General features: G+C 44.3%; 4 protein-coding genes across 12 annotated transcripts; 2 read left to right on the top strand and 2 right to left on the bottom strand.

Annotated features, from left to right (window-relative positions):
- Window positions 1–8,141: 8,141 nt before the first annotated feature.
- Window positions 8,142–11,094, bottom strand: ccnj (cyclin J). 2 transcript variants are annotated; one of them, XM_018738039.2, is made up of 6 exons: window positions 10,946–11,094; window positions 10,147–10,247; window positions 9,457–9,667; window positions 9,021–9,320; window positions 8,736–8,895; window positions 8,142–8,604 (listed from the first exon to the last, which is right to left on the bottom strand). In XM_018738039.2, the coding sequence occupies exons 2-6, from the start codon at window positions 10,213–10,215 to the stop codon at window positions 8,256–8,258; spliced, it is 1,089 nt and encodes a 362-aa protein (XP_018593555.1). In that variant the 5' UTR covers window positions 10,216–10,247; window positions 10,946–11,094; the 3' UTR covers window positions 8,142–8,255. The 2 variants fall into 2 exon arrangements, with proteins under 2 accessions (XP_018593555.1, XP_029110089.1); XM_029254256.1 differs by having other exon boundaries at window positions 9,590–9,667; window positions 11,016–11,066.
- A 2,916-nt stretch (window positions 11,095–14,010) lies between these two features.
- On the top strand, window positions 14,011–22,487 carry znf518a (zinc finger protein 518A). 3 transcript variants are annotated; one of them, XM_029253856.1, is made up of 2 exons: window positions 14,011–14,723; window positions 17,525–22,487. In XM_029253856.1, the coding sequence occupies exon 2, from the start codon at window positions 17,543–17,545 to the stop codon at window positions 21,737–21,739; it is 4,197 nt and encodes a 1,398-aa protein (XP_029109689.1). In that variant the 5' UTR covers window positions 14,011–14,723; window positions 17,525–17,542; the 3' UTR covers window positions 21,740–22,487. The 3 variants fall into 3 exon arrangements, with proteins under 3 accessions (XP_029109689.1, XP_029109688.1, XP_029109690.1); XM_029253855.1 differs by lacking the exon at window positions 14,011–14,723 and adding an exon at window positions 14,773–14,834; XM_029253857.1 differs by lacking the exon at window positions 14,011–14,723 and adding an exon at window positions 15,592–15,645.
- A 1,426-nt stretch (window positions 22,488–23,913) lies between these two features.
- On the bottom strand, window positions 23,914–55,073 carry blnk (B cell linker). 6 transcript variants are annotated; one of them, XM_018738160.2, is made up of 25 exons: window positions 54,852–55,073; window positions 54,479–54,541; window positions 46,543–46,589; window positions 40,531–40,596; window positions 39,109–39,165; window positions 37,255–37,304; window positions 36,545–36,585; window positions 35,820–35,946; window positions 35,275–35,432; window positions 34,656–34,722; window positions 32,038–32,115; window positions 31,818–31,843; window positions 31,642–31,664; window positions 30,797–30,853; window positions 30,067–30,097; window positions 29,036–29,081; window positions 27,824–27,893; window positions 27,680–27,707; window positions 27,571–27,598; window positions 27,203–27,278; window positions 27,061–27,092; window positions 26,875–26,930; window positions 26,031–26,114; window positions 25,440–25,595; window positions 23,914–25,027 (listed from the first exon to the last, which is right to left on the bottom strand). In XM_018738160.2, exons 1-25 carry the CDS (start codon window positions 55,011–55,013, stop codon window positions 24,911–24,913), a joined length of 1,746 nt encoding a protein of 581 aa, XP_018593676.2. In that variant the 5' UTR covers window positions 55,014–55,073; the 3' UTR covers window positions 23,914–24,910. The 6 variants fall into 6 exon arrangements, with proteins under 6 accessions (XP_018593676.2, XP_018593678.2, XP_018593677.2 ...); XM_018738162.2 differs by having other exon boundaries at window positions 54,847–54,892; XM_018738161.2 differs by lacking the exon at window positions 39,109–39,165.
- A 5,768-nt stretch (window positions 55,074–60,841) lies between these two features.
- On the top strand, window positions 60,842–126,323 carry dntt (deoxynucleotidyltransferase, terminal). Its single transcript, XM_018738056.2, has 11 exons — window positions 60,842–61,035; window positions 64,954–65,128; window positions 73,565–73,675; window positions 84,971–85,141; window positions 87,231–87,302; window positions 87,701–87,824; window positions 90,292–90,424; window positions 99,813–99,915; window positions 105,155–105,403; window positions 108,702–108,785; window positions 126,237–126,323. Exons 1-11 carry the CDS (start codon window positions 60,842–60,844, stop codon window positions 126,321–126,323), a joined length of 1,503 nt encoding a protein of 500 aa, XP_018593572.1.
- Window positions 126,324–129,243: the final 2,920 nt, after the last annotated feature.

Below are 129,243 nucleotides of genomic sequence, written 5' to 3'. Positions count from 1 at the left end.
ATCACTATGCTACCAGCCGTCCCTACTTTCTTCATAAAGACTCGGTGCCTGAAAAGGCTTCACTTGTCATCCCGCTTGTCACTTTCACTTGTCGCCGGTTTCCTCACACAATTTGCGGTGCTTCAGCATCCCATCCAGGGCATACCTTGCCTTACACCCCATGCTTCTGGGATGGACTCTGGACCACCATGGCCTGCGTTGGCCGAGCGGGTTTTGATTCCGAATGGATACACACACACACATTTTCAGAACTGCTTGTCCCATACGGGGTCACGGGGAACCGGAGCCTACCCGGTAGCACAGGGCATAAGGCCGGAGGGGGAGGGAACACACCCAGGGCAGGACGCCAGTCCGCCGCAAGGCACCCCAAGCAGGACTTGAACCCCAGACCCACCGGAGAGCAGGACCGTGGTCCAACCCACTGCGCCACCGCACCCCCTCTCTGAATGGATATTCAAGTGCTATTTAGTTTGAGTTTCTGTGCAAAAAGATTCTCATTTCAGCACCTTTCCTGTTGTGTTTGCGGTTCGGCGTTGCAGATGGTGTTGTACAACCCTATTACCAGTGCTATAATACACCATGCAAAAATTTCTTGAAAGCTCAGTTTAATAAAGTATTACAGAGGCTACAGCAATAATTTTAAAACCTTTAAGACCCTCTTTGAACCTTACATACTTGTATGAAAATATTTTTTCAACCAAAACAGCTGGTGTTTCCAAACGCAATATGCCGCTTTAAAAAGAAAAACGTGTGTTAAATCAATCATGACACATACAGTGCACATATTGACTTTTAAGTTTATATACAATTAATTTAAATGGCAAATGTAAAAACAATATTTATACTATTTTAGTTATTTTACAGTTCTCGTTGTAATAGAACAGAAGTAAAATGCTTAAACGTAAAGATTCCCCGAAAAAAATTGTATTTACAGCTCTGTGCACGGATTTAATGACATTTTCAGAGGCTACCGAGCAAATGGTCATGTTGGAGCTCACAGTACCCTGCGAAGAGTACCTGGAGGAAGCCAAGAGGTGCAGAGTACCAGAAGCTTGTGGAATAGTGTCGGGGGCAAGGCTGGCAAACACACTTCATGCCCATTGAGCTGGGCTGTCGGGGATTTGCAGGGCGCTCATTGTGCAAAGCCCTAACGCTGCTGGGCATCACAGGGGAGGCGAAGAGGAACGCCATCAGATCAGCTACTGAAGCCGCAGAGAGGGAGCCACTAGGTGGCTGTGGATTAAGAGGGCGGATCCGCGGTGAGTTGCTGCTGGGATGCAAGTCGGGGCTTGATCAGCTTCGGCTGGGTCACCTGGGCGAGGGTGTCTGATGTTGAAAGACCCAAAACACCTGATGACTCCAGGACACATGCGTCCCAGCACACCTGCAGTATCTCACAACAACAAAAAAGTAATTTAACTGGAAAAATTTTGTTTTTCTGAGTCACTTGAATGTACAGTACATTTTTGTGAGCTGAAGTCAAAGAATAATGACTCAAAATATAAAGCAAAATATAAAACACTGTCTCACAAGAAGGTGTGACAAGAGTACTGAACCTGTACATGGATGCAAAGATGTTATTCCAAAAACACAAAATACAAAATGTCTCTGACAGCCAAGTTCTTGCTTGAGCAAAATCTTAGTCAGCAAAAAAATTAACAATAATAATTTAGCTGTAACTGAGAAGCATCACTAGGATATTTTGTGGACAGCAACAAAAAATGTATCATTATGCTTCATATGGCTTTTTTCTTAATAAGCCAAAATTAACTTTAATGTTGACAACAGGTAATCACATTTCTTTACCCTGTCCTCTATGTGCTACTATATTTGCAAAGGAATGTGCAGAGCGAAAAAATATATAGTTTCTTCTGCCCTTAATTTAATGACTCAGAGCAGAATAAGCTCCGCACCATCCATTGGACAGGTTTTATCAAAAGTAATAGCTGAATTAAGAATAAAAGTGCTTTTTTGTAATCAAACAAAAGATTTCATACAATGTGTGAAGGTCTGCAAAACACAGCGGGACACGATTTTAATGTCTGTGTTATAATTGTAATTATTTTAATATTAATTTTTTTTTGTGGTTAGAGCTGTCGCATCAAAACAGATGTTGAATTCCCTCTACCTCTGTAATACAGATGAGCTCCTGTTAATATTACTCAGCTGTAGCTGTATAAACTGGTAAATCATTGTAAGTAGTTTGAATTCAAATCCAACATTCTAAGGAAATAAAAAAATGCTTTTCGGCTAAAGAAAGACTGCATGTTCAAAAGATGCCTCATGTCTCAAGAAAGATGAATGCAAAACAAGCTTGATTTATACGAAAAGGTCACTGAATTACGACAACAAAGGAATTCGTGTTTTAATAAACCAACAGTACTGTTTACTGAATAGATTTTTGCATTATACATAAATAATTCAAAATGTAAAACATTTTCAGTAGCAAGATGGAAACAGAACCACAAATATTCACGTTTATATGAATGTTACATAAAATATATTTGAATTTTATCCTAATTGCACAATGCTCTTCTAAGCTGTATTTAAAATGTTATGAAACAGCATTATGTAACAGTTGAAAAGAGGACTGCTGTGTACATCATACACTATAAATGAAAAATATGTAAGAATTGAGTTAATCCTATCTTTCTGCGCCTAACACCTGAATATGTGAAGCAGATACATGGAAAAACATGTCTGTTTGATACAGCATGACTTTGTGTTACTGGCTCCATATGACTGCAAGACAAACTTACATTTCCAGCAAGAGAAAGTATTTTATGTTAACATGGTCTTCCAGGGCACCTCTAGTATGGGGAGGATGGGACCACACTTCCTCATGCATTATGCATCTGTTATTAACAACATTAAAAGTAATGTTGGAAAGTTCACCTGCAGCTCCCGAGAACCCTTCCATGTTTGACTACTGTCTTTATTAAAGAAAGTGTCTTAGTGTGAGCTACACCAAAAATATGGAGCTATTTTGTCTTTATTGTGTAAGTAGACAGATGGCTTCTGTTCATTGTATATAAATATCCAGGCAGATCTTAAAGTGACATTTTGAGCTTCACATCCCCACTCTAAATGTTATTTAACCAATAAATCCTACATTACTCTAATAGTTACATAACTGGGTAGAGTCACTTGAAGAACCTCAGTTAAATCGTACGTAGGTCTTGAACTTAAATTGGTCTAGTGGTTAAACCTGCTGCCTTTGGGTCCAAAGATCATAGGTGTGAATCCTGCCTCCAGCAGCAGTGCTGTATGTACATTTATTCATTTAGCAGACAGGGCACAAGGAGGGAGCAGGGAGCATATTAAAGATCTGCCCCGCTGCAAGCTTTTTGTTTGCCTTTTATAACTTCTTCTCCAATTCAATCATCGGGAGCTGCACCGCATTCTGCCAGGTGATTTGGACCCAGATCTCTCGTGGTTATTTTCATTACTGCTCACGGCACGCATGACAAACAGTATTGATTTTGCTCTGTACCTGTTGACTGAGAGATAGAAAAAAACGTTTGAAAAATCAAATCGCAATCAAATAAAATAAAGTAGGCAAGGATAAAACTAAAGAAAATCAGAACAAAATCCAAATTCTCTGATATTGTCACGGAGCGCCAGGATACGCATATGTAGAGAACTCATATCGTAATTGTGTTTTATAAAGGTGATGTGCCCATACATGTTATTTCTTGCAGTTTTTTTTTTTAATCACCAAGGGTTTTCAACAAGGACATGTTGAGATTTTATTTCAAATCAAGTTTGATGCCATTCTATTCAAGCTAAAATTTTCTTGTATTTTTTGCACAGTGACCTGAATTTATTCAGCCTGCTGACAGATACCAGTGAAATCCACCTAAACACAACAGGAGTGTGAGACTGCCTGAATTTCATTCCACAATTCTCGATTCTTCCACAATTCTTTCAGTTCCACGGTGAGTGCAACTCGTGTGTGAGGTTCACGAGTGCTGGTGATCAAGAACAAGAGGACATGTGTTGCACCTTTATGGGATGAATCATCAGTCTGAAAATCTTTTGTAATTCTGTCCTCTTCACCGCTTCCAGGTTTTGATCATAGTTTGGCTTTTCTCTACTTCTAAGCCCTTGCAAACAGGCACACGGCTATGAAACAACTGAAATAGGCCGAAGAAACCGTACGGTGCATGGATGGGGGTGCTCACTTTGGGTAGCGCTCAGAGTTTTCGAGGCTTGTATTTTGCCCTGAAACTTCTCTTCGTTCAGAATGGAAGTAAACCTGCAGATCCACTGTTCTGATTCGGTCTTTGGAGTTACCGTTATGATGACTTGCGCATACTTGTTATGATTGGAGTGGATATTTCCTTTGCAGCACAAAGTGGAAATGTCTGAATTGCCCCTTTTTCTCTGATGTTGCTGCAAAATTGTTCACGCCTGTGAAATCTGGAACTCGTTCTGTGTTGTCTGTTACACTAGTTTACCGTCATCATCATCACATCTTTTAAACACATCTGCATGTGTGTCACATTGAGAAAAACCTACTGCAGACATCAAACAAAGAGGAACAGCTGCTCTCCAGCTGTTTCTAAGGGATCCTTTTGTTCAACACATTTCCAGGAGTGCACTAACCTGCTCACTGGAGACACAGTCTACTTATCTGTTTAAGGTCTTAAAGTGCGAGTATATTCTTGCACACATCAGACAGTTTGTGGAGTTATAATAGCCAGTTCTAATTTAAATAGATGGACTCTTCAAACTGTGGGTGATATTTATATTTATCATATTTACATAATTTCACATTTATTTCGAAAACTCCTTTTGTCTGTGCTTGTAGCGTGGACATCAAAATTCAACATACCTTTATTGAAATGTCAGCTTTTATTGTTATATTATTTAAGCTAAATAAACAGTACAGGAGAATACAACTGCTGTGAATGAAAGATTATATAGCAGGTTTAAATAAACACCTTTGACCACGATAGGGAACATGCAAATGTTGAATGATGCCAAAAACTTCGTTGAAAAGTCCTTCAGAAAGTTGAATACAAGTGATGGGGTGAAGTAGTACAGTTCCAGAATTTTCTTAAGCTCTTGTCACTTATTTAATATTAATAATTGTACAGTACTGCCATTCATTGGCCAGTATGAGAACTACAGGTACAGCAGAAAAACTGCAGCATTATTGCTGTGTTAATAGTATTTACATTTACATTGATTCATTTAGCAGATGCTTTTCTGGAAAGCGGCGTGCATCTCGCAGAAAAATACAATGAGTGCATTACACTGATTTATTTGCACATGTATAAATTAATACATCATACATGTACTTATACCAACATTCTGTTATGTCATTTTGAATATGGAATATTCAAAGCCAAGCAATAACATCTCTCACCAAAAACTCAGCTTTTCAATGGATTTTGTTTAAGAACTATGAAAAAGGTAATTTAGAGGACCAGCAGGTAGTGTAACAGTTAAGGCCGTCACATTACAATATGAAAGCTCCCTGTCGGCTATCCCATCCACTGCGTCACATCATGTGCTTCTGACCACTGCAACCCTGCACTGGACAATCGGTTACTGATAATGGATGGATGGATGGATGTTTGCTACCACACAGCAGTGATATACACAGCTACACACAACACTGTAGACTACGCTAGAACAGTGGGCTCTGAATGTAAAGATTCTGTGGTCAAGACACTGACTCTATCAATTATTTTTGGAATGTATAGTAGAAAAATGACCTTATGGATTACATTGGCTTTCACAAAAATCTTAGAAACAGGACAGTATTGTCACAATGAAAAGAAAGGAAATTGTCACATGCAGCATTTTTATACTTCAATATTCTGTTAAGTGAACCTGAAATCTCTGCTGATGATCTATTTTGTTTTGCATATATTGATATAAACTCTGTAATACAAAGTGTTTGAAGCACCAGAATTAATAGACTCACAGCTCTTATTATGTCTGTTTGACACATACCAATACAATACTTACATACTAATGCCGTGTTTTGTCCGTGCGGATGGTTCTGGTCTCAGCGTTCAGCTACTAACGGGGTCTGTTATTTACTCATTTATACAGCAGGGTATTTTTTAAGTGGGGCAATTTCATGGTAAGTACTTTGCACCTCCCGTTACCTTTAAAAGTCACAGCCACCCAGCAGCTCGTCATTCCTGTCACTGGACATTTACATCTAGCTGATGCTTTTCTTCAAAGCAACTTATACTGTCAAGCTACCTACAATTATTTACCCAATTATGCAGCTGGGTAGTCTTTGGTGGAGCAATTTAGGGTAAGTACCTTGCTTAAGATGAGATTCAAACCTGCAACCTTTGGGTTAAAAGGCAGCAGCAGCAGCTTCCATTACACTGCTACACAGCATCATTCCTCCAGCACCTCTGCACTTTCCTTAGTATTCAAGAGCAAAACTTTGTAAACGACTTACCTTACTTGAGTACATCGTCATAGCATATCCCAACGAACGTGTCTGCTGAGTTTTTCCATGTAAGGCTGTTCCAGGCACTTTGATACATTGATTGTGGGAACGTGATAAGGTACACACTTACCGGAATGGCGTTCATTCAGTTGTTCAAGAGATCTTTAACAAAAGGTTTGATTTGTCCCATTGTGCATTACAATTAAGGGAAGTGGTGGAACAGAGAGTAAAACTGATGCTTCACCATTCCTGAGCTACTTGGTGGGGTGTGGTCTGGAGTTTACACATTTCTTCCCATCAGCATCATAGCACTTGTGCTGATGCCTTGCCTTGGAAAGCACACAAGTTGGTGCTATGGGTTAGACCGGACTTGATGGCACCTCCATCCATCCATATTACTGTTCCCAACACAAACTGTTTTGGTGAAATTAAGCAACGGGAATGCAGGATGATCGCTCTTACACATTTGGCAAAAAAAAACAAAAAAAAAAAAAAAAAAAAAAAAAGTGTTTTATGACTAGGCTCTACACCAAAAGTTCCTTCTGCAAATATGTGCTTGATTCAACTGTCATCACCATAAAAAGTTAATACTGTATGTGACCTGTATAATTTCTCAGGTAAAATCTGGGAGATGTGGTCATCCTTTTGGAATTTACCGTGCGCTACATGATCATCTTTGCCAAGTATTGTAACCTTGCCCTAATGTTGTAGTTACTGTAATGGCACATTCACAGTATAGTCATTCTTTCTAATGCAGGAGCAACTTAGTTATTTCGCTGTATTCCTCCAGTCTGGAAAACTTTTTTCCGTCAGGTTTTGAATGCATTTTTATTAGTTTGATATTGCCAGATGTTTAGTACGTGTAATACTATTAGGAGTAATTAGCAATCTGTACAAGAACACAATACTTTGAACTTATTGTGGGTCACAATAGTCCTGTTCAACAGGAATTGCTCTTTGGTCATGTGATTGTCAGTTTTCCTGTAGGTGAACCACACAAAGTGCAATGTAATCTTTTAAGGGGAAAAAAGGCCCTAGTCCCACAGCACAGCAATCTCTCCAACTGTAGGTGAAACCATAAAGTTAAAGCAGAAGCTAAATGCAATAAAATCACAACTGAGAAGTTGCACTTTATTTAAAAAAGGCTGTTGGGAAGTGCACAGCACTCACTGTTGGGTCACAACCATGGGGAAAAAAAGTCTCACTCTTAGCGTACCACATGAAACACAGAAAATTATCAAAAGAAAAATAGGTTATTGTAACCAGACTTGCTGAGGTAGAAGATGCTGTTTGACACATTAATAAGTGACTACATCATTGAAAAAAAACAATTGTCAGGCTGAATACTGAAATGACTCCCATAAACATGTTTAAATAATTCCAAATGAAATATTAAATCTGTACTATCAGAAAAGTTAAATAAAAATAGTGACAGTTCACATTTAATGCCCATGAGGTAGGTTAGCTTCAATATACTCTCTGGTTTAGGCCCATTTATACTGTATTATTACACTTGCATGTAGATGTTTTGGTTAAAAAAAGCAAGCAAAATAATTGTACATCCAAATTCTTATATTGCACAAAATTTGATAATATACATAACAGTGCTGAAGTCTGGTCCTTTTTGCTCTTTAAATAGGAATTTGGTTCAATAGTACTTAGGCATAGTGGTTCTTTAGCAGTCCACCCATATGGGGGGAAGAGGGGAGGGAACAAACAAACAAACAAACAAACAAACAAACAAACAAACAAACAAACAAACAAACAAACCTTTACCCATTACATCTAGCTCCTCACCTTCCACTCAATTTTCTGCTCAAACAGGTCTGCATCACCTGTCAAAGCAAGGGGCTGCACTAGTATAGTGTCCATTAACCTGGTAGGCCCTGTTGAAGGCTATGTTGACTTTGGTATCCAGGGAGGCAGGCATAGGCTGCAGATGCCCGTGTGGCTGGGCGCCAGCATGGATGCTTGCGTGGGACATGTATGAGGTGGCCCCATGGGAGGAGGGCTGGAGGGACAGGCAGTTCTGCTGGGGGAATTGCAGCGCGGGCCGATGCAAGTACTGGGGCACAGTCGACACTGCGCCTGAGCCATGGAACACCGTGGGGGCAACTTGCTGTTTTTGCTGTTGCTGACACTTCTGCTTGTTGGCCTCCTTCACATCTTCATCATGAGCGCTAAATTGGGGTTGGGGGGGAATCAGAATCAATGGCTAGGTAAACAAACAGGTACAAAACTCTTAATTATTTTGGTTTCTCTGGTGCGTTACAGTGAAATGTCATTAAAAAACTAAAGGCGAGTGACGCACATAAGGAGCCGCTCCACACAGGCTGTCAAGTGCTCCCAGTGGTAGGCAGTAAGATGCTGCAGCCTGCAGGGCCAGGCTGGGGACAACCGCAGGACAACGCGCGAGGCGGCAACACACGCAGCGGCCACCAGGGATGGAGCAAAATTCAGAAACTCATGGTCTTGATGGATGACAGGTAAACAGCAGGACAACTGTGTTACAGCCAAATTCTGCAATTGAGCTTTCAAACTCTACTGAAACACTCCCGTAGGAGCGGAGCGTGAAGGCGGCAAGAAGTAGACATACCTTGGAGAGAAACCTCCAGGAAATAGTCGGCATACTTTGCCATGTACTGTCCAATCTTCTCCACGTTTGACACGGGCCAGCCGTCGTGCAGGTCCGTTTCGTGGACGGCGATGGACAAGTAATACTCGATGAAGTGGGCAGCTGTGGGGAGGTACAGGTTCCACTGGAAGGTCTCCAGCAGAAGGAGCTCCATGTGGAGAAGGCTCTGCTTGGTTAGAACCAAGTTCATGGAGGTCATGCAGCCTAGACAATTGAGAGTTTCCAACTTGGGCACACGGTCTTCCCGCTCCTCAAACTTGCCTGAAATTGAGATCAGAGTCGCCGTAGGAAATGAGAGCGCGGAACAAATTTTTAGCAAAGCAGCGTTTCACGATTCCATGGCATCAAGCGTACAGCACAGCAGAGGAGAACAGAAGCTGCCAGGCACTGTACATACTTGCTAAAAGCAAGCAGGAAAGCGCAACGACATGTAGCTGCTGCACAGAGACATCATAGCGGTCCATAAAGAGGTCCAGCAGGTAGACAGCGAGGTGCCTGGCAGTCGGGCAGAGCCTGAAGCGGTTGCTCACAATGGCTATGAGGTCTGCGAAGTAGCGCCTGAAGCTGAGCTGCGGGGACTGCCCTTTGTAGGCTGGCAGCTTCAGTTCCTGGGGGGGGGGGGACAGGACATAATTGGAAGGGGAGCACCGGTTAGTTCAGCTGCAAATGACAACGTCCACAGCCTCACAAGTACATTTCTAAATTCATCGCAGATATCCAGGTCATTTTATACACCTTCATCGGAGCCCGTAACAAAGCCCACGGGACCATGAGACACAGCCGAATCAGCTGGGTCCCATAGCCACAGGTCGAAGCGAAAAAAAAACAAAAACTTAACATTCATTCATGAATGAATTACATTCGTAACCTTAACAGAGCCTTTTTCTTATCCAAAGCACTGGGTACAAGAGAAGGACAACAAGATCATGATCAATAAGTCTTATCCCATCAGGGTGGCGGTGGAGCGGATCCTATGTGACGTCGCAAGCAGAATATTTCGTTCATAGACGGTGTGGGGGGGAAAAGAAAAGAAAAAAAGTTTAGAAGGGCTCCGTTATAAAAGGAGGTGAAGAAGGGAAGTCCATACTTTGTATCGAAGAGCGTGGTAAATGTCTCCGGCGAGCTGTCCTCTCCACCACTGGCTCTCCAGCTCCATTGGACACGCAGCGTGGGTACAGGAGGCCCTTCCTGCCGCGTCGCGCCGCGCCGCGCCACCCAACACCACCAGCAGCAGCAGCAGCAGGAACATGATTAAGTTACACAGACAGAGGACCGGCTCGGGGGCTTTTCCGCGCCGCTTTCCCCTTTAGACTGTTCCCACCCGGCCGCCAGGGGATCCCCGAACACGACACGCCGATGACGCCGCCGCCGCCGCCGGTCAGTCAGTGCGAATCGAATCGAATCGAAGCGGCGCTACGAATGAGGCGAAGCGCTGACGATGGGCGGCGGCCTCGCAGAGCGGCTCTAACTAAGTTCGGGGCCCCCGGCGGCGTCGTCGGCGCTTCACTCAGTCACACTGCAACCGAGACTGTGCGAGAGAAACTCTGCAAGCCCAGCGGCCGGCGCCCCAACTTCATTTTATCATCATGTCTTTATCTGTGACAACAAGCGCGTAAATAATAGGCAGGCAGCAGGAAAAGTTTTATTGCAGTTTTGTTGTCGCCAGAAACCGGCGGAATTCAATTAAATTAAATTATATATATATATATAGCGCTCCTCAAACTTCAATGATCTCCCAGGCTCACTCACTGACACTGACTGACAGGCTGAGGCACTGATGTCACATGATTATTTTACTAGCATAAAACTTACACCCACCCGGCCGGCCGGCCACAGACAGTTTGAAATCCAAGAAGAAAGATAACCAAAGTTTCTGTGAAACTTACCACTATTCTTTTGACATTCAAGCACAATAAATACAAATTACCCTCCAGCTTTAGGTAACTTTATGCCTACATGTGTCCTTTTAAAAGACAGCGCGTGAAGTTCCTGCCGTCCATTGTTAAATAGAGCCTTGCGTGTTGTACACAACGGGTCCCGCGGGACCCAAAAATGCTGGAGCGCTCCGGCCAATCAAAACGCACTTTAGACTAAGCCGTTTTGCGGAGCATCCAATCGTAGTTCGCGATTTCCTGACGTCAGCACAGGAACCACAAGTCAAGGGAGAGGAAACGTCCATGTGCCACATTTTTCGTCAGGATCATTAATATTTCATAAGGGAAAAACGGCATAGTTTGAGGAGGAATAACCGAAGAAACGCCGAATCAAAATATGCCCTGCTTGTATCTTTTCCCAACTCACAGAAATCTTAGATTATGACACAGACTAGAGTTGAAACAATATCCTCTGTCGGTTAAACATTACACAAGGTAGAGGAAAGAGAACATAACATGATTTTCTCTCTTTTACTTTTCTCCTTCTCTTTATCTTATGCACTCTGCTGCATTTTTCACTGAGATGTACGTCACTTTGGAGTAAAGCAGCTGCTAAATGAATGCATATAAATGTTCTATGATATAATCACTAATTACTATAACTGATATGACAATTCTGTTTAAAGGTAATCAGGTTACAGTGCATTTAACAGGATGCATAAATGGAGCGAATAAATTTTATCCAAATTTATTCATGGACACTTTTCTATGAACGGATCCTAAGCTATTATCAGATTCTTACAAGTGAAATGTGTGTAGCCTAGAAACAGGCTAGGAGTGTGTGTGTGTGTGTGTGTGTGTGTGTGTGTGTGTTTTCCAGTTTGTTTTAAAGATCACCACTGAAAGATAAGGCTTGATCTCTTCATTTAGGGAAATAATTAGTTCAGCAAAGTTAATTAATTTTCACGTGAGAAAAAGCCAATATCTACAGGTCTTCTAGCATTTCGGACCTCATCTCTGCTGGGGCCAAATATTGTACTAACTGGTCCTTAGATAAAAGGCTAAACCTACACCGTACAGTAGCCTGCTTTAGGAGGAGGATGTGGAAGACAAAAACTGGAACATAAAATGATAGCTCTAGACCAAATTACCCATAAGCACATAAGTATAGTGAGAGCATCTTTTTTGTAAGTCCTACATTTGTTTTCTAGATAGAAACACATAAAAACAAATATCCTGGATGTGCTTGTTGCTACTTCTGAAATTTCTTCTTCTTCTTCTCATTATTATTATTATTATTACAACAGATTCAGCTATAATTGTGAAAGAACTGTAACCTCACAGCTATAAGGTTGCATGTGTGGATTTAATTGTTGTTCTTGTCCTATATTGTGGACAAGTGAACTGATAACTTAAAACATTTTTAGTGTGTTGCTGCATAAGGGAAAGTCTGTACGGATGCATTTGCTGTCATTAGTACCATTCTAGGAATGTCCCATCTTGCACTTTGTCCCTCTCAAGATATGCTTGGAATGTTTACAGACCTACAATGGAATAAACTGATTGAAAGTTAAACACATCACTTATGAAATATGTGTCACTCTCATCATTTCTGACAGATAAGAACATAATACCTGCATATACAAGCAGACCACAGGTTTCAAAACTAAATGCACTGTGAACTACAAATACCTTTTTGTATATATGTTCAAATTCACATAAGATATCAACATCTGAGCTTTGTCTGTGTTTAGAGCTTCATTTTCTATAATTTTGTTTCTTTGTTTCATTTTCTATAATCTTTAAATCATTATTTCTTTAGATTATCAAGTTAGATTAACCTTTATTTATTTACCGGGTGCTTTTCCCCAAAGCAACACATAGCTTAGAGTATTAGGTATTTGTGTCTTTAAGTTAGCATATCGTTCATACGTTTTAATTTATCTTGTTACTTTCGAAATGGTAAGCATGTGGGATATACATATAAATTGTTTATTTAAAAGTGTATCATTTTTATATTATACATACCCTAGCTATAATATGCAGGAATACAACAGAAAACAACCTTTTAAAACAGCTTTTGCCTGCTTATATATCACAGTTACAATTTATAAAGAGCTATATACATGTTGACATAAAATGGAATTAAAATGACATCAATTCTAAGTCTGAGAATATCACTGAACAACTTTTGTGCATCAAACGTATTAGAACTTGATATTAAGGACATTTGACTTGATAGACTACATCTGCCAGCAGGACTTTGGAAAAATATTGCAGGAAGATTACAGGACACAAACCATGTAAGAAACCCACATAAAATCAACAAACTGTGTTTGTGTGTCATTTAGGAATATATTTACTCATTTATTTTGAGTCAGCAGCTCTGCTGCTTAATGAGGTTTGCTGGATTACAGCAGCATAAAGAGAGTATGATTCCACTGTGCATGACCAGGGTTTTTTAGAATAAGTGTGAGTATTTTTATGTACGGGTAGCGAATCGATAAGCATGTTCTAAACATCTTAAAGCCAGTTGTTTTTTTCTGTTTCTATTTGCAATGGCACTTGGTTGTGGTCAACCGATTATTCCAGGTAACCCAATTTTTTGCATTTATTAACGAAAGCAAGATTATTTAAATGGGATAGTACGGTGGTGCAGCCGCCTCGTAGCACCTGAGTGGTGTGAGAGAACGTGGGTTCGATACCCGTTCAGTCTGTGCGCAGTTTGCATGTTCTACCTATGTCTGTGTGGGTTTACTCTGGGTGCTCTGGTTTCCTCCCACAGTCCAAACACATGCAGTTCACTTGAATTGGTGAGTGTAAATTGGCCTTTCTGCCTGTGTGTGTGTGTGTGTGTGTGTGTGTGTGTGTGTGTGTGTGTGTGTGTGTGTGTGTGGGCGTGGGGGGGGGGTCTACCTTCCAGTTGACTGGGATCCTGTCCAAGATATTCCCTCAGCCTTGAGCCCGATGCTTCTGGTATAGGCTCCAGATCACTGGGACCCTGCTCTGGGACAAGTAGTTACTGAAACTGGATGCAGGACTGTTTTAATGTCAAAGATTTTATTTTTTTTCCCCGTCTTCCTGTTGCTCTGTTTCGGTGTTCACGTTTGTTACATTTTAAGTTTGAGAAAGAGCGGAGATGTCCTGCGGTGAGACAACGCCGGCGCAAAGGGCAGCCCAGTAAATGTTGTTTTGAGAGCTAATAGTACCGTTATGAACTGCATCTTATACTGTAGACCTCAGCTTTATTTTACTGTACATAGGCGAGTATTTTCTATTATAGGAATGTGAGACAAGTCAATTTGAGAGAGATCAGCGCTGTGGGGAGACAATAGTCTTTCAATAGTGCTCCTCGGCTCCCTTAGCAAAGGGCAGCTGAATGACGCTGTTCTGGGGGCTAACGCTACTCTTGTGAACTGTACGTCTTGCAGTGATTTATTTCTCTCTACGTGAGTGTGTTTTGTGCGTTACGAATGTAAATTTAGTGCATTTGGGAGGGAAGGCTGCAAGGCAGCGCGGTGTGGGGAAACAATGGCGCCGCTCAGCCCCGTCTCTGAAGGGCAGCTCAGTGACGTCGCTCTCTGCGCTAATACCACTGTTATAAACTGTGTTGATACACTAGTCTGCGAGGAAGGGGCACGCTGGAACAGCGGCAATGTCAAGCAAGTTGCCTCGGCATCGCTCAAACACTAGGCTCCTTCCTACAGCAAGAACAAATAAAGGAGGCACACACGAAAGCAATTTAAAAAGCCATAAAAACAGAGAAGGAGGTGAAGAGAAGAGTTTTCAGGTAATCCATATCCATCCGCGTCGGCTTCCCCGTACACAACTCAGCGCGCAGTGCCCGGATGAAGCTGTCATGGCCGCCGTCAGTGACCTGCTAGACTAAAGAGAAAGAAAGGTAAATTCATCTCAACTCTTTCCTTTCACAACGCTCCACCAAAAGTGTCGGAAAAGTATTTGATATATATTGCCTGGATAGCGTTGCGTTGCAACGGATGAACCATTTTGCCATTTAAAATATATAATTACTTACTTATTTTTAGCGTGGGTGGGGGCGTCTGGATATCTGAATTTTATCGTCAAATAGTGCCGGGCGCCCACTTCCACTTGAGCGTTTTCTCCGTAGTTCCCGCTCTTGCTGTTAATTCGCCGTGGACACATTTTCCACGATAGATGAAGTGGGAAATGCACGGCTTTGGGGCTGGAAGCGCGGCCGCGATCGGTCTCTTGAGGAGATGTATTCGTCCGCGCTGCTGCTTTGAAGTTGTTGAATTCAATAGGTTTTCATAGAAAAGTCAACTGGGAGTGTGAGCCTCAAATGTCAACCGCTTCCCCTTTCCTCCTGCCTTCAGCCACTTAAAGTACTTTAATTTTATTTGAGCTTTTCTTCTAACCTTCCCTCCCTTCCCCATATATACATGCAAGAAGTGTGAATAGTGTAATAAGGCACTTCCTTCAGCTGATGTTCTGATGGAGTGTGCAAAGGTTGACCTACTCATGGAGAGCATTATTTTTTTCTGCTTGAACGTATGATGTATGACACTTAACGTGCAGCTCGAATTTATTTCCGCAGAACTTGTCGCTGTCTTGCAACGTTTCGTCGCTGAGTACGGCGAACGTGTTGGTCAATGCGATGTTGAGTTACGCCCTCGAAAAGTGGTCCAGTTTCAGCGTTTTGCCAACATTTCCTCTTCTTTTTCTTTCTGAAGGTGAGAGGAGCTCAAGAAGAGAGGCTCTTCTGCAGTTAAAACTGAGACAACTAAAAGCAGATGCGCAGTAGGGTGTAACATTATATCCCTATGATTTTATTGCTCTTATCAGGCTACTATTAAAGTCACCCCCCGATGGAGAAGAATCATGACTTCTGAGTGACATCTGCACAAAAATAACAGGGCGAAGAGTGCAAAATTTCACCAGTTTTTGTAATGCAGAAAGTAACCAATTTAGACTTGCTCACTACACTAGCAAGACAAACAGGGATGTGCAACTTTTTTGTTTTTATCGAATAAACAAAACATACAAACACCTCGCAACTGGGCATTGGCCCGTTACCCTGTAATCAGAAGGTTAACCCTTTCGAATCCCACTTCTCTTGTAGAACCGTTGATAGAGGTACTTGCACTCTGTTGATACAGTAAAAATACCCAACAGTGTAAAGGGGCAAATCATTATAAAGTTGATCACCTAATATTTCAAGTGTCTTAGACAAAGGGCTCAGTAAAATAAAGGAAAATAACAGAATGCTTCTGAAGGATTGCCCTTTGAATCACCCCACGCAAGAGTCTTTCCACCGAGAGCTGTCTGCTGTGGACAGTTACAGCCATTGATAAAATTTGCCATTAACCCTCTCAACATCCGGTGTTCTCTAATTTTCTCCTAATGTAGTGAAAATAAAGATTTTCTTGGTAGAAGAGATCTACATTAGGCTCTGTATTGGCAGTGCCAGGGATCGCTAGGAAGAATTTGCCTTCTTCAAGAATTTGTATGCGTGTAAATTTTAGCAAACAAGATTTGGAAGTTATTGCTGTCTAAAGTGCTGGAAATATCACTTTCAGTAAAAATCTTTGTGTAAATTTAGTTGTTTTGATTAACCCATAGCTATATCTTTCAGTGCTAGGAAACACACATAAGAATTATACAATTTATTCCATGTTTTGAAATTGCAGGCAGATGATGCTTTAAAATATTTAAAAAGTTTAGGCTCTGAAACAGTTTCTTTTGACACTATTTTGTCTTCAGTGCGTAGATCTGAAAATGATGCCTTTAGTTAGACTTAGTATTGCTTTAAGAGCTCCTAATCAAAAGTGTCTGAATGCTGGTGCAGGAAAGCTGTCGTCTGTTTTTGTGGCGTGTTGTCTTTCGTGGCATGAAGACTTTTTTGGGATTATTGTTGCTATAGTCGTTATTGCCATGTGTTTCATGTTTTAAAGGGCTGGAGAGATATTTAGGTCACATAGAGAGCAGTGCTATGAGTCACAGACAAGTCCTGATTTAGATACCGCATGTTAAGTTTGATTTAATATTGATTTAATTTGCTGATAATATTGATGGAATTCTACCCCAAGCACTGTTATTGAATTTGGTGGCTTTTATATATTTATTCACTGTTATCCTAGAATTAAAATGCTTTTTCATATTTTTGAAATGTTTTCCAATTATCATTTATAGCACTTTTTCAGTTGGTTGCTCACATTAGTTCTAGAATAAAAACTTATTTGTGCAAAATTCGAAAGCCTGTTAAAGAATTCATGAAATTGTGTACTTGCATTTTTGAGATTTATGGTGTAATACCTTCTGTTTTAAATGTTTGCATTTCAAAAGTTCAGAAACTTTCCTTGGTTACTTCAAAAAAAAAACACTAATATATATATATATATATATATATATATATATAAAAATCTCTTCAGCTAAAAATAATACTTGCTGTTTCAAATAGGCTATATGGAATTAGTGGACATGGTTTATCAATTTCGTATTCCCTTACACATATACCTATTCTATGTTTTCCTATGTGTTTCTGTTATAATGTTGGTATTTTATGTTTAGTCATTCATTACAAATCAGCCATTTTTCTTTTCTTATTTATAGAAACCTGTGCATTAAAGCATGGAAGCAGACCACCCAACCCCTGATGACCCTCCCGAAGGCAATAAAAATGTAAAAAATGAGGGAAATTGGCATAAGCAGCAGCATTTGAGGGATGGTGCAGTTGAAGTTCCAGTGATGCAGAGTGAGGAAATGTGCGGTGGGAAAAAAATGGTGAAGAGCCATGAGAAGAACAAGGTGCAGACAGCCAGGAAATCTTTTAAGAAGCCTCCCCTTAAAGGACACCAGAGCCTACAGGGGGCAAGCATCCCTTGCAAAATACTCAGGTTTCGCTGTTCTGAATGCAAGGGAGATGCAACATTCAGCCCTAATGACCTGACCAAACATTTTCAGGGAGTTCACCAGGGAAGCCTACCTACTTTTCCATGCGACATGTGTGGTTTCATCACCCATGACTTCTCCAGCCTTCAGCGTCATCGGTTAGGCCACCGGGACACTTTCGTCAGGTGTGAGATCTGCAATGATGGTGTTCAGTACACTCTCCTGCAACTCACCAGACACTTCACCATGTACCACAGCCTGAATGGCCACTACCGCTGTGAAAGGTGCAAATTCTCCACAAAGGATGTGGGAACATTTGTGCAGCACATCCATCATCACAATGAGGTTCAGTATAAATGCTCTAAATGTAAGCATGTTAGTTACACAAAGGGTGAGTTCCAGAAACATCTTTTGGTTCACACTGGAACATATCCGTTCACTTGTCAATTCTGCGACTATGGGGCTACCAGAAAGGATTACATCATTAGGCATATGGCTTCTGTCCACAGTAAAGAGAAGAAGAACAAGTGGAGAGTAAAAGAGGAAAACCCTAAAACACTAGTGAAATCACCAGGATTGAAGCTTCTGCTGACAAAGAAGCCAACTAGGGAAACTTGGATGTCCAAAAGACTACATGCTCTCTCTGGAAGTAATCTGTTGGATGATTATGGAAGACTGCCGAATCCAGAAAAGACTTTGGAGGAGACTCAGCAGTTCCTGGAAAGAACTGTTGCAGCAGAGAAAGAGAGTAAGAACTGGATTAAGGGTCTTAACACCGAACAGCAATATGTTTCCCAAGCCATTCCCACTTTGTCGCAGCCTAAGACAGAGGGTGCTGTCCCTCCTAATGCTGGATTCCTGAACCCTGGCAGTAATGGGCTCACTGTGCTTATGGTCAAAAATAAAATTTCAATCCCTCCTAATTGCACTACAAAAGTCATGGGCTTTAAGATTGTGGATGGAAAGAAACACTTAGTTCTCAAAGTTATACCATCAGCAAAGCAAGAATCCTCTCCCAAAGTAGATGCATCACCAGCTGATGTAAAAGAAACAGAGAGGCGCACATCAGAAACTCGGATGGATGGAAACAGTTCAGACGTTGTTGTAGATGGTACTGTACATAACAGAAACCAGGCAAGTTCCTCCAACTATGATGACTCTACCAGGAGTGCATCATCTGCTTTTTCAGAATCTTTGACAGCAAGAAAAATGAGTGAAAACGGCAATGTTGCATTAACTTCACCGAAAGAGGTAGGGGATGAAGGTGTTGAGGGGCAGCCTTCCAACACCGTAGAGACTGAAAAATGTAGAGAGTTAAAAACATCAACGGGAGAAAATGAAAACGAGGAATCTCCTTTGCTGGGAACTTTTGCATCAGTACACAAAAGTGGCTCTGTCTGTGACAAGGCAGAGTGTGCGTCGCAGTCCTCCAGTGAAGAAGCCAGTCAAGTCAAAGGAGCTGCATTGCAGGATATAGTCAATAACCATGGAGACAGATATATAAATGTAGAAGATATGCAGCCATCTCATGATTCTCCACTGAATGACGCAAGTGTCAGTGAGAGCAATTCAGGGTCGACTTCGGTCAGCCAGGAAGTATTCAGCTTTCATAATTACTCAAAGGACACGTATAGTTGTTCCCCTGACATGTCCTCACCTGGTAAAGATCAGGGGTTCACAGAGCTCTTGATGAATGGACCTGAGCCAGATAGTGCTCACATGTTGTCTTTGGTTGACAGGAACCGGACACCAGAGGACTTGTCCGGGCTCAATTCAGAGGAATGTCATGAAGATGAAGGATCAGAACATCTTCCATTTAATTCTGGTCCTCTGATGGAAAAAGTACCAGATAGCGAAATTGAAGTAGATGAATGTATAGCCACCGTCGAAGAAGAGTGTAATGGAATTTCGCTATTCCCCGATTTGGTGCAAAGGCCACATAGCACACCCAAGTGTACGCCTCGAAATGAAGAGCAACAGCCTTTCGCTCTTGGTAAGGGGAAGGAGAAGGACACCAGTGTATCAGATTCTGCCTGTGAACATCAAAACTGTACCCCAGAAAAGAAACTGGATGTTTCCTTAATGCAGAAAGTAACAGGAAGTGCGTGTAGAGCTGCTGCCTTGGGGCGCATACTAGAAGAGCATTCTGATGCTATTATTAGTCAACAGCTTGAGAAGGAAAGGAATGGCGCCACAGTGGCTCATGATGCATTGAGATCGCCTTCAACCAGTTTGAGGATCCTCCAGTCTTTTAATGTAGCAGAGGGTAAGCAACAAGTTTTCCTACAGACTGCTGAGAATAAGTATGCAGTGCCTGTTGAGCAGCAAGGCACTCCAGGATTTAAGATGATTACTGGGTCTTCAGTTCCTCCGATAAATATTTCTTATCTGAAACCTGGAACTGAAAGACCAGGTAACAAACCAGCAGCACTGGCTTTTACACTGAAAAATGGCAGGATAGGGAAAGCTACACAGGTTGTGGGTGGCAAGGAAGCTGGTGGTGGTTTGGTCAAAGGTGGTAGGGAAGAAAGCAAAGCGCTAAGTTCTGTACATCAGGGCATGAGCTCCAGCAGCGGTTCCAGCCATGTACTGGTCAACAGCTCACCTTTGAAAGGACCTCTGCTCTTGTCTAGTCCAGCCCAGACTCTCTCCAGAGAAAGGACTGTGAATGCATCAGCATGTTTCTTGGTTCAGAGACCGCTACCTGTTGTGGCAACTGTTGCAAGGCCCGGCGGGGAGGCTATCAGCCACGGTCTCCAGAATGAAGGAGTGAGACCTGTGTTGGCAGTACCAATAAATTCGCAAGACCAAGCCACTATTTTACAAGCTGGCCGTCAAGCGTTTCTCCTTAGGTATGTGTCTCCACTTAAGTCGGGGATACCCCTGAACAGTCAAGAAGGAAATGTCACAAATCAAAGCTGCCTTCAGAATGAAAGCATTGGCAATAAGGTTGTTTTTAAGATTGTTAAAAGTCCGTCTGACAGTTGCCCTCCCTGTGGTAGCGGGGAGCCGAATAGCAATGTAGCAACACATGCTGCAGCTAACCAGCCAATCTATCTGGCCACTGGTGCTTTGCAGTCACCTTGTTTTCTGATGTCGTCAAACCAATCCATTATGACTGTCTCCACAGGAGTAAAAACCTCAGGATCGTCGCGAGTTCCCATGCATGTACCAGTTACTGTTCCCCAGCTCAAGAACCTCTCTTCTTCAGCCCCCTTGCAAGGTAAAACTGGAGAAAAGGAAGGGCTGAATAACAAACTTAAGAGAGTCCGCCTGCCTGCACCAAGGTCCAATCATCAGCCGGTCAAAAGAAAGAGGCAACGGAAGTCACAGACAGACGACTGCCTAGAGCCTGCATCTAAAGCCAAGAGACATTCAAGTAAAAAATGTAGAGAGAAAGAGTTTTCACCCGCTGCTGCTCCGTGGGAGCCAGTGCCCAGGGAGGCAGAGCGAATGCTGCGGCTTTCCCCCTTCTGTCCTGCTCAGCTAATTAAGTGTCCACGACGAAACCAGCCCGTCATAGTTCTCAATCACCCTGATGTGGACATCCCTGAGGTCAGCAACATCATGAGAATGGTCAACAAGTACAAAGGAGAGGTCCTGAAGGTGGCCTTGTCCCAAAGAACTGTAGATGCGCTCTCTGAATTGAACTGTGGCACCTTTAAAACAAGTCCTCCAGCACCTTGCCAGTCTACCCATGGTCAGCGGGTGCAGTCAGAGAGTACCGCAAGGGAGAGGTTTATTCTCAAACTGAAGTTGAAAAAGACCAGCAGGAATAAGTACAAGGTTGTGAACACTACCTCTGACAGTGCTGAGCAATCTTTGTCCTTCAGCTGCTGGTTTTGTGGTCGAATATTCGACAACCAAGAGGAGTGGATTGGCCATGGCCAGCGACATCTCATGGAAGCAACGAGAGACTGGAACAAGCTGTTTTAAAGCACCAAGGGCATTATGGGTAACGGAAAAGCATTACATGTTGATTACAGTGGATTCATTTAGTCTCCTAGTCACCTAGTCCTTTAATTTGTAACTCACCCGAGACTTAGAAAAGTAATAAATGTTCATGTCATTAAAAATAACACTCACAAAATCATCCCGTGTTTGTGACTATCAAAAAGGATAGGCTGCGATATTAACAGATATATTTTTATTCTGTCACTGAAGGGTAAAATGTTTTAAGTTGTCCCTTATTTGAGTTGGGGTCTTTTTGTGAGTCCATCTGGTACAACTTAAAACCAAATGTGTAAAGATTTTTTTTTAATGTGTATATTGAACTGAAATGTGAAGACGTTTGCATTGCGCACACTGTATTTGTATATAAAAGGCAGAAGAAGCAGAAAGCAGTCTGAGTGCATGGATGGTATTGTAAATGAACATTTCTGTACAGGTTTCGGATGAATGCCAATGCCCTGTTTTGATTGTAATCTAGTAATACTTAAACGAGAAAGAAGGTGATGGCTGTTGCTTAGATCAAAATTGCAGTCAGGGTGCTGTTGACGGTTGTTTTGATAAAGCAAATGCAAATAATTGAAAACAATATATTTGCCCTGAAGTACAGTAGCATTTTAGTGCTTTACTTTTGTGAGAACTACAATATACATACTGATCAACTCAGGTGATTTAATTTCTTTTTAATTTTCTTAGATGTTTATCCAACTTCAGCAGCTTTTAGTACCATTATGGGATCTCCAGTTACTTACCAATAATCATGAATGTTTTACGAGCTTCATTGAGTGAGTCCTGGGATTTTTCATGATTCATTGTTTTGAGTCTTTATTTTGCAAAGGGTTTTCATTTTACCCGTGTGAGGAAAAAATTAATCTTCTTTAATTATTCTTTGATCCTCTGTTCTATTTCTGGCATATTGTCAGGAGTTCTGAGCATAAAGAAGTTAACACAAATTTACGGGTATATGCATACTAGTTTTTCTCTGTTAGAATTGCAAATGTGTGTGTGTGAACAAAATTCCTGTGGAAAGCATTTTCAAAACCCGTCACATTTTACAGATGGTTTTGTGTAAGTTTATTGGGAGTGTTCCTTTTTCCTCCTGTAAGTCATTTTAGCTTTCGCTCTGCATTTCTCTCTAAACCTTGAACTGATGATTCCGAAAAGTATTTCCGTTTCATTTGTTTTGGAAATATTTATCAGACCTAAGCTTGAACTTAATTTTAAGAATTGTTCATTTTAAGTTGGCGTGCTTTTGAAGAGGAAATCCAAGACATGTCATTGCGGAAAATAACCCAGCACATGCAAGACAGATGTGCTATAGTTTTAATGTTCTTATTTATACTTGACTACCTTTTTTTTTTTTTTTTTTTCTCCTCTTTTCTTTCCTCTCTCTCAGAACAGCTACTCTGGTGTCATTTTCAACCTGTTTGTTTTCTTTAAAGAATTCAAGTACTTGGGTAAGTCAAAACGTTCCCATCATAATGTTAATAGAAAACATTATTATGGACACTTTTTGACTTACTCTTATATAAATGACTGTAATGCTGTTTTTTTTCCCATGCTTTTGTGAGTTTCGTGTACATACTTGGCATGTAATTAGATGTATTTTTGTTACTGTTGAATAATACATTTTCTAGAAAGCAGGTATGAGAGAAATCCCTCCAATATCAACTTGAAGTGGGTTATAAATGAAACAATGTTTTGCACTTGGACAGGATAACAGGATTTCCTGCCATCACACAACGATTAGGTTCTCAGCATCTTGGTATACGTCTGTAAATATATCCAGTGTCCCTGTTCGAGACATGTTCCGTACTCTCACAGTGTATTCACGAGGTCAAGTCCACAGATGATTCATGCAGGACATACGGCACCGGAAGTGACAGTGAAGTATTGAACAGCGATGAACGCAGATGCTGTAACAGGACACTTAGATTTAAAGTGTATTTTTCACGAGGGTGCTGCAGTGCCGCTCTAGAATGTTCATTTCACCTTTAATTCCCGACCTGGTCACACGACCCCATTCCCTTTACACAGCTCAGCACTGGACTACCAAATAACATTTGTTTTTTTTTTGTTTTTTTTTGTTTTTTTTATATATTATTTTTTTTAAGAAAACAAGAAACAAAAAAATCACTCTTTGTAACCTTCTTTATGCCAGGGTGATGGGTTCTCTTAAAAAATCTATTTTTTTACACAAAGTGCCTGAAAAGCTGTTACAGATTGACACTATATTGTACTGTATGTATAACTCCCTGGTGGTATTGTGTTAGAACAAAATTGTAATAAATGTAAATACTTTGAGAATGAGACATTCTGGATTGCTGTGCTTGTACTGTTTATTTTTTTCTGGACCATCTTTGTACAGTCAGTCTAAAAACAGAATAGGTCTAATGCTACATACAAAGTATATTTTGTAAGTTAAGTGGTATACTGTACCATAACATTTCGTTAACTTGCAATTACACTTTCACTGTCTTACCATGCAGCATTAAATAATTAGATCTCTTTTTACAGTATCAATTAAATCTTAAGATAAAATTCAAATGACCATTAGAAAAGTGAAACATCTGAACTGGAAATCATCTTTAACTGTTAAAAGAAATGACAAGGAACCTAATTAATAGTTGGTCGCGTTTTCCTTTTGCTAGTAGAGCTTGACTTCAATCTCTGTACAAAGTTAGAAATCCATCTTTTTAGCCAACTATTTTTACTGGGCCATATTTTAACCATAATGTAAGCATGTACTGTACATGTATTATGTCAATTTTAGCAACAACTCACTTTATATGTTCTTAATTTAAACCAAATAAGAACAAACATTCTGCATGATTTGTTCGTTCGTGCCTTGCGGTGGACTAGTAGCTCAGCTGGGGGAGGGTACCATAGCTGGGGGCCTGTGCCTCCAAAATAGGCTCCAGACCACTGCAACCCAGCATTAGGATAAGACATTGTCAGAAATGAAATGAACGAGTGAGCATTTGATTTTTCGTGAACTTATGAAAACATTTTTTGGTAACAAGCAGAGCAGCGATGATATCGCAATTCAGTTTTATGCCTACAACCAGGTGGTGTGTGGTCCGTCGGCACGTGGTCTCGTTCTGCTTGCCTGTGACAGGGAAGCCCTTGGTTGCCCCCTTCCTTGGTACGGCTGCCCTACTAGGGTTTCACAGCATGGCTAAGTTTGGTGGAGTCCTTGGTGTTATTCTGACTGTCGATGAGAACCAGGGCCTTCTTCTGGTGGTTCTCGATGATGCTGCAGACGCTGCTGAAGTGCTGAGGGCAGGAGGGGGACATGATCATGTTTGTGCAGTCAAAAGCTCTGTGCACCAGTAGAAACACCCAAGGGTATTATTCGTCATTCTGCTTTCCATCAGGGACAAAGCCAGTTGCCTCGCTGTGCTTCTGTTTACACAGGTGGATGCGAGTATTTTCACTGCGACCACTTTAGAAATTTTTTAAAAATGGAATTTCAAATGGAGTAATGGAGTATTGCTCCGTTGTTTAGAAAAGGCTTTTTTCCATTGTGCTCTTGGCGTCCTTTGAAGGGTCAAAGGAATCAAATGTCTAAAGAACTGTTATGGACATGTGGCCTTCGGCTCTGATGGATCTTTATTATGTGATGCTTTTGGGACAAGTGAACAAAAACGGTGAGGGGTGCTACTTGTTCTGTACGACTGTCTCCTACCTCTTCTCCCTTCTTCTCCCTGCCCAGAGCGTACTGATGTAAAGACTGAATGTACCGCACTGGGATGTTGTACACTCTGTTCTTGTAAAACACCACCAGCGTGTACGGCTGCTGGACGTCCTGGCCAGAGCTCTTTCTCACCATGAATGACCCGTCCTTCCGCAGGAAAAAAAATGACACAATCAGTGCTGAAGCACAACGAATACTGTACATACAGGCCATTAGTCCAAATGCATTTGAAGATGTGCAGTAAAGTCCGTAATGGAAAATCAACACAGATGGTGTCTCTTTGGACATGCACGCTCAAAATGTGTGTTCTTTACATTAAGTCTAATGAATGCTATAATAAATGTATTCCACTTTGAAATGGACGGATCATGACACATTTTTGAACAAAAAGACAGGGTACAGTATAAAACTCTTCATTTGACGTTAATGGAAAGCGGTACTTATCGGCTGGGTCTTACAAACGAGAATATCTGAATATTTCAGCAAGTATGTCAAACGTCTGCAATTTCTTGAAACACTGCTGAACTACTTTAACGGTAGAAAATAAGAAAATATTTCAGCTCTCTGTGAGAAGTGCCTAACCTTATTTGAGCGGGTCAAAGCATCTTCTGCCGTCTTGCGATCGCAGGATCCTGCATACCATGGTTTCTGATAGACACCTGCATCCTGACCAAAAACATCATGATATTCTTAGCATGTAAGACTATTTTCCTGTTTTACTTTTTTCATGCTAGTACGTATTTATGTGCGGTTGTGTATTTTTCAGAGTGGAAACACTACATTTATTTCACAGTTTAATGTATCAATTTATTAGTCGCTTAAACAGTTATTTAAGGCGTGCATTACTAGACAGTTTGGATATTTTTCCATAACTGACACTGTTTTACATCCAGGTCAATCGTTTCAGTGGGAATCACACAGTGCAAAATTCATGCACTCATCCTCATCTTACAGATGTAGGGCGTTGGACCCAAATATTTCAAATGGTGATGCATCGGTCCAAAAGTGCGACTTCCTCCCCTCCGCAGTCCAGTATCTGTGGGTTTTTTTTCAGCCCATGCGAGTCTAGTTTCAAGCAGCTGTACTCAAACTTTTGACTTGTAGTGTATGGCTTGAAGACAATGCATGAATGTCATATTCAGATATTAATGCTGAATTCTGGCAGTTTGCTGAACCTGTACGGTGTGAAATTGTGGAAACTGGGGAGCTTCGAGGGTTACAAGCAGACACAGCTTCTTTGTTGCTCGAGGTCTAACTAAGGTGAAGCAGTGGAGTGGAAAAGGCTCAACGATGATGCATTACGAGCAACAGTGACGAAACGCTCGTGATGCTGATGCGCCATCCTGGAGGAGGCGGTGGGGACGGCGCGCAGGATCGTCCTAACGTCACCGGCGGGAGCTGAGAGTCCCGGAAAGGTCTGCCTCACCTTCTCGTCGGCGCTCGGCTTGTTCGCGCTTTGGCTCCTTTGTTCCACGGGGGGTTCTGAAGGAAGCAACAAGACACGTCTCTCAGCGATGCAAGGCGGCCTCGGCGACGAGGGAAATGTTACGGCAGCGACACGTTTCGCGGCACGAGTTCGGCCAAGTCCAGGAAGCGCAGTCGGTGAACTTACTAGGAGAGGAGGCCTCCCGCAGGCACGGGGACCTGTAAAGGAAGGGCATCGGCGTTTCAGTGGCTCACCCAGAATTGGTTTCAGTCCTTGGGTGCAGAACTGAGCGAAGCAGAGACGAGTAAGAGGAAAAAGTTATCTGTACCGTGTTTTTGCCAGACTACTGCAGGAGGATGAAGGCGTTGCATTTGGGATGTCGCGCTTCAAGGGCACTGGTTTGGCTGTGAAGAGACAGCACGTATGGGATTTATACGAGATACAGGTTACATCATCTTGACCACAACCGCCACTTTAATTCATACTGTATTCAGTGAACATTTTTGACAACAAAAGCTATTGTCCTGGTTGGGAATATAAGGTCGAAACACGAGACTTGACATACAGTATAAAACAAAACAAATGATAAATATAAACCAAATAATACATAAATAATTACATTTAATCAATTTAATATTTTTTAATTATTAAATATTATATTTAGTAATTTACATATAAATGATATTTTGCCTTCACCTTCACTCTCTGTGTTTATGACAGGTTTCTGCCAAAAGATAGAAGCATCATTATTACATTAGTGTTGCAGCACAGTCCACTTTTAATGTCAATGTTATGTGAATGTTACCGGCTTCAGGGGCGGATTTGGGCTCTTTCTGTTAAAAACAAAACAAAACAAAAAGTTTAACTGAAAAACATCTGCTGACTGACATCTCAGGTACGTGACAGGTTTAAAGCCCACAAAAAAAGGAAGGTGGAGATGGTCACTCACAGGTCCCTGGGCCGAGGTGCCGGGGCTTTCAGTGGGAGGACCGGGACGTCTTCCTGGTCAACGCTGTCACCTTGGGACATGAATATTGTGTCTCTCAGGACAAGGGTGAGCATTCTACATTTATTTATTTAGCAGACACTTTTCTCCAAAACGACTTCCACTGAACTCTATGTAGTGTAACTATCAGCCCACACACCTTATTCACCGCGGTGACTTACACCGCTAGATACGCTACTTGCATTGGGTCACTCATCCATACATCAGTGGAACACTCACTCACTCACTCACTCACTCACTCACTCACTCACTCACTCACTCACTCACTCACTCTGGGCGAACCTGAACAGCATGTCTTTGGATTGGTACCGCTAGACATTATGTTCGTCCCAAATGAAAGGGATAAGGAGCAGCAACACAACATAACTATCTACTAGAGGACAGGAATGAATAAAATAAGAATTAATCGTTGTATCTTGAGTCCTGTGTTCATCTCAGTCAGGGTTAGGGTGGTCTGGAGCCTATCCCAAAAGCACAGGGTACACATTGTGAAAACATCCTTCAAGCTATAGTTGTTTTGTGTTACAAATCCATCACAGTTCTGACAGCCCATCCATCCATTACTGATGACCGCTTGTTCAGTGCGTGATCGCGGTGGTCCAGAGCCTATCCTGGACACACAGGAAGTGATCCAGGATACACTGCAAATGGGACATCAATGCATTGCAGAGCAGCCACTCACAGGCACTCATTCACTCACATATACACATACTAGGGGTGATTTAGAATCATCAGTCCGCCACAAATGTCTTCCAACTGTGCGAGGAAACCAGAGCGATTGGAGAAAACCCACAGAGACACATTTTACATTTTGGCTCTCCAAAAAAGCCTGACAAATCTTCTCATAAAATGTTTCATCGACTAATGAATATGAAGAACGTTCAGTTTCAGTTTTTGCGCCAAAAACTGTGCCGAAGTATGACAATAATGTCATAGCCTGCAGGACTGCAAGAAAAGAGGCTGAAACGGAATCGCTTGTGTTGTGCAGTTTAGAAAGTAAATCTTGGTAAAATGGTTAACATCTGATGTTCCTTAGTGTGCTTCTCCATATGCTTTCGCCAGTGCTACTGCATGTACCTGACTCCAGCAACAAACACAAACTCATAAATACATTAAAACATGCAAATGACGTTATTTATATTGAAGTCAACGTACTTTCATCTGCATCGCACACTTCATACTCGTCTTCATCCTGTGGTTTCTGAAAAAAGGATACGATTACATGATTTACGGTCATGTTCCATGCATTCAGTGTACCAGTTCTGTATATGTATATCATATGTGCAGCAGGGGTGATGAGTCCATAAAGCCATGTGCATTTAAAAAAAAGTGAGGGGTTTCACTGTAAAATGAGACAAATCTATTTTGATTCTTTTGAGAAGAACCCAGTTTTGTAATCCTTATATGCTACTTTGACCTGTTATGAAGCAATAACTATGCATAATAAACAGCTGATCCTGTTTAGTCACCACATACTGAAAAAATATTGTTGGAGTAGAAATTTAGAAATCTCCGCCTTTACGTTACCAAGGTAGATCAATTGAAAGTGAAAGATAAATTGAAAAGTGATAAAATAAAATACTACAGAGAAAATAAGCAGTTGGGATTGTATTCATTATTAGGACATGGATTAGGATAAAATAATACAACAGACAAAATAAGCAGGACTGGGAATTACGGATATATATTGCAGATTGATACAGTAAATAAACAGTAATTTCACAGACTTTTTCTTTGACCCCCCTTTTTTTTCCCAACACTCCCACACACAAGTATGTGATTATCAAAGCTATAACACAGCGAAAGAGCTCCTAAATCTATTCTTCTTTGCTGGTATTTCAAATTCTAATTAGTAGAAGGTAATATTTTAAGAAAATAAACCTACAGCTGATCGAGAGTTTTAATTACTAAGGCTGGATCAATTAGCAAAGTCATCCCGAAGCGTGTTGGCGATTGGCTAAAAACGTGATGACATCATCAGCCGGGATTTCTCGTGGTTCGCGGAAACGGATGGGTGGGGTTTATCGCGGCTTGTAAAAATCTCACTTTATAGGGATCGTTCGCTGTTGGTAATATCGCGATTCGTGAAATATTTTTATAGTTGAGGGAAAAAAGGAAACTTGATCCATATAACTAAAAAATAAACTGAAACTGAATAATGTTTTTCGAATCTTTATCAAACTTACTGGACTGGGAAGAGGTTTCTTGGAGAGGATTCTGGAAAACACGGGAAAAAGCGACAATTTAGTCTTCAGAAGCCCAAGATCGTTCTAGTTTTTACTTCATCTGGTCACCTTGCTTGCTTAAAATCTTGTCTAATCCATAGCAAAACTTTTGCTTGGTGATCAAAACTAACAGATTAATGTGAATATTAAAAAAAAATACAACTGTTAATTTACGCCTCTAAAAACCAGACACACAGGTTCACAAGCAGTGGAGTGGAAATTCAAGCAAAAATAAAACTGCAGGTAATTCTTTACTCAAAGAATAAACAGCTGTCCTAAATAAATATACTTCATTTTATTTAGAGGTTTAAAATTGAGTAAAATAAAAGCATTTACACAGCTACTCCTGTAATGTAATGTAAGTGTTTATATATGTGTATCTAAAAATAAAAAAATAAAAAAAAAAAAAAAAAAACTTAGGAAGGTGATAAGGAATTGTCAAAATTTGGATAAAGATTCATAAAGTTAGTCGTGTGACGAACATTGGATCGGTTCATATGGTGGAAGGAAACTAACTGCGCTTAAGAATCACACATCTGTATCTAAGTGTCTCTTTCTCCTAATGCAATGAACACATTGTATTTTCTATGAGATGTACGTCGCTTTGGAGAAAAGTATCTGCTAAACAAATACATGTACGTGTAAAAATGTAAAAGCTGCTGTAGGCGAGTAAGGTGATGTGATGTCATACCTGGGACTGGCTACAGGGGGCAGGCTTTGAGCAGAAATTCTTAGATGGACACTTGGTCTTTAAAAACAAGGAAGAAAACTTAACATCTCTCTGCTAATACCAGACTGCTTTTGTCGCCTGGAAGAAATAAGTGGAAGTCTTATGTCTGACAAAAAATGCAGGAGTTCATAGGTGGCATCAGCTCTGCGTTTGTCCATGGTCACTTTGCAGTCAATAGTCATGTTCTCAGAACATGAGAAGGGTACAGATGGGTAAGCCTCTGTTTGGCACACAAGTTAGACTACAATAATGCAGAGAACTTTAATCCGAGCCAAGAGGGAAATCCGTTTCGGGTCAACGCTGCGCGTGTACAGTACATTGTTGGATCTTCCCTCCAAAGCAAATTTCAGGCTACAGTTACATGCTGCGATTTACCAAGGGTAAAAAGGAGGAGGTTGGATATGAATCCAGGTCCTTCAAGATGCAGGCCGCAGCTCAAATTACTACACAATGTGGTAGCACTACCGAACTCTCTCTGGCTCTTGCGCTCCATGTGTTTCTTCTTACTTGTTTATTGGGACAGTAAATCACCCGATTGTGCTTCCGATGTGAATCAGACACCAGATTAAATGTACTGTTAGACCTGTTGGACTCTGAAAAGTCTGTTCCCATTGTTGCTGAATATGTCTACAGGTAAGTCACATACTGGCCTGTGTTAGAATCCTGTCCATTTGTCATTTATAGCATTTATCCTTGAACAAGGACTGACCTCTTTCTCACAAGCATGAAAAATACACACATTTCTGACCTTTCTTGCTTTTAAAACATTACTGACATTTCATTAAAGTATTAGAGGGTTTACTGACCTGTTGTTTGGTGGGCAGTTTTCCTTTCCATACAAAAAAAAAGACGTAATTAGAAAAAGCACCCAGTATTAATCATTTAATTCTAGCACGCCATCGTTATGTGATCATTTCAGTGTATCAATGTATATTTGTTCTCTCAGTAAAGTCAAAAGGAAATGTTTTTTGCAAGAGCTCACCTCTGGGTCCGGTACCTCATACACATCTGTGGGATGGATCAATAAAATACAATGTGAAGCAATGAACATTTGTGTAATATCTAATTTGAGGAGCATTTACTGATTTCTCCTTCATTTCCTCCTTTTCCAGCCCTATTTGCACTGCACATCAGGGCCGATCAGTTCCGATGCACCTGTCTACCTGAAGAAGCTTAATACAATGCAGTTTAGATACACGCACCTGGGCTGTGTGTCCGAACCGCTGCTCCTCTTCTGTTGGACGGGCTCCCCTCCTTTCGTTTTGCTCCCTGTTTCGCATCTGGGGGGATGAGGAGACGGTATAGGTTCTTCGAACAGGGAGTGCGACCGCAGAGTCATTAGTACAGTTTGAACCTGCAACCATATACTGTCCGTCTGCATCTTTAACCATAGTACATTCTGTCCACGCGTAATCCATTCTGACGCTGGCTGAATGGCCTTGCAGACTATGCCCCGACCTTCTGGTATTTGGATGTCCGCCCCCAGCTTTGACTCGGGGTCACGTACTGCACCCCTTGCACCCGACTGTGTTTATGAGAAAGGTCATTGCAGCCGGAAGGTCAACGGAATCAAAACAGAGCATTTCCTAACGTGCAAACAGTGTCTTTTCTTGATTTACCTACTGTACAGCTACGATATAATTTCACATCCATAATATCATATAGTATGTATGATATTTACAGTATCAAGGTTCATGGTTGTTTCCTGGGTCTTTAAAGCTGTAACTTTTTTTAACGTTGCTTTACAATTAACTGTTCTCAACACAAACACTTTTCTTTAACTCAAGAAAATTGAAAAAAGTAAAAAAAAAAATTTTAAGTGCACAATTTTAAAATGCTTCAGCGCAATAACCCCACCCCACCCCACCCCACCCCCAAGGGACATTCAATTAAAGTCATGTGAACGTTCGTGGAAATGAAAATAGCGGCGATGAAGATTTAGTGTCTTTTGAGAAATTGAGGGACTCCTACGAACGCACCGTGCGACGACGGCTGTCGCCAGAGTCTGAGCGCTTGTGACACGTGACTCTGTGGAAAATCCATGTGTTTTACTGAGCTGCACTGAGCCACATGCTTTTGCTCTGCTCGACTGAACATTTTCTTTCGCTTAGTGCACCCAGTGTGTGTAGGGCACGCGTTCCCTGCAGTTCTTCCTCGTGTACCTTGCAAATAAAGTAAGGTACATATTAACGTTGTAAATAATTGTGTTTTTTTTCTTTCTCAAAATGTGACTGGGGAATGGGCTTGTAAATGCTGTAGCAACCATTAACAGTCCTGCAGTGTAAAATCAGAGTAAAAAGTGGCTGTTGCACTATTGCTATGCGTGGGGCATCTCCTTTTTTAAAGCAACTTGCTCGCTGACTTCTGAATCACCACTAAATTGTTTGGCATATTGCTTGTGTTTTAGTGCTCACGAGGTCACGGTGACACTCAGTGAAGCGTGACTTTGTTCATTGCCACACTTCATTCCTTTCACACAGTGAGTGACTTGATAGTATTAGTTATTGGTAAAGTCATGTTAGCTGAGAAATGACATGGGGGGGGGGGGGGAGTGAGACCTGGGTAATGAGTTTCCAGCATCAACTAAAGTTAATTTACATTTATTTATTTATCAGACACTTTTCTCCAAAGCCACTTCCAATGAACTCTGTGTAGCATTATCAGCCCGTGCAGCTTATTCACCGCGGTGACTTACACTGCTAGATACACTACTTACACTGGGTCACTCATCCATACATCAGTGGAACACACACACACACACTCTCTCTCTGTCACTCACTCACACACTATGGGTGAACCCACACAGCATGTCTTCGGAGGAAACTCCACACAGAGGACCCACGACCTCTTGCACCACAGCAGCGCTACTCGCTGTGCCACCGTACCATAATTTTACGTTTTGTTCATGTAACAGATGCTATAAAGTGACTCCTCCCATCTCAGAGAACAATACAATGAGCACTTTATATGAGCAAAACGAGAGATTTGGATGCAGACGTGACTCTTGAGTACAGTTAGTTTGTCACATTCCTCCATATGAACTAGAATACATCACATGCTGCATAAAGGCCTTATAATCATCTAACAAATTAAAAAAAAAAAAAAAAGTTTAAACGTAACACGTGCACGTTTGTCGAGCGCTTACGAGATCAGAGGAGATGTGAGTTTGAAAGAAGTGAGTCCAGGGGAATCAGGGGGGTAACTGGTGTCACCAGACTCTCGGTGTAGTATAGCAGCACTTGGCCGTTATTTCTGTAGCTCCACAGAGGTTTCCGTGGGCTGGTCAAGGGTCTCCCAGTCAGTAAATTCTAAGAGTGTCTGCCGTGTGGCACTGTGCTGATTATGACAGAGCTGCGTTACATGCGTGTGCAGGTAACCACAGCGATCAGTGGCAACCAGTCTTAGAACTTATTGACGGTCCCATACATAATCTTGCCTTTCTATGACTAATGATTCCAGTTCTGAGCCATACCGCAGTAATTTCAGCTTGGTAGATTGAGGTGTGACACTCTGAAATTTTCAGAATAATATCTGCATTTTTTCCGAGAAGAACATCAATAAAGAGCGTTTGACTACCTGTCTAGTGCTGCTGCTCGGGAAACAAGGGACTTCGGCTGCTGTGGTGACATTCAGATGGAATTGTGTTCATCATAATTCATAATAATCTTTTTTCCATAATCGAAAAAAGCACAAATATTACCAACCCCTGGGGTACATGTAGGTCTTGCCATTTAGTCTACAGTCAGCTGACACGATTTCTCGCAGGCATTAATGACCCTCCCAGCACTTTTATCCTTCCTCGACGCTCCCTGCTCTTTACCTGAAGCAGGCTTCTCTGAAGGATCAATGTAGTTATCATCTTCATCTTCGGGGTTAATGTAGTCCTCCTGGAAAGGGATGAGCGCAGAGGATGTAAAAAAAAAAAAAAAAATCAGAAATCATGTTTTTCAAAACAGTGCCACTTCATGCAAAAGGGATTTCTAAAAGACAAAGATAAAAAGCACAGAATTATTTCTTTGGATGTGAGCAGTATGTCCGTGGAAAGGTAACGTGCGTAGTTTACTACCATACGTACGGTACAATGTCAGTGAAATTGTACGTCAGGCTTTAAACGGTTAAAGAACAGGAGTTATGATGAAACCGCTGCAGGATCAACGTATGTGGGGCTCGGAATATATATGTAACTTGAACAGAATAAATGTAAATCGAAATGCAAAAAAAAAAACATATTGGTGTGTCCTAGCTGGTGGAAAGTGTATATTAATATGATAAGGATAATTTAACGTTGCAGAGCTTATCTTCCACGAAAAGCGTTTACGCAAACTGCTTTCCTATTCCCACCAGCATGTTTCCAAAACGTAAATATTGGTGTATGGCGATAAGGAGAGCGTAATGAACGCATCGCTTTCCCGGAGTCCGGAGAGAGCAGGTGAAGTTACATCATCGTTGTCGGGCCGGACAGCAGCGGGCCTCTCCGGGGGGAGGATTGGTTTCCGGGGGGGCTGGACCGGCCTGTCTCCCGGCCTGTCGCCCGGCCTGTCGCCACGCCTGTCGCCACGCCTGTCGCCGCTGCTCTCACCAGGCCTGTCTCGGCTGTCTGGGGTGGAAAGAGTGAAGAGCGGCGAAAAGGAAGGATTTGCATAACTCGCAGAGCGAAAACGACAGTTTCCACCGAGAGCTCGAAGCAGGAAAGTTTGAAGCAGCGCAAATCGCTCCATCTTCATGTTAACATTTTTTTGCTTTACGTTGCTCAGACCGATTCGTGCCTTTCAACGTGCCTCTCATAGCTGTGACTGAAACGTCTGAACATCCCATCAATATTGCCTTGACTTGTTGTCACAGCAAACAGGGACGTGGGCGGTACTGCTGTGTTAGCAAAAAGTAGCGGTCTGCCCAGGAGTGGAATTATGGGTAATTTGGGGTGTGTGTCTCTAAGTGGAAGCTGCTAGTTAAAAGTGTGTGGGAGGGAGAGAGGAGCGCTTACCTATGTATTCACCTTTGGAAAAGGGTGCGGATGAGGCGGGAGGGAATATCCTCTTGTTCCTCTCGCAGGGGGGCGGCTCGTAGCTGTCATCGTTGTTCTCCTGCGGATCCTCGTACGTGTCGCTGTCCTGCAACGAGCGCCGGCGTGCAGAGTCACAGGAAACAGAGCTCGCCGCCTACGCTTGAATTCCCCAACGTGGTCCCCGGGGGGCGGCTCGCGGTTCGGCGAGCCGCGCCAGTTCCCCTATCGCTCATCACGGCAGCGCTCTTCTCTAATTCGCTCGTGCCGTTAACATGCTCGTGGAGCTCAAGACGGAGAAGAAACCGGGACTTGACTTTCGCGAGTTCGAAAGGGCAGCGGCGGGCAGCGGCGGGCAGCACGAAGTGGCCCGGTAAGAACACGTCCGAAGGGCAACGTGTTCGATCGCGGCGAGCGCGCACGTGGAAGTGACACACGCGTAGCCCGACCGTTCCGCTCCGAGCGAGAGGAACAGCCAAGTTCCCGTTCCGAAAAGGAGTTCTCATAAAAAGAGAGCGATAAAATCATAAAAAGGCGACAACCATTTAGACGGCGAACACAATTTTGGCTCCTCTGTTTTTCGCCTGCTTCTTTCCTGCTTCGTTGACTCGTCAGCAGCAGGTTGTACAGACACACTCTGCTCTTCCACGTCTAACCGGGGAATTATTATGAAAGTGTCACTATTACAATCATACTTTGATACTTACAAACTCAGAGCCCGACCACTGGTCACCCTCCTGGTCATCATCTACACACAAGAGAAAACAGTTTTTTCCAACCAGACACCTTAAAAATGACTTTTTCTTCATTAGTAGAGCAGCAGCGCGTGAGTGCAAATATGAAGTACAGCCGACATCATGGAACACACTGCAATTACTCTTGTATTTTCATTTTCAGGTAACTTTCATTCAGCATCAAACTGCGTTATTAGCTCGACTCTGGATTGTTTTGAGGTCGACGGTTTCTTATCGAGTCCGGTGGTAGGTGAATCCAGGCTACCTTGTCTCACCTCGTAACACATCTGACAACACGCGGGCTGCTTTCTCAACCTGAACACCTGTGTTATTTCTCTATTGTAATGAACCCGGGGCAGCTGCTAGTGCAGCGGTGGGAGCTACTACCTCCCAATCCAAAGGTTGTAGGTTTAATCCCCACCTCTGGCTGTAGTACCGCTGAGCAAGGTACTTACCCTGGAATTGCTCCAGTAACGTTACCCAGCTGTGTAAACAATTGTAACCTTAACATTGTAAGCTGCTTTGGAGAAAAGTGTCAGCTAAATGAATAAATATAAACGAAGTGGTCGTTTCCCTTCGTGGCCTCAAGGGTATCAAGTCTCAAGCTTGCGCGGTCTATACTGGCTGAGCAGAACAGCTAAAGGACACACTTTTCCGTTAGCGAATGTCGACATTTTTCTTACCGGGACTGTAGTCCCTGACAGGCACCTTTGGTGGAGGTTTGCTTTTAAATCTGCAATTAAATGATAAAAGTCAGAAGAAATGAATAATTTCATGACGTTCATGGACATTGAGTGTGGCAATGAACTACTGATAACTCAAGCCAGACATGATCTGTTTCCAGCTACATGTATTGAGCAGCATAACAATTTAATGTAAAAAGAAGGTTATAAACTAATAAGAAAAAACATGATACCGCTGATTTATAATGATTAGGGAGAACTTGGGAGTGGAAGCCTGCAGGTGTAAATACCTATTGGCCACCTGCTGTAGCTTTAAGAAAGGAAATTCATCTCAATTCCTTTTGCAAATATTAAACTCTACGTGTGTGTGTGTGTGTGTGTGTGTGTGTGTGTGTGCGTGCATGTATATAGTATATATATGCATGTATGTATGTGTGTGTGTATGCTGGTAAACAGTATGTTGCAGTGATAATGATTCCGCATAAGGATACGGGCAAATTCATTGTGTCTGGTTATAAATCTAAAAACAGGGCATGGAAACATTAGTGCCGAAGACACAAATTTAGCTAAAGCATGCTTTATTAGACCGTTAGAGAGAGCCTTTCATATTGCTTTTCAAACCAAAAGTCTATGCTTTTAATGGCAAGCTGAATGAAAACACGGGTTAGTTTCCGGAAGAGCTAGTTTCTCTCCAATGTTAGTGCACGTGTCGGGCAGAAAGGAATCAAAATGACGTTATATACTTGCTATATGATAGTGATGATAACAAGTGAGGTTATTCACATTCAGCTGGAAGAAGTGAAGACAGTTGCGTTAACAATTTAGTTCACATTCAAGTTGTGCTCCTTGACGGAAAACGTTCGATGACGTCTCCAAACCGAATTTTTTTTTTTAAACTGAATTTCAAACGGCCCTTTTCTTTTTCGTTCACAAGGAGCTGAACTTAAAAATCCATTAGCTGTCAGATGTTGGAAGCTGCAAGAGGTCTTGGGCAGAAGGTGACAATGGCACAGCCCAGAAAAACCCCAAGACCAATGTCAAAGTGTCCATCTACAAGAAAGATGCACAGCCACTGCTCTTAGGACATAAAGTGACCATTGTGGTCTCCCTCTCCCACAAGCAGCCACATCACTGCACTGGAGCCCTACAACTACACTTGCCCTTCTTCTGAGATGTAAATCGCCAAACCGCTCGAAATAGCAGCAGCGGCGGCGGCGGCAGCAACGTCGTTTCCTTATCTACTCTGGAAAGCAATGCTGCCCACCTCGATGTCTTCATTCGCCTAAAGACGCCCCATACTTCCATCTCATGAGTGTTTGGCAACACGTCTCTCTTGTCTCAGGTCTTCGGGCCACTTATAGCCATCTGCTCTGTATTATTATGTGCATGCATCATATTTCATTTTACTTCTATATGCAGTCACATACTGTTGCTGTTAAACAGTAACCAAGTCCCTCTTTGTCATCTTTCAGTAATTTCCACCCTGCCTTTTCATAGCTTCTTAAGTTTATTTTATCTACAATACAGCTTTTCTGCATAAGAAGTCTTTCATCATTAGTTTGCTTGTTGGTCTAAGTATACATTGGGCTCTGACGCCGCACTTTGTGCAGTATGATGTAACCTAGTACGGTACTACATGAATGGGGCTGAACCTGGAACTTGACACCGCGGTGTGAATGTGGCGTTAATGGATGGACAGGCTGGCAGTTAGAGAGCAGACTGATTTGAGAGCATGCGAAGTTGAGTTGTGTCAGAGCTGAGGAAGCCAAGACCAAATCGATGCCATGGCGACACTTGCGGGTTTGTCGCTAGGCAACTTGACAGCCCATGTGATAATGACAAGTCTTTTCATACCGGTCCCATGTATTTCTCCCAGTTTTGCGTATAAAAGCTGCTTGTTCATTCTGAAACCTGCATGTTAAAAAGAAGGAAGGGTGAATTTCTTTTTTTGCTGTTGTTTTAAAATTAATGAACATGTTTGCAATGAAGGATTATTTAAAAGGTGCAGATCTGTGACATGCAGTATATGACAACATGTACATCATCGCTTAAATCCACCACAGACATAGATCGTAAAACATGTAATTTTAGAAAAACACTGTAAAAATGACTGCTTAAATGTAACTTAAATAAATAAATATAATACTGTGTGTTCTCTTCATTAAAACGAACCCATACGAATCGTGAAGACTAGAAGATGAGGATATATACTGTTAGTTTCACAACCAGTTATCGTGAAATCCCACCTTTTCCTAGATTATGTCTGGTAGCGTAGTGGTTAGTGCTACTGCCTTTGGACCCAAAGGTTGCATGTTGGCACCTCACCTGTGGCTATAGTACCCTTGAGCAAGGTACTTACCCTAAATTGTTCCAGTAAAATTACCCAGCTGTGTAAATGGGTAAATAATTGTAACCTCAACACTGTATGTTGCTTTGGAGAAAAGTGTCAGCTAAATGTCCAAATATGATCAATGGAGTGTGTTGAGCACATTTAAATTTAGTCATTCCTAACTTGTGAAACTTGAACTCAGAACCATTTCCATTTATGTAAACATCATTTGACACAGTTTACATGTGTATCAGTTCACTTGTCTTTGTCTCCTAATCCCATGCGTCTCAGACGTACTGACAGACACCGGGGGGTCGTAGGCTCCTGATCACCATTGACACAAGAGGAAGTGAGAGATAAGAGCATTCACACCGCCAGTTTTTCTTAGGTCTATTTTGAGCTGCTGTCCTTTAAAAGGCACCTCGACCCATAAATGTGAATTGAAAGAAAAGAGGAATTATAACCCCCGCACGTCTCATCTCTTCTTTTTAGTTTCCTTTCTCTAAAAAAAAGAAACACTACATAATTCTGTAAATCAGAATGCAGCTGCATCTGGCATCCACCCATATATTTTCCATTTGACTGTCTTTCTCAGTTTCAGTATTATTTCTCTGCCTCTGTCCAGACTTGTTCTGAACAAAATTAATAGTGAAGTGATGAGGATGTTCATACTCCAGAAAAATTCATATTCATCAAATCGTAAACACAGACAGCAAGTTTAAATGGACTGCGGTCTGACTTGAATATGATAGCACTTCCCTTTATGCCCCAAGTAAATGAAGCTCAATTTAATGAAGAAAAATCTTCCTCTTCAAGACAAGATGAGCAGCGCACTTTTCAGTGGTGTCTGGAAACACGAGGTCAGAAGGGAACCCTTTGGCAGTGTCCTTCAGTGTGTGCTTCAGAAATGCAACAAATGTTTCCTCCAAGGACTGAACAAAGCTCACCTCTTCAGTCTGTTCATGATGCTTCCATCATTCTTCTTGATATCCTGGACCATCTTCTGGAGCTGCCTGGAAGACCATTTGTACAAGGGGTTATATAAGGTAATCACCTCCAGGATCTCTGCTCCTGGGAAGAGCTGAGAAATGAAGCCAGCGATGAGCGTTTGGCTCAGCATAAACACTCCATGACAGGTCACGTAAACACAGTCCGTCCGAGTACGTAGTTTCTATCAAAAGTTGTGTTTTAGGAAAACACGCAATGTGAAGATCTGCTTCCAAAATTCTGAACTCACTGCCTTCCAAGAGTCTTAGAGAACTTTTAAGTGGCGAAAGAAAGACATCCTCACGCTACGGGGTGGCAGGTCGTAGTGGTTCAGGCTTCAGCCTGGCAGTGGAAGGACCCAAGTTGGAAACTCACCTCCCGCCCTCTAAAATGGTACCGTACCCCAACTGTACTGGGGTAAATAATCGGACGTAGCTGTTAGAGAGCGCCTGTTATATTGCTTTTCAAACCAAAACTGGTTGGTCGACAGGTTAGCTCATTTCTCCAGCATGGGCTCACATTCAAACTGTGGTCCTCGACACAAAACATTGCATGGTGTCTCCAGACCCTTCACCTTCTCGGAGACAAGGACAAAACTCATCCTGTCCCTACTGCACTGTGTTCTGACGCAGATGTGCGGCCTCTCCCGAATCCTAAACACGCGAGAGCAACGCTGTGGTTAAGGTCACCGTGATGTGTTTTCTCGAACTCAGTATGTTCATGTTTGGACCTGGATAATGGGTCTGTTGCTGCGATTTGATTACAGACAGAGGAAGATATATATTTATGATGCTTTATTACAACACCTCAGTCGGCCTGAGTCACTCCCCAGCCGTGGCCCGTCTGACCCCTCTCTGCGCCTCACATGACTGCTTGTTTGAAGCCATAAACAACAGATTACGTCACAGCACGTACCATATTATTTACACAGGGCACACTAACAGGTTTAACCTCTTCAGCATTTTAATGTAGACAACCACACACACACACACACATTTTCAGAACCGCTTGGTCCATATGGGGTTGCGGAGAACCGGAGCCTACCCGGTAACACAGGGCGTAAGGCCGGAGGGGGAGGGGACACACCCAGGACGGGACGCCAGTCAGAGAAATAATTGAATGCACTTCTCACAATTTGAAATGTCTGAAGCTTTTAAATGTGTGAAAATTCAAGCTTGTAATAACAGTTTCTTAAAGGACTGTATACATAATAGAAAAACACAACAAATACTTCCTTGGTTTAAAGACTTTGTGGTGCCTGTTATAAATTGGAGGGTGGTGCGGTGGGTTGGACCGGGTCCTGCTCTCTGGTGGGTCTGGGGTTCAAGTCCCGCTTGGGGTGCCTTGTGAGGGACTGGCATCCCATCCTGGGTGTGTCTCCTCCCCTTCTAGCCTTATGCCCTGTGTTGCCGGGTTAGGCTCCGGGTCCCCGCGACCCCGTAGGGGACAAGCGGTTCAGATGGTGGGTGGGTGTGTGTGTGTTACAAATTGCATAGCTTCTATGTAATTTAGTTTCAAAGTGACACGGCAATGAAGTAATTCACAGCAGTTCTGCTACAGTTACTAGAGTTTTCACTCAGTACACTGGCAGACGGTTTTGCAGTGTCGTGTTGGAGTCTTGCGCTCGAAGGATATAGGTGTGAATCCTGCTCCTGCTGTTAGACCCTTGATAAAAGTGAAATTACCATCTATTTACTAATGATAAAGAACAGACTTTATATTAAGTAATCAATTTTATAATTAACCCACTAGTAAGGAACACCATATACTGCATGAATTACGTCCTACGAATCCGTGAAACTTACATAAATTAATTGCTTTAGAGAAACAAGAGTCTACTCGCAACATGACTAGACGATCAATAAATTTGTGATTTTAAAAGTCTGGTGTACCATGAAAGCCCTGTTCTTTTCAGGAATACTACAGTACACCTTCTGTAACTTTTATATAAAAACGAGAATTTCGGTGCAGTGAGTAGTCATGAAAGAGCTATCAACTTAAAAAGTAAGATGAGAGACCCCCCCTAAGAGCCCCTCTAAGGTCCAATATACCATACCTGATCTTCTCAGTTGCAGGAGCAGTGAATTTATTTAGTTTGTCCATTCTTCACGAGACGAGAAGCCGGCTGCCCTTTCTGTTCCAGTTCTCCTCAAGGATGGAGTTCGCCTTCGAGCTGCACGCCGACGGTGTACGTACCCTACGCTGCGCCACGAGGGAGCTGCAAAGTGCCCACAGCCCTCCACAGCTGCCTCTCATGAGACAGCACACTTCCTGAGTTGCAGAGCACGGCCCACAAGGCGTAACTTTTAGTGAGACATGACTTTTCGTGTAGGGCAGAGAACACGCACATGGGTGTGAGCTGAACTGTGATGTCTTTACACACTGCAAGCATGTGCCGTTACCGTCTGTGCTCCTTGCCCACTTTACGGTCATATACGGTCACCATGTCAGCAGGCAAAACTGTCCCAGCGAAGACCCGTTTAGACAGAGTTGCCCACGTGGCACCTGTCGTCTGTCTTAGTTCGTGAGTCCATGAATGTTCGTGCCTCCGGGAACCCGCTCATTTTTTGCCCTCCTGCATTCTGTACAGTTTCGGTGCGAAACCAAAGCTTTTTAAATTGTTTTCCATCTGCAGGATGAAGCACTTCTGCTTTTTAGCTTTCTATTTCACAACACATAAGTAATGCAAATGTTCAAGTCTGTCTCATTGCTGAACTGGAAAGTAACATGATCAACTAGTGAACGCAAACATGCAATCTTAACGTAACTCTTCTAGTGACGCGTTCTCTGTGAGACATAAGGACTGAGCCCTTAATGTGGCCTCGGTTACTGACCACGTGAAAGTAACCTCATCTGAGATTCACATTAAACAGTATATAAACAGTTAAAAAAAACTGAATATAGAATCATAAAAAGGATTAGCAAAACAGGCTTAATTATTTTAATGTATAAAATGTATGCTTTTTCAATATTTGCTGTTTTAAAGTATTCTGTATTTTCTCTGATCTCGCTGCTGTTTAGTTAGTTTTTGCTTAGTTAATTTTCTGAAGTCAGGTTATATGCAGGGTAAATAAATTAAGCTCATTTTATGAACATGATTACTGACTATCCTAATAGTTTTGTCTACAATTTTATTTGTAAGCATGTGTTCGTAAGGCTTCCTTCCCTTCAGGTGCTGTGCTTTCCTCCCAAAGTCAAAAGGCATGTGTTTCAGGTTCAACGGGGACCCTATACAGCACGTGGGGTGAGCCAGCGTCTGTGTGTTTGTTTGTGGTCACCTTGTGATGGACTGGTGTTCCACCCAGGGTGTACCCTACCTCGCCTACTGTGCTGCGATTCCCGCACTGCCTCTGGGCTACTGCATCCCTCACACACAAGCGGGTTACGAAAGTGAGCGTGATGGGTGATGAACTTGACAATAATAATCCTTTCAAAATTGCTGATTTCAGTGAAAGCAGTCCAGGCGAGTGAAGCTTATTTGCTAACAAAAGAGTAACATTGAATCCGTACTCAGAACTACAGGACCGTAGATGAAAACGGCGTTGAAAACGTGGCTCCGAAGGCGCTACGAGCAGTGCTCACACACACACGCTGCTAGTCATTGTGTCCCCGCTGTCATGTTTTACACAAGCATATAATGTACAAATACGACCTGCAGGAGGCGCCGTGAATCCTACTCGGCCCGCTGTACAGTGCGAGTTTCACACCCTGCCGTTGTTTGTGGTTTCTCTCTTTTCTTTCTTTCTACAAGATGAACAGCGGAGGCCTGATCGCTTCATTGTCGTGCCGCTGAATGGGCAAAGTGATTGGAAGGACGACGACTCGCAGGTTGTTCGCTCATATTGTGCAATTGCGCTCCTGCTAACGAAAAAGAAAAGCTCTTTTTAGGCAGAGGAAAGGATGTAAGAAGAGAAAAAGGTATTTCCTATTTTACATTAGAGGCAGACAGACAGACATAGATAGATAGATAGATAGATAGATAGATAGATAGATAGATAGATAGATAGAACATGAAAAGATGAATTCCACTGATCTTCACCCTAAACGCAGTGGGAAATGATTGCAGGTGGATTATAATTATATTCTGCAGCCCTCTTTTTGAGGATGTGTCTGGTTGCCCAAGTGCATCATGGGACTATTTTGTTCTGAACACAAACAGGTGCGGAGAAATGCTGAAAAGAAAGGGAGCGACGGCGGGAGGGGCCGTTTTGAAGCCGAACCATGTGTAGAAGGAAGTACTTTCACGGCATTTGCCAGAAAAACAAGGAACTTTGGCAAAAGCAGGCTGGAGGCCAATACTGACTGTGGATGTTTCTCTCTCCAGTCTCATCAGAGGCTCTTCGCAGAAATCCCAGCAACGACTTACATGGACAACGGCGCTGATTCTAGTTGCAGCAAAGTCACTGCCGATGTATATGAGGATGAGTTACAGTAGCAGGGAAAACTCTGAGTCCACTTGTGGCAAAGTTCTTCTTTGTACGCAAGGAATTTAATTAACGTGCTTAATTAGCGGGTAAAAAATACAATAAAAACGCATGTGGCTCTGCGAAAAAGCTAGAGTGTCGTGGCCTTAAGCTGTTACTTTGAGACAAAGTGCGCGTTTCATGGCACACTGACAACTTATTTACCCCTGTAAGTTACCTTGAACAAAGGCACTAACTACTTTATAGTTATTAGTATTACTGTTATTATTATAATATTCAAGGCAAGTGAGGTTATAATAATAACAATTTGCTTCAACTATGAGTGCGGCGAGTCCGATTCACACATACGACTTCAAAACAGACCTTTCGACACAATGCAGTGATTTTTTTTTCTATTCCTTTAATTCCACGTTTGAAACCACAACACCCTGTAAGCTCTGCGTCCAGCTGCTTGTTTGTTCCGCTTGTTTCTGGTTATTTTAAGGGACAGAACACGAGGCACCGGGGCGAAGTGGGTGAACCGGGCCGAACGAGTCGCCGAAAGAGGCGCCGCCGCGACAACGAGAGCTCTTGCGAAAAAGGAGCGCATTACAACAATCAACCGACAGTTGTTTGGTCAGTGCCGCGCTCTAGACTAAAGTGCTTAGTTTGGAGAAGCCAAGAGTCCCTTTTGGAGAGCCGGTGTAAAACATCGCACTGACCCGTTTCCCGAACCTCGCACGAGCATTTCGAACAATGCCTCGGCTGGCATTTCGTACCTCGAAAGGTGACTCATCTCTGCGGCGAGCCGCTCGGTCCGCGTTTCCCGCCGACGTCAGTTTCCCAGAGGAGGCCAGAGGCCCGGGCGTCGGTTTCCCCGAGCTTTTCCCAGGTCTCAGCAGCGAGCGGGAGCTGTGCCTGCAGGGCGAAGGGAGCTGCCACTCGGGCCCTTTATGTGCCACATAATCATTAACTGAGCGGAAGGGGAACTTGTGCACGAGTGGACGCTCGGACCGCACGGCTCACGTGAACTCTCCACGCCACTTATCGTCCCCGCTAAAGACATGGCAGGAACACAGCCGAACGCAACAGGAGAATGAAACGCGTCCCGGGTGTGTGCCAAGAGTGTATTTTCGGCTCCCCAGAACCTCTCGGCTTCAGCCACGTCTGCAGAAGTAGATTTTTTTTTTTTTGCCAACCTGTATATCTGGGCTTCAAAGTTCACATTATAAGGAAATGTGGTATAAAATGCCCCAGATGGCCAACACCACACACACACACACACACACACACACACACACACACACACACACACACACACACACTTTGTTCACGTCTATCTTCAAAGGCCTGCGTCAGCGCTCACACAATCTCACACATTGCACAGCGGTCCTTTAAAGAGAAAGAAACTTCTTCTTCGCCCCCCGCAGTGAAACGGGGGCTTCCAGCTCAAGGGTGTTTTTAGGACTCCGACTTAAATGAGAAGGAACGTGCCGTGTGCGTGACGTGAGCTTTATGCTTCGAGATGCTGGGCGGGGCAGACGGGCAGAAGGTGTGTGTGATACTTACGGCTGGTGTATGACGCTGAATCTGCTGAGGTCTCTGCCGGACAGGTTCTGCGGAAGGAGAAACGGAGCAACCGTCAGATGGCCCCGTCAGAATAAGCGTACCCACATACACGCACCAGCTGGCGGATGGTGCGGCGAGTCAGCCCTCTCTTCTTACACCACGGTAAACTTTCTGGAAAACATCCGCGATAAAGACGGTGGTTTTTTTTTTTTTTAATTTTTAATGAACCGGTTGGGCTTTGACGAGAGAAGCAAATGAACAAAACGTGTAGGTGTAATTATCATAAGCTCTATGGATCATTACTCCGGTGTTATTCAGGGATCTGGAAAACCCCGCACCTCTCAAGTATTTCTTGCTGTGACACGGTGACCCTCGAAGAGACGTGACGCAGACACGCTGTATTTCTGCAGTGCCACTTGTACCGCTTTGACCACACAGAGTTCCTCTTTTTCTTTGGGGACCTCAGTGCTACAGGTGTCATTAAATGCCTACATTCCTCATGCGCACTGGTGTGCAGGTTGATATTTGCAGTTTGACATCACAGTTGCTGAATTGTGCATCCTGTGTACAGCACTGGTCTTATGATGGTATTCGTAAAATAATTTTAATACTTTATCGAGGCCGCGAATCATTATCATGGGAGTTTTTGGAGAATCGAATAATCTCATACTTTATCAGTCACTTTGTTCTAATGGGACAGGTGGCACTGCGGTAGTCAGTGTTGCTGCCTTTGTACCCAAAGGTTACAGGTTCGAATCCCCCTCCAGCTGCAGTACGCTAATCCCAAAAGACTCCAGTAAAGTTACCCCGCTGTGTAAGTGGGCACAGAACTGTGCTCAGGTTAGTGCTGCAAGTCGCTTTGGGGAAAGCTGTGGGCCGAAAGAGCGACCGGCTGTTCGGAGTCCTCAGGAATAAGAGAACCGGGGACGAGGAAAGAGGTTCCTCTTCTGCACCAGTAGGTGGTGCTCTTTAGTCATGAGCCAGAGGACAGGTCCTCACTTGACTCAGGACAGTCACTCTGAATTGAGCCATTTGGGCATTTCCCTCAAATTCTCGGAGGAAAACGCAGGATGACCGTGCGACCGTGGCTGGACGTTCCGGTCCCACCCGCTTACTGATGAGCAGCAGAGGTTTTAACCCTTTGTGAGGCCGCTCAGCGCACGAGAGTCGCCGTTCGTTGCCCGTGTCCACGCAAAGCGTCCAACGCAAGTCTGAAAACCTACATATTCGCTTTTCCGTCAGAAGATCCCCAGTAACATTTTAGTAGAAAATTCCCTCCTCTCATTGGTCGTGTATAATTTATTGCCATACGTAGTTTTTTACTTCCTGTGCTCTTGCTGTAATGAAGGGAGTGATAAATATATTGAGTGTTTTTCAAAGGCTGTGTTGTGCACATGTTCTCTTTAGTGATATTTTTTGGGAAAATATTAAGTGCCCTGTTTCCCCTATTAATCTTCCCCAAAAATCTGCGGTGAATAAAAACACGAATCCCCGGCTCCGTATCGGACACGGCGCAGCAGAGTCCTGCGGCAAACTTTGCTTTTTACGCAGGTGGGATACGAACCAAAGTCGCCATCTTTTATTTTCTGCCTGGTTCAGCGCTTTTAGTCGTGCGATCCATTAAGTGCTTCTGCTTTGGTTAGGAACACCAGATAAACTGAATTTTTTTTTTTTTGCCTATTCATAAGTGTATGAAAAAATCCTTCAAACATTTTTTTCGGTGCCACAAACTCTTCTCATTTATTGGACACATTTAGGTGCTTTTTACAATTATTCACCCACTGATACAACGGGGTCACTTTTCTAGAGCAATTTAGGGTAAGTACCTTACTCAGGAGAACTACCACTGGAGGTGGGATTTGAACCTATGACCTTTGCCACCACAGGCAGCAGCTCCAACCACTACACTACCAGCTGTCCCTTTTGGGACCTCTTTCCTTACTGCATCACCCAGCCAAGGGGCTGTGTGGCACCAGCGCTACCTGCTGTGCCACTGCGCCACACACTGAATCTGCTCAAATGTTTCATTCAGGCATTTGGAATGAACTCGCTATCAGTCCTTCTGTATCTTAAGAGCAGCTGTTGTGGAAGGTTATGGTGCAGTATGTTTTTACCACGGTTCACACACCCAACATTTGCCAGGAAACAGCAACGAACAATCTCGCCACATACAACGTTTTGTTTTGACATACATATTTCCTTCTGAATAAAGAGCACGTTAAAGTGAACCGAGCCTTTATTCGCTGCGAAAATGTTAATTTACCTCCTCATACCAGACGAAAGCGATTTGCCCTTTTTATCTGTTCACAAGCGCAGCAGGAGGAAACTGTTCTAAATCAAACTTTGCCTTTTGACACTGAATAAAATCTTAAATATCACGTTTACTCGACGCGGACAGCAAAGCGTGTCCCTGCGCCCCGACTCCGAGGACCCTCTCCGCCCAAGGCCGCCCTGCCGCTCGTTTGGACGGGGCGCTACGAAGCTGAACCCGGAGCTGAAACCGGAACCTCGAGCGATTCTCGGGGAAAAAACCGAATCCTGCACATGTGGCCCCAAACAGCAGTGCAGCGCAACAGTATGACCTTTTGTTACAGCGGTAAAGGCAGCAGGTGGAGTAGGCAGAGGTGTGAAAAGACCTGAGTTCAAATCCCTGTTCCTCATCAAGGCGCGCGCACACACACACACTTTCAGAACCGCTTGTCCCATACAGGGTCGCAGGGAACCAGAGCCTAACCCGGCAACACAGGGCGTAAGGCCGGAGGGGAAACACCCAGGACGGGACACCAGTCCGTCGCAAGGCACCCCAAGCGGGACTGGAACCCCAGACCCACCGGAGAGCAGGACTGTGGTCCGACCCACTGCACCACCGCACCCCCTCCACATCAAGGTGTACACACACACACACACACACACACACACACACACACACACACACACACTTTCAGAACCGCTTGTCCCATACAGGGTCGCAGGGAACCAGAGCCTAACCCGGAAACACAGGGCGTAAGGCCGGAGGGGACACACCCAGGACGGGACACCAGTCCGTCGCAAGGCACCCCAAGCGGGACTCGAACCCCAGACCCACCGGAGAGCAGGACTGTGGTCCGACCCACTGCACCACCGCACCCCCTCCTCATCAAGGTACTTATCCTGAATTGCTCCAGTGCAAACTGCCCGGTCGTGTCAGTGCGAAACACAGGTGTGACGGGAGACGTCACTTTGGAGGAAAACATCGGTGACATGAATAAAGTATAAAATGTGTTTCTGCACGTCGCTGCAAAAGTTTTTCATAATTTTTCACCGCTGCGAAAACCAAGGAAACGGCGAATGAGCACAGAAGCCGCGACGCTTATCGAAACCTCGTTTACCCAGGTGAGGAGACACCTCTTTGGAACGAGGTGCCAAATGTGACAAGTGCAGAACCTCGCAGCGAAACTGTCTCTTCATCCAGCGACCTACGCAGGAAAAGGTCTTTCAGCCCAGTGAGGGCGTGCGGCGCCGTCTTCTCAAAGTACATATTCGCGTGATTCTTCGTTCATAGATGCATGTGTCAGATTTGCACACGTGATGACGACCGAGCAGATGAGCGACTCCTGGAAGAGGACGCATGGAGTTACCTTTGCTGTTTGAATCGCTGGCGCAACACAGTAAAGCAGGTAGGATTGCCAACCTCTGCAGGAGAAAATAAAGGACACTTTCGGGTTCTTTTATAGGTAAATATAAGGGGCACTCGTAATTTCTTTGTAGCTAATGTAATATATGTGTAAAAAAAGCAGCCTCTGCTCGACTGAATTAAATGCTAAATGAATCTGATACCACTTAACTCATGACATGCAGTTTTATTATACTGGAAATGTATTTAATCATGGATATACATACACATCATCTGAACCGCTTGTTGCGGGGAGCCGGAGCCCGACCCGGCAACACAGGGCGTAGGGCCGGGGGACGCACCCAGGACGGGACGCCAGTCCATCGCAAGGCACCCTAAGGGGGACTCGAACCCCAGACCCACCGGAGAGCAGGACCGCGGTTCAACCCACTCACTGTGCCCCACTCTATGGATATACATTTGTAAAGTAAAAGTATAAAGAAAACGTGTCTGTGTAATAGAATATAGGAAAAAATAGCTACCGTAATCGTCGGCTGAGGCGGTACACAAAAAAACTGCAAAATTGCTCCAGAGGGTCGTTCCGTCCGTGATTTTCCGTGGACGCGACGGTCTTGTAACTTGTTTTCCGTCGCATACAACTCAACTCCACCGTGAGAGAAAATCCCTCCCGAACAAAGTTTAAATTACAGTTTGCCATCATCATAAACTCGTTCTCCCTCAGTCACTTTGCTAAGTAAGCCCTTCTCTCTCCCATTCTTTCTTATACTTCTCTATTCGTTTTCGTGGTGGACTAGTAGCCATCTCGTACGTAGCTACCTGTCTTGTCCGTCTCCAGGTGGGTCCTTTGACCTTTGACCCTTGACCCTCCCCGACAGTCGGATTCAGACACGCGGCACAGCTCTGTTTTCCTAATCTTCTTTTAACACTTTTTTATTCATACAATAAATCCTTTTAAAAGTCCCTGGGTGTGAAAGTTTAAAAAACGAGACGAACAATCGATTCCGTATGGTTTTAATACAGAACGCAACTCTTATAAATTTTATCCCTTAATTTAATACGGAACGGCTGGCAACCCTGAAAGCATTTTAAAACAGTCACGCAGTAACTGAGCAAAGCAGTAGCACAGTAACTCAGTGACGAAGAAACACGGTAATGCAGTAACTCAGGAACACAGTTTGTAAAAGTGCAGTAAAGCGGTAACACGGTGCTCGGCGAGAAGCAAAAGTGACAAATTGGAGGAGCACCTGCTTCTTCACGATGTCGTGACGTAAGAAAGAACGTACCGCACGCGAAAAGCACAGCGCGACGCGTTCTGGGATTTTCCTTTCCTCGCCTTGTCATTGGAGCGGAGAAATTGTATGGCGTCGAAAAGCACCGGGCCGCAAGCGTTTCTAGGAGTCACGTGACTCCCAGCGCGTTAGCGGTGCGTCCCGCTGCCCGGAGGGACTTTGAGTCGTGAGAATTTTGACACGTGTCGCTACCTTTGGATTGTTCAATCCAGAAGCCTACGCTGCCTTTCCCTGCTGTTGAACTTATTCTCGTACCCACGTGGAGATCGTTGCCCCGCGAAGAAGAGGTGCGAAAGCTACATACGGAGAAGCACGTGACGCCAGCTGGGTCTTATTAGACATTATTCGGGCGACACCTTCGTTCAGAGAGATTTGCAGCGGTGGGTTTGTACTCAGGGGTCGCTCGTTGTTAACGAAGCTCTTTAGGAGAAACACTTCGCTCAAGGGTGCCGCAGCAGGGATGGGATTCGAACAAGGGCTCAGTGGTTGCGAGGTGGCAGCACTAACTACTGTGCCACCTGCTGGTGGTGGTGGCAAGTGCTTTGGAGTTGAGCACATACAGTATCCTTTCCAATACATCTGCATACATTTATTTATTTAGCAGACACGTTTGTCCAAAGCAACTTCCACTGAACTCTATGTAGTGTAACTATCAGCCCACACCTTATTTACCGAGGTGACTTACACTGCTAGATACACTACTTACAATGGGTCACTCATCCATACATCAGTGGAACACACACACTCTCTCTCTCTCTCTCTCTCTCTCTGTCATTCACACACTGTGGGTGAGCCTGAACAGCATGTCTTTGGAGTGTGGGAGGAAACCAGAGCACCCAGAGGAAACCCAGGCAGACACAGCAAGAACATACAAACTCCACACACGCTGAGCAGGGATCGAACCCATGTCTTCTCACACCACCCAGGCACTGCGAGACAGCAGTGTTACTCCCTGTGCCATCATGCCACCTGCTAGAAACATGGTATAAATGTGCTGTATAAATGCACAAATCATTCTAAGTTGTTTTGGTGGAAATAAATCCATAAATGCATGCAGCTCCCATTGTGCTCCACGAGTGTCTGTAGCTGAGACTCTGCTCTGCCCTACAAAGCAGTGGTCTTTTCATAGTCGTACAAGTAGTTTTCATAGGAACCAAGTTGTCTGGGAAACAATTTATTTTTTTTTTTAAAAAAAAAAAAGAAAAATAAAATCCTGTTCAGACACGATCTGATGAACCTGCGAGTTGCTGTCAGGAAAGTGGCAGATGGTTGATGAACAAACAGGTCTTGAATATGCAAGAGCAGCAGATTCCACCTCACACAGACACACACACAGGGCATCGGCTTCAGGAGCGCGAGGGGTCACGGCTGAGAGCCGCCCCACTCTTATGACCCCTCCGAGACCGTGGCAGGCTACGTGTTCAGGAAATTTCTCCCGCTGCACTTCCACATGGTTTTTGCACACGTGAATGCACACACACACACACACACACACACACACACACAAACTTGATATCTCCCAAGACAAGATGATTGATTCACTCCTTTGTTGCAGGACCTCAGGCACAAGGGCCAGCGTTTCCCTAACGGTGTCCCTCCACAGAGACGTCCATCCAGGAGCCCCAAGTTCCCCTAGCAGATGTCCTAGATGTCCACCACAATTAAGAGTGTTAGAACCACTGAATCCCTTCCCACATTGAAGAAGGGTCTCAAAATCCACCTCTTTTTGGCCCCCTTCTCTCGTGATGCTCCATAAATTTGCATTAAATCTGTCTGATCATCTTCATCTCAGTTTTGCTGGCAACTACGTGTGGAAAGGGCGCCGGCAAAAACTGTGCTATCAGCCAAAGAACCGCTCCGGCAGTCGCACGTCTGTACCTTCAGCTCTTTGTCTGCTACAGCTGAGAGTTGCTTTGGAGAAAAGCAAAGCAATAAATGTACAGTACGTGTAAAATCTGCCGCAAAAGTGCCAAATTAAAGCTACTTGGGCTGTTAAATCAAAAATCATTTTTTGTAAGAAAGGGCGCAGTAAACGGAAGGTGTTCAATGAGGTGTTACGGGACGTGTTCGAGTATCTACTGCACCGAGGGGCTGTTTCAAATGGCATCGCAGGTGGTCTCTAGTGGAACTAAAGACTTTCGCGAGCCTCGCTCCGTGTTTGCCCGTCCGCTCTAAGTGAGCCGAAAGTCCTGCTTTTCCAGCGTTTCACGCCGGAGGAGAACTCGTACACATGTAGCCTTGCTGTATCAGGGCTTTTTTCAATGTAAAAAAGGCAGCTGGTCTTTGAAGGGAGCCATATGGTAACACTGCGTGAAAATAAGTTCCAGTGTGGCTTGTTTAAAGGCAATTAGTGGGGCAAAAATCCATATTAAATGACTGTTATGCAAGACATTTCCTGTTGACATGGTGGAATGTGATCCTGGATCTATTTTTAATGCGCTCCTGTTTTTTCTCACGGCAGTCTGACTGCGCTCTTAGTCCCGCTGGTGCACCGGGCACTGGGCACCGGGCGCCGGCAGCAAGCATCCTGGGAGGGGAGGGGCAGCTGCTACTGAGCAGATCTGCGAGGTCCCGGCCCCTTTTTGGGGTTCGCGCCGCGCTGCTCTGCTGCATCCAGTGTCGCACGAGTTGTGCAATTAGAAACTCTTTGGTTCACGCGGCACGTGCCAAGGCTGTTGTAAAACGGAAGTTGAGAAATTTTATTTCTTGCTCAGACAGATCCAATAAGAATTCACCAGTAATTCACACACCGCGTGTCAACGTTCCAAAATTAAGTACGGTTAATAAGCTTATTTACAATAATTGGATTAACAGTTGGACACGTTGTTTTTTTAATTTAACACTTCTCATTTTTCTTACTGTACTCTTATTTATTATTTTTTAAACTATTTTACTGTGGCTCATCCTTTGAGATTTCAAGTGGCTCTTTAGCTCAGCAGCGTCATCGCTACGTCTCGGCTCAATAAGCTTCAATAAGCGCAATTATCTGGAAAAGGCCATTCAAACAGCTGGGTATGGAGGAGACAAGTCTTACCAGCAGCCAGCGTCCATCTATTTTCGTGCTTCTCACGGTTTCGGAACATTCAGCCATTCCATTCTACGAAGGTGTAAAGGAAGACACAAAAAGTCACTTCGTTGACACGTCCGAGTTCCGCAAGGCTCCGCTGTCGTCCGGACGCGACCTTCGTCGGGGCTCCGTATCGGGAAGAAACCCAAGAAGAATGCACTGAAAAGGAGTACTTCGCGGTGACCCCCCCCTTGTCTTGGAGAAACACCACCAGGTACCAGCCAGAGGACTCAGTGCGGGATTGTGAGCTGAATCGCAAACGCTAGTGGACGACGGGTACGATCTAACGTAAATCTCCATCTCGGACCGATGATCGCGAACGCATCCTCGCGCACCTCACCTGGCTCAGGAAGTCGGCCACTTGCTTGGGGGTCCAGGTTTCGCACTGCTCCTTGGTGGGAAGGTTCACCGCTGCCATTCCCGGGCTCTCGGAGTCGCCGCGTGAACCCGGCGCTGGCGAGAAGCCCTTCTTCTCGATGCTGCTCTGCGTTGAGGCCCTCATGAGGTATTTAAGGTGGATGTGGCAAGCGACGGTCAACTTCTGTTCTGCGTCAGACCTGTACTTGCAATGGGAACTGGCCTCCTGTCGTCATCTTGGAGGAAGAAGCCACGGTCAGCTTTCATGAAGGTTCCCGTAAAGGCCGGTCCTTCTTCCCAAATGCACATCCCCCTCCTGCGTCCTTGTTATTTGTAGAGTTTTGCTGTCTAGACTGAGCAGTCGTCCAAAAATAGATGTAAAAATGATTTTTTCAATGCCAGCAATAATTAGAAAACCTGAAGTTAATGACCTTAACCCTTCTATAATGACTAACCCTTCATTTTTATTTACTTTATTTATGTATATTTACCTCATTCGTTTTTATATTTACATCATTACACTTCATTATAAGCGTCCATAACCATCGGGAGAAATTCCTGTTTCATAGTAGCGCAGCTTTATGATGCGACGTGTGTGTGGAAGGGCACAGAGACGGAGTTGCCGCTAGAATGGTAACAGCGAAGGCAGCGTCTCTTAGGGATTTCCAAATACTTTGTACGTGAACCATACGTGCAGTTTTCTTCCCGAATTTCAATAAATCTTGTCGAAGTATCGTCATCGTGACCAAACTCTAGTACTCTCTGGAAACGCAGCTTGGCTCTCGAGTCTCCGTGAAGGATTGTGCGGAAGGAGGAAAACTGCACCATGAACACACAGAAATACCGCATATCCAGCACTTTATGCTTTAACTGTAAGTGTAGCACGAAACTACAGGGAATGTTGGTTACACTCGGTGGGCACATGCAGGGTGTTCTCTTTCACTTCAGCACAAACTCGTTGCGGCAATAAGTGACGAAAAGTGACGATAAGTGACGAAAAGCGCTCGTGTGACACCGACACCGTGTGCTCATTTGGCACAGTTCGGCAACACTCTCCTCTCCAAGTCACTGTGTAGCTGTTTAAACTTTAGTGACACACACACACACACACACACACAAAATGAGGCGCTAAGTGCAATGATTTATGTTTATTCATTCTTTGACATTTCTTATCCAAAGCTCCTTACAATGCCCCCCCCCCCCCCCATTTATTCATTCTGGTCATTTTTACCACATCAATTCACGGTAAATGCCTTTCTAAGGGGTACTATGGCAGGAGAAGGTGACTCTATCCACTGCACACTTCAACAGCGGGTTTTAATACACAGTTCCTTGAAAACGCAGAGTGAATATGGAAACACGGAGGCCTGGAGCCAAGTTTTAAGCAGCACTGCTTATTAATAACTTATTAAAGGAAACCAAAAGACATGTGATCCTGGTGAAGAGGAGGGTCACCTTGATCAGAGGTCATATGCTAGTTGCCGGTAAACCGCTGGAGCAAAAACATAACGCGGGCTTTCGGAAAGTGCCACCGCAGCATTTGGCTAAAACAAAGTACGCAGCATAAAAAAACTGCAGCAGCACTTGGGGTTCCCTGCGCTGGCTTTGCGTAATCTATTTTTATGTTGGTTAGACTGGTGCAACACGATGAACCAGAACTGTGTCAGTTTTCTGAAGGCATTACGTAAAGTGCAAATTCAATTGGCCATTTTGACAAATACGAGAGCGTCTTAAAATATTAAAATAAATAAGAATGCAACAAATCTAATTCAATTTTATGTCCTAAACTTTTCTTTCTGATTCCATTAAATGCTTTGGGAGTTCTCCTTTTTAAAGCACACAAAAAACTTTCAGTGTACCACTTCTCAGTTCTATATATACATATACATATATATATATATACACAGTATGTATACATATACATATATATATATATATATATATCACATTGACAGAAAGAATAGCAATGGCAATATCTTAAAAACACAACTACAAGAACACTGACACTGAGAATCAATAATATGGATCACTGTAAAATATTAATAATGCATATGTTATGAAAAAATCTGAAATTCATAATGCTCACATAATGTTCTCTTTCTGACAGCAGCAATGTGAGTTTGCAAGCGTGGAGAAGGAAGTTTCCATCTCTGCAATTATGTTTGGGTCTATTTGGGTCTATTTGCCACACTGATTTAAAGGAAGTGGGTAAACAGTCAGACAAACCCAGGCGTCTTCTGTCGAAACCAAATATTATCTGTCATCTACTTTTACCTGAAGTGGCACAAAAAAATTACCTTTCGCTCTACAATACATCATAATATTCTAGAGCGCTCTCAACGAAAACGTGTTATTGCGGTTTTTTGCCTTTCGGTAAATCCTCAGACCGAATGATCAGCTATAAATTTGCAATAGTTTATTATGCACAATATAAAAACAAAGCCTATCCATCCATGAATTATTAATAAGCGCTTTTCCAGCTCAGGGTGACGGCGGTCTGGAGCCTATTCCAGAAACAGGCTGTGAGGGAGGGTGCGGGCGGATGGGACAACACTCCATCACAGCGATAGCGTGTAGAACGTGTACAATGACCTCTGCTGAACGCGAATGGTGCAGAAAGATGGACGGCAGAGTATGACTTGGCGATGAAATGATTCTTGGGGGTGTCGTGACCCCAGGGACGCCGTAAAAGAGCTCGAACCCTCTTACGGCAGCTGGCCGTGGCGGTTCCGGCCCGGAGGGTTGGCACCGAGTCGAACCCGAGGACAGATGTGCTGGAGAGGCAAAGTGAGCCGAAGCAGGTTAGGTCAAGGCCCGCAGGTACAGGGGTTTCGTTCCTCTGATGAATCGTCACAGTTGGGACCTCTCCTCTCACCCATAAGGCGTTTGCCACCGAAGGAATGGTGACGTGTGGAGTTTTTCCCTAAACGCGACTATATTTCTGTACGTAATTATGCGTTTTTTCTTCTGTGCTAAAATTAGGTTGCTTTATTCAAGGGATAAAAACAACGTCGAGCTCATCGGAAATGGCCAACCGCAGTGCTGTTTGCGCTCATCGAAATCAGAAAGCCTTGTCTGAGGAACGCGTCACACAAAAGCTGGCAGTTATGCCGAGAGCTCCTCTTTTTCTCCCGTCTTCTTCTCACGACACCGACCGCTTCAAGCCGTCACTTTATAATGAGATATTTTATGAATAGCTGCAAAGTGCGCCGGCAGCGGCCCGGAGCATAACGCTCGACTCCCGCTTCAGCCGAAGTCGTCCCGTGCGCTTAGCTCCTATGGGAAGAAGCTCCTCGACGTCCCAGCCGGTTTGGCGACGGCGAACGAATGAAAGAAAAGACACGAATGTGCTTCTGCACAGAACGCGTGACTTAATAAATTGCTCTCTTTCTGCCGCTTTTATCCTTAAATTATTTGCGTAACGTCAGTCCGGCGTGAACTCGCAGTAAACTTGTTCTGCCGCTGCTTCTCATTTTCTTGCCTCGCAAAGACCGTCTTTGATTCGGTCCCTCTGGAGAGGAACCAGCGACCGGCTCGTCTAGGGAACTTGGCGAGCAGTTAGCGTAACCGCTGTCGCTCGCCGAAACCAGGTAACCTGCAGGCTGCGCGCGCACGCACGCGCGCACGGAGTCGGTCGGTCCACAGAGGTCAAGGAAAGAGGACGATGTTCAAATGCACTTTGTTTCGATGTTTCCGACGCAGCCCTTTGAGGGAAATGTGTTTTCGACTTTTTGTTTCCATTTCATTCCGCCTTGTTTTTCATTTAACTGCAAAGGGGGATTGGAGCTTGAAAGCCACACCTTTTCAAATCCTGTTACTCGCTGTGAGTGAGACTGACACAAAGCACAAAATTAATTTTGGATCGAGCGGAACAGCTCAGAGTGTCTCGGTACTTCACGCCGACCACTTAATGATCTTATTATTACTCGTCCTCATATGGCTCATTAGAGAGAGAAAGCAGATGGCGGAACCGGATCTCCAGGTTGCGTTAGAAACAGAAGAGCAAAATGTGCGCCGCTGCTAGGATGGACAGCCGTGGAGGGTCTGCAAGGTGACTCGTTTCCCAGTTTACCCCTGCAGCAGAGTCACGAACCCAGCAACGGTGAAGAGATGCGTTTGGGCCACACGGCTTTTTTATGCACACCGAACGGTAGAACCCCGTCCAGGACAGACCTTTTCCGCATTATCTGAGCTCTCCTTCCTTCATAAGTCCTTCTTAAGTTATGGGGCAGCGGGTGGCTCGGTGGTTAGTGCCTCTGCCTTGAACGCAAAGGACCGAGGTTTGGATCCCACCTCCTGCTGCACGACCCTTGAGTTGTTCTCCCGTGCGAACGGACAGCTTGTCGTATGCGCCTTCGTGTTTTCCGCGGCTTTGAAGAAAACCTCTGCTAAATGGATCGATGTAACGTCAATAGCTACGTATCACCTGTTTGTTGGTGGAAAGCCTAATGGCATCGCTTCCTATAACCTTGAAACAGATGCTATTTTACGACTGTGGCAAACACCTGCCAGGCCACGTCCCTCCTATACCCTAGTCAGCCACCCACCGCCAGACAGGTGGTCTTTGGTACAAAAGAATCCACATGTAGCTTCTTCGCTTGCATTGTGTTCTTTAGGGACTGTCTTCTCTTTTTTATATATAGAAAAACTCTGCAGAGTGAGTGAGGACTGTGATACCTGGGCAGTCGGGTCAATTTTTTGGTTTGACTTGAACTTGGCGACGCTTGTTCTCTCTCGCGATCTGTTCCCCCGGCCCCGCCCACGGGCGCTGGGGTTAGTAGGGGCGGTAGAATACGAAGCAGAGCGCACGCTGTTTCCTCAGGGTTCTCCGAACGATGCGTTGGCTTCATGTCACACGTGTGTATCTCTGTGTGTATCAAAGCTGTCACCTTCACCTGTGCCGTCATCAGTCCAGCCTCCAGCACAGATCGCGTAGCCAGAAAATCACATCGCCGTTCTCATTGTATCACATGGCCGGAACCCGGTGCGTGAGTCCGCACGAAGGAGATGAGAAAGTCGTGTTCAACAGGGCGGCTTGTTAAGCCACACGCTACTTTCGCTGAAGTTCAGTGTTGATTTTGAGAGAATCGTTTTACACCACAATTATTGAAGAAAGCCACATTCCTGCAGTTCACTGCGTGATGCACTGTAGGTGCTGGTGATTCCTGTAGCTCCTATTGCTCGTGGGCACAGACGACAATCGATGACATCGCGTCGGCACGGCCGTGTCCCGGAAGAAAACTCACGTCCTTTCCCAGCAGTCTCTGCCGGTATCACGGGGTGCATTTCAGAGGCACACGTACCTGCTGGACCTGGAGTCACACCAGGAGGAGCAGAGTGCACCTGGAGTGTCTTGTCCTTAATGACACGATTATGATGTCCGGTACCTACGTCGATATTAGGTAGAGATGCCATAAAGACCCCCTTCGGCAATTCAGTTTTTTTTTATTGGTGGTGATCATGATGTGGTGTCCCAGTTATTTTCTTAGCTTAATATAGAAACTGACTGATTTACTGTGAAATCTTCTCGAGTCCTTATTGACTGAGAGATTAGAATGAGGGCAGATGGGATATAGGCCCCACCAGGAAGTCTTTATTTGCGTTAGAAATATTTCATAACCGCTTTCATAATGATTTTCAGAACGGCAGTGTGAAGAAAAAGGATAAAGTAAGGAAAAATGACCGGGGCAGAAAATTTTAAGAGGTTTCAGAATCGAAGAGAACCAAATGAATAAGTCCGAAAGACGTTCAACGGCAGACGCAGCCAAAACACCTGTCGTATCTGAAACTGCCATCCAGTGCTGTCGGTGTGTCTGTCTGCACACAGCTGTCACTTTGCGCTTGTGAGGAAAAATAAGAGAAGGAAAAAAAAAAAAAAAGCAGTGACATCTTCATGGGTGTTTCCCTGCCTGAAAACAGAAAACAAAAAACTAGAAGCCAGAGCCAGTCAATTTCTCACGTCGCCTTGGAACAATGCTCCGCTCTCCCGTCCTGCCGCTGCTGAAAAAGAGGCGAAGGCCGCAAGAGCCGAACCTCCACGTTCAACATGAGGTCAAGTTCAGGGAGGTGACCGTATACCTGGTGGAGAGGAAAATGGGATCCAGCCGGAGAGCATTCCTCACCAACCTGGCCAGAGCCAAGGGCTTCCGAGTACAGCAGGACCTCAGGTATACTGTAGCTCCGAGCGCCGGCTCGGTCAACGTCCGCGAAGCTCCTTGTCCTTTAGCTTCTTCCGCACACATCTACAGCAGGAGCTCTGCGAGTAGCGTAACTGTGATGTACGATTCCTTTCACTTCATCAGAAAAGGTTATCGGACAGACGTCCGCGGCATGAACTGCAGCATGTCCCGATGAACACCATAACTGTGATGCACAGCTTTTTTCTTTCTATGATCATTGTGTGCAAACGCAAAAGCTAAAGCAAATGATCGTTCCTTCGCGTCATGGTGCATGACAGAAATTCAGAAGTCCCTCTTTTCTGTCCTCCCATGGACTTGGTGCCCCACTTGTCCAGGCAGGGAAAAGAAGCTGTGTGCATCAGTGACATCTTACGGTTCCTTCGGCAGTTCGGATCTTCTCGGTACCTGGTGCCGCGTTTCTCTTTGGGGCCTTTTGTGTCTTTCTTGGGCTGGAGGCTGTGTGCCGCGGCACCATCGTGCCAAATCAACAAGCGCAGCTGTAAGCGGGGCGCTGCTGGGGGGCGGGGGGGCAGGAGAGGCTGGCGCTGTGTAACTGCTCCCAGGACGCGGGCTGCTGATGGCAGCATTCCCAGAAATGCAGCTTGAATGCTTCAGCAGTTACAGTTTCTCAATGCATTGTTTGAAATCAACCACAGGAAATAGGCCGTATGCACCTCAAACTGACATTTCAAAGGGCCAAATTTGATATCAGTTGCCATCTGATATACTGTACGCCTCCTACACCCCTTTGAGAAGTTATTCCTTCACTTGTTTGTCTTGAATGTGAACGACAATAACAATCTTAACCCTAACCTTGAATTTGTCTAGAACCTTTGTTGATTGTACTTTCTTCAATGTGTCTATGTGAAGTCTCATATTCCTCATAACTGTGCCTTGTACAATTAACCATTTTAGTACCATTTCAGAAAATCTTTGTAAAAAAAGTGTCTAAAAAGTTATCAGCCACAGCAACACTCATTGTTATTTTCAAAATCATCACAAGGGTATACTGTACATACCTATTTTTGTCATTTTTGCCAGACAGCAGAAGCTGAAATAACTGTTTGTGGCGCAAACCCATTTTTTTGCGTGGAACTCCAACATATCACCTGCTAGAATCCCCAGAGAGGCTCTTCCATTGTGTTGTTTAATCTAGATGTAGATACGCTTCAGAGGTTGTTGTTTTTGTTTATCACACACTCAAGCCAGTGCCCTCATCACGAAGGCTATTAAAACATGGATGAATCTCTTGGTCATGTTAGTTGCATCTGGGAAAGGAGTCAAGAGAGGAGGGAAACAATGAGCCGTTAAGCTCAGATACAAAATGTTTGATGGAGCTTCTCTTGCTCCTGCACCTCTTCACTTTACCGTGGAGATGGTGGGAAGGGTGCAATTTGATGAACTACATCAGTTGGTTTTGTGGACTGCTTAAATGTTTTGAATTTAGCGTTGCTGTTTTTGTGCCTCTGCTATCCCTGTTGGATGGCAATCTGCATTTCAAGGACTGTTGTGATTCTACCAGAGTGCTATCATTGACTATTGCAAGGTTGAGTTTCAAGTGCTTCTTCTCACCCCTTGTAACTGCAGCCTGCAAATATATTTAAATGTAGCATGCTGTCCAATAATTTGAAAAAAAAAAAAAAAAAAAAACTGGTTGAACAAACTTGGGCTCTGTGTATCCACATCTAAACTTGGATCGAAACTCTGTGTTGCGTGACACTATTGATATGTCATCAGACAGATGGAGGAAAAAAAGGAATGTATTATCAGGTAGAAAGCAAATCACAACCATTTACATTTACACTTTCCTCGAAGTGCCATACATCTCTGAGAACAATGCAAAAAGTGCAATACACCAAGAGACCAGAGCTACATGCCACGTTATTGACATTGGCTTGGTCCTTCTCACATCTTCTCAGACTTTCTGAGTTCAGTGCAGGTGCGCAAACACCATGACATGACCGCCAGACATGAACGAGTACTGTGCTCCGTTAGGGTGGTACACCCTACATCCTTCATGGGAGGATGACTCCTTCATTGAGTTGCTGTGGATCTCCACTCTTTCATGACCTCTCATCCTGCTCATCCTCATTTGGTTCAATTTATGCTCCAACATTGGTGGGTTTGGAGCTGCTAGATGCAAATGCCTCCTAATGCACATCTGGCACATCTTTTGGCACATTTGTTGACACCATTGCTACACTCTCAACTCCCACATTTCATGTGAATTCTCCTTCAGTGCAGCTGCAGACCAGCTTTGCTGAAGAGGGAGTGCCGTGTGTGAAACTACCGAATTCGTACTTGAGTAGTAGTAACCACTTCACGTCCAGGGAGTGTGTCTTGATAGATGACTGCACTTCATCACAGATACTGCAGATTTCCATCGCTCAACGAGGTACAAGAAGCTGGTTGAGTGGCCAATGTATCACGAATGGCTTGAGGATGGTACTCCAGTCTTTGCCTCCTTTTGGATTTCTTGGCCAAGTTTTTAATGAATATCTAGTATCATTGCAGCACCTCACTTTGGTTGGTCACTTAGATAAGAAAGTTTCACTGAGCATCAGAATCGCACTCAAATCTCTACGTGGGATCCTGACGGCAAACGAAGAGTGGATCTCCATCTTTACTAACTCTTTACTCATAGACTAATGTCCTACTTTCGCATTAAGCTTGTGTAACCAACGTTAAACTCATTTGCTGCAGGATTTTAAGATGTAGTTAAACTTTCTATCCATACAGGGAGGGTTATGTGAGCTTCAAACTGCTTTCCATCACACTCTCCAAAAATTTTGGCATAAAATTTGTCACATATAAAATCTATTACATCGATTTAATAAGACTTTGGCGATGAGAACTATCAGGTCCACATTACTGCCATAGCAATGTTTCGTGATACAGTCTTTGAGCTTTAATTTCTGCACAACTTTCCTGTCTAAAGTGAGAGAAGAGAGAACAGTGTCACCAGTCGTCGCTGCGTAACAACTCCTATATTTAGACGCCGAAGTGCTTGCATAAGAGAATGAGATGCTGTGCACGGTCTGCGTTGCTCTCTGTAAATAACAGTCATTGTACTGGTCGTGTCCCGTGTCTTTTGTCTGCCTGCGTCGCTGGATGCCACGTTGTTACACATGTTTGGAGTGACAAGCGGACCCATGCGTGTTTTGATCTTGCGTCGGCGCTGGCTGTCGGTACAGGGAGATATCTCAGCATCCTGTGCATTTGGGGGCCCTTTCATTCCGCCAATTATTTGTGCATTCCGGGGCATCACCCCGAGCTGTGGGGTCTTTTTTAATTATTTCTTTGTTCTGCGTGAACGGGGGGTGACGCTGGGTAGAGAGCAGGTCGCGCAGACACACTTATGCCCGCTCTGCTCTATTTTACTGGCAGAGCAATCTGGCACAGAGGTGCAACCGCACGACTCGCGCTATGAGACCGAGATGGTGCGGGTCCTCGGTGCTTTTTTGGCAAGTGCCGGTGTGGCATAGAAAGCGACACCTGTGCATCTGCACACCTGCGGATCAGAGACATGTTGGAGATGGAGCTTTTCTTGTTCGCTGCTGTGTGTTCCGTTACTTCACTGCTTCCAAGACATTACCGCCCAAAGTGATCTAAATAACCCATTTCTGCAGCAATATCTTTTTCTGAACTTGCGCCTCCATAAATCAGACCTACATGCCTGCCTTGCTCCACAGTACAGTAGCTGTGCAGTGTTCCTGCAATTTGATAGCTTTGTCTTCCTTTTTCCTAATTCTTCGCATATGATGTCAAAGTAGCTTGTGAAGGTTATAATCGATTCTAGTTCGGATCTTGCAGATTCTTGCACGGCATTATCTAACGGAGGCCGTGACGCTTGATGGACTTCGAACGGTCTTTCAGGTTCTTCTTCTTCTTCTTCTTTCTTTCCAGCAATGAAATCACCCATGTTGTGGCAGAGCACAACCCTGCCCAAGAGCTGTGGGCGTGGCTCCGGGGGTGTGGCCTGCGGGATCTGCACACGAAACAAATCCTTAACATCACCTGGTTCACCGAGAGCATGGGGGCAGGAAGGCCCGTCGCCGTGGAAACCAGACATCGCATCCAGGTGAGCTGAGAATTGAGTGGAAAACCGAGTTGAGGATAAAGAATTGCTGTCAAGGCTTGCGAAAATATATATCTCCTTGCACCACACTATGATTGTGCAAAATCAGTACAATGGCTTTTTTGCACATTTCAAGATCATTTTACTTTCAGAAAAATACTTTGCACCACCCTGACAAAGACACTACAGACAGCACCACCGCACCAATTTATGTTCAGCTCCTGTCTTTGACAACCGAAGAGCCGTCATTCAACACACCGGCAAAACAGACATTGAATAAACACTCATGGAAACACTTAAGAAAACTATAAAGTACAATAAATTCATTTAACTATGCCGAAGAAACTTAATTATGCTTAATGTAAAGCTACATGGGGGGCGAGGTGGTGCAGTGGGTTGGACCGGGTCCTGCTGTCCGGTGGGTCTGGGGTTTGAGTCCCGCTTGGGGTGCCTTGTGACGGACTGGCGTCCCGTCCTGGGTGTGTCCCCTCCCCCTTCAGCCTTACGTCCTGAGTTGCCGGGTAGGCTCCGGTTCCCCGTGACCCCGTATGGGACAAGCGTTTCAGGAAATGTGTGTGTGTGTAAAGCTACATGGGAGAACAGTGTCCTGTTTCACTAATAATAATCATCATCTATTGATACTCTTGGGGAATTTTTTAATGTATTAATTTAATGGAGGGGCGCGGTGGCGCAGTGGGTTGGACCTGGTCCTGCTCTCCGGTGGGTCTGGGGTTCGAGTCCCGCTTGAGGTGCCTTGCGGCGGACTGGCGTCCCGTCCTGGGTGCGTCCCCTCCCCCTCCGGCCTTACGCCTTGTGTTACCGGGTAGGCTCCGGTTCCCCGCGACCCCGTATGGGACAAGCGGTTCCGAAAGTGTGTGTGTTAATTTAACGTAAATACCTTGGTCAGGAGTACTACAGCAGGAGGGGGGGTTTCAACCTGGGTCTGTGGAGTCCTTATAGAAATGCACTATGAACATCTTACTATTAAATTACAATTACTTAAATTATTGACGCCGCGTTCTTCAGATACTCAGCCGACAAGTGCAACTGCTCCATCAAGTGGTGTAGCGCACAGCGCTCCCAGAACTGGTGCAGGGATGTGTGGGTCTGGACTCCTGTAGCAACGGACAACGGAACACTTCAGTTTCTCTGCCTTTGCGTTTTGAGGGCACTTTGGTAAAAGCGAAGACCACAAACACACACGGTGCCTATGAAGATGTGTCATGGATTGTCGGTGTGGGAAAAGAATGACATTTTCTTCTTGGACGGTAACACTTGCTGCTGCTGCAAAGTTCACTTGTAACAGTGAGTCTTTGGGCCTGTTTTTGCACGTGTAGCTACAATTCTGAGACTCTTGTCATTATTTCAGATATTATAGGGCCTTACAGAATTTCATTATGTAAAGTATTAATTTGATTTCAGCATTTAAAAGAGTTATTGATGCTTTATGTGTTTTTCACTTATTTACCTGCTTTGTGAAGTCATGCGTGCAAATTTTAATAGTTAATGTGAATGATGAGCAGATATACCTTCTATAAGAAAGATGAGATTACGCTCTACAGTTTTTATGAGCATTTTATCTTCAACGGACTGAGTGAAGTTCAAATCCCGATTAATAGCGCGATACATCTCACGTTGCTGTTATTTTGCCCTGCTGTTCGATGTCCACAATATGGGAGGAATCCATAAGGGGAAAACTTTGAAAACCTTACAGTTGTAATATATCAGCAAGGGAACGGTTGTCTCGCCGAGAAGCCTCGTCAATGCGGAAGGGGGCCTGAGCGGGGGGCGCTGCGGACGTTTCCAGTCGGGATCCGCGTCAGCCCTCGAACGCGTGGTGTCGGCACGGCCGCCGTCATTAATCATCCGCCGAAGGTGGCTCAAGGAGCGGGCCCCTCATCATGAAAGAGGATGGCCCCTGACACACCTCAGCACCTCGGGAAAGTGCCATTAATCTGTGTGGACAGACCTCGAAGCCCCTGAGACTGTCATTAACCAGGGAGCAGAGACGCACCCTGGCAGCAGTCACCTTCCTTGTACGGTACCACTTTCCTGCCCTCGCTGGAGGAAACGCTGTTTTAAGTGCTGAATAACGGAATGCAGCTCAGCGGAGGAAATACGGGACATAGCAGAGAACGGCACAAGCGTATTCCTCATGCGGTGTTACTTTAACGTGCGTTTCAAGCGCTGGTCCGGAGCGGCACGGTGGGGTGGCGGGGGGGGCGCCGCTTCCTCCGGTCCAGCTCAGCCCGTGCACTTTGCACGTTCTCCCCGTCTCTCCGTCAGTTGCCTCCCCAAGTCTAAAGATGGGTTTCGGCTTCGCCGGCGTCCCTATTGCGTGACAACGCGCGTGCGAACCTGTGATGGACCGGTGCCCCGTCCGGGGTAACTCCCCCAAGCCCGGCACCCCGTACATCTGGGATAGGCTCTTGAGTGCCGTGACTTAGGCAAGGATAAGATGTTAACACAAGTCACTCCGTGGGGGCTGGCTTAGTTAACAATTCTCCGCAAAGCAACTACGTCGGCTCTGCACACTAAGCTACTTACAAGTATTTGCCTGTTTGTAGAGCTGGAGACTCTTTTAGTGGAGCAATTCGGCTTAAACGGCTGCCTCAGCGTTTTTACACGGGGGGCAGGGATCCGAACCCAGCTCTTTTGATTTCGAAGTAATGGCTCCAAATGCTTCGCCGGCTGCCACTGCCACTTGTGAAAGGTGCCGACAGAAATGCATACGCAAGCGTGCACGCGCAGTGTTTGCGTGCACTACAAATAACATCGCTTTCGCCATCAATGCCGGTGTTACCTTGGGGGGGTGCGGTGGGGCAGCGGGTTTGACGGACACCTCGCCGTTCGGCGGGTATGGGGTTCGAGCCCTGCTCGGGGAGTGTGGTGGCTTCGTGCCTCTCCCTGCCAACATACGGAAGGTGGCGCTTTCACCCCCCCCATTCCTCCCGCGCGCCGAAAACCACACGGGTTGTCACTATGGGTCAGGTTTGACTCGATGGCATCAACAACAACAGATACCACTTTGTCACTGACGAATATGAGAATTAGTAGTCATCGTCATCCAAGTATTCTGAATAAACGCAGGGCACACTGTAAATGTGTCTCGCGGATACTTTTAAGATGCTGAGGAATGCCCGTCAGCCGAAACGAGCGCGTGACTGGCGTCCGCTACACATTTCACAGCAAAATTGCAGAGAGCGCAGATGCGTATAAATTCAGCATGTGTCCTCCACCCGAGTACCATGAGGACGCGCTATCTGCCCGCACCACGTAAACCGAATCGCTGCATCGGCTGGACGGAGGAGCGAAAATGAGCATCCCGCCTTCAGAGGAAAGTACCGCTGCAGCACTTTGCTCCGGACTTAAGAGCGCAATTCAATTTGCTGCAGAGTCTCCTGGTCAGTTCGGACCGGTGACGTGATCTCTTGGTCTTTCTTATGATCCAAGAAGGATCCGTGAGCTCGTCCCGCTGTCCATTCGGGCATCTCGGTCACGTGCGTAGGACAGGAGACTCAGATTTGTCTCAGGCCTCAGAAGTGGACGTTCAGATCAAACTCTTCATTAAGTGTGTGAAAAAACTCTTACGGTCTCTCTCTCTGGTTACTTTGGGACTTTACGTCTCCTACGGTGGATAAACCACGTGAAGAAGCCTTTTCCTTTACTTTCAGTATTGTCGCACGCCGTGGCGTTCGATTTGAATAACTTTAGCTGTGGGCAATAATTTGGGCATTATTATGACTGTTGCTTATGGCAGGAATATAACTCTCTCTCTCTCTATATATATATATAAAGATGCTGTCTGTGCAGTAGCTTGAATCCAGCAGGTCCACGCTGACATTTTTAAAATTCTATCTCGGTGTCACAGTAAACAGAAATGTTACATGGCCGCTCCGCTGCTCTTACATATAATTGTTTTCCAGAACATTAATATTCAATCTGTAATCCTCCTGATACATTTCAAATGAAGAGCAATTTTCTCTTGGAATGAAAAGCCATTTAGAAGAGGAAGATTAGATTATGGCTTGTTGAATTCTTTATGCTACAGGTTAGCTACTATAATTTATAATGCTCCTAGTGTGTGAGTGTTGCTATTGTTAATCATTCATTGTGCTGATAATTTGATCCACAGTGTCTGCTGCGTTCTGGAGCCTATTTAAACTGCTTACTTTTTACCGTGGAAACTTTTTTTTACGAGCGCTTCGGTATTTTTCAAATCTCATTTCACAGTAGATTTCATGATGTAATCTTGATCTCCCACTAATGTATGCAAATACGTTATAAACATGTTTTCGGTAAAATAATGCATACTGATAAATTAAGCTTGGATTGATTTGTCTGCTTTTCTTAGTGGCAAGTTAGGAGGTGATGGGATGGGAACGGAATGAGTGAATGAGTCAAACGGTGGCATTTTCGTCTTTTCAAGAGTGGCTTTAACTACACTGCTGCCTGACAGTATGTGAACCCTATAGGAATGCTCATTATTTTGTATAAAATATTAATGATAAAATTAATGATTAAATTAATGATTAAAATTAAATTAATGATTAATGATTTACACACCTGATTCTACTTACCTACTTGGTTTAACCAATATAACTTAGGGTTCTCTTACTTTTGCACCTGCACTACTTGTGTGTTTCTACTACACACACGATTTCCTCTAAACCAACATATGGGCTCAGTAATTACACACCTATTATGTCAGATGAAAAAGTCTGCTTCTCATTAAACATCAATTTTGTGGCAAAACTAAGGGACACAAGGGGTTCGCATGTTTTCAAGAAGCACTGTACATGTCAATCAAAGAATAAATGAAAGATTCAACAGACTTTCGTGATGCCAGATCGTCATTATTATTTCTTACAGTTGGGAAAGTCTGCAGACTGAAATTAAGCAAGTAAATTAGGCAATGAAATTAAACTTTGAAATTCCTTAAGTATGACATGTTTGGGAACGTAAACAGGAGAAAGCTGCGTCTCTGGTAAAATGCAAATAAAATGCAAATTTAAACTGATTTTAAAAGGTGTGAATTAGTACATTAAATGTAATGTACACTGGGGAAGATACATATGCATAAGTTTTTTTAACTGTTTTGCATGTTTGTTATTATTCACTGAGCTGACACCATTGTTCAAGGCAACTTACAACATTAGATAATCAACTTCACAATTAATTCAGCTGGGTACTTTTACACAATAAGCGCCTCTGTCAAGGGTACTACAGCAGAGACTCGTTGGAACCCGGGGCCTTCAGATAGCAGGGCAACACATATAATCTGCATAAAACATACTTCTGCTTATATCCTCACGCTTCCTCAGTTACGCTTTGCTTCCTTTTCACTCTGTCTGGAAGGCCACCTCTGTTATTTGTTAAAAGTGCTGCCATAAAAGCATATGCATGTAATATGATGCACAGCATATTAGGAGAATGTCCTGAAGGGAACAGCACGGGGGCACTTCATGAATGCATGTCTTGTCACGGCCCCGCTGCTCTGTTTTATGGAAGAATGCGCTGTTCAGATTTTTTCATAAATATTACTTATGCAATAAGGGGGGAGTGATGGCGCAGCGGGTTTGGCCGGGTCCCGGGCTTCCTGCTTGGGGTGCCTTGTGATGGACTGGCATCCCGTCCGGGGTGTGCCCCTTCCCCCTCGCACCCTGTGCTGCCAGGTTCGACTCCGGCTCACCGCAACCCCATTTGGGATAAGCGGTTTCAGACTCTGTGTGTGTGTGTGTGTGTGTGTGTGTGTGTGTGTGTGTGTGTGTGTGTCTGTACGTACTTACGTACTTATGCAATGCTTTTTCTATATCTTACGTAACAAGAACATTTCAGTACAAGTTACAATTTACATTATGTAAATGTGGAGGAGATTGTTTTGTTTTGTTTTGCTGCAGCGCATGAAATTTGCTTGTTGTTGCAATAATAATAATAATAATACACATAAATCCAATAAGGAAGAACAGATACATCATTTGCTGCTACTATATTTTTAAACAAAGCCTTAGTATTTGGCCACCCCTGCTATTCTCTTTTATATATTGCAGAAGTATCAGATCAGTCTTGAAACATTCTAAGGTCATATTTGCCTTTTATCGATACGCTGAAACCTGAGCTTATCTCAGTTATGGTCTCTTTCAAGTATGTGAATAAATATGCAAACAGAAGCGGAACAAAGACAGAATGGGAATAATGTGGGAAAGAGTTTATTTGCTTATCCATCCACTCCATACAGTAACTGCTTGTCAGGTGCAGGGTTACAGAGGTTTGGAAGCCCATCCCAGAAGCTCCCCTCCTGGTTCACTCACACGCACGCGGACGGAGGGCAATTCGGAGCGACCGGTTCGGACTGCGTGAGAAAAGCCACGTGAGCACGGCGAGCGCACGCTAACTCTGCAGAGACCGACTCCTCTCTTTCTGCAGAAAAGTGCAACGATTTTCCTACAGGGAATCCTTCCAGCAACTCCATGCATGCCCATTGAGACAAATGCTTCCTATGACTGAACGCTGCTGATTTGGAGGTCCACTGGAGATGATTAACTGCATCTCCATGCTCTTCGGACGCCCAAGCCAGCAGGGTGGTGGTGCTTCATCACAGCGTTCAAACGATTGCTTATCAAATGAGTGCATACAGGCAACGCACCCCACACCTTTATGAAACTGCCAGAGGCTTTTAGTGTTGGAACCAGGCGTGGGACCACTGTGGATGTGCTGCTCCTTGGGCTGTCAGCATGAGTGACAATGTCCATTAGTCGGGAACATGGCAATAGATGACTTGTCACATTACATCTGTGCCTATATTCCTTGTACTACTGGACCTGCAAATTTCCATTTCGAGTCAGCGAGGACTCTTATTACTGCTGTAACGGCTTGTAATGTTGGACAATTTTCTAGAACGAGTCCTGGGAAGGGATTTTATTTGCTCCACATGTCAGCTGTGTGTACGCTGTGAAAAGAACGTGTCTCGAAACCCTGACCCTAGTGGCGACTGGGCTGCCATAGCACCAGCTGGTGTTTGGAACAACCAACAAAAGTGCGTAATGTATTTTGGAAGTACTTCCACTGTAATCCGTGGCCTTGTGAAATAAACAGGGATCTCTAAAAACAACTGTGCTGAATCGTCCATATTTTTCTTTCGTTTAAAATCGTAATAACGTGGTTTTTCCAGGCATGGCTTGCTACTGAGTTGCGACTCTTGCTGCTTTCATTTCCTTTCGTTCGAGCCACAGACTTTCACTTTCACTTGTGGATTTGTGGAATGTGCTCGACGACTTCGTGGTTCTATAATTCCCATGTGGACGAGCACGGGTTTCTCAGACAATTTAAACGTCCCTTGTACAATTCTTATAATTACAACTGGTTGGGCCTTGCAAGCATTGCGCAATTGTTTAAGTTTTCGGAAGAAATTTGGGTTACCTGAAACACCAGTGGATAAACACAAGAAATGGGACACAGTTATAACACAATATAAATTACAAATACAACTCATACAAAGACAGATTTCTCTAAATTTCTCAACTTGTAAGGGCTCTTTCTTTAACTTTCGTAGCTATCACCGGTGAAATATCGCGTCTAATGGGAAGATCGATGTTAAAATGCGTTGTGTCCTTGCAAAGGTGGCAGCCCCTTCACTAACAGACTGAAACATTTAATTTACCCAACATACAGTGCTGCTTGAAAGTATGTGAACCCCTGCGTCCCTTAGTTTTACCACAAAATCGTTATTTAATGACCTACGGTGTTTCTCATGTGACACAATGTGTGTGTAATGATTATTTCTATATGTTGCTTTAGAGGAAATCATGTGTGTAGTAGAAACACACGAGTAGAGCTGGTGCAAAAATAATTGAACCTCAAGTTATATAGGTCAAACCAAGTCAGCCCGTAGAATCAGGCGTGTAAATCATACTCATTTATTCATTTTAAGATTTAGATTGTACAAATGTAATATTTTACACAAGAATAATAACCATCCGGGGGTGCAGTGGCGCAGTGGGTTGGACCGCAGTCCTGCTCTCCGGTGGGTCTGGGGTTCAAGTCCCGCTTGGGGTGCCTTGCGGCGGACTGGCGTCCCGTCCTGGGTGTGTCCCCTTCCCCCTCCGGCCTTACGCCCTGTGTTGCCGGGTAGGCTCCGGTTCCCCGTGACCCTGTAAGGGACAAGCGGTTCTGAAAATGTGTGTGTGTGTGTGTAATAACCATCCCTGTAGGGTTCACATATGTTCAAGCAACACCGTATGAATCATCATTAGCAGTCATTAGTAGTAATGATAGCGCAGAACAGGTCATTATATGCATTGCAGAACAACTGGACTTTTCATGCTCTATAGTTAATTTGCCCACTACTGCTTCCAAGAAAAGTTCAAACACTTAAATTATAATGTTTTTCTGAAATGTATTTACAGAAACAAGGCTGAAGTTTTTTCTTCTTCTGCACAGGAGTGTAGCCAGGAGAAGGAAGAGCGTCCGGAACCAAGCTCACCGCGGAGAGTGTCCCAGTACGCCTGCCAACGAAGAACGACAATCACGAACCACAACAAGATCTTCACGGTAAGACCCGTGTCGCTGGAACGCGGACGACCTTGGAGCGTTTCCCCGGCGCCCTCTTCTCCTTCGCGGAGCCTGCCTCTCCTCCGCAATTTGGGCCGGCTAACGCGAAAGTGACTAATTTTGCCTCGCTAAGTCTGACGGTGTGCCTCACGCTCCAGAGCGCCGACAGGATGTTGGCCTGATCGAAAACATTAACCTACAAATTGGTGGCATCTGGGAGGGTGCCACGCTGAAGGGACGGCGGCCGAGTGGCCAACGGATGCTGGCACAGGCCGGCCTCAGACGCAATTAGACAGCGCTCTCGCTGAAGTTCCTCACAGACAGGGGCGGATCTCGATCGGCGCCATCTGGGCCCCGGGACGTCCATGGGAAACGTTTCCAAATGTGCACGCCGAAGGGGCTCAGTGGCTGATTTTTATCAAGAACGTTGAAATGCGAGAGAAATGAAAGTGAAAACAACAAACAACGGCAAATCTGAAACCTGCATGCACATGGTTTATTAAAAATGTAAAAACAGAGTTTAATTACAGTTGTGCTGAGAAAAGTTGTTAAGATTTTTTATCAGGGAGTGTTAATTTCCTGAGCTTCTCTGAGTGCGACTCAGAGGTTTTCAACAAAGATCGCGCTGAATAAACATGGTGCGAGAGCAAACAAATAAAAGGCAAAAGCCAGAGGAAAAGTATAGCCCATTTGTAGTGCCATGGTGCTCTGATTTACTAAGTAACACTATGCACAATAATACAGATTTGCTGCTTTTATACCATTACAATATCTAGTGATCAGTAATGGTATGAATCAGTAATAATCAGCTGAATTCATGAGCTCCCTTTTTAACCAAGTAAACAATTTGTGCAATACAACGGTAGCTCGTTTTCCTGTTTTTTTTTTCAGACTAATGGGCGCAATTGGCACAATTGTATCTCTCTGAATGAGATTTTGCAGCAGGGTTGCCATGTGGTTTTCTTCACACTAGAATTTTTTGATTTTCGATCGAGGGTGGACTCTCCACTATTCTGGCGTTGCCCAAGGTGAGAGGCGGCGGGCTGGTGTGGGCTTATTAATAGCCCCCCAGTTCAGCCGCCATGTGTTGGAGTCTACCCCGGTGAATGAGAGGGTCATCTCCCTACGCCTTCGGGTCAGGGAACGGTCTCTCACTGTCGTTTGTGCTTATGCGCCTAGCGGCAGTGTAGAGTACCCGGCCTTTTTAGAGTCCTTGGGGGGCGTGCTGGAAAGCGCTCCCACTGGGGACTCTGTCGTTCTACTGGGGGACTTTAACGCCCACGTGGGCAGCGACAGTGATACCTGGAGGGGCGTGATTGGGAGGAACGGCCTCCCTGATCTGAACCCGAGTGGTGAGTTGTTATTGGATTTCTGTGCTAGTCGCGGTTTATCCATAACGAACACCATGTTCATGCATAAGGGTGTCCACCAGTGCACTTGGCACCAGGACACCCTAGGTCGGAGGTCGATGATCGACTTTGTAGTCGTTTCTTCTGACCTTCGGCCATATGTTTTGGACACTCGGGTGAAGAGAGGGGCTGAGCTGTCAACTGATCACCACCTGGTGGTGAGTTGGATTCGATGGCGGGGGAAAAAGCTGGATAGACCTGGCAGGCCCAAACGCATAGTGAGGGTCTGTTGGGAACGTTTGGCGGAGGCCCCTGTCAGAGAGGTCTTCAACTCCCACCTCCGACAGAGCTTCAACCAGGTCCCGAGGGAGGTGGGGGACATTGAGTCCGAATGGACTATGTTCCGCTCCTCCATTGTCGGTGCGGCGGTTCGGAGCTGCGGCCATAAGGTCTCCGGTGCCTGTCGCGGCGGCAATCCCCGAACACGGTGGTGGACACCGGAAGTAAGGGATGCTGTCAAGCTGAAGAAGGAGTTCTGTCGGGCCTGGCTGGCTCATGGGACTCCTGAAGCAGCTGACGGGTACCGACGGGCCAAACGGAGCGCGGCTCTGGCAGTCGCCGCGGCAAAAACTCGGGCTTGGGAGGAGTTCGGTGAGGCCATGGAGGAAGACTTTCGGTCGGCCTCAAAGAGATTCTGGCAAACCGTCCGGCGACTCAGAGGGGGGAAGCGGTGTTCCACGAACACTGTTTACAGTGGAAGTGGTGCGCTGCTGACCTCAGCTGAGGATGTTCTCGGGCGGTGGAAGGAGTACTTTGAGGATCTCCTCAATCCCTCCGACACGCCTTCCGTAGAGGAAGCTGAGGCTGGGGACTCGGAGGGGGACTCGTCCATTACCCTGGCTGAAGTTGCTGAGGTAGTCAAAAAACTCCTCGGTGGCAAGGCTCCGGGGGTGGATGAGATCCGCCCCGAGTTTCTCAAGTCTCTGGATGTTGTGGGGCTGTCTTGGCTGACACGCCTCTGCAGCATCGCGTGGAGTTCGGGAACGGTGCCTCTGGACTGGCAGACCGGGGTGGTGGTCCCTCTTTTTAAGAAGGGGGACCGGAGATTGTGTTCCAACTACAGGGGGATCACACTCCTTAGCCTCCCTGGGAAAGTCTATGCCAGGGTACTGGAAAGGAGAATCCGACCGATAGTCGAACCTCGGATTCAGGAGGAGCAATGCGGTTTTCGCCCTGGCCGTGGAACACTGGACCAGCTCTATACCCTCACTAGGGTGCTGGAGGGTTCGTGGGAGTTTGCCCAACCAGTCCATATGTGTTTTGTGGACCTGGAGAAGGCATTCGACCGTGTCCCTCGTGGCATCCTGTGGGGGGTACTTCGGGATTATGGGGTTCGGGGCTCGTTGCTACGGGCTGTTCGTTCCCTGTATGACCGGAGCAGGAGCTTGGTTCGCATTGCCGGCAGTAAGTCAGACCTTTTCCCGGTGCATGTTGGACTCCGCCAGGGCTGCCCTTTGTCACCGATTCTGTTCATTATCTTTATGGACAGAATTTCTAGGCGCAGTCAGGGAACGGAGGGTGTCTGCTTTGGTGGCCGCGAGATCTCGTCTCTGCTTTTTGCGGACGATGTGGTCCTGTTGGCTTCATCAAGTCAAGACTTGCAGCGTGCACTGGGGAGGTTTGCAGCCGAGTGCGAAGCGGCGGGGATGAGAATCAGCACCTCCAAATCCGAGGCCATGGTTCTCAGTCGGAAAAAGGTGGATTGCCCCCTCCGGGTTAGGGGGGAGTTGCTCCCTCAAGTGGAGGAGTTTAAGTATCTCGGGGTCTTGTTCACGAGTGAGGGAAAAATGGAGCGGCAGGTTGACAGGCGGATCGGTGCGGCGTCCGCAGTAATGCGGTCATTGTACCGGTCTGTTGTGGTGAAGAGGGAGCTGAGTCGTAAGGCGAAGCTCTCAATTTACCGGTCGATCTACGTTCCTACCCTCACCTATGGTCATGAACTCTGGATCATGACCGAAAGAATGAGATCGCGGATACAAGCGGCAGAAATGAGTTTCCTCCGCAGAGTGGCTGGGCGCACCCTTAGGGATAGGGTGAGGAGCTCAGTCACCCGGGAGGAGCTCGGAGTAGAGCCGCTGCTCCTCCGCATCGAGAGGAGCCAGTTGAGGTGGCTCGGGCATCTGTTCCGGATGCCTCCTGGACGCCTCCCTGGAGAGGTGTTCCGGGCTTGTCCCACTGGGAGGAGGCCTCGGGGCAGACCCAGGACACGTTGGAGAGACTATGTCTCCCGGCTGGCCTGGGAACGCCTTGGGGTTCCCCCAGAGGAACTGGAGGAGGTGTGCGGGGAGAGGGAAGTCTGGAGTACTCTGCTCGGACTGCTGCCCCCGCGACCCGGCCCCGGATAAGCGGAGGAAGATGGATGGATGGATGCATCTCTGCTGTGCTCAGAGCTCTCCTTGACCGTTCCTGCAGCGAGTGACACACACATCTTTACACTACATGATGCTACAACCAATTTCCCTCCACCTCCATCTGCTTCAAATGTTCATAAGCACATTGGTAGGTATATTTTATATATGTATGTACGTACAGTTTAATAATAATTTCAATCTGTTATTAATTAGTGTCAACAAATTAAAATTAAATAACATACAGCGCTATTAGTTTTAAAAAAGTGTAAATCTGGTGTTTTTCTCTGAAACATCAAAAAATTTTAAATAATAATGACGGCTGACGCTACTCTGAAGAAGGTTTATGTAGACAGTCATGAAACGTAGATTGAAAGTGACTTCCTCAGTGTTTCTTGCAGTTTCTGATCTGGTCAAGAAGGAGCAAGGAGTGAGTAACACTGCTGTGAAAGATTTTTCTACATAGGTATTTTGCGAACCTTCAGTTTTTTAAAAAAAGTAGTAGTGCAAAACTGCTTTATTTCAAATCATGGGGTTTGTGTGTCTTTGGATTTTATTTTGCAGACAGCTCACTTTATTTACGCAAATATAATGTTTACCATACATATAAATGGCACATGTCTACAATTCCTGAGTTGTTCCTACGAACGTGAAACAGTAGTAATGAAAGAGCCAACAAAACCGTAAAAATGATTTTTCACAATACCTGCAATGATAAAATAATTGGCAAAATTGCACGGTGTAACGGTATGCACATTATTTCAATTTTTGTTGCGTTTTTGGTGAGAACTGGGAGAAAAGATGTATTAAGGAAACTTCCGTCTTGGTTTCTTGGATGATATCGGAGAACAGACAGCTATGAGTGAAGGAGAGATGTCAGCAACATGACAGACAGAAATGGAAATTTTCTGTGCCAACAGACCAACTAACTGCCACTTACCCAGTCTCTTTGCTCTTCCAAGGACTAAGCTATTGATTTATTTATCTGTGTACATGGCTTGTTTGCCTTGTCTGTTTTTAAGGTGTTCAGAGACTTTTCGCGTGGCTTACAGTCTGGTTTCATCATAAATCCATGTTTAAATGTCAAACTTTGAATCGAAACACCAGCACATATCCGTCCTTTGATTAATGGTGTGCTGTAACACTGCCAAACTGCACCGAAACAATGGAAAACATGGATCTGACACATAATGGCCTTTGCAATCTGCGAGCCTCCCGTACAGCGAGCGATGCTTTTAATGAGCGCAGACACGTGCAGCGAGGTGGATTGTGCTCCCGTCCTTCCGCCCTGTCGTCCGCTCAATCGATAGAGCTCACAGCACGGCGCACTTTCACATGCCATGCAGACCAATGATCTTTGCAGTCTTTGAGAGTCACTTCCAAGCCTTCGGGCTCGTTTTGAAAAGAGCAAGAAGAGGGCCTGCAGGGCCATCTACCCGTTCACTTGTCATTCTTCTCAGCTCTGGAGTGCATCCGAAGTGCTCCAATGTGTAAATGAGAGAACCAACGGCCTACCACTCCTTGCTGCTCTCCTCTCTGACTTCCTGCTATGACTGGCACATAGATGCGGCTAGACCTATCTGCAGATGTCTCCTAGGGTTTCCATGGCAGCCATTCGTCATCGCGGTATGCTGCGTCCTTTTGTGCTGCTGCAATCAATGACGAGTATCAATCAAATTTCATCAGTTGCTGCCAAACGGTCACCATCGAAATGTGTAACAATTACCTGTAATGGACCAAATGGCGGACTGGTGTCTTGCCCAGGATGTGCCCTTGACCAACCTTTCACCCTCTGTGTCCAGGATAGACTGGTGAGATCGTGTTAATGCCGAAGTGGACCAGCAGTTTCTGATCACGAGTGAGTGAGGGATTTTTTTAAGAAACAGGTCCGACGGGGAATGTTATACAGTAGCCCCATCATTGTAGGAGACCAACTGATATGGTAAGGGCAGGGTAACAAAACACAAATATTACGGACCTGTCAACTGCGGGAATAAAGAAGGGGGAGGTATATTGATGTGAGGTAGTAAAGAAGGAATAACAATGTTTTCAGCCATAATATCTGACTTTTGGTGAGCTTAGCTTTCTCTCTCCTTGCTGTCTCTCCGGGGAACTGAAATGCTGTTTAAAAACTGGTGTGCTCTTAAATGGGCCATTCGGATCATTGTTAGCCAGTGCACTTGGGACCGTTTTCTCCCTGCCCTCTGTTACGACGAGCAGTGCGTGACACAACAAGTCATACTGAATTCAAAAGGTCTGTTTCCTCTGTATAATGACAATATAATGACAATATAATTCTCTAGTGGAAAACTCACCAAACAGAGGGTCCCTTCAACGGGTTGTACAGGTCTGCAAGAGATGCTGGATTGACTCCGCTCTCCACTCCACTGTTACTCTGGGTGCATCGTGCACCTGCAGACCGAACGAAGCTACTGGGTTTCATGTGTCATTGAAATCTGCTCTTCATGAAGCCCCATTTTTACCTGGCAGCAAAGCCAGCGGAGGAAGGCTCTTCCGAGCCGTAGCTGATGAGCTTTTTAATTAGACGGTGTGCTAAATGATCACGCTGCACTTGCAAGCACTGTAATGGAACTAAACACTTTAGGAGGAGAGGTGATGTCATGGTGGAGCAGACAAGACGTGTTGTCTCTGAGAGCACGATGTGTGAAGATCAGCCGAATACATCATGGCACTGTGTCTGTGTCCGAGCCTTTGAACAGGTCACAGTGGTCGGGGGCCTCGGTAAATGGAAAGTGTGTTTACCTCCCAGAGCCCAGCCCTGTGTTCACAACGCTTTATTAGAAAGCGCCGTTTTTTCCGATGACTCTGGGAAAGCTGCTCTGGTGATGCCATTTGCTCTCGTGACGAACGCCCGCGACACAGTCTTGGCCAAAGGAAGCACTGCGTCTCTTAGAAGGGTCAGCGGGAGAAAAGAAAATGTTTAAGGTATGCACTCCATTAAAGAAAAAGAAGGTTTATAGGCTCTGTGCCAGGAGATGGGTCTTTAGAGAATTCTGTGACGAAATAAGGCCTTGGAGCTGCGATTTCCGTACACGAAGAGTGCATTTTCCTCTCCTTTCTTCATGGCTGCACAGCTGTTTGAATGATCCCAACGATTGCATCAGCCACAGAATCATAGAGTGCTAGAACTTTCTATCAAATTTAGCTGGCCCAAGCACTCTCCATATGAGCCTAGACATGATCCTCAGCTGACATTCACTCCCCCGAAACCTTGCCCTCGACTCTGCGCTTTCGTTTTCATGGTTAGAGGAGCACCGCATCCTTCACCGCTGCCAAACAACAGCCTATGGAAGCCTCACTTCCCAGAGAAATTAAATGCCCTCTTCCCTGTGAAGTAGTTGTGTGGGAACTGACATTCTGTAATGCTTTAACGCCGTTTCGTGAATTTAATCTAGGATCTATAGTGTGATGAAGGGAGAGTCGAAAAGAGGCGAGTCGGGAGCAGGACTTCTGAAGAGGCTGACGAACTAATGATCTTGCTGGCAAATGAGCCAATGAAGAATCCGAGGAGCAAATGTCTTTCTTATCGGATCATAGGTAAAGACCAAATGACTGCAAAGGGCAAATTGACTTTGCTCAATCAAATTCCAATTGACAATCGTGTCTTTAGTTCGGCTGGAAGCTTCCCCTTCAGCTCTATCAACATTTCGCTGTCATGTGAATTGCTGTTTTCTTGTGGTAATGAAGTTAATGCTTTTACAACTTCCTGTTTCACAGACAGGCTGTGTTTTTCACTCACCAAGCCGCCATACGCCAACCTTTTTTAAAAGGTCAAGAATAGCGACAAGATGCAAGAATAATGACAACTGGGGCAACGATATGAGCAACTGGAGCAGGAGACACAATGTGCCATAGTAACAATGGGCTGCAGGTGGTGGGGACAACAGGAACAGCTGGTGGTGTGGGTGGGAAACTCACTTGTCCTTAGCTGACGGTTTCATCCGAAACAACTAAAAATTGCACCTGTAAATACGGCTGAAGAGTAAAAGTAAGACTAGCGACGTAACAGCAAAGGATTTTACTGATACCCGAAAGAGCGACTACCACAGTACAAGACCTGTCCCCGTCCACTTTTGGGAGTTACTTTGCTCTCCGTGCCCCTTTTGTTTGGCCTGAACTCTGAGACGACCGTCGGTGAGTGGAGTGTCGGAAGGCGAGGACCAGTCGTACCACCTGCCCCATTCTGGGAGAGATTTTCACTGCTGTTTCTTTGGCGCTTTACTGCGGTAGTATCAGCCCAGATCCTATCCAGCATGAAAGAGCACTCATAATCACTGATCCTTGCTGAGCATTCTTCCCAAGACAAATCTTTCCTTTCAGTCATCCGGAAAACTCGGAACTCATTATCATTTGGGTTTACGTCCCCATAATTTTATATGAGAGTCACTCAGTCATTTCCTTCGCGCAGGCTGAGACGCACAGCTCCGCTCGTGATTTCAATCCGAGCCGTGTCATTCACTGATTGTGACCCGAAGTCCTCGCGGTGAAACAAATTGGCTTTATTCCAGTGAGGAAGACTGAGAAAATTGGCAGGGACCCACCCCACGACTGCGCATAGCAGGCAGCCTCCGTACGTTTGACAGCTGCTCACAGGTTATTGGCTTAGAGTGGTGAGGGACTCCTCACTCTTCCAGTTAGCTCTTTGCTCTTCTGTGAGGAGCAGCCGAATCTCAGAGCGAAAAGAAGAGCGGCGGGCGGCGGGGGGGCCGGGCTGCCGAGTGAGCTGATGCCATACGGGTGGAGACCTACCAAAGCCAACCAATTAAAAGCAGCTAATCGCAGCAAAGAACAAAGCTGAGTGACTTGGAACGAGAGTCACGTTTTGCGGGTGACATTTCAGACTGATACAGCGCCGAAATCATTGGCCCGCTGACGTGACAACTTTCTCCTCATGCAACGTAATGTCATTTCTGTTCTTACAAAATAATGGAAGTAACACGTGTTCCAGGATGAGATGCTGGATTACAAACAACAAATCAAATTACTTCGAACGGAATCATTTTAACGCTTTCACAATATTCTTCAAGGGATGATTAGATTAGAGCGAGGGTTCATTTTTTTCTCTAAGTGTTACATCACCATGCTGAGCCAGATATACCATATATGACCAGGCACTGGTTAACATCTCATCCAGCAAAGTCATACTAACTGACGGAAGGGCAGGGAGGGTGTGGGCTGGTACAGCTGCTCTTTTGGTAAAATTAATCTGACAGTGGCTCATCGAGAAGCAAACCTTCACCATAAATGTAGGACATATAATCTGCCAGACATTAGCTTTTACACAGTGGGAAAATACAGTTACAGCTTTACTTAGGAAATTCAAAGGATTCAACATAAAGATCCGTTCTATCAGATTGTCACAAAATACCTTTTTGCTACTCAAACTCACATTAGCTGCCTACTCAGTTTTGAAATCAAAGACACCCACTTGTCCAGGGTCAATTTATTCACATGCACATTACTTTTTATTCACACATATAAAATTGGACATCTTTTTAAAACGCAAATGCTCAGGGATGGTTGTTTTTACTTTACTTTCTGTAAGAAACTTCAGTCAGATACCAATAATCCATAAATTAAATATGACTCCAAGTAGAGCGTGCATCATTTATTACCAAGTAAGGAAAGCCCGGGTTATAATGTTAAAACGTTTCTAATGTACACATTGCGCTATGAATGTTTGTCCATCGCTGCAGCGAGGTGCTCTGTGCTCCATGGGAAATTATTACACCAGCAGTAAAATGATTTTTCTCATGTTTACTTTCATAGTTTGTACCAAAGCACAGCGTACTGCCCCCTGCAACACATCTTTTAAATGAAAAGGCTCGGTATTTATTACAGCCAGTCCGCGTATGAATCACCCCGTGATCGGTTCTGTTTACCCTTGCAGTTCTGTTCGCTGACTGGAAATGGGCCCATAGGAGACTGTCAATCACAGCAAAACAATGAAGGTTTTACAGGCAGTTTGTGGCAGAACCGAAGCAGTAACATAATTAAAGAAAAAAACTTTTCACTGTGCAAAGGTTTTACTGCACATGATACGTGCAGCAACGTAACCTATCATACTGTTTATTGTTCCTTTAACAGATTGCGCTTACAGATCAAACTGATTTGTGCTTTTGCTCATTATTTGTATGTCAGACTGGGGTTATGTAATGTACAGTGATTCATGTACAGTATGTCCCACCTGCATCCTCTGGGTGTATGTAATATAACTGCCTATGTTAATCGCAATTTTGCTACATTAGTCAGAGGACAGAGGGATGGGGAACGTTTCACGAGAACCATTTGCTGTTTGTAGTTGTGATTATATGGTAGACGTTTGGCACGATAATACCGTACTTCTTGGCTGAAAACGCGCAGCAAGGAGAGAAATGCAGCTCGGCTGAGACTGGAAGAGGTGCCTTCCGCTTGTTACGGTGCGCAATTCCAGATAGCACCTTTGTTAGGATAAATTTGTGTTTGTCTAAATCAGAAGCCACAGTCGGTGGTTAATTGTTTTGTGATTTATTCGAAGGGATGGCAACCGGTTCCTCCGAGCCCCTGCAATCCAGGATAACAGCTGGAGTTTTATGCGATATATGAGACGCGACATTCGCTACGTATTGACTCCACCGAGGGGAACGTTTCAGCGGGCTGCAAAATGCCTCTTAGTGCCTCGGCCGCTTGAAACGGGGGTGTTTAGCGTCTCCGTGCCATCTCCTTTCTACGGAAGGAGCCCCCCAGCAGCACCTGCAGTTCCCTTCCTGGCCACAGGGGGCGCCCCCAGGGTGCGCGCGCACGCACACACGCTTTGATCCCAGCTGCGACGGCAATCACGGTCGGGGCCTGAAGGGTAAACAGTGTAAGCTACGACTCTTCGCCGTGCATGAAAATGAATCAGCCATGTGTCTCAAGCTGTCAAAGAGCGTATTACAAATGAGAGGTGCCCGTTCATCCATCTTGCATCGTTTCGGAACTTTTTTTTTTTTTTTTTTGCTTTTGCCGTTTCAGCGTTTAAAATTATTAAAATTCAATTACAATACGGTATGACAAGTTGTCTGTGTAAAATCCTGTGCTTCACATCAAGGTACTTTAATGGAAAACTCTGAATTATTGAAACCCCTGATGGCTTTGTGAAACGCGTATGTGCCGAGCAAAAAGGAAGCCCGAATGTGCAGCTACATTCTCAGTGAACACGTTCGCTTTCATTTAGCACACGTCATCTCATAAACAGTGTGTCGACAACAGGTGATGTATGTAGCTTTACCTCGTTTCCCAGGCTGAATGTTACAGTGCTGAGTGCTAAGGGAAGGACAGGAGGAACATGTGCATAACAGCTGTTATTGGGTTTCACAGCCATGTTTCTTCACCCATCATCTTCCACAGGTCTCTCCAGCAACAGGGGTCCAGCAGCGGAAAACAAAAAGTGTCTCCGCCAGCATCTAGGCTCCGAATCTTATCGCTCGGTCTAGCTCCGCCGAGCCTGGTTCGCGTGAGCTCTCGACTCACGGCCGTGTCTCTCTGCTCGCTTGCAGGACGCCTTTGAGGTTCTGGTCGAACAAGCCGAGTTCAACGAGAACGAGGGCCGGTGCCTGGCCTTCATGCGGGCCACGTCGGTGCTGAAAAGCCTGTCAGGTGCCGTGCGCTGCCTCGGGGACCTGGAGGGCCTCCCGTGCCTCGGAGACCAAACCAAAGCTGTCATGGAGGTAGCGTGTGTCCCGGCAAAGCGACGCTTTAACTACTATCTCCCCTGACAAGCTGTCTGGGCCTCTTCGCATCGAGATTCCTCAGACTCAAGCATCTGTCATGGAGATTTATGCACAGGTCACTCAGTGACCTCCTCCCCGTGCGTTGAGGGGCGAGGACACAAATGAGTACGCTGTCAAAAAGTGCCTCGGACTTTTGCAAAGTGAATTCGTGGGCTGCAGATCAAGGTGCCATCCTTGGCACAAACCTACAAAGAGTCCGCATTCAGGACCGAGGAGGTAAAAGTCGAAGAATTATGAAAACCTGCGGTGGCAGTAGCCATTTTTTCAGGATACATTTAGTTAAACGGGTTTGACTTAACTCTGCCCTTTTGGGGAGACATGAAAGCTTGAGGGAAACGTGTAAGAAATGTTGAGCGGCTCTGCTTTGGGAACTTTCTAAGGTTTATTCCGACTACATCTGTTTTCGAACTGTCCATCAGCTGTGCCGGAGAAGCCAACTGAAAATTGTGAAATGACATTAAAACAGGACTATGTAAGGTATACCGGCCTCGGGACGATACGGGCTGCACGAGTGCATGGAAACAGACGGGTCTGTTGAAAGAATCTATTCAGTTTAGGTGAGCACTGAAAGACAAATGCATTATTTATGACCGAACCCTTCGATATACTGTAGATGCATGCAAACACTAAAGAGGTCGCGTGGTCATAACCTGGCCGGCTGAGAGCCTCGGAAGCACTGAGCAAGGAGCGAGGCAATAACTCCACCAACTGTTGTACATACAAGGATGTAGTAGTGAGTTGGGAGGGATCTCAGCTGCAGGGCATGAAAGGCTTGTTCAGAGAGAGCGGTACTAATGTAACAAATTATTGAGCCGGGACTGAGGGAAGAATCCGCGTGCTTAAAGCACAGGGATACTTGAAGAAGAGGAGCTGTGAAAGCTCTCTACGGTAGGAGACATCAAGGCGAGAGAGAGACACTCTGAAGCACCGAGTTTAACGCTGATCTGACAGCGGATTCCTTGCCGCGCTGAAGATTTTGTCCCACTGCTCCGACACCTGCGACCCATCGCACAATACTTGATGGCACCGGATCCTGCTGGTAAAACCCTCCGGATGCACACCTCTACCTGGCCCCATAGCACCTCCAGACGTCCTTCCGTGACAGGCGCTCTGAGAAAAAAACGACGACACGCGCAGACAGTCTCAAAGTCACAACAACACAAAAACAGAAGCGCCAAGATAAGGAAGAGGGGGAAATGCAGGAAAAAAAAATGGGTTGTGAGAGTTTTAAAAGGAATTTATCTACTTTTTCCTTGTTTAGCCCAATTCCAGCATGCAGCTGTTAAAGAATTAAAGAGTTGTGAATTCTTAAAGAATTGCAGAATTAATTTCACTCTCTTCATTAGATGCCGTCATCTTGCATTTACGTCTTTGCTATCTTACATTATGCTGGAAGGCCTACGATGTGACCATTTCCTTTGGCCTCCAGTCAGACTGTTCACTTCTTGTTGATAACGGCACAGTCTGGGACGCCACGGTGAAATAAATAACCTTTTTCATTTCTAATTCGTGGCAGGCAGTTTCAGGTGGTATAATGATTATTTCATTATCGTTATGAATAACATTCAATCCATTTTCAAAAAAAAAGAAAAAGAAAACAAATGGAATTAAAGAACGGCCGAAACGTACAATAATTTTCCCATGGATGTAACTAAATTGAGGACTACAGGACTTTTTTTGGTTCTGTTATTCACTCCATAGAGAAGTTACCACCATGGTGCGCTAAAATCAACCTTTAAATAGGATGAAAAAGGACCCCAGTAATATAAAAAAAATTAACCCTGACTACTGCCTTGAAAGTAGCCAGTCTTTGACTGGCATCAATAAAGAACCACAATTCTTCTGATTTTTGTAGGAACTTTGTTTGTAGTTATTGGACCGTTGAAACAAAATCATGTGATAATTATATGCAGTGCAATTAATATATTGTGCGGTTGCTGTGTGACTCTACACATCGCACTAACTCAGATGTGAGCAACTAAGAAGGTCGGTAGCGCTAACGTGAACGCGTGTATTTTTTCCACAGGACATCCTGGAGTGCGGCAAATCCTCCAAAGTCCAGGAGATACTGAGCGACGAAAAATACCGGGCGCTAAAGGTCAGCGTGTTTCCCGGCTCACTCGAGCTTGTTTAAGAACGCGGACAGCAAACACGAAGAAAGATGGCAAAAAAAAAGCGCCGAGCAAATAGAGACGCGCACAAAACGGCAAACGGGAAATCTGGCTAAATTTTTACACATCATGATCATCATGTACGAACATTCGCGCAACAAGCAGAAGCTCTACGTACCGAATTTGGAAATGCAAGGAGTGCAGCGCAGCGGGTCAAAGATAAACTTCGTTGCGGGCCGAACCGAACGTGACACAAAGTCCGAGCCCCGGCGTTGACCCACAGCGATTCTCTGGCAGAGTAACAACATAAGTTACAGTACTTACTTACTGAGGGAGGCGGAGCCGAGAGCTCATTCATTTCATTGCACCACCGTCATTTTCACAGCTGTTCACAAGCGTTTTCGGAGTCGGGCGCAAAACGGCCGAGAAGTGGTACCGTAAGGGACACCGCACGTTCGACGAAGTCCACGCCGACGACACCATCGGTCTGAACAGAATGCAGAAAGCAGGTAAGAATATGATGAGAGGTGGAGGAGCATGATCAGCCTTCACGCAGGCAGGGATAGGGCAATAATACACGTTACTTACACCGTTGCAAAATTTTAATATGTAAAACACTTTAATATGTCAAATTCATCCAGCCGCGTAAATCCGTGTTTGAGTCATTTGTAGTTCAAATCATGTGTTCAACGAATCATGTGCATCATTCTGAGCCCATCGAAGGCAGCAGCCGCTGCACCGCGTCTGGTTGCCGAAATATAGCGGCCCGTATAAATAACAGTAACAGGTAAAAATGACATTTTTTTACATCGTTTCACTTGTTGGTTGTATGCGCATCAGCAACCTCTCGCACCTCACATTTCCCGAGGGTTCACCTTTCACAATCCGCTGACATACAGCCAGTTACGAAGATTATTCAAGTCGGTGTGTGTTTGTGTTGCACGTCCAACACGCGATCGCTAAAGTTTCTGCAGCAAGAGCGTCCGGTGGAATAAGAGAAACGGTACTTTGGATGTTCCCGTATTTCGCAGACGCGTCTCCCGCAAGCGGAGCAGCACTCAGAACAGAAGTGCGTTTTTAGCAAACTGTGATCTTTGTGCTAGAATTGTAAACCGCTCATATACATTTTGTTTACGATTTATTTACTTTTGTTGAGTGTCAGTCGTGTGCTTTGACGGACTTTCACGTTTATGTTTTGTCCACTTGTCCAGAGGCTCCTGCAAGGCCATTGCATTGCCATGAAACTGGGAGTTGTCACGTGGCAGTAAATCTGCTCACGTACCTGATGAGCGCAAGTGCTGGGAAAGAACATCTAGAGAATAAAATCTTTGTTCTTTCATTTCTGCTATCGATTCGCCATCAGGGGGTGAATAGAAGCGCGTGGCTCACAGCATGTCTTCTGAAGGTGGTGTGTGCCCAAGTTCGCCCCTCCGCAGTCGCACTGGTTATACTGGCTGTGCTGCTTTGAGGGGGACATATAAAAACTGGATTGTTGGCTAAGACCCAATTTGGAGGAAGAAGAGGCAAAATGGAAAAGAAAAATTCTGAGATTTTCTTTTTCCGTTGTATTTCAATAACTGACTTCAAGTATTTTAATGTTTTTTATTAGATCTGCTCCCAGAAGCCACATTTCACTACTTTCACAAGGCACACGCACACACATTTTCAGAACCGCTAGTCCCATACAGGGTCATGGGGAACCGGAGCCTACCCGGCAGCACAGGGCGTAAGGCCGGAGGGGGAGGGGACACACCCAGGACGGGACGCCAGTCCGTCGCAAGGCACCCCAAGCGGGACTCGAACCCCAGACCCACTGGAGAGCAGGACCCGGTCCAACCCACTGCGCCACCGCGCCACCGCGCCCCCCTTTCACAAGGCAGTTTTTTTCAAAATAATGTTAAAATAAAGATTTTTTAGAAATTTGCATCATTATGGAGCATATTAAATGTAGGAAATGAACACAGAGAAGAATCGGTGCTCCACAAAAGCAGCGGTACGAAACCCAGGAGAGGCAGGTAAAAAGCTTGCTTGTTTAATGGCTTGAATTAACTGTCTTTATTGTGACGGGCAAAAACAGCGTGAAGAATTTGAAATGTCAGCGATGGAGCACAGAATTTAATAAGGTACACATCTGCTAGATAGCGTGAGATAATTAATACCTTTTGCACTCTGAACCTTGGGCCTGCCTTACGGGAATGATAATGAAAAATGTGTCCACTGTGTCTCCAACGTGTGCATTCTGTATATTAATAGGCTGTGAATTATTGAGTCCGGCGCAGAGTGCGGAGCGTACGAAGTTGTTGTGAAGTTCCAGATATTGCGTTCAGTGTGTTATGCAATTTCTGTACCGTGCAATAAGGGTACAAGCCAAGAAAGCGAAAGTTAGATGCAAACTGCACCGCAGTAAAAAAACACTACTGGTAAAACAGAGAAGAAATAAAAAGCACATACAGTATAGTATGCCTCCTATCATGGGAATTTCTCAGATATCATGGCAATGAACTCCTTTGCAAATTTCCTGTAAAACTAATTAATAAATAAACTGAAAATGACTCTTTATGCAGGTATGTGCTGCTGGACTATAAAGTGTTTATTAAGATTTATTTCTGCTAATGAGCACGAATAACAGTAGATATGAACATACAAAACAGGTGACAGAAACATTTCTTCAAATTACCTAATGTATGTGTGCGCCTTCAGTAGTGGAGTCATGTAAAACCATGACTGTTTTGGAAATCCCTTGGACGTATTACCGCAAGGCCTGGTAAACCACAACTCATTCTTGTGATAAGCACTTGGCATAGATGGCATCAGGATGGATAAGGAGTGCGGCGTATTGACTGAGCATTTTCATGCTTTATATTCGCAGGAAGACTTGGTGGAGCAGAGCGGAATAAAAATCTCTGCTCTGCACTCTAGAAACTATTTCAAGGCATTACAGTGGAATTTGCACCCTTTGTCCCCCTTTCCCGCCAGGGTTTCTGTACTACAGCGACATATTGAAAGGGCTCAGCCGAGCGGAGGCCGATGCGCTTGGTCGCATCGTTGAGAACACGGTGCGCAAGATTGTGCCCGATGCCATCGTAGCTCTCACCGGGGGCTTCCGCAGGTAACGTTCACTCGCCGCCTTCAAACCCTGCCACGTGAAATGCATTTTCGTTTGCTTTACTTCAATTACACTATACTTCAGGCTGATGCTGACAGCCGAAAGAGACAGAAATCATCCGATGTAAAACTGGAACATTTTACGCTGTGCGGTTTCTCGATTTAATGGACTTAAACACTCCAAAGGTGACAGGTAAATAAGGCCTTTTATTATCCTTTAATTTACAAGTATTCTGGCTTATGTATCAGTGGAGCTACGAAAGGAGTGGAACCATTTAATCGCAAATAACAACAAATCACACCGCTCCCCCCGTTCCCCATTAAAACGAAAATCCGTCATTTTTGAGTATTTCAGTGATGACGTCTTCGAGACACTGAGTATGGGGCAGGAGGTAGTGTAGTGGTGGAAGCTGTCGCCTTCAATCTGGAGAACCCATGTTCGAATACCTGCTCTTGCTGCAGTACCCCTGAGCAAGGTATTTGGCACGAACTGACGCAGTAAAAGTGACCCACCGATAGAAATGAGCAAACAACTGTCGACCGCTAAAGGAATGTTTTAGTTTATTTTGGCGAAGAGCAACAGTTGGGTGAGAACAATAATTAAGCTCTATGTATGAGTCTGAGTTTTTCAGCATGAAGGTCTGAGGGAACGTGTGGAAATGTGGTACAGAGTTCATGTTTTCTGTACACCTGCTTGTTCTGTATCCCCTCCAGGAGCCTCATTCGGGTCACACTTTCTGATACCCTCTCCTTAAAAACCACAGGCTCCCCGGAAGGTCCTGTCCGAATCCAGCAGATTACTGCGAAATGGCTCGTAGCTTCTTCTTCACTTTTCCCTTTGCCCTATGAAAAAAAAAAGTGAAATCTCTACACAGATTCCTCTCGGCTACGGAAATGATCTGAAAAGCGATTTGCACCTGAAAGGCTTTTTTTCCTCCTAAAGAACAATTTCGTCCTGTTTCCACGTGGCAGCTCCAAGCGCAGTACCATTTACTTCATTTCTACCTTCATTCATTTCGACCACAACGAATACGCGTTACACACCGAACGCAGATACGAAGCATTTCCCATGCGCCGTCTCCTTTCTATTGCGCGCTCCATTTTGTGGCCCGCTACCAAAGGTTTACCGCGGTACAGTGGCAGCGTTTGACTTGCTGCCACTGTACAGGTTAAGCAGTGACAGCGGGGGCAGTGGAACACGTCAGGCGCCCCGTCTCTCTTAATAATTCGGGAGCCGTGTGCCTCGTGGGGCCGGACGGCCGCTTTCTCGCCGCTTCGCTGTTTATTTGAAGGCTCTAAGGTGCTTTCCAGTGCGCTCTAGTCGCAGCAGGTGACCAGGACTTCTTAAGCTGGTGGTGGTACTAAAGCTCGTGCTGCTGTTTTATACCACATACCACAGCTTCCCAACGTCTGTGTTTTCCAAAGGTGCTGTTAAAATCACAGCTGGACAGATTTGAAATAAATCCCAGGAGAATGAAGCTGGAGAAGCAGCTACATAAAGATCATAGAAAGTAGGTCAACCTTGAAGTTCCACTAGATGTGGTATTAGTTAAGCAGGGCCATTTCACATGGAAATCTCTAGACACTAGTATATGTCTGACGGTGGTGTCGTGGCCAGGGCTGTCACTTTGCACCGTGTAGGTCCTGGGTTTGAATCCCTGTTTCTGCTATAGTTCGCTTGATCAAGGTGTTTGACGCAGTGAGAGCACCGTGTTGCTTAAAATGTTTTTGTGACGTTCCTTAACCGACACAAAAGTGTGAGTCAACAAAGGTGATGATAATCTATAATAAAGTTGTTCACTGGAGAAAGTATGTGAATGTAAATTGCTCCGGTAATTTTGGATCAAGTCAAATTGTAAGCAAACAATAAGAGTCACATGAAAAAGTCATTATTCACACATACGGTCTGAAACAGCTTGTCCTATTCGGGGGCGCGGGGAGCCGGACCCGGCAACACAGGGCGTAACGCTGGAGGGGACACACCCAGGATGGGACGCCACTCCATCGCAAGGCACCCCAAGCGGGACTCGAACCCCAGACCCACTGGAGAACGGGACCCGGTCAAACCCACTGCGCTACCACACCCCCCTAGTCATTATTAGCTCTTTCATAAAAAGATATAATATTTGTTTATGCATTTTGAAGTGTGTGTGGTCACTCAGTCAGTTTATAATGAAGTTCTTTTATCCAAGTTCTGCGTAATCTGGAGTTGGATTTTTTTTTGTTTTGTATCATCATGAGTTATGAAATTTTATCTTAATTGCACTGTTGCCATTTTTATTCACCATAAATTTGTAATTACTCTCAGATGATCTAATTAGGAGACTCATCTCTCAGGCTGTTTTTGTTTTTGCATTTGTTTTTAAAAACAACTTTGAGATGCCTTTACTATTGCAAAATGATAAAAATCAACTGAATTTCCAGCTCCAGATCAGGTTGACTTTAATTATGTGTACATGCAGTCCGTGCAGACTTTTTTTTTGTTAATTTTTACTTTTTTAATTTCAGATACGTATAAATAAATATGGAGCTATAGTTACTGATGCTATAAGTGGGAATAGCTCACGCATTTCCATTGCTGCTGTAATTATGGAGGATATTGTTATTTCAGGTGTTGTTAGTCTTGCAAACTCCAGATGTGAAGTGTACTACCTTTGTTTGGGTAACCCTAGTTGCACTTTTACATATTAATTATTGTTCACTGTAGACTAGACTAGATTTTCGCAGCGCCCTCATTACCTGCCAGGACACAGGAAAGGTCTAACTTGCGCCTCCTTGTTTCACGTCCGTGCCCTGCGTGAGAGCTGAGCTCCAGCTGGACGAGAGCACCACGGGCCTCGTCGGCCTGGCTCGAACCCTCAGCGGTCGCACGCCCGGAGAACGATGGCGAGACCTCAAGCGACGCGTTCCGCTTACGCGGTTCGCCCCGCGCCTTTCTTTCGACGAACAGCTGAGCGAAGGATGCTTTCATCACCAGCCTCAGTGGCCCGAAAAGCGGCGCAGCCTGCAGCCCGTGTGCTCGGCCCAGACGTGAACCTTCGCTCGCTGAGCCCCTGGGGTAGAGCCCGTCCAGGGGTCTCCGCTGCAGGGCACGCTCACAACGACCATGATGTAACACTGCCCTTTTCACTGTAATTTACAGTGACTCGGGTTCGTCGACAAAGAAGATCCGCCAGTTTATACTGTGGAAAATACCTTTTCATGATGCTGATTATGTTATTTGTGAAAAATGTTTAGCGCGGCGAAGACATGAATGCGATCTGATCTTCCTTGACTAAACCTGTTCTAGAGTGATGAGGAAATGTTCATTTTGAGCCAGCCTGCAAATAATCCAGTCGTTTAGTTCCACATTTTATCAAACCTAAATGTAGGAACTCGTGTCACCATAAATCTAAAGGAATAAGACTAGAAATTTGCAAGCTCAGGCTTGTAAGATGGATTTTTAAGGATTAGATATCTTTCGCTGTGTACAGTTCTCAGCCGAAAAAATCTCAGCACAAAGTGTCACAATACATTGAGATTATGGATATTTCACAGAGCGACTACCGGTAATGAACTGTAGTTCGCGAGACTCTCAGTTTTGCTCAGATAACAGAGTTTCGGTACACTTATTATTAATCTTTCCCGTAAATGTGTGATTTCCGTGACACGATCTCCTGTGAGAAAGTCCTCCCGAACTGCGCTCGAACACCAGCATTAGAGTCACACACTTTTGAAGGAATTTTGCCAAAGTGGCAGAATCCTACCCTAGTTCATCCTAATTTAGCAGCCCTGAAACGGTAGTCAGTTCTTTTCCGCTCGCATATGTCTATTATGAGCGCAAAATGGTTCGGTAGGTGAGTCCCTGCCTTTCTTCGCATTTTGACGAGAGTTTGCGTTCAGCTTGAGCTGCACATCTGTCATTCATGTCAAAAAGGCCAAAGCTGTCACGGGGAAGCCTCGGAAAATGTGAAATATAATCAGAGGACTTGCATGACGGCTGCGGAGTGAAGATCCCTAATTTACAGTCTTGCTCTTCTACCTATTAATAATTCACAAACGTACTTCAGATTATTCACATATTTCCTTTGTACAATAAACCACAAACACGGTGGGCTGCATAATTCTCCTAATTCAAGTCTGGAATTATAATATTACAAGCAGTTGTTTTCATTAGGCCTGTCTTCTCGCAAAAAAGGCAAGTTTCTGATCTGAAAAGAAATCCGGCTTGAAAATTAAAAACAACGTTATTTGATACTTGGGCAGAATAAAACAGAATTGACTTATTTATTATGCTTATGCTAAGGTGTTAGAGAACAATCTGTGAAAGCTGACCTGGTTTAAAACAGCTTTCGACGCTATAATTACAAGGTGACCCCTGGAAATATATATTGACGAAACGTGAGTGACAGTTATATTTCACAATAAGTCTTTCGGTCGATTAGGTCCACATTTTCTCTGCATCTGTATCTCTCCATCTGTTTGCGAGAAGGGCTTTTGTCTGCTTTGAGTTATATGTTGCTTTCGAACAAAGCATCTGCTGAATGAATAAATGTAAATGTGAGATTTAATTGTGTAAATTCATTTTTATTACAAAAGTGCAGTAGCCAGGTGGTTTTGGATGAGCAATGGGTCAAGGACAGGTGAGGGCAGCCCAGGGACAGCTGATAGCGTAGTGCTTAGATCAACCAATACGCTCTCAGTGACAGCCTTTGGATCCAAAGGTCGCAGGTTCGATCCCCCCTCCGACTGTAGTACCCTGGTACTTAGCAAGGTGGTACCTACCCTAATTGTTCCAGTAAAATTACCCAGCTGTATAAATGGATAAATAGTTGTGAGCTGCTTTGGATAAAAACATCAGGTAAATGAACAAGTATAAGGAGCATGGGTGAGATGTGTACAGTAGTACTGTAGTAGAAATGGTCACCACTGCACAGGTTTCACATCAGAATATAAAATGAACTTAGTGTCACTCTTCACCTTCCAGCCAATTTCTGGTAAGAATGAGTGTGCAGTGATTGAGGAGAAGCAGTGCTAATGCACTGGGGTTGCTGACCACTTCTTTCACTTTATTAGTGAAACTGCTTGAGAAAGAATATGTCTGAGTACTGTATTATTCATTGCTATTCACTTGTAAATTAGCATGTATTTTTTATATGTAATGTGTAGAAACGCTCAATAATTTACAGTCTCGGCCCTCCGGTCCTCAGAGACACGCTGTATATAAAAACACAGGAGCGAGCGTGACGCAGCCGGGGAGGTTTAAGGCCTATAAAATGGTATCAGCGGCTGTAGCTTTCTGAAATGTCCATTAACGTTTTCCTACCAAAGTACTCAGACCGAGTAATCAAGTTCAGCTCGGCGAGAGATTGGTGCCAAATGGCCGTTCTCCGCTGTTCGTGCCGTTATGGACGTGGCAGGACGCCGTGCTGGTAAAAGGGCTTTCTGACACCCCGTCCTTTTTTATTTTCCTGCTCACGAGGCCTGATTTAGAGCAAGGATGCACACAGATGTAGGCAGTTGGCCGCATCGTCCAGCACTGGCTGCGCTCACTACGTTCCATCTGGGAACGGTGCGGTGCACAGAAAGTCCACGTCCGCGTTCGCTTTAGAGCACATATTTAAATGAGTCCTTGAACTCCGGCACTCGATTGGTGAATTTATGTTAATAATTTGCGCCACATTTGCAACGCGGTTGAGTCTGCGTTTGCCAGCGTAGCAAAGACGCGCCTGAGCTCTCCCGATTTCTCCCGCATTATGCAGGGATGCATCTCAGTGCCCTGTTTTGCTAATTAAAAATGCAAAAGGAGCTGAATCAGCAAAGTAAAGCCACTCCGGCTTTTCATCCGCGGTGTTTATCCACACGTGCCTCTCACGCCTTTTGGATTTTCTTTCTTTCTTGTTCGACAACTTCGAGACCATGCAGAACATTTCATATCATGCACTTTGAGGCTTCCAGATTGCGTCTCTGGGGAAGGATCACGGATCACGTTTCTCTGGCTTGGAGGGGCCACGTGTCTCCGGGGAGGGACCATATATCTCTGACTGGGAGGGGCCATGTGTCCCTGGGTGGCGGTGGCCATCTATTTCCGGCTGGGAAGGACCAAGTGTCTGTGATCGGGAGCCTCAGTGTGTCTGTGTCTCTGTCTCTAACCATTTATGTGACGTGACAGATGAAGTTGTCAGAGGTTAACAGTTTTCTTATAACGAAGCTCTTTTCTTACTGCCCACTTCATACACTCCAGGAAGACAAAAAAAAAGCGCAAACAGGTAAAAACTTACCTGAAAGTGCCAGTTGTGCTAGATGACATGACATTAGGAATGATTGACTTGTTTACCGTGCCTTTTTACACTGATTTGGTAAATCATCGATTTGTAATCATGTGTTACGTTCAAACACTGCTCACAACACATTATTGATCGTAAGGCTGTGAGTAAAGTTGCTTATGACCGGCGGTCTGACAACTTCACAGAAAATGATACCGTAAGCATTTGTGTTTCAGGATCACACCACATGTAACTGAACTGTGTTTCCAGTGCTGTTTCATTTAGACCAGCGGTACAAACACGGCCTTTTCCAGAAATGCATCATACAGCAACGTTCACTGTCTCATCTCTGGTCTTCCACGAATCCTCACCATGTTTCCCCACCTCGGCTGTCTTGATGTGCATTGACAGGGCAGGAGAATTTTGCTGCTCCGATGGCCTGGCTCTGTGAATCTTTCCACTTTTCACTATGGTGCAAGTAGAGGAGCTTGCGTTTGGGGACACAAACTGTCTAGCAGAGAAGGAGAAAAAGCTGCAGTGTCATAACTCCAGTCTCCGTTTCTTCTCTTCACACATCTTGATGCTCGTAGCCTTTTTTCCTAATGAATTCCTAACAAAGAAGGAAGAATCTTTCAGGGAATGAGTTGCTTTACAGGACACGTTTCACAACATTTATTCATGTAGCTGATGCTTTTCTTCAAAGCAACTTACAATGTTAAGGGTACAATTATTAAAAGCCTACTATTATTCACCCAGCTGGGTTATTTTACTGGAGCAATTGAGGAGAAATACCTTGCTCAAGGGTACTACACCTGGAGGTGGGATTCAAAGCTGCTACCTTTAGATCCAGAGGAAGCAGCTCTAACCACTACACTACCAGCTGTCAATGAAGCACAGGAGCCAGAAAGAAAACAACTTAAATATGTCTTTTCCATAACAGTTAAGAGTGGAATACATTTGGAAGAATAGCTCGTGCCTTCCGATATCCTTGGGTCACGCAGGTGCGATTTTAACTGAGGGGACTTCTGTGCTCGTGGGTGAAGGTTGCAGCTCCACGTACTGATGCCGTGTTAGAAGCTCTACTATTGGTAGGTGTGTAAACCTGGTGTGTGTGCCCTCTCCTCGAGAACCACTTATGCTACACATTGGCTTCCACACGTGATGCAGTAAGGTACTATAATGGAAAAAGTAGGACAATGCATAGAGAAGATTAACTACAGCATTGATTTTGTTATTTTGATGTAATCCATATAATTTGGGTCTTTGTGGTTCTCTTGGCAGGCAACGGTAATGCCTCAGTCTTCTACCTGTCCCGCCACCATGAGCTATTTGCTCACTTCCCTTCCCATCCGTGCTTTTTCACCCTGAAAATAGCTGTCAGAAAAAAAGGGATTCAACAAGATGGACGGCACCAAGAAATATGAAATAGCACGTCCGTGGCAGCCTCACGCTTTCAGAGCGATCCACTAATGTGCCTTGTCTGATTAAATGGGTTCGCGAGATTTCCGCTGATTTACTCAGGCAATCATTTGGCTCCGTCCTCCCGGCTGAGCAAACGTAAAGAGCATCACCATACCTTGTTGAATTGTCAACGGCGACCGGGTAGTTCTCGGCACGCCAAATGAGGCACGATGACCTGTGAAGACCTTGCTGGCGAAAGCAGCGGCGGCTGCTTTTCTCTTGCGCTACGCAGCTCTCATAATGAGGAGAAGCCAAGTGGCGGAATACAAGGAACACAAACACCTTTAGCGTCTGTATATATTCAGAGGATGCAGTGAAAGTGGGGGTGCTGATAAATGGTTCTTGCGCCGCGTCGGAGTTATTTAACAGCACCTTGGCTAGTTTTCACAACGTGGTGACGGAACGTCATCGGGTCAGTCCTTTTCATAGAGTTCAGGGTGACGACCATGGCCAGCATTCCTTGTTTTTGTACTCTATGTTCTCCTTGTGTGGCTACAATAAGGACCCCTCCACCAACATCATTCCACTGATGTTCCCTTATAAGTCACCACAGAAATCTTTTTGCTGTATCAAAATTTCATATAGGAGAAAATGTGAAAAGTCCCCAGGGTTAGAAGCACGGCTTGAAATGAGTTGGAAAAGCAACTTTTAGCTCTTGTGCGCGATTGGAAACTCTGTGTCTGGGGGATTGTGAGACCTGGGAGAGTTCACTAGACCTTCTCATTATTCAGAATTCTTAAAAATCATACAGCTGGTTTGAATATCAAAGACAGAAGGCAGCATCGAATTTCAAGCATTGTTTACCCTGTGTCTTTTCCCGTCTTTTTGCCAGCTGGGTCCTTCGTGTATTGCGGAAGATCATTTAGTTATACAGTTTTTTTGTGTTACACATATACAACACAGGCTGACGTTGGATAGTCAGTCATAGCTGACACGCTGACTTCCGAATGGGTAGGAAGTACTGCGGTACGACAGAAAGGGGACGAGGATTAACGCAGCGTTAGCGTTCAATAAAGAGTCAGCACAGGTCCTTTTAAGTGCTTTTAAAATGTGGATTTAATTATATTAGACGGAGGTGAAGGGATGACGACTGGGCTGATCACATGGCAATATCGAAAGTGACTGTGAAAAATAAAATAGCGGTGCATATTTTATTTATGCATAATTATCGCCGAGACAAGCAAGCGTTGAAATTATACTTAGATCACACCGATCACACCTATATAAATTACTTAATGCATCTTTTCATTCTTTGTTACTATTTGTGGCATATTCAGAGATCCAGAACTAATTAACACATGGAGTACGACGCAAGGCAAGAAATGCATATATGCAGTTTTTCTGTCCCGTTTCTGCTTCGAGCGTTGCGTTACAAGATTTCAGTTCCTAACATTTTTCATTACGCCAAATAAAATCAGACGCACTCTTCGAAACAAAGAGAATTCTCTTTAAAAAAGTTCCTGACAGTTGTGCTAACGAAAGAGTATAAAAGCCATAAAGCCTCAGCGATTCAGGATACATGGCTTGTTGGAATAAAAATAGGATATGATACTGAGTGCCTTATGAGGCAGAAATATGATGCTTAAAAGATGTATCTCCATGTGAATGAGGATGTTCCTCTTTGATGATTTATCAGTTGTCACTGAGACAAGTGTGAAATGAGTGTTTATTTTTCCCTCTTTTCAGAGGTAAGGAGTGTGGACACGATGTGGACTTCATCATCACCACCCCGGCGCTGGGGGAACACGAGGGCCTCCTGGGTCGCGTTGTAAACAAATTCCAGTATCAAGTATGTACGCACGGACCGGCTTCATTAGAGACCAATATCAGCATTTCATAGCGCCTACTCTTCTTATCAATAATTTATTATATACCGGATCTGGTCAATATTAGTTTAGAGCTGATGCGTTTCTTCAAAGTGACTTACAACACTGAGGTACCTATAACAACTTGCTCATTTATGCACCTGGGTAATTTTGCTGGGTGAATTTTTTGGGTATGCGCTACAGTGGCTGCTGGGATCCGAACCAGTAACCTTCGTATCCGAAGGCAGGAGTTGTAACTACCGCCGCTCTACCGGTTGCCCTGTTGTAAACTATGCGTTCACTTGGAAAGTTCGTTTGGGTGCCGAACTTTGACCTTTCCTTCATCACACGTCTCTGAATCCTGATTCAAACTGTCCAAGCCTCTTGCAGCCTGAACGTTCAAGCGTCACAAGGGCACTTCGAGTTGATTTGTGCGGTCGTTCCACGAAACGGCCCACGCCGCACGCGGCCCACGCCAGACCGCGATGGAACCCGCGCTATTTCCGAACGGAAAGCCAGAGGAAGGAGTTGAACTTGGGGGAGAGGATTTAATGATGTGGGAGCGGGGCTCACTTTTTACAAGTGTGAAACACGGCTGTCGTGCGCTGATGAAAAGACGCGTCGAGTGCATATGAGCTGCCTTGTAATAAGGACATAAAGGAAGCCCCATACCTGGGCTCAGTGTCATCTCCCGCTTCTTATGAAGGCTTTCTTATTGAAATGTGGAACAAGGAGGCATTTTTAATGGAAGGTTTTTTTGTTCCAGCTAATATTCGAAGGGCCCCGTACAAAATCGGAGACCAAATCAATCTCGGCGGTCAGCCCTGCGGAATTAATGGTGGAGATGTATGCCCCTCGTCGCCACTTGCCTTCCCGGCAGTGCTCCTGCTGAGCTCTCAGTCGGTAGGCGGAAAAAAATGAAGGAAGCAGTTGATGAAGCGTTTGTATCGGGAGCTTGGCTGCGGGCTCCTCTCTGTCACGGCCAGGTTAAAAATAAACTCTGCCGCTGTTTAAATGCGCTTTTGTCTTTGCCTCAGATCTCCAGCTCGGCAGATAATTAGCTTTGTCCTTCGCGTCATCGTCATACCCCGAACAAATATGCACCCCCCCCCCACCCCCACCTCCACCCCCACCCCTACACTCCCCCAAACCTGCTGTTGTTCTCCCTCCTCTTCCTGTTGCGTGAAACTAGGTGGGGATTGGAGGTGAGCCGAGGACTGCCGCACCTGGGTGGGCGTCGCGGGATGAGAACTCTGGTGTGCGGAGTCGATGCTGCGGAATGTGACAGGTCCCGTGGCACAGGGCCAATGCAGTGATTAAGTGGAGGAAATAGAGGTTGAATTTAAGTCTCGTAACCTTGTCATCCCAGATCTCGCCCCTGAGCTCAAGAGACTGTGCTAAAATCACAGGCCTTTTCATAGGTCTGCAGGGAGGTAAAAATATGGAAAAAAAATCCAAATGTCCTTGTAAATGGACTCTGACTTTTTTGCGCTGCAAGGTTAGCTTTTCAGACTGTGAAGTACAATGATGAGATGGATACAGCAGGGGGAAAAAAAAGAGAAAGAAAAAACTTGCCAACACACATCAGAAATAATCCTTTGTAGCCTCAGTGATGCCGAATCTACGTGAAGAATATTTTGACTGCATCTTTTTCCTGTCCCTACAGTGCTGTAGAGTATAGAGAAATGCCTAGGACTGTAGGACTGCTGTTGACAGTAAGATAAGGAAACAATGTACGGCGTAGAAAAGAGATGTAAATTAGAAATGTATGGAACAGAAAGAGCAAATGAAGCAGCTAAATTTACTGAGATAACCAAGAGTCCGGATTACTCTTGCAGAGGAGAATGCAGAGTCTAGCCAAAAGGCAGCATAACCAGTAATCCAATATATTCTTTCATATCAGTGTTTGCACAGTCAAAATTTTAATGGCTCTCGTTATATTTTGCATATGTCTGTTGCTTGTCTACTGCGCAGCTCTAATTAGTTAATACAATTTCATGGTGGTATTTAGTGTTATCTTGCTCAATATGTAACAAGAAATTAAGCGTTTAAAACATAATTGCTATCAGGCTAATGTTCAGCATTGCTACTTGTGATCCAGGCTTTTTTATTCATTGTTGTCCTGTGAATTGGAACCCCATCAATCTCCGCAGTGATCAACACATTTCAACTTATTGCAGTCCTAGAAAAAAATCACTTTTCTGAACCTTTTTTTTTTTTTTTTTAACCTTGCTTAATTTGTAGATTTGCAGTCAATAAAGGAAAAACATAACTAAGAAAGAGTTTGCATTATCTACAGTCAGAGCAATTAATGGAAGCCCCACAAGCAATGCATTTTTAGCATCACCGCAAATGACTTGCTGCATTTTCAGTAATCAGTCTCAATATATTTAGCAAAGCTCCAATCAAAGGAATTGCAGTTCAAATGCATTCTGCTAAGCATGCTAATCTTCAACTTGAAGGGACTTTAAATCTTCTTTTCACGGTCACAGTGAATGTGGCATTTCGTCAGAGTGGTTTTTCCATCTCCACGGCTGGCCGTGTCCTCAGGGGCCAGGTAGGATTGGTGGCTGCAGTCTTCTCAGCTGTTTGTGGCATTGCTTCAAAAATAAAATAAACTAAAATGAAGTAAAATAAAATAAAATAAAATAAAATAAAAGGCTGACCTTTCAAAATTTGCCCCAGATACCTCCCTTCCTACTTCCTTTTGAAAAAAAATCACTTTTCAGCCAGGAGTGGATTATCTCCCATGCTGTGTCAGTGTTTGAAGGCAGTCCTGGTAATTCCGTGTCGGCAAACAGCTTCCTGGAGATCGGCATGCTCTGAATATGCATAACACTACCTGCCTGAGAACTGATTACAGTTAGCCCTTTTTTTCCTAAATTAACATTGAACTGCATTGACATGATTCACCTTCGAGAGAGAGGGTGTAATCACTGCAGTTCACTAATCGCGTTGTTTACCTGTTAGTTACCCTTGGGCTCCAGTGGTTATATTTAACTTAAAGCAATTAGTCACACGAGTGCACCGAATCCATTGCTACACTACCTATAAAATTCGAAAAACACAATAATATATAGACACGGTGAAAGGGCTTCATAAATACGTTAAAAGAATCCGAGTATTTGCATTTTATACATCTGCCTGAATTACTGTTGAAATAAAAGTTTCTTTAGTCTAGAAAAAGGTGTATTTCGTTTGTCAAGAGAAGACGTGAATATTTTGTACCGCTTGCGAAAACCAATGTGTTCGAAATATGAGAAATGTTTGAAGAACGGCGTTCCTGGAACAGCTCCTCACTTTGCTATCTGATTTAGGTCTAACATTTATCTGAAGGAAAACGTTCTCCGCGACCGAGGATGAAAGCCATACCTTCAGTCATGAGCTGTGGGATCTAAGATATTCTGTCTTTACACTGGTAAATGGTAATTATGTGTCAAGGCGAGAAAGGAGACTGGGCGACTCCTGCTACCTTTGAAAAGGTTTCACAGTGAGCCGAGGGCCTCCGGCATCTCGCACGCAGATCTATCTTGTCATTTATTAATAACTCTATCTCTCCTTTTTCGTACTGCACTCAGGGGGGAACTGGTGGCCTTAAGAGCGAGAGCTACAGAATGACAGGCTAAAAGTGACTCTCTGACTGAAGCGCGGTATTCGGCTATTAAACAAAGTTGGTTTCTTTAATATAACAAGGAGCGAGGTGCCGCTCGCCTTGTAATTACTGCTTTGTTCAAACAGGCGCCTGTGATGTATGGCCTGCAAAGGGAGCGCAGTAACCCAACAATTACAGCAGGATCAGGAATTAAACAGACAATTTGTAATGCTAATGACCACGGTGCTCGAGAGGAGCAGAATAATAATCGCAGGCTGAGGCCCGCAAGAAATCAATTTGAGCCTTCCGGGGGTCTCCGGTCAATGGGCGGTCGTCCCCTCTTCGCGCTCATCTCTTCTCGACAGCGATTCTCGCTTCCCGGGAATTCCGCACCGCCAGGACGCCAACTGGAGCTACGTTCACGCAGAAGAAGATTCCCGTGGAAGGATCTCGAAAGGTTATAATTTAGTTGGGATTTCACACCAAACCATTAGTCTCAATAATGTCTAGTGTTTGTAAAGTACTCCACTAAAATTAGACCAGTACAAATTTCAAGCAGCTGGTTTTCAAGATAAATTCCTTCTGCTACCTTAAGTCCATGGCAATTAAGTATTTTATATGATTAGATAATAATATCCTCTCAGGTTAAAGTAGTCTTTGTTATCTCTCAGGGGTTTTATGAGTCTGGAAACCAGGCTTGGAGTCAACCTACTGTAATTAAGATAGCGAATTATAACAGAATTCATGAGCTTTAATAAAACATATTCTTCAATATTTTTTGGGCCTAACAAAACTAAATGATTGGCCAGTCATGTAAAAAATATTTGATTTCATTTTAGGGGCCACTAATTTGTGAGGTATCAAAAACAGCATACCTGATAATTGCTTTGTAGGAAGTAATTTTTTTTTCTTTTAATTTGTGGTGTTGTGTAGAATTAAAAATGAGTTAAATGTTAAGCATCAGAACATAAAGCTGATTCTGAAAAAAATGAGTAACTGGTACAATAACTGATTAAGTACATTATAAATGGTTTGCAATAAAATAACAAAACATTTGCACTCCCACTGGAAGTTAAATTTGCTGTTAAATGAATTAATTTGATTAATTTGATTAAAATGAATTTAATTTCAAGTGAATTTGCCGGTACCAATACTACACCTTACAAATTGATGCAAAAATAGCAAAGTGTCTGTGCTTTAAGTGACTTAAATAGTATAAGAATTTAGAAAGCGTTTTGTGAGATATAATAATAGCATAATAGAACATAAATATGTGAGCTTAGGCCAACATCCCACATACTGTAGCAACCGTCATCAGACCCTGCGATGTGAGGGTCACGGGAACCCGCGTTGTGAGGTCATTGTTCTGTGCCCTTTCGGAGGGACTGGAAATCACAGTTTCCATCTACTTTTCTTGTCTTGGGTCCCTCACTAGAGGAGCACGCTTTACCTGTCACTCAGCACTAGAGAATTCCTCTCGTTTTGGAGACTTGCTGTTCTTGTAAAGTATTCCTACCTGTACATTTTTTATCATAATGTCTGCCGAATGAATTAATGCTTCTGCTTCCACAGGATATCTTCAACAAGGGTAAATGTCTACTCTTATGATTGACCTGTCTGTGTTCTTGAAGGGCATCCTGCTCTACCATGAGCACCAGGAGTCCACCTTTGATTTGACGAAGCTGCCCAGCCGGAGGTTTGAGGCCATGGATCACTATGAAAAGTGCTTCCTGGTCCTGAAGCTCAAGAGGGGCCTGGTGGAAATGGACTCACAGATGGACGATGCTGCCCAAAGACAGTGGAGGGCGGTACGTGTGGACCTGGTGGTTCCACCTATCACTCACTTTGCCTTTGCCCTTCTGGGCTGGACTGGCTCCAGGGTATGAATCTATACCGGCGTCTTCCTTACACCGATACAGAACATTTTCTAAACATATACAAATACCCTTGTGTTTACGAACCATCATGAAAGCCTAACAATGTTTCTGGCGTACGGAGGTGGGTTTTCACATTTTGATGAACGAAGAGGAGGGAATTTGAAGGCCTCGGTGGAAACTCATTCCATCACCGTGGAGCCACGATAGAAGCAGAGCTGAGTGTCAGCTGCATAACAGCAGGAAGAGAAACAGCAAGAGGATATTGCAGTGCCGGGAGATTTAATTAAAAAACCAAGAGCAGAGCCGACAGTGATTCCTGTAGGACCCCTAAAGATAAGTCCCATGGTGAGAGAAGATGCTCACCAGGCGACCTGACAAGATGTATGTGAGAGGTACAACTCACTCAGCTGAGGGCACCAAGAAAGGTTAGCACTAGTTAAAAGTGTCATATTGTACAGAAGGGTCCAGGAGATTGGGGAGAGAGGACAGAGAGGCTTCTGTAGGAGAATGGAGAGCCTTGGTAATATCTGTGTGTCGAGTTATGGCTCTGATGCTGGACGGCCGGTGACTCAAGAGTTTCTGAGACACGGGGAGGGAACTGATTTAGGGACTCGATTACTAGCAACTCAATAGGGTTTCAGAAAGAAAGACAAGAAGGAAAATTGCTCTGCACTTCTGAACATCTCTGGAGTCACAGATGGACAGATGGAAAAAAATGTAGGTCTTTGATAGGTGTAGATGGTTGTCAATCAGAGTCAGAGGCCAGAGAAAAGATGAGAGAACTGACACTGACCGGTTGGTGAGAACTGGTTTCTGGTTGTGTCCTTCGTCAAGGACGGTGGAATAATAACCAATCATAAGGGTGGATGTAGTGTGTGGGTTTGGTAGAGAGCAGTTCCTGTTGACTACCAGCATTTTACTGCAAACTTTACTACTGCAGAGGAGATTCCTAAGTGTAGTGTTGAGGCAGCTCTGGATTTACGATGCGGTAAATCAATAAATCGGTTCAGGTATTCACAGCACGGTTCCGTCACCCGCCAGAAAGACAACGCCTGGTCCGGAAAGTCAAAGGCCAGGGCCAGGTGGGGGCGGCTGAAGGAAGACAATAGACAGCTGTTTGCTTAGGCAGAGGCTGAGCTGTAAATATAGTCATTAAATTTTAACACTGGAAACCTTTCTCACACCTTTTTTGATGTGGAATGTTTTTATTTATAGTGGAATGTCTTCTTTGTTTACGTGGTGTTCAGTATTTATTGGTAAATGCATGTAACGCATTTCACAGTTTTGAAGTGATTTGTGCAAAAACAAGCCAGCGCTACTGCATCTTAACTGTCACCAATATAATATATTTGAAGACCCTTTTTTCATGCTCTGGTGCGACACCAAAAACGGGATAGAAGCACCGATAGAGCAGTTTGATCTGAGCTCAGGAAAATATTTGACTTTTCTCTCTACAATTTCAATATGTAACATCAGTCTCCTTCACGACTTGCCTTCCGGACAGTGAATCTGACGAAATAATGAGCATTTTCCGAACGCTGTACCTGCAGCTTTTAGCCCGGTAAAACAACGTGAATGTTTTTTGCCACCGTTTGCCAAATTCCTTGACTCGCATCACAAAAAGGTGAATCCTCTTCGAAAACAACGGACATTTTTCTGTTTTCAATATGCCTTTCTAGATTATAAGAAAAGACAAAGTTGTACCTCCTGATTTAAAGCCTTTAGCAAGCAGAAAAGGAGGAAAAGTGGAAAAACAAGGGAGAAAAGGCGGCGACATGGAAAATTTTGTAAGGCACCAGTCGGATGTCTTTCGAAAAAGATACGGGCGTGGGATGAAATGACTCTGTTTGCCCGCGTCAAGGACATCATGTCAAAGTGGTCTTTTGGGCGTGAGCAGTAATTGCGGTACATCCCTCTGTGCATGGGGGAGATATCCCACAATCCCCTGGGGCAGCGAGGGCACTGCTGGCTGGGTGACAGAGCCCGCGCGCTCCGATTCTATGATTAGATGTCAGACGCTCGTGAAGCCGTGCTGGGGGAACATGCGGAGGTGGTTGTGGGAGGAAAGCAGGGAGGCTGTTGTCTCGTGCTGTCTTGCTGGAAAGTTTGAGTCTGGATCCCCTGAGAGATCCCATCTGCTACTGTACATCCCACAGACTGATTGTCCCGGCACAGGAATCCTTCACACTGCATAAAAGAAGCATTCTTACAGTCTTGGAGCGGCATTTATAGACATCTTGTTGCATTATTTATGTGCTGCACAGTTGTCATTTACCACTTCTGTGCCTTTGCCACTTTATTTGTTCATTTCAGCTCATGGAAGATGAGTTAAAACGTACAAGGTCGCGGTGCGCAGATGCTCACCTCTACGCTGCTGTTACGTACGAAAGGCTGTAAGCAAAGCATCGGCCTGTACAACGCGGGAACAATAGGATAGAACTGAACAGTATGACACCGCAAGTGGAACGATTCATTGTGTCCCATTCAAGCAGCAGAAAGGGGATTTCAATAAACGTGAAAGGAGCTGGTATCTACATACATTTACACTATCAAACACGTAGGTGATTTTACACATTTTTATGCCAGGATATTTACTTAAGCAATTCAAAGCGAAAATTTAAGAGGAATTCCATTCATTGGAGTATAAACAGGTAAAGTTCACTGCACTAAATCTTATTTTGTATTGCTTTTATCCGTCAGCAAACGTTTTTAATGTACGTTGTGTCTGCTCTGCCACACTCTGAACGGTTATGTGTTATTGGCACCATATTTGGTCAAATGAGAAGACATACAGCTTCCCTCAGGCTTGTGTCCAGTGCTGCCAGGATAGTCTCCAGTTCACCGCAACCCTGATCGGGACAAGCGGTTATTGAAATTGGATGGGATGGATGGATGGATGGATGGATGGATGGATGGATTGGAAAATGTAAAACACATTTACCTCAGATGAATAATCTGGTTAAGTCTTGTTCTTCTGTACATGTTGTCTTGCTGCTGGTATTCAGCCTCTTCCTGCATTCAGTGAGATCTGCTTTAGTATTTTTTAAAAAGTGGGCTTTGAGATAAACTCTCCACGCATTTTATGTATATTATCTCCACTGAATGCAATCAAAAGAATCACTGGAACTGAGTTTTCTCTTTTTTAAGCTGTTAGTTATAGTCTCAGACATGCGAAGTGGGTGGACTATTTTAAGAATCTCATTTCAGTGTTGAACTTTTGAAGATTATCACCGACAAAAAAGAAAAACAAATTCATCCTGACACCAGGTTTCATTCTATTTAATTTCTCTTCTTGCTTTAGCAGTTTGAGCGAGACTTGAGAAGATTTGCCCAGCATGAACGGAAAATGCTGCTTGACAACCACGCTCTGTACGATAAGACCAAGGTAGGACTGAGTCTCACTCCTCTGTGTGCTTTGTGTCTTAATCAGTCCTCCAGATAAAGCCATTGCTCTGAGGGAGCGCATGCAAATTGCCTCTCACAAGCACCACGCGCTGTTTGTGCTTCATTATGGCACTCTTGAACACTTGTACTAGTTTCTCACCCATCTACCAATGACAATTACAGGACAGGACAGAACCTGTCCCGGAAGACCACAGTGTGTGTGTGTGTGTGTGTGTGCGTGCGTGCGTGTTGATTCCATATACACACTCAGCTGGGCCGCTTATTACCCATCTGAGCTTGTTTAAACTCCTCCTTCACTGCTCTGGTTGGTAAAGACAAGTGGAAATTCTGCACTGTGACCCGTTGGGACTCGGGTTGCAAGGTTGACCATGTATGGAACATCGGTGAGATACACGAAAGCCGAGTACAGCGTAAGGATCACAGTGCAGGTTAACAGTATGGAAAGTCTGTGTTGGGCTTATAACAGCAACACAGTTTCAATGTCCTCTGATTGACAATAATATTACAATAAAGGACGGGGGGCTCGGCATTTCAAGAACAACTCAACGTTGGCAGCTCATCTGTCCGCTATCGATAAGCGCTTCTGCAGTAGAGGGTAAAGGAGGTTCAGAGACTCTCTTGGAAGCACAGGGAGTGAGGCAGGGTGAACTGTGGGTACGCAACAGTGCACTGTGGGGCAGATCCCCCAGAGGAAACACACGCAAACATGGGGTTAACGCGCCAACTCTGCACAGGTTGAGCCTAATTTGAACTCATGTCCCAAGACACAACCCAGGAGCCTTGGGTACCTTCGCTACCTGCTCTGCTAACATGCCGCCCCCTAGAAAAGATATCTCAGGATGTTCAATATGTACGCTATGTCTAATGAGGCCATTCAAAGTGATTTAGAAATATTAACATTTTTTTAATTTGCTGTTCTTTGTGAGGGGGTGCGGTGGCGCAGTGGCGCAGTGGGTTGGACCGCGGTCCTGCTTTCCGGTGGGTCTGGGGTTCGAGTCCCGCTTGGGGTGCCTTGCGACGGACTGGCGTCCTCTCCTGGGTGTGTCCCCTCCCCTCCGGCCTTATGCCCTGTGTTACCGGGTTGGGCCCCGATTCCCTGCGACCCTGTATAGGACAAGCGGTTCCGAAAATGTGTGTGTGTGTGTTCTTTGTGAAGATTCGTGGATTCGGTTGTCTATAAATAATACAACCATATGTAATCTGACAGAAATGTAGATATATAATTTACACATTATCTACAGGTATTCACCAATTATTTACTTGAAAATGTGGCTTTGTGTAATTTTTTTAATTGCCACGTGAACATGAAGTCTGAAATTTGATGCAAAAAATAGTCGATAACTCCTCCTTAGTCAAAAGACAGGAAAAAGCAACCTGGAGTTACACAATCACATTATTTGTCAAGTATTTTATGACTTGCTTAATATCAGGGTAAATAGGAAGATTTAAGGCCACCGGTTTCCATGTACTGTTTATTCCTCTGGAAAAAGGGATAACTTGCTTTTTTCCATAATTTCTCATTTTCAAAGCTCCCACTGTCTTCTGCATTACACATTTAAATGTAATAATACTTAAAAAAAAAAAAAAAATTCAACCAAGGGCATCTGTCATTTTCTGCTTTATTCACAAGTGCTGACAGGACCTGGCTGTCTGCAGTGACATGACATCAAGCCTGACATTTGTTTTGCTCCGAGAGCCAAAATCTGTGCGATAATCCTTCCTGTCATTTGAGGGACAGCTGATAGCAGACAATGTCTACAGCTGCTGAGAGCTGAAATTGAATCATTTGGATTGCATGCTGAACTTTACCTGACACAAAGGTGGTCTAAAAGGACAGCGCTACACTGGACCCAGTAGTGGGGAACTGGGGGGGAGGAGGTGCGTGAATGGAAAAAATGCTTCATGTCTGTGTATTTTTCCTTTTCTTGTCACATGTACTTCATCTACGTACTGCTCAGTTCCAAGTAACAAAGCTCTCAAACTGATTTTTTGCGACTAGAGTAACAACAGAGTAAAGTCAGTTACTCTGTTTACACCAACTCAATACATGATGCAGAATTTTAGTGCAATGGCAGAGCTGGGGTATTGGGGTGACAGCGCAATAGGGGGGTTAGTGTTAGGTCAGCCTTCGGCTCATATACATATGGCATGCAGAAGTGATGAGGGGAGTTTTTGGGCAGGACCAGGGCAACCCTAGAGCGCAAGACGGGTCTCATGGATTTTTGGTGAGTTGACAGCCTGTCAAAACACGGTCCATGTTACCCGTCTACAAAGCAGTCAGGGTCACAGCCCCTAGCTCAGCTTCTTGACAGATGCCTGAGAGTCAAAAAAGTTTCTCTTCTTCTATCAAGCCTCAGACGCTGTTTATTCAAACGCAAGGGCATGAAGGCAACATGTGACAGCATTCCTCAGCGATGCACAGACCATAAGCTATTCGCATCAAGAGAGACACAGTATGCGGCGCCTTTGCAATATTCAAAGCTATCCTTTCTCTCCAAATCTTGAGATTAATGCTTTTTGTAGCTCGACCCTCCCCCAACACAAATCATCCATCCATTCTTTTCATTTGTTGGACTCAAGGTCAGCTAATTACTTACAAGGTTATTTTGTAATGGAATCCTTTAACATAGTGGCCTATTTGGAAGCTCACATTTACCATTAGAGATTTAATTAAGGTAATGAAGATCAATTAAGCCTCTTGGCTAAAGGGATGCTTTAACTTGCAAAGACCATTGAATCTGGCCGTCCATCGTCTGTCTCAGGACAAGACAAGTGGTCTCTGTCTCTATCTACCCATTTGTGGTCCGGATGAATTAATTGGACAAGTGTGAACATATGGTCACAGCTATGAAGATAATAGCACTTCTAAGAATTTTTTTTATTAAAAAAAAATTTTTAAAAAAAGAGTAATATATTTGTGTGATATTCATGGGAACATACTGAAAGGGAAAGGGGGTGCGGTGGCGCGGTGGCGCGGTGGGTTGGACCGGGTCCTGCTCTCTAGTGGGTCTGGGGTTCGAGTCCCGCTTGGGGTGCCTTGTGGCAGACTGGTGTCCTGTCCTGGGTGTGTCCCCTCCCCCTCCGGCCTTATGCCCTGTGTTACCGGATAGGCTCCTGTTCCCCATATGGGATGAGCGGTTCCGAAAATGTGCATGTGTGTGTATACTGAAAGTGACTGTGCAGCAATAAAGTGAATTTTTCTCACTTTATTTGCAGAGAATTTAAATTAATAACGCAATGCATTAAAGAAGAGGAATATCTTGCACGATGCAAGAAATAATATAAAAGAGTAACTGGCTTAATTTCGCAGAACAATATCTTCATTTCCTCTAACGGTATTGGCCTCAAGCAAAATATTGACTATGACAACACTTTTGAACCTGATACTACTCAACACAGCTCCCTACTATAATCATGTATTCTCTGAAGCTCAAGCTTTCCTTTTTTAAACTGAGTTTAATGTATTATTGCCAGGGTTCACAGTGTTTTAGGTCTTTGTCCCACCTGTCTGGGTTTTAAATGTGAAGGTAAACCATTGACAAGAGCGTCCTTTGCTGTACATCTCAAGGTATCTCATAATTAATATGTGTGGTGGGGTGATGAATGGGGAGCACGATGAAGCTCATCGGTTGCTGACATACAGTGTCCTCCCAGAGCAGAAGTGCTTCAGGACCTGTCCAACGGCACACACCAGGTTGGAGAAAAACTCACTTGCGTGTTACCCTTGAAACTTTCTGCGCGTGTGTGTGGTCTGCGTGTGCATGTGCGTGTGTGTGTGTTTCTACGAGCGTGTAGGCAGTGCCTCAGAGCAAAGCATAACATAATGATTAATGACACCCTGGTCTGGGTGGTTTAAGTCCTTGGTACCAACATGTGTCCTGACTGGGGCAGTTGCCTCTGCGAGAAAATTAATATTCTTTCACCTGCAGCCGTACTCCTTGTTCACTAGAGTTTCACAGCTCAGTTTCACAGTCATCGCTGAAAAAGCCATTAGTATGCTGCTTCAAATGGATGCACACACTATATTCGCACTATAGTACACTTTCTAAAGTTATGCCTTATGTCAAGAGCACGTAGAACTGTCTAGCATTTTCTCTTAAAATTAAATTTCTGCTTGATTACAACGTATTTTTCGTTTTACTCAATAATGCTCCGGTATTGACCTGTCCGGTTACGTACACCTGAGCGTGCGGCTTCATGTGCTTATTGGATAGTGCACAATGTTCAACATATTAAAACGTACCAAATGAATGAGCTAAGCTGACCGCTTGATTCAGAGATTTCTTCTCAGCTGGGTCATGGACCTCAATTAATCAGAGTCCGAAAGTGTATTGATAAAGCCGGCTGAAGGTCCTGTGTATTAAAAATCTACAGCATCATGTTTGAAAACTGACTATAAGTAAATTGTACTTTGTAAAACTTAATAAGCTTTTAATTTCACGGATTTTACCCAGGAGGCTGTGTTCACTGTTAGCATTAATACGGGCAACATGGTTATTAAATAGGTTCCTTCTCTCGTTCACTATTGCTCAAGAGGTAAAGGACCACTTGCTTTAGTTCATCGATCTCTTTAGTTTTTGCCATCACTTACTTCGTCATTTTAGTTGTATTGACTCGCTGTCATTCTGTCCATGGAGAGCAATCAGGTAGTGCTGATCAGTCAATGTTTCTCCATCGAGTGAGATGCCAACTGCTGCTCAATGAGTGACATTTAAAAGTTCACTGAGTCCTGAATTTACAAACGCAATCGGGAAAAACGGAAATGTACAACGCCGGAAGCCGTTCGAAACTCCGTTTAGCAGTGAACCCAACCAATATTTCACAAACGAAAAATACTTAATAACACAAACGTCCCTGCATTTTTTTACTGGTTTTATAAAAAAGAATACGTAAAAACAAACATTCTGGAAATTGTATGAGCAAAAAAAATGCATTTAGAAGTAAACTATGACAAATTTGCATCACAAGGACTCAGCTTATGCTGTTTCCATTTCTGTTCATCACAGATGTTTCCCACAAGAAGTACCACACAGGTGTATGTCAAGTGGCCCTGCTATGGTTTGCGCGGAGCAATTCCTTCATAGGAATTACTCATTTAAAATGTTCAGCTGTTTCGGTGAATAAAACAGCGGCTAAAAGCCACGCAGATGCTGCCTAAAGCAACAAGACAAAATTTATTGACCACTAAAGGATGCTGTGCGCCGATGGAGGCAAAAGCGTTCCAAAAAAATGCGCTTGTGTGTGCAAAAATGTATCTATAAATGTGTATTTGTCATAACTGAAAGATTTCTGATGTAAATAAGTGTATGCTAATCAGGTTAATCGTGAGAAAGGTCAAAAAGTTATTCGAAGAGCGGAGTGACGGTGCAGAATGACGGGGAAGGAAATAGTTCAGACTCTTTGTTGAACTGAGGAGACATGAAGATTATGCAGAAGAAAATGCATTTTGTTTCGGTGAAGTGTTTCACTCTTTAAGCAAATGGACTCTTAGGCTGTTTCCTGCTCAGATTGGATTTGTATGCCTGGACCACTTCTATTTCATCTGTTGGGAACAAACTTAGTCAGCTAATGAAATCTTTCTTCATTTGTAATTTTTTTGCATTAACAGATGCTTTATTGTGAAATTGTCTGTAAAAAACAAATAGTTTCTTAGTGTTCAACCATTTGTGCTGCTGAATTGAGGGTAAGAGTTCAAGTTCTCTACATTTCTCCTTTTTTGGGGTCTTATTTGTTTCCCTTGAATCTCGATAACGATTATACACTTATTTACATTTTCATTAAGGCAACGGCCTGAATTGCCTTTTCTTTCTTGCGCGAAAAGACAGGTTACTTTTGGGCCCAGATCCGTGAGCGGAATGCGCGCCCACCGTCCTGCTTAAATTCGCAGCGGGAAGTCTTTGGTGCGCTTACCTCCGACACGTTTCGCGGGGACAGACGGCTGGGCAACAGCAGCGCGATTCTCAGAGGTGCCGTTGAACCGTTTCCCTCTCTTCCCACCTTCCCCAGCTGGCAGCGATGAGGTCAAGGAAAAGTAGAATTGAAGTTAAAATGCATTCTGATGATTCCGGCACTCATGCTCGGTGCACCTGCGTGGCGACGAAGGCGGGCAGGGAGGAGAAAAAGGGACAAAGCCTCTGCATTGCACAATTCGGGAAACAATTTTCGGCGGAAGTCCGAGCTTCCATTTATTTTCAGGACCTTCAATTAGATTGAGTACACAGCTTATACGTTACTTTGCGCTACAGTGAAAGGTGTTGAAATCATATGGAAATATTCATAAAGAGAGCGCAGCTGAAGCCACCAAATCCCATCAGCATCGGAGCACAAAGGGCTAATGCGCTGCCCTCTATTTTCATATAAAGGAACTCGCTTATTTCTTTAGCGTCAAGGTTACAAATGTTGGCACCCACTAGGCTTTCAAAGTGAATGAGCTTCCTTCAGGCTCCGTTGCGCTGCTCTTTTCAGTAATCACAACCGGCTGTCTTCGATAGCTCTTCGGCCCACGGACGCCGGCTACTGTACGTGGGGGCTTCCTTTTATTTGCACCGTGGGTTCGATGGTCCGATGATCAGTCCAAGGCCAAGCAGGTCAAGCTCTCTCCCCTGGAGAAGGGGCCCCGAGAAGGACTGGGTCAGCCATGAAGGTGCACACATCTGCCTACAAGCGGTGCGTTTCCATCTGACGTCAAGTGCGCATCGTTGACTGAGACCCCACGAAACGGAAGGTTAAAAAAATTACCATAAGTTAATTACGACCAGATTAAAACCTGTTGAAGGCTACTGTTAGAGGAAAGTTTTCCGGAGGTTTTCCTTTGGATGATGAAGAAGAAAAGCACAAAAGCAAGTCTGTTGGATGTTATTTGTTTGTTCATTCGCTTAGCACTCGTTTATTTGTTTATTCGTTTAGCTAATGTTTTTCTCGAACAGAGTAGCTCACGATGTTAAGCCGCCTATAATTATTTACCCATTTATACAGCTGAGCAATTTAGTGCAAATAGCAGGCTCAAAGGCGTATAGCTGGGGGTCAAACGTGTAAAACCTCTGGATCCAAAGAGGCAACTTTAACCGGTATATTGGACTCTCGAGGCATTTGAAGATTCAGGACCAGGCAGTAAGTTTTGATTTTGGTTTCATACCTTATTTTCATCAAAATCTGTCATTGTTTACATTACTCCCTGGGCATATTATTTCATGACATAATTGGTGAACACACAAAGTATACCAAAACATATTTAAAATCAAAATTACAGCTGTTTTATTAATAGAATCTTAAAACACAATTTATGCCTATATTGTTAACAAATGGAACATCAAAACAGTTTAATGCCTTTAATGCTTTAATTCGTTTGCCTTGCTATCCGGGGGCGCAGTGGCGCAGCGGGTTTGGCTGGGTCCTGCTCTCGGGGGGGGGTCTGGGGTTCCAGTTCCGCTTGGGGTGCCCTGTGACAGACCGGCATCACGTCCTGGCTGCGTCTCCTCCCCCTCCAGCCGTACGGCCTGCGTTGCCGGGTTAGGCTTCAGCTCACCACGACCCTGTTTCAGACAGTGTGCGTGTGTGTGTGTGTGTGTGTGTGTGTGTGTGTGTGTGTGTGTGTGTGCGCGCCTTGCTATCGTTAATGTTAATAGCTAATGCACCTCATGTTCAGTATCCAAATAATGTATGTTACACTCTATAAATAATTGCACACACAGGTATGCAGGACCATTCTAAATAACACGGCAGTTTCAGACTGACCACGTTTATTTCCCTTTTTGGGAAATTCGGCATCAAATTGGAAACAATTATTCCTGTTGCATAGTTGAGTTTAAAGTGGTCTACAGCAAAACATCGGTGAACTTCCGAATGAGCGTCAGGCCCACACGAGCTAACAAGAGCCTACAGCCTCCGCTTCCTCTCGGGCTGTGGGGGACGGCAGGAAATGTCTGTCATTTATAATAAACATTGTTGCTCACCTCCGTCCTGCCCTCCAAAGGCTTCCCGCTACCCGAGGAGCTGTTAAGTGTGCTTCACTAAACTCTGTCCGGCGCCGTTCGGAGGCGGGAAGTGCGGCCCGTAAGGCACTGTCTCAACGACCCTGTACGTCACAACTCGTCCAGGACAGGATAACAAGGTCAGGACATCGGTAGCTCCCCTTTTTCCACACACAAGGTGGATAGTAAAACGTTCCTCCTCTTTTTCGGTCCATATTGGTTGAAAAAAGTCTTCCCCAATCACAGCGACCTATTTTCAACGTTCGGACTGAGCAGCGGAAAAGCTGACTTCGTGAACGGTTACTTCATGAAGGGTGGCACAGCGGTGCAGCAGGTAAAGAAAATGTCTCATGGACTGTGAGTTCACATATCCAGCACAGCATTTGTGGAGTTTCCCTGCTTCGGGTTCATGTTTGTCTGATGCTTTTTCTCCCAAAGCAACTCACAGCATTAAGTTACTGACAATTATTAGCCCATTTATACAGCTGGGTAATTTTAGGGTAAGTACCTTGCTCAAAGGTACTACATTTGGAGGGGGGGGGTGTGAACCTGCAACCTTTGGGTCCAAAGGCAGCACTTCGAGCCACTACACCAGGAGCTGCCCATAACTGTGTCCTCCCACAAACCAGAGAGATGCTTTTCTGTGTGTGTGTGTGTGTGTGTGTGTGTGTGTGTGTGTGTGTGTGTGTGTGTGTGTGTGTGTGTGTGATGACCATGTCATAGACTGATGTCCTTTCCAGTCGGTACCCTGCCTCATGCCCTATATATCAAGGATGGGCTCCAATGTCCTGAATAGCAATGCATATTTACACATAATGATTTTTTAAATGCTTTGACTATTCATAATTCATATGGTGAAAGGAAGCATTTATTCATAAATGAAATATGGCAGAATTTTATTTCTGAGACTTCTCTAATGAAACAATATGGACTTGTAGAGGTTCGTTCTCCGGAAGGGCGAGCGACACACGACTGACAGGAAGTGCTGAGAAATGTCTCTTGACACCCACCGAGCACATTTTCAGGTGTGGCAAGAATTCCGGAGTGATTTCAATTCAGGAAGTGAAAGTAATATTCATGTGATGCGAATTTATTAGTATTGCTTTTCTTTGAAATAAAGGAAGAAGCTCATGCTTATTTGAGATGTTTCACATAAGAAAGACAAACAACCGGCGAAGTGTAGGGAAGCCGTCACGTTGCTCTGACCGAGTCACGCAGGATTGCTTTCTCTCCAGGCTGATTAGAGATACGATCTGCCTGCAAAATACAATTGTTTACTCTGGAGGCTGTTGCTCCATTTCAGAGTGAAACCGGTTTTAAGGCAAGCTGTGAAAAATGACCTTCTCGTAAAATAAAAACACTAAGCTCAGATAACACGTCTGCGATTCAGAGTTTAGACACCTGCTATGCCCATACTTGTACGCCTCTTGAAAACCTATTATGTGTGGTGCCTTTTATTGCCTGTCACCTTGAACAAGAGCTATAAATCCAGGCCGCGGTCCCTTCTACTAGGTAACAATGTAAATATAGATTTTAATTTCAGGCTATAATAATTTTGTGATTGGGCTGTATTCCATGGAGGATTGGGAAACAATTAATGTAGGTGCAATATAAATTATAGGAGACAGAGAGAAAGGTCATTAATGTAAAATCTATGTTGTTAAATTAAAGAATTGTGGGCAGAGAGAGCTGCTGGTCTGCGGTGGAGCCGTGCCGAACGATCCGGCGAAGTCGGCTCCGCGACGAAGCCATCGGCTCACGTAGACGTTATTTCCCAGAGTTCAGTGGAGAAAGCTCGTGGATGTGCAGGGCTATTCGGCGTGCCTCTCGTGCACAATCTGAATGCAGTCATGCGAGGTCAGACTGACAATGTTCAGCTGACAGGATGTAGCTTTGCATGGACGGAAGAATGTGGCAGTAAGGTATGTGTGAAAATGTGCTTTTGAATCGATAAGCTGAAAATAGAATTATATTTAGGATCGCCCTCTGAATATGTTGCTTTATTTCAGTGTGGGCATGAATGTGGAATTTGTGGACGTGTGTGTGTGTGTGTGTGTGTGTGTGTGTGTGTTTCGGCCACAGGTCTTCCTCAGCATGTGCAAATATTAGTGCAGCATGCAAATAACTAAAAGACATGCAATATCATGCGACCCATAATTACATGTAACAATGAAGATCATCCTCTATAAAAAGAACCAGGAAACACTGATACAACTATTCTTGAACTTTCAAAATTGGTGGGGTGGCAGTTTTCTAATTTGAGTCTACAAGCTCAAAGTGAATACGCTGTGAACAGATCACACCTTTGCTGTGTGGCACAATTAAAGTACAAAACCCTTGTCAAGGGCACAGCATCTTGTAGGATCTGACCCTACAACCTTCTGGCTGAAAGTAAAGTTCTGTAATGACTTCTTCCCAAGATCTTTCCCCAGTAACCCTGCGAACTGCGGTCTAGAAACAAAATAAACGAGTGAGAGCAGGAAAGATGCTCCCGGGCTTTCAACTATAGAGACGCAAAAGGGACAAAAGAGACAACTCTGGTTTTCGTATATCTATGTCATGTCTATGTTGAAAGGTTTCCTTGATGTAGGAGATGCAGGTCCCTTGTATCTCTCGCCATCCTTTTCCCCACCATTCCTCACTGGTGGGCTGCTGCCATGCAACTGGCAAAGCCCATTATCACACATCTCACAGGAAACTATTCTTGGAATCTATCATTTAAAGAGCTCTCTGTTAGTCAGATAGAATTAAAGGCCAAGCTATTGTCACCAAATCAAACCCAGCAATCTAGTCCTTTGGAAAAGGAGGGGAATTAGAGCATTGAGCACTTAAAGGAGGACACATTAAAAAGAGAGTATGGAGAAGAAAAGCTCCGCTGTGCATCAGCTGTACCCGGGGGCTGCAAATGTATTTGTTAAGTTATAGCAGCTTCCAGACATGGACAAGTAAACAATCAGAGCACCTTAGTCACGCCGCTCACACAGCTGCCATCATAACGAAACACATGACTGTTGCGACTGACAGAATTTAATATTCAAATGTATAAATAATCAGCTATTTAAGTCCCTCCAGATAAAGTGGTCTCCTAAGCAACCACAAAAAAAAAAAAAAAAACAGTTTAATTTTAATCCCCCCACTCAAGAGTTGGTTGATATGCTCAAGACTTTGGAAGGTGAAATTGATATCTTGTTGATTCCACAACCTACAGTCAATGACAATGAAGAAAATCCATGTCATCGTTATCTTTGATGTTAAGACCTTACACTTTAGGAGTAGGAGTCACAACTGCGCTCCAGTTAATCCTGGCGAGGATACAGTTTCCAGACTGACAGAGGGGACTCGCCATAATCTGCCTGCTTTAATTGCTATTATAGTTAGTATCTGTTCTTATTTTAGAGACGTGTGTGTGTGTGTGTGTGTGAGACCTGTCCAATGTCGCACAGTGTTCCTATTGTGAGTTCAGCCATGTACTCGGTGCTGCTGACTGGATAAACACCCAGTCTCCTCTTGTCAGATTCAGAAACCTGGCTAAAACAAATTAGTGTGTTTATTCAGATTTAACTGGGTAGGTAAATAGAATTATGCAGCATCTGTCTCTCCAGCAAGTGGCCTATAATTTTATTGCAAAATGATGGAGCAGCATTTTTATAATGAGATTTAACTAGAGACTTCAAACTGTACAACCTAATTAGGAACTGTTGATTGCTGCAGACTTTTTTATTATTGGAGTTACAGAATGGAGACAGACTCATTTTTAGCCACTTAAATCTGTCATGCATCACAGTCACGAACACACACGTGAACGCACGATGCGTCCGATGGTTTTCTTAAAACGGATCAGACTCGGAGTTCCCTGTTTTAAGTTGCAGTTGCACAAATTTGCAAATAAGTGCGTGAAGTTGACATTGCACTGTGTATTAAACTTCCTGGTTCAGAACAAACGGAGAAATGGGGAGGAAAATAGAAATACTCAATGTTAAAAAGTTGTTCAATAATTCATTAATTACCGAAGAGCTGTTCTTTTTCTGGATCGTTCTTTGAAGAGCTGCAAAGCAGCGGCTTTCATCATCACACCTAAAGCGCTAAAGGATGCTTGTCTTCACTTCATCAGTATCTGCACTCATATCTCTGCTTCATTTCAGGCATGACAACTTTTGTGTGCCTAAAGCGTCCGTGCTTTCAATAGGTCGCTAAAACTTAAGGTTCTGTGCATTATATGGTTGTGTGACACTTTCTGCTGCTGAATGAGATGATGTGCTTTCAGAGTGTCTAGGAGTGGAATTTACGCAACCTGCAAAGAAAGAATTGCCTTCACTTTTGCATTTTAAGCAGTTTTCTCGTTTATTCTGCGTTTAAATTCATGTATTTGCTAGATGCTGATGTAACAGATTTAGATACATACTGTAAATACGATGTTGAATATCTCCATGTTACACTACATTTTTTCAAACTGATATTGCTACTGATTGATTTCTTCTGGAATCATTTCTACGCAGAAAGCCGAGAAGTTGAGAGTTTCACAGATGCAACGTTACAGTTTTTGCAGCAAAGCTTCTTTGCATCAGCTTAAAAGAAGCAGCGTTCAGCAGTCATATATTTTACTTATATTTACAGAATAAATGCAGAAACGTGTCTGAAAGATGATTTTTGTCCCAAAAAAAATTAATGTATTAGAATTTTTAAACAAATATTCTACAGAGGTTCGAGGTACTTACTTTTAGAATTTGGAAAGCATGCTAGATGAGGAGGAATAAAGTAAAGTTAGCATCATGCATGGAATGATCAAAAAGGTTTATGAACCTTACTGCAACTGCTGAATTAATTATTGAAGGATCAGTTCTCTGCCTCTGAGTTTCCCAACAGGCTGCAGGGATGTGTGGGAGCATATAAACAGAGAAAGGCCTAATTGCCTCTTACTATTCTGCTGTTGTAAGCCCTTTCCAGGTGCCGCAATAAAGACAGATTAACACGGAGACAATAAAAAAGTATCATTCAATTAATCATTTCCCTCGTAATAAACAGTTTTCACCTTGTAATAAAAAAAATCCTTAAAACAGAAAAGCTGTTTACCATGCGCAATAAAACGTTTTAAGCAGCCGGTCGCAGCCCAAATTTATCATGCTTAGTTTCGCAGCACTTGTCAGGCACCTTGCTAACGGGGAACCGTCAGGCGGAGGAACGTTGAGTTGTGGATGTTTATCGCGTTTCGCCTAACCCTGCGCTATTTCTTTCTTTATTTATTTATTTATTACCGATCCGTAGACACGTTCATTCTGGTGGGGCCTGCAGTTCACTTAGGCAGTAAAGAAGCTTTTCCAGGGCACTGTAAGTGATGCTGCTCATTTCAAGAAATGGGACTAAGATACATCAGTCCTGGCTTTTTAAAGGGTTGAACCTGGTAGTGTAACACTTAGGACTCTCTCCTTACCTTTCAAACCGTGTTGCTTCAAACTTTTCTCCTTATGTTGTTTGCTTGATCAAGGTATTTAGCCTGGAGTGATGTTGAGATGTAGAGATGAACACTCACAGCGGTTCCTGATCTTGGCAAGTGAGCGCATACTCTTACCTTCAAGTGGGAACAGAATGACGAACAGAACTGAATGATGAAGGTCCGGAAAAGACAGCTAACGATTTAATAGTTTCGTCATCAAGCTGTAGATGCATCAGTATGGAGAGGAAATACACACCACGCACAGAGCTGAGCGCCAGGGTTCAGATTTGGCTCAGCTCTGTGTGTGGTGTGTATTTCGCTCCGTTCTCCTATGTGAACTGGAGACTGAAAAGCCTTCAGTGCGTGTTGCTCCGGGTGTTTATGTGAGTGTGACATAACAGAGTATAATTGTTCCAGAAGTTACAGAAAACCCATGGTAGATGTTCAGGATGTATGACTTAAAATGAGGTGAAAAATGCAACGGTTAGGATTAGGGTTAGGGTCTTAAAGATGTCATGTTTACGTTGTTATGTCATGTAAACGCTGAGAGAACATGAATGTGTGCATGAGCGTGACTGTGCCGGTGTGTACGCAGAGAGAAAGGAACGTTCTCTGCAAGTTGTTTGGTGCCTGAATTGTTGGCGTAATTTCATTCCTACTCTAAAAAGTCTTCCATGTTGAAAATATCTGCTGAACCCCTTGTCGCTCCTCCTGGCGAGAGCCATGGCGCTGCTGCAAAGGATAATTAAAAACATAAAACTTGTTCTTTCTGCCTGACAACTCCTGAACCTGACACTCTGGTAATATTAAAACTTGAACCCTTTGGAGCAAAAATGCACAAGTGTAAATTCTGGCTGGATTATAACCACAGGAACAACATGACAAAATTAGACACTAGTTGCATGGTTACAATTCCTTGGGGATCAGGACAAAACTACCCAAGACTTATTTAGTTTTACTGCAGCTGAGTGTAGAAAAGTGAACACAGAACATGAAACACAGTGAAATTTAGAAACGGAGAATCCGTGTGTGCATTAAATGAATGGGGTGTTAAAAACGTTCCCCGTCTTTACAGTAGCACAAATACCACACGCCTGTAAATATATTTATTGTTCAACAGCTTTCAATGAGAGCTGCTACATACAAAATTGAACCAATGATTATGAAACAAGGAAAACTTTGTTGTCACTTCCAGGATCATCAGCATCCTTGAACAAACTGTCCATTCAGTCGCCAACCGCTGAATTAGAGCAAAAGGCACTTTTTGCCAGTATTATGTACAGCAGCTCACCAATCCCCAATTATCAAATGAGACTCATACCAAAAAAGTAAATGCACTCATTTGTTTTATTTATTTAGTGTGTTGCACCATGTTCTCCGAAGAAACGACATTTCGTTCCACCGTACACAAGCTGTATAGAGGAATGACAATTAAAAACAACTTGAACGTGAACTTGTTTTTCTTTCACTTAAAAGAGACCTCGTGAGTGTCTCCAGAAACAAACGGCCAGGGCTCTCACTGAAAGACGTGTGTATGAAGGTCCACGATTTCTGTGTGGGGATGAGGGACTGCGGTCCCAGACCCTGCAGAGAAGGTCAGCACATGAGGCTGTGTTGATCTACATTCACCACGTGGTATTAATAACCTGCTCATTAAGGGTCGACGGCTCAGGAGGGATTGCTGAGGGTGGAGGCAGGAAGCTGCGAAAGTGTCACTCTAGCTGGAGTGAAAGTGGAGATCACCAGCAGGACTCAGAGGGACTGGGGCTTGTGATGGCAGTGCTGGGGCAGATGGAGCATGAGGTGGGAGTGGGAATGAAACACTTGAGCGGGAGGTGACCCTCGCCGGGTGTTACGAAGGCTGGCGCTCCCTCCGAGCCTTCTGTGGACAAACACGGGTGATAGATGAGGGCCGCCCTTGGCGGAACCTACTGGATGCCGCATCGAGCCGGCCTCTTGGATTCTACCTCTTAGACCTACTTTCTGTTCCAACTGGGACACAGATGTTGTACCCTCAAGCAATCTGTGAACTGCTCTAACAAACAAATACCTGTTGGAGTCTGCAAGGGGAACCTGTGAGCCTCGAGAGGGGCCCTTCTATAGAAATGTTTGCTGGACAAATACAATGTTGAGGGTTTTTACAAGTCTTACTTTTGTCTGAAGCTGGACAAAAATCCCTTATTTGGCTACCCAGAGTCTGTAAAACGCTCCTGCACTTCTGCACATCCTGGGGTCACACAGAGGCATCTCATTGCCACATCCCTCAGCCAGAATGTACGTAAATAGGTGAAATGAGCTCTTTTTAAAGGATGCCTTCTGTGCTCTTTGTTGTCAGACACCTTTGATAGTGGACAAAATCAAAATGCATTTGACAAGTTCAGCAGTTTTTTTTTCCTGCCTCCACTCTATAATGTGTGTCACTGATCCATGGAAAGGGTCAATTACTTCCATTTAATTACATCCCAATTTGATGAGCCTGTTATTGCAAGAAAAAAACAGAAAGGAGGGCATGATTTTCATCTCCACAAAGGTCCCTAAGTGGCGAAATTCTTCTCTGTTGGGGGTAATCACATTTTTATTAATATTCATTCTCTGACCATTGCCTTGAGTTTTTATCACTCAAGACAAAAGCAAAAAAAAGAAAGAAAAAGGGTCGAGGGGCATTTATACAAGAAAGGGCTGCCCTGGCCAATTTTCCCAGCATGCTGCACCGGCTGCCCATCGGACCGGGCCGCTGTGTTCTTTCCTGCCTTTATTTGCATTGTAAATAACAGACCCGCAAGGCGGGAGAGGTGCCTTGAAATGTGTTTTCTTTATTTTTTTGTAACAGCTGAGCTTGCGCACCGAGCAAACCCCAGCACACTTCTGTCTTCGTTTTATTTATTTTGCTTGTCAGTTCTGTTTGCCATTTATTTATGTTTTACATGTCAGAGCTGCTTTAGCTTCGAAGGTTTTCTGAGGATGAGCGCTCCTTCTTAGCCATTCTTCTGCGCCCAGTGGGCTTCGCTCACACTCAGCACATGAAGACAGCCATAGATGTTCCCTGTCTCAAGTATATTGTTTTCTTCTGATGAAAGAGAAAGTTCAAATGGCAGCGCTAGAAAAGACTGGGAACGGACTGACTGGATGGAAAAAATATCGATCTGCATTATTCTTTCATGCATTGCATTAGCATGACTCGAAAAGATTGAGAACACGGAGCTCTCCAGTAGCTCACGGTCCTGTGAGACGTCTTCAGACATGCTGAGGGGTTCTCACTTTTCATGATGACACGAAACTCCTCGATTGTGTTTCGAGCGCATGGTGTCGACTATCAGTCCTCCGTGAGAGACTGCCTTGAACGAAGGGCTCCCAGGATCCACTTCACGTGGTTGCGATGACAAGAGAGTGAGTCCTTTTGTTGCGCAAGCCATCTGACGCTGTGTGCTCATATTGTGCCTCACCCGAATGACACAAAACGAGCCCGAAAGATTCAGGAACCTTTAATTTTTATTTTTTTCCTTTTAGTTTTTGCAGGCTTACAGTTTCATGTATATATTTAACTTGAGCAAATAGGTACCTTTACCTAACAGCAGGTCCTCTTCCAAAGCATGACGCTACCAAACTTCAGGTGCAAAACACGCACCCTTGTGCTACCTGCTGCCCCAAGTCACTCTGGAAATGAGATGTAGGATGTGTGCAAATTTGGGTCTGAATCGCCTGTAAATGTGGATACAAAAGGGGAAAACAAAATTTCACAGGGTGTCTGCACTACCTGCATTGTCCGTGTATTAGTGAAATATGTATTTATAAACACGAAAATATACATTTTCATTAAAGCACAGGTTTTTTTTTTTCTCAAATATTAGAATATCTAAATACATGAGTTGAATTATACACTCATATTTATCTGTGCGTGACATCATGGGATTGAATCAACAACCATACGACTGAGTTGGCATTCTTTAAATCTATTCATGACTGCAGATGATTAATTATGACTGCTTTTTTTCTTCTGTTCAGTTTTGTTGTTTGTTTGTTGTTTCCCCAGAAAGTCTTCCTGTCGGCAAAGACTGAAGAGGAAATATTTGCTCAACTGGGTCTTGAATACATTCCACCCTGGGAAAGAAATGCGTAACTACTTAAGCAGTTTTGTTTGTTTATTTTCTTTTCATGATTTTTTAAAAATAGTTTATTACATTTTCTGTTATCACTGATTTCTGGAGAGATTGCATTTACATATCAAATGAATAGGATTATTGGTAAATGCAAACATAAAGCAATGTACTGGCTTTCACAAATTTCTTCCTTTGTGTGGCACAGAAAATGCAAAAGTACTATAATATAACCACGTGACTGAATCTGCAAACCCCGGGCAGCAGTTTCGTCTAAATCTGAACCAGTGAACACGGCAGTTCGGCAACCTATGATTTCGTCATCTTTCAGCCCTACGGTCAAATGTAATTGTTAGGACGACCGATTTTTCAGCATTTTCACGTCCGGAAATCTCACAATATAGAATTTCTCTGAGATATTCGTCATTAAAATGGGTTGAGATATGGGTGGGAGCAGCAGCCGACCTGTGACCATCTGGACGGAGGCGTGAACAGCTGGAGATTCATCTGAGGCTTTTCTTTCCTCTCTGCTCACAATGGTGGTGTGTGTTCGTCTCAGCAGCACCCTGTTCCCCATCAAGTCCCCTTTCCGTTCTTTTGTTCCATCACACCTGCCGGACCACCCAGTGCTGCATGATGCTTCAGAAAGATCATGATGGATCACCTGAGTCTCAGCCTTCTTATGAATTGCTCTATTAAAAGATTGTTAAATGGAGCAGGTCAAGAGCTTTGAGGACATTGCCAGGGAAATCCTTTCCTTTCCTTTCCTTTCCTTTCCTTCTCCGGCTCCAGGCCCAGACTCACAAGGATCTTGAGACACTATGTCTCTTCGGAACCGGAAGGGAGGCTCTCAGCATACAGCCAGGTTAGGGTTAAGGTTAGCAAACCCACTTCAGAGGTTCATCAATCAGTGATATCAAGAATTTTCCAATGATACCTTGCTTGCAAGCTAAGCTTAATTTGACATTTTCAAGCACCTTTGTTAGCATTACATGCAGTATAGATAGCAGATTCAGCTCTGAAACCCATAACTCAGCTAATTTTCCATCTAGGCTTTGTGATAATATTTTTAGAACAATGTGTTATCATGTCAGCAAGAAATGCATTATGCTACAGTGGTAGTAATAGTTGTATAATACATTACTGAGCAAAGTGATTTCTTACTGAGATTCAGTTTTTGCATGCAAATTATTAATACTCCTCGCAATTTTGTTCCATTTGCAATGAAAGATTAAATTAATCTACGCAACTGTCTCTTCACTTTACCGCCTGAGAATGCAGCATTAATTTTTATGACTCAGTGTTCAATCCACTCAAAACTCAATAAACAAAGTTTCACAAAACAATATACGGTATCAAAACCTTTAATCGGCTGTTTGCAGAAAAATAAGAGAACACAATGTTAAATGTAGCCTTCAATTAAAGTGAAACCTTGTCAAATAATTGCTGCCTATTGTGCTTCGGCAGCGGGTGTTTGACTAGCGAAATTATTGAGAAGCACCAGCATGTCGACTCAGTGATAAAAAATAAAATGCTGCATGGAGCAGCGGTCAGCGTTACCCGGTCAACCACGGCTCAGCAAGCTGAAATGTTCAGCTGGAAAAACCATCCTGTTGCTTGTCTTCAGTTGTTCATTGCAGTCTCTCTCAGCCACTAATTAGGTTCCCTAATGGCATTAATTACTGTTTCTATTTTAAAGAAAACACTCCCTCGTATTATCTTACTACCCTTACATCCCATCTGTCTGACAAACTGAAACTGACTTGTAAATTTTAGGAAGTCTGCGAGTCCGACAGGCAAATTAGCGGGATTCCATTATTATAGGCAATCGTTATAGTATGCAAAAACTAGTATTAATTCCTCGCTTTAAAATGAAATAAAATACCACCTTAGTTTGAAGTTGAATTTGGTAGCATTTCTTCATCTACAGAACTTTGTATTGCGCTGCAGAGCAGATTGTCTTACTGGCTCATTCTTGATCTGGAGTTAGTGATGTGGGTTAAAGGGAAGAAGTTTATTCTCTTACAAAGACAAAAATGTACCACTCAACCACATTTCTAAAGCTGCCTTGTGAACGCTGTCTTTACTGGCCGCCGGAATCCTTGCAGTATGACGATTTAAATAGATTCCCCTTCAATGCGCTTGGAGTAATGAGACATTTGAGCCATAATTGTAAATGCAGTGGGGTCCCACTCCAGCCTTCTGAGCTGTAGCCTTTGTTCTCCCCGCTTACAAGTCTGCTGCTGTCGGCAATATATAGTCAAATGAAAGGTTCCTTAACGGCGCTATTAATTGTCACTTGTGAGATTGAGAGTGATGCAGGGAGGCAGCTGGATCTGCACTCGTTCCCATCAAAGCGCTGAAGTCACCAGCCAGCGAGAACGACAGCCCCAGCACTCACTGCAGCTGTGGGACTTGAGTCTAAAGTGGATTCTCAGATTCACAAAGGAGCCACATCTTTGTCATCAGGAGGTACTGTTTGTCTAGTTCTGCGTTACGGTGCTGCAGATCCTGTCCATTTAGCCACCAGTTCACCTCTAATACATGTCTTTGGTCTGCAGCACTAAACTGGAGCAGCCAGACGAAAACCAGGTGAACACCTGAAGAACGTGCAAACTCCACACAGGCTGAACGGAAGCCAAATTTAGGGTTTAATGCATAACCCAGGCCCTGTGAGACACCTCTTCTACCTGTTGGGTCACCGTTTTCCACTCTGTGTGTTAGACAAAAATGAGGAAAAAAGTAACTTTGTTGTTGGATGAACATATATGGTCAGCAGAGCATGTATGTGTCACACGACATCCGCTACTGTTCAGAATGCAGCCCCTGCAGTATCAATCTTCTCATAAACTCACGAGGCTAATGTCTGGAAGATGGAGGTGGAAGAGACTTTCCGCCGGGGTTCTACAAATAAACACGCACCTTATATCTGTGTTCACAGTC

This window comes from Scleropages formosus, chromosome 8 (assembly GCF_900964775.1).
Source record: "Scleropages formosus chromosome 8, fSclFor1.1, whole genome shotgun sequence".
NCBI classification, from domain to species: domain Eukaryota; kingdom Metazoa; phylum Chordata; class Actinopteri; order Osteoglossiformes; family Osteoglossidae; genus Scleropages; species Scleropages formosus.
Note: the sequence above shows the minus strand (reverse complement) of the source record. Positions and strands in the feature narration are given on the sequence as shown.

Excerpts from the sequence above, each read along its gene's own strand:
- ccnj (XM_018738039.2), bottom strand. The coding sequence starts at position 10,215 with ATGGAGCTGGAGAGCCAGTGGTGGAGAGGACAGCTCGCCGGAGACATT. Across the intron at positions 8,896-9,020 it reads CCTGGAGGTTTCTCTCCAAG|ACCATGAGTTTCTGAATTTT; the intron begins GTATGTCTACTT and ends TCATCCATCAAG. Across the intron at positions 8,605-8,735 it reads TGTGTGGAGCGGCTCCTTAT|CGCTCATGATGAAGATGTGA; the intron begins GTGCGTCACTCG and ends ACCCCAATTTAG.
- znf518a (XM_029253856.1), top strand. The coding sequence starts at position 17,543 with ATGGAAGCAGACCACCCAACCCCTGATGACCCTCCCGAAGGCAATAAA.
- blnk (XM_018738160.2), bottom strand. The coding sequence starts at position 55,013 with ATGAGGGCCTCAACGCAGAGCAGCATCGAGAAGAAGGGCTTCTCGCCA. Across the intron at positions 54,542-54,851 it reads TGGCCGACTTCCTGAGCCAG|AATGGAATGGCTGAATGTTC; the intron begins GTGAGGTGCGCG and ends ACACCTTCGTAG. Across the intron at positions 27,599-27,679 it reads CAAATCCGCCCCTGAAGCCG|AAACCTGTCATAAACACAGA; the intron begins GTAACATTCACA and ends ATCTTTTGGCAG.
- dntt (XM_018738056.2), top strand. The coding sequence starts at position 60,842 with ATGCTCCGCTCTCCCGTCCTGCCGCTGCTGAAAAAGAGGCGAAGGCCG. Across the intron at positions 87,825-90,291 it reads GAACAGAATGCAGAAAGCAG|GGTTTCTGTACTACAGCGAC; the intron begins GTAAGAATATGA and ends CTTTCCCGCCAG. Across the intron at positions 99,916-105,154 it reads TAAACAAATTCCAGTATCAA|GGCATCCTGCTCTACCATGA; the intron begins GTATGTACGCAC and ends GTGTTCTTGAAG.